The sequence below is a fragment of the Metopolophium dirhodum genome, chromosome 1 (assembly GCF_019925205.1).
Source record: "Metopolophium dirhodum isolate CAU chromosome 1, ASM1992520v1, whole genome shotgun sequence".
NCBI lineage: Eukaryota > Metazoa > Arthropoda > Insecta > Hemiptera > Aphididae > Metopolophium > Metopolophium dirhodum.
The window spans coordinates 127,019,167-127,137,658 of record NC_083560.1 but is presented as its reverse complement, the minus strand read 5'-3'; the positions used below and the strand labels follow the sequence as shown (position 1 = coordinate 127,137,658).

The 118,492-nt window shown below is 28.1% G+C and overlaps 5 protein-coding genes, 1 non-coding gene and 2 pseudogenes across 6 annotated transcripts; 4 read left to right on the top strand and 4 right to left on the bottom strand.

Annotated features, from left to right (window-relative positions):
* Positions 1-40,416: 40,416 nt before the first annotated feature.
* On the bottom strand, positions 40,417-45,706 carry LOC132936900 (uncharacterized; annotated as a pseudogene).
* Positions 45,707-51,370: 5,664 nt separating this feature from the next.
* On the top strand, positions 51,371-57,522 carry LOC132953658 (uncharacterized). Its single transcript, XM_061026029.1, has 12 exons — positions 51,371-51,577; positions 51,640-51,838; positions 51,895-52,071; positions 52,132-52,382; positions 52,446-52,657; positions 52,770-52,844; positions 52,957-53,031; positions 53,094-53,262; positions 53,327-53,593; positions 53,665-53,840; positions 54,644-54,702; positions 57,461-57,522. The coding sequence occupies exons 1-12, from the start codon at positions 51,371-51,373 to the stop codon at positions 57,520-57,522; spliced, it is 1,929 nt and encodes a 642-aa protein (XP_060882012.1).
* A 1,686-nt stretch (positions 57,523-59,208) lies between these two features.
* On the top strand, positions 59,209-59,955 carry LOC132953656 (uncharacterized; annotated as a pseudogene).
* Positions 59,956-62,998: 3,043 nt separating this feature from the next.
* Positions 62,999-73,752, bottom strand: LOC132953655 (piwi-like protein Siwi). The gene is made up of 15 exons (XM_061026028.1): positions 73,740-73,752; positions 72,586-72,797; positions 72,347-72,526; positions 71,649-71,828; positions 70,934-71,089; positions 69,672-69,793; positions 68,206-68,311; positions 67,856-68,145; positions 67,458-67,609; positions 67,098-67,225; positions 66,845-67,010; positions 64,144-64,271; positions 63,549-63,709; positions 63,196-63,346; positions 62,999-63,125 (listed from the first exon to the last, which is right to left on the bottom strand). The coding sequence occupies exons 1-15, from the start codon at positions 73,750-73,752 to the stop codon at positions 63,009-63,011; spliced, it is 2,262 nt and encodes a 753-aa protein (XP_060882011.1). The 3' UTR covers positions 62,999-63,008.
* Positions 73,753-75,788: 2,036 nt separating this feature from the next.
* On the top strand, positions 75,789-76,599 carry LOC132953654 (zinc finger MYM-type protein 1-like; the record flags this gene model as incomplete). Its single annotated transcript, XM_061026027.1, has 2 exons — positions 75,789-75,980; positions 76,237-76,599. Coding segments are annotated over 2 exons (555 nt in total), but the record flags the coding sequence as incomplete, so codon positions are not given.
* A 6,249-nt stretch (positions 76,600-82,848) lies between these two features.
* Trnad-guc (transfer RNA aspartic acid (anticodon GUC)) lies at positions 82,849-82,920 on the bottom strand. The gene has a single exon. It is a non-coding gene; the product is annotated as a tRNA-Asp (tRNA).
* A 4,542-nt stretch (positions 82,921-87,462) lies between these two features.
* Positions 87,463-89,916, top strand: LOC132937290 (26S proteasome non-ATPase regulatory subunit 12-like). The gene is made up of 4 exons (XM_061004125.1): positions 87,463-87,590; positions 88,428-88,607; positions 89,048-89,245; positions 89,399-89,916. Exons 2-4 carry the CDS (start codon positions 88,437-88,439, stop codon positions 89,561-89,563), a joined length of 534 nt encoding a protein of 177 aa, XP_060860108.1. The 5' UTR covers positions 87,463-87,590; positions 88,428-88,436; the 3' UTR covers positions 89,564-89,916.
* A 7,399-nt stretch (positions 89,917-97,315) lies between these two features.
* LOC132943374 (tubulin glycylase 3A-like) lies at positions 97,316-105,830 on the bottom strand. The gene is made up of 10 exons (XM_061012344.1): positions 105,375-105,830; positions 105,055-105,184; positions 104,755-104,972; positions 101,488-101,685; positions 101,231-101,428; positions 99,110-99,326; positions 98,946-99,036; positions 98,567-98,731; positions 98,097-98,350; positions 97,316-97,662 (listed from the first exon to the last, which is right to left on the bottom strand). The coding sequence occupies exons 1-10, from the start codon at positions 105,828-105,830 to the stop codon at positions 97,316-97,318; spliced, it is 2,274 nt and encodes a 757-aa protein (XP_060868327.1).
* Positions 105,831-118,492: the final 12,662 nt, after the last annotated feature.

Below are 118,492 nucleotides of genomic sequence, written 5' to 3'. Positions count from 1 at the left end.
CATGAATTACTTGAACCTCGTTTTAAATGTTCAACCCTTAGCTATAAAAATTGAACATTTAATACATTTTTAATTACAAAATAATTTTCAAATTTTCAAGATTTTATTGTATTTGGTCAAAATATAACTTTAATTGTTTATAAAAAAAATTATGTGTACGCAGCTTTAATATTTTTCAACTGCTATTATAACAACTTATGAGGAACCTGACCCAACAACAGTTGATTTATTGATATTTATAGAAAAAAATTTCAAATTTCAAGTGTCTCTAAAAGTCTAAACAAAATTGGTTTTGCATAAAAATCCACGTTTATCTTTAATTTGTTTTTTGTGTTCCCGAAGCTTTTGAAAACTACTGAGAATTTGTTAGTTTTGACTGTCTAAAGTAATGTGTGGCGTGCGTCCGGCCGACGTGCGCGTGTACCTCGAGTGCTCGCGCCCGCCGGCCGCGCGTTCGCGACATATGTGGATGGCCTCGCGGGGGCTGCTGGGAATAGCGCCTTAGTAGAAGGGGAGTTATTTGCCTGGGTCGAATCCAGCGCTCGCCGACGCGGTTATACGAAACCCACCGATCTATCTCGTACGAGAGTAGCCGGCGGGGGACCGTCAGCCTGGCGCCAGGGCGCCCTGACGTAACCCGTCGGAGGGATGTTTCCGCGTCACCCAAAGGCGTGAAGGAGCCACCCTCGAGACATATGGCTAAAGGTGTAAAAACCCCCGAGGTGCTGGTCTTATAACTCCCCGTCACACAGTGGTTAGTAATGTCTAAAGTAATAACTAGATTCACTTTCCTGCCAGAAAAGATGATGATGTCGAAAATCAAAGCAATTTGACTGCTTCTAAAGGTGATAACAATCATAAAAAAATAAAACACTCAAAATATCATCATAGTAAAATCAATAATTTATCGCTCAGAATCTAAAATATTAAGACAAATTTTAAATTTCTATAATCAGTACAAAATGACCCAAAATATTATTTAAATCATATTATGCCTAGAAAATCCTAAAATATAGTTTTATTTTTTCTTCTTTCATTTTGCATTTTTGTATTTTTACATTTTTACGTTTTTAAGCTACTGTAGAAAATCAAATAGTTACCACTCTAATGAAAAATCTGGAAATTGAAAAACTTCAAACAGACAGGTGCAAAGAACCTTGAAGATCTCAATGGTTCCTTGTTAACAATTGTTGATAGAAAAAACCTACTCTATAAGTGCAAAGCTAAAACCAATATTGTATCCCGTAGAATAATATAATATTAGAAGTGAGTAAAACGAAAATATTTCAAATCTAATAATAATCTATGTGCATTTCAGACTTATAGGTAATATTTTTAGCGCTGTAGATACTGTCTTATATTACACCATGTTAGGTTACCTTCCTGTTATTGTAAGTTATTATAATGGTCTTTGGTAAAAAATGTAATAAAAACTTATCATTTGCAATCTTTTCTAACTGAAAATAAAAATATATTAAGTCCCTGAGCAATAGAGTATCTTAGTATTTTACTCGTTTAAAATCACATTTTATATAGTCTTTAAACCACTTCTAAACAACACAATGACTATTACAGTTGCAATAGCACAGCAGCACAGCTTTAATTGTTTATAGAACAGACGGTGGAAAATATTTGTTTCTGTATTTTTGTTCTGTAAATACACTCGTAATACAATTTCACACCAAATGTTGACTTAACCCATTTCCCGCGTGCACCTACGACCTATCACATGAATTATTCATCTCGAGAAAATCTGAGAAGAAATCAACGGAACTCCCATATAGTATGTCTAATATTATATAATATATTACGAGTCATGTGTGATGGATAATTTCCACTCAAGACCAGAGGACCGTGATTATGACGAGTGGTCATCACTTTGAACTGGAGTACCTCTGCAAATACAAAATAGAAAATACGAGACATTTTTTTTTTATTCTATCTTATATTTTATTTTTAAGCATGTGGCATCCTTGTTGAATAACACAATATAAGAAATATTGATAAGATAATAAATTTTTAGGTATAATTTACTTATATTATACGCATTATACATTGACTTCAACTACAACACCTACTGTATAATATTATACCTAATACCTAATCATTATGATGCCTGTGTGTGTGTGTGTGTGTGTTTTAAATAAACAAGAGACAAACCCTTGAACACGATGAATGTCACCGGCTTTATATCAACACATAAAATTAGCCATTAGGTATACCTATATTTTCATTTTTCACGTACAATTTTCGAAGATGATAACAACCGTAATAGTATACATTATATAATCATTATTGTTTTCGACCTACAAAAGTTGAATATTTTGCTTGAAACCATCTGCGAATTTTCATAATATTAATTAGTATGCGCTATTTGTGAACCGAATAACTGTTTGGTAAGACTAACCGTTATTATATTATATACCTGTTTAATTTATGTTTAACGATGAACCACGGTGTATCTGTAGCACAGACAATGGAGGAGGAGGATACAACTTTTTTAATACATCTCGATGTGGAGGGCTTCGCTCACTATGCCCCACTTAATCAAATTATTGATTTTTTTCCAACAGTAATATTGATTTTTAAAATTTATTTACCACCAGAATAATTTACTTAAAATGGCATTACCTATATGACGTACTGATTAATATTGTATAAGAAATAGACATTTACATTTGTTCGATAATAATATAATTTACTGAACATTTTTCGAAAAATGTCATACCTCCCAGGTTAACCAGCTGTAAATACTTGAACCTGATATTTATAGTTTGCAAAATGTATAAGAGGTGCTTGACTCCACCAGTCATTAATCCATACACCGCAAAATGCAAAATGTTCCTATACAGAAAATAAAATGATAAGTTATTCACGTTTTTGTATGTATAGTGGAGTGAGCTATGTGCGAATAAAATAAATATAAAACAAATTTAAGTTTATGAAAAACAATTTTCCGACAATTTACATCAAATTTAACACGATTATAATATTATAATGTTTGAAAAAGCAGCACAGGTTACAGAGCTATCAACAACGGATAATACGGTGAATGTTTAATTTTCTTATAGATTTAAATCAATAATAAATCAAGATTGCAAATAAAAAACAATTTTTCGAAAATTTCGTCTATGTTTAGTCTTTTTGTGCAACGCCACTCGAACTACGGAGAAAATCAAAAAATTACCACTTCAAAGTATATTATTGTGTACCTACTGATTAGTGATTAGACATGAATTTTCCTTTTATATTAAATGAAACTTTTTAGATCTTTTTTTTTCCACTAGAAAAAAATACATCGTTGTAATTTATAACACCTATACATTACGTAGCATCTAAAATTATTTTTTCATAAATACGTTTAAACTATAATATTTATACTGAAGAAAAAAAAATAAAAACACATTGCTTCAACTATAAAAAGTTGTAATATAATATATAAAAAAAGAAAACCATAGCAAGGTACTCGATATTTTTCCTCTACAAAAAAATCTATGGAACATAAGTAACTATGTTTTTGTTGATGAACATGACAGAGAAAATGTCTATTTTTCGAAATCGGTTAGAAAAATAAAATACTTGTACGCAACCTAAAAACATATTTATGTTAGAAATAAGAAGCATTTTAAGAGTATACAATAATAAGTATAGGTATTTTATAAATTATATAATATATAATAGAACCCTAAATAATAAGTATTTTAACAGTACACAAAATATTAAGTATACTTTATAAATCATATATTATAATATTATAATTTATAATAGAACACTTTATAGCTAACTCTTTAAAATATCATAATACTGCAGCGAGCTTAACATCACTCACCCTCTAGTCAACAATCCTTCTATCTAATGAACATGGATGCTGTGTGCAGGCATATTATTAGGGGTGCGACACTCCCTAAATTTCTGTGTTAAATAAATGGGTGACTTTAGGTGCTAGCCAAAAGTTTTGATAAAAAATTAAACAAAATAATTTATTTTTATGATTTTAATATTATAATATACAGAATTGAAATTTAAAGACTAAGTAAACTATAAACTACTTATATCTGTTATATATATTTATAAGGTGTAACAGGACGATTTAACAAATTACCATTACAAACGTTGCTATTATATTTATCAAATAGTCTCGTATATACGACACTGTATAATATATAAAATACTTATTTATCTGTATAATAAATTACAATTTTGACAATATTTTAATTTTTCTACTGCCTTTATTTGATCTTGTGATGAAATTTGTTTGCATGTGTTACTGTGTTAGTGTAGGTACTATACATTTTAAATCTTATAAAAATAAAACTAAATTTCATTTAAAAAACTATCACACGGATGAGTAAAAAAAATATGATTAATCATTTGATCTTTTAATTTCTACCCCGCATGTTCCTCTAGCATAAATTGTTTAAAAAAGTTATCCAACTGAAAAATGTATAGAAAAAAAAACAGAACCTGGGGCTATTAAACTCCCAAATAATGAATCCGATTCAACAGCTAGTGATTTAAAGTGTATAAAAAGGGTATTATCTGTGAGGTTTGTTGATGAACATGCATATTCAATGCATTTTCCACAACTGTGGTACTTTAAGCATTTACTCATCAAAAAGCCACAAATGTATGTAAAAGCATTTTGCTCTGGCAAATCTAAATGTTTATACGTTTTGTTTTCAACAGACAATGCTGGGACATTTATCATGGGATTATTTCCAGCTATTAATACATTTACCTATTTGATATGGAGCTTCATCCAAATTTGCTAACACACAATCTAAATCCTCAATGCAATTAGAATTTTCCAAATGTTGAAAATAATTGACACAAAAAAGCTTTTTAAAAGTTCTTTGAAATTGAATTGGAGTAGGATTTATACAGTTATTATTTTGAGTTCGAGTTATACCAAAAAAGTTTTCCAGACAATCCTGGTTTAGTATGTTTGGATAAATTGTCTGGACTTATTGTTTTTATTTGATAAATTAGTATGAAGTCGAAGTAAGCCTGCAATTGAAACTAGCAAACCATAGAAAAATGTTATATTACAAGTAATAATAATAGTATCCCACTTATTAGTTATTTTCTTCAATTTTAAAATATGTAAATTTGAGAAAAATTTAGATTTTTTATTTAAAAATTCAGTTTGAAAACTTTTTTAAATGGTGATTTGAATGGTTTGACATTATACACTTCTGGTTGTTCACTAGCAGATGAACAAGAATTAAACTTATCTTAACTTATCCATTGAATCGATAAGATCTACAGTGCCTTGTGCTGTTGTAGGCAATATTCCTAAGGATATCAATGTTTCTAAACTAGCAGCAACTGTGTGACTCATTACTTGACAAGCATATTTCACTCGCATTTTTTGAAATGAGTTTAAATCGTGGACTAAACATAGTGTTTCTTTTAAAAAAAAAAAAACGTTACCAACTTCAAGGCGGAGACTCCAGTGTTTGATCATAACTTCTCGGCCGGGCCCCACTATGTTATCACACTGTGGAATGTCGTTTCTTGTTTGTTCTTTGATATTATGTATATTATTAACTTCCCATAAGCATCATAATCACCTACTGGCCAATACTGACAAAAATGTATGTACTATATTTCCAAGGTCCTAGTCACATATTAATAAATTGACAAAAAAGTATTTATTTATAATATTATGTTGATATCAAGTTTTACAGTTAGGTATACATTGTTCAATAACAACGAAAAAAAAACTAGATTTTGTCAAAAACTGGTTTAGCGTTGAGATTCCCGATTCTGTTAACATAGAGAAGGTTGTAGGTACAGGAGTCCTGTAACAGGTCCAAAATAAATGATAACTTCTTTAGGTACTATTCCAGACAAAAATTGTGTGAAAACTGACAATGTCCGTAAACAGTTTAAAAAGAGTCAAATTTTTTTCAAAATTTTATCGTGTATAGAAAATGCTAATATAAACATTCAGTGAAATTTTCAAGTATCTACATTTTTTAATTACAACAAAATAAGAAAATCGTTACATGAGAAATCGAGTGAATATCAAATATTGTAAAAATATGAATTTCAAACGTTCATAAAAATTTAATTTGACTTTCTTGTAGACATTTTATTTTTGATAAAGGTAGACAAACCTATGAATAATCTTGTATCACATTTTCAAATCATAGATTTAAAAAGAAAAATTTTTATGAATTCTCAACTTGAAATAATTTGCTAATTTTCGTGATTTTTCTGTATTTTGTCAAGATTTGAACTTTAAATGCTTATAAATAAAAACTGTGACTAAGGATTTTTAATTTTTTTCATCTGCCTTTGAAACAATAACCTAGGAGCCTTCTATTAAAATTTCAAGCTTTTTTAACCAACAAATATATAGAAAATTTATTAATATTTTTATAGAAAAAAAAACGGAAACTGAAAATGTCCGTGAACAGCTCAAAATAAGTCAAAATATTTGGAAAATGTTAGGGTGTATAGAAAATGCTTATATAAACATTCAGTCAAAATTTCATGTACCTACGATCATTTGTTTTAGAGTTGCGCCAAAAACCAAAATCGATTTTCTCAAAAACACATTTTGCGTAAAAATTCCCGTTTTTCCTTAATTTTTCTTTTGTTTTTCACGTCGCTTTTGACCCCCCAAAGTACCAACTAGATTCACTTTCCTATCAGAAAAGTTACTGTTGAAGAAAATCCAAGCACTTTTACTGTCCCAAAAGGTGACGATAAACACAAAAATAAAATAAAAAAATAAAAAAAAAATACACATTATTGTAAAATCAATACATTCATCGCTTCGCTCAGAATCTAAAAGTATTAATATTGATCTTATCACATAAGATGAAAATGTACCTAAGCACACGTTTTGACGCATATTTCGCCGTGTACGGATTCCGATGGACAGGATGTATAATAGGACATAAGTATATACGTCCTTTCGCGGACGGATGTGAATGAGTTGATCACGTAATAATACATATATATTATAACGTTTGCGTAATAATATTATTATTATTGTTATTAAAATCGTCGTCGTCATCTCCTGAGTCTTGATGTAACTATACTGTCTCTGCTTTAAGTCCATATAGAATACAAGCGCATAATTGTATGTATGCATAAGTAGGTACTTAGTAAATATACCTACTCATTCAGATATTATATATTATTATTACATTATTTCGCCGCCGTGGACAGAACCAGAAGAGATTTCAGGAACCACTTCCACTTTCTTTTCACTCACATAATAATATAGGTAAGTACTCCGCTTTTATAGTCTCTGTCTCCTCACTCTCTGTCTGTCTGCCTGGTTGTCTGGCTGTCTCTCCCCCCCCCCCCCCTCACTGTATAAACATGTAATACCTATATAGGAACTCAGACACACACAATATAACGATGAGCGATGACGTACATAATATATATAATCAACAGGCGACGACGTGACGTTCCGTCTAGCTGCAATCTCTTTCTGTGTATTTTTGTTATTATTTTCATTAGGTATTATAACGTCATAGCCCATAGGTATAATCATCGCGCAATCATCTGCACCGCTTTCCTAATATGCGGCTATAATCAGTGCTGATTGAGGGTGGAGAGGCATGTAGGAGTCCTTGCCCCAGACGCACTCTAGAGGGCAATCCAGAGGGCACATTTAAATAGTACAATAAATCTAATAATATATAATAAATAAATGTTTAATGTACAAGTATGACAGTGTGTATATCAGATATCCTATGAAAATAGCATTTTACAAATTTATTATTTATAAATATTATATTATATTTTATATCTATATTTTTGACCGAATATGTTTACGTGTCTTACAGTTATTAAAACCACGGACCGTGCTTCATTATATAAGAAGACTTATCTTCAGACAATATCCAACCAGACAGGATTTTGAATTATTATATTGGCCTTCGAAAAAAAAAACAAATTTACTGATGTGTGTCTTAAATCTGATATTGAGTCAGTCTTTTGTCTTTGGTTTTTCTTTTCAAAATATTTTTCTGTGGATCGAAAATTAACTAAGCACTAACTCTAACAGCAGAAAGTTGACATCTGTAATAAATTATACTACCTATATATAAAGAAAAAATAATAAAAATATAATTTTTGTATATGGCACAATATTGTCGTGGTACAAATTACAACATAGGGATACTATAGGATATTCGCGTTAATGATTAACTAAAAATTTTATAATTTTCCATAAAAATGTCAAAGAGAAAAAGAAAGTCTAAAAACTGCATTTCTAGTTTTTTATATTTTAAATTTTATCGCCTGTCTACACGTTTATAATATACTACCTATACGTATAATAATATTATAACAGTAGCAGTATATAATATATTATAATATACTACTACTGTTATAACCTGTACCTAATAGTGGCGGACAATTAGGTAATGATTTAAAAATGCCTTCCATACATTTTGGCAGCAATAACTAAAAAACCAGAATTACGTATATATCTGTTTATTGTAAACAATAATAATAATAATACTGTACAATAAATATGATACTGACCTCGACAAAATTGAACTCATATCTGTAGAATTAGAGAGTTTTAAAGATAATATTTTCAAGTTGCATAACATTTGAAAACCAAGCTTTTATGAAATTTTCAATTTTATTTACAAAAAATATTGCAATATGTCTACCCCATTAGATGTAGAATATTATAAATAATACACCCACGTACTATCACGTACTAATTGGAATCTGAATGACTAAAAATTCACTAAAAAGCTGCCAAATATTCAGCGAAAGGTATTTAAATAATATGCGTTGCCATCACAAAAAACTGGGAAGTCCCTTTGTTGCATCAGTATACATACCCCCGGAGTTTTTTTTTTTTTTAATAACTGTAATGAAATAAATACTCATGAGTACTTAAGTACTTTAATATTTTAAAATAAAAGTTAAAAACGTACAATGTGGTATTTACCACAGTTAAAAGATAAAACTTTTAAAAACTTATAACTTACGACTTATTCTGATATCATTTTTAACACCCTAAAACTTTCCTACCTTCTATTATTACAAGCAGAGAATAAATTAAAACTGTTAATATTGTTAATAATTATTATTTTTGTAAGTTACACAATAATAACGCCTGTGGTTTTAATGGTTAAAAAAATCCCAAAATATGTCCTAAAAAAAATGTTTTTATGCACTAAAAAGTAAAAATTCTAAACATTGTTTTCAACAACTATATTTTTTTTTATTTTTAATAATTTCGATATACATTTTTATATAAATTAGATGTACCTAAATGATAATATACATTTTAAAGGATAGTAGAAAAGTTTTACGGACAGAACTGATCGTTTTTCTGGACTTCTCTAATCTGGAAAAACAATTATTTCCATAAGTTATTATTTTTAGGTTTATATTATACTAACTGTCACCCGCGTGCTCCGCCTCCGTGGATAGTTGTTCGCAAAATGTGGGGCTGTTTCGTGGCACCACAAATCCTGTCTATCTAACTTGGCACGTTTTTTTTTTATATTGAGAGCAATTGAACTATATGCGGAGTAGTGTAAAACTGTTAAAAACTTACCTTAACTTTTCCGTTACCCGAAAAAAAATTCTGGTTGTTCAACTCCTTTTGGGTGTAATATACTGTGGAAGCAATATATTTTTAAGTGTAAATGATATTATAATATAATTAATATTACGAATAGTTATAGGTAATACATTTAATTTAATTTAATTGATTATCAAGATTATTTTATTGTCTTTGAAAACTATTATGAAACCATTTACCTAATATGATATTGTGAATCTATGAAATTTAACGTACAAGGGGGATGTTGTGACTGCGGGGAGGGGGGGCATAGCCACAAAAAACCATCTTGAGCGAAAACAATGTGCCAGTCTCTATTTCTAAGGATATTTTATAATATATTTACATTTTAAGTATTTACTATGAGTACTTTTTTTCTATTAATATTTATAGTAATATACGGTAAACCGAACTATTTTTTTCCTGAAACATCGCATACGTAATACTTAATAATATCATAATAAATTATCATCATATTATATCATAATTAATTATTAACTATTATAAGTCAATACTAACGTACCATAAACAACAAATATGTAAAATGTAAACATGGATGTTTAAAGTTTGCCTAGTTATATTGTAATTTTCTGGAAAACTTATAAAAACAGAAATATTAATAAGTATATATTTTTTTGACATAAACTAAGGTTTTTTTTATGAGAGACCTAAATATAGACTTAATACCTAGGCAATCCGTCAAAAATGCTTTTAAAAATAAATATAATATACACTATATAGATATTAAAATAACGCCTATTTATTTTAATTATAATTTCATAAGACTGAATATACCTGTGTGCTCATTTAGCATATTATCATACAGTTGGGTAGCCACTAGCCAGGAATTATTAATTAGACAGTGGGGAGGGTAATCGTATACATAAATCTGTAAAAGTATAAACACATTGTTAATTTTGTAAGACTTAATTTAAAAATCTATTTTATCATAAAATATTTTTAACTATATTAATTATAATTTTCTTGGTTATTGCAATAGCCAATTACTTAAATACATCATGGTGTATCATTATATCTCTATTTATATTTATAGTTACCAAACAATTAAATCTATTTTTATTCGGGGTCTTTATAAATATGTTTTTTTCTTTTTAATTTCGAAAAAGATCGTTCTCTATACTTGCAGTTGTGACTGGAATACTAAAATGTATTATTATGGATAAATTGTTGAAAACTCTTCAATGAAGAGCATCGATATTAAATTCACTTTTTACATTAATTATACATACCTAACTTTATGCTTATGATTATATTATATTTGCCACGTCATCAGCTGTTTGAATAGCTTCGAGCAGATCATCTATATTTTGTGTCTGATGGATAGTGGATTAGTTATTGGTAAACTTATACTCAAGACTCCACACGTCTCCCCAATATATAAACATGCTAATATAAATGCTGGTTGTTTAATAGCAATTGGTACGGAATGCACTCGAGGTAAAGAATGACTATACCGAGCCACGTGTGCACTGTGCAGCCGGCTGTGGTAATGACCGTCTCTCTTTTATCAATTTATAATCAAGATGAATAAATAATACATCTATCGCTCCACCCAGAATCTAAAAATCAATAGTATTGAGCTGATATAATGAACCTATACTTTAAATTAAACAAAAGGCAATGGTGTAACCTAACTATCTCCCCCTTGGCTACGCCACTGATATCATAGATCAATCAGAAAATAAAATGCATATGCAAATCCGGGCTTTAATATTATACAACAATAGGTACTTCTTATGACACACCATATACTTCGCGAGCACTACGAGTACGTCATAAAAATTGGGATGTCATTTTGAAAAAGAAACGTCATAAAAATATGATAGAACATAAAACGTTTAACACCGCCTTTTTACTGTCTAAACATCATTCAATCATAAACATATACCTTTTAAATATTTATTACAACACTAAATCTACTAGGTATACCTATATAGATACACACATACGATCGTATTATAAATTGTATCTAATTTGTAATATTCAAAAAACAAATAATTGTAAAGTTATACAGTTTCGGCATATTTTCAAGGTATGCAATATCTAGTGTGAAGACGACGGGGTGGGGAGGAGGGTAAACCAGGTTGACGCCCCCCCCCCCCTCTGCACCTAACCATGCCTTACCACTGCAGCGGTATACAATATGCATGCCGATAGACGAAGGATTGTTTTCGAACCAAGTCCTTTGGATTTAAACATTTTTTATGCGTGCATATACGAGTTTTTAGAATAAATAAAATAAAATATGCAGTTTCAAACAACTATTATAATATAACATATTAACATAGTAAACGTGTTTATAAGATAACAAATCGTTAGTTTCGATTTGGTTTTCGAAACTTCGCCCGATTGCAGTCTGAAGCATTTATGTATTTATGTAATAATAATTTATACCATCATACTTGATACCTAATAAAATGTTAAAATATTATACTCTTTAGATATTCCATCGAACACACACATAGTATGAAATATAAATAATGTTAACAGCAAAAGTGTTAAAAAAAAACAGTGTTTATTATTTTTTACGTATTTTACCGTCCATTTTATTTGCACAGCAATAAATGTATTAATTTTACAAAGGTGTGTTTAAAAAAAAAAAAATTGTGTCTATGTACCTACACGATAAATATAATCGAAATAATGCTTCGATTTTCTACTTTAGTATCCTTTCCGATGGAAAAGTAAGTCTATATGGTGCATTCGGGAGAAAAAATTTTAAATTCCTAGTAGTTTTCGAAAACGCCGGGAAAAACAAAAATAAAAATTAAGAAAAAACAGGAATTTTTACGTAAACTTGGTTTTTGACAAAATTGATTTTGGTTTCTGGTGTGAATCTAAAAAAATTACCCTAGATGCATTCAATAAATGTTTATATAAGCATTTTCTGTACACCATACAATTTCCAATTATTATTAATTATTATTATCTTTTAAATTAATGTCGATAAAAAAATTTTCGTCTGGTCACAAAACTTGAAAATATAATATAAGGTTCATAGTAAGTTGTTGTTTGTGGAAATTTAAAAAAAGTTGAGTGTAAATTTATAAAAATTAGAAGCGTCTGAAGTTTAAATTTTGACAATATTCGAAAAAATCACGAACATTTTCAAATTATTTTGAGTTAGAAATTCATAAAAATTATTCTATTTATATCTAAGATTTAAAAATTGAATATTAGATTCCTCATAAGTTCCTCTATCTTAAAATATCGATAAAAAAATGTCTAGCGGAAAGTCAAATTAAATTTTTATGAACGTTCAAAGTTTAAATTTTTACATTGGATATTCACTCGATTTCTCATGGAGAGATTTTATTATTTTGGTGTAATTCAAAAACGAATAACTGTATACACTTAAAATTTTCAAAATATTTTGACTCGTTTTGAACTGTTAACGTAGGTACATTTTCAATTTTCAATTTTTTTAGTTTTTTTTTTCTATAAGTGTCAATAAAATGTTATTCGTGGGGTCAAAAAGCTTGAAAATGTAATACAAGGCTCCTGGTATATTGTTACAATGTGTTAAATATATAAAACTACATACGTATGCAAGATTTGTTTTATATGCATTTAAAGTTCAAATATTTACAAAATTAGATATTTTAAACGAAGAATAACGATATTAGTGTTGTAATTTAAAAATATTAATCGTGGGTACTTAACACTTTTAGAGTATATTATTATATACAAATATGATAGTATTCAAATAACATTAAATCAACTTATGAGCTACCGTATTAATCATAAGTAATATAAATATAATATAAAATATTCTAGACTGACAAACCGTCTTAACTCAGAAGTTTTTCGTATAGAACGATATTGTATATTTCAATATTTGTATCATTGAATTCAAATATAACACCTCCCATTGTAGTGACCCACTTGTAATCTACTGTACAGCAGAGCGTCACCTACATACCCGCTTTTTATTTTAAGAAAGAAGGTATATAATGTCATACTTGCAATGTATTATACGTGCCTCGTATATATAATTTATAGTTCAGTAATCAGTTTTTCGGTGTATATTGATTTTAAAGTTTTTAAAACTTTAAGATTTTAATATTATGTATAAACGTAAAACAGTGCTATCTGAACATTTGAGCGGGTTTTCTTAAGTTGCATTTTAATTAGTGAAATAACACTATATGCGTGTACATCTGTTATAATCATTTAACAGCCATCTCAAATCGAGTTCTGAAAGTTAGTCGACACCAGAAAACAGCGTGAGAATGTTTTAGTTGTTATTATATTATTATTAGCGTCTAATCTTTGCATTGAAAAGCACGATGTGCTGATTTAAATCATTTAAAGTGAAACAGAAATGTACGCTGTAGTCGTACTACTTTATACAATGTGTTGAAAATTGAAAGAGCTAATAAGCTCCTCCCCCACAAAAAAAATTCCCTGATCAATACAAATTATAAGAAAGGAAAAGTTTACCAAATGATCAATAGAGATTTCGTTCAAATATATTAAAAAAATATTTTAGATTCTTAGGGAGGTAATAAACATATTTGTTCCACAATGATGGCGTTGTTGGCGTGTGTATTTATTTGACACGTTTGATAGCAGAAATAAAATATTAGTCTAATCTAGTTTGTACTCTGGGTGCGGAGTTTAAGATAGACACTTCCCAGTACTCATCAAAATAATTTAGAAAAAACAAATAATAAATAACCAGGGAAGTCCCTGTATAATAGGTGTCGAGTGAACCTTGTCATTAAGTAGGTCACTGTAATGGATGTGTAAAATTTGAATTCAACCATAAATTATTGCATACGAAAAACGATTCTGAGCTGAGGATATTAATTCTAAGGATAATTTATTATTCATTTATATTGCAATAGTAGTGATGTATTTTTTTATTAGTAATTAATAATACGGGAGGTATGAAATGTTTCCCAAAAACAAATCATATATTTTATTAATTTTTTAATTGCATACATTATATTCATTAGTTAAATTAAATAATCATAGCATTAATTCATCCCTTAAACCTAACTTTTAGAGGGGTAAATCAGTTATAAAAATTTTAGATTCTGAACAAAGCGATGAATGTATTGATTTTACAATGATGTGTGTTTTTTTTTTATTTCATTTTTTTTTTTTGTGTCTGTCATCACCTTTTAGGACAGTAAAAGTACTTGGATTTTCTTCAATAGTAACTTTTCTGATAGGAAAGTGAATCTAGTTGGTACTTTGGGGGGTCAAAAGCGACGTGAAAAACAAAAGAAAAATTAAGGAAAAACGGGAATTTTTACGCAAAATCTGTTTTCGTTTTTGGTTTTTGGTGTAGCTCTAAAACAAATGACCGTAAGGACATGAAATGTTGACTGAATGTTTATAATTGCATTTCCTATACACCATAACATTTTCCAATTATTTTGAGCTGTATACGGACATTGTCAATTTCCATTTTTTTTAATTTCCTTTTCTATAAATATTATTAAAATTTTATCTGTTGAGTAAAAAAGCTTGAAAATTTAATAGAAGGCTCCTGGTTATTGTTTCAAAGGCATATGAAAAAAATCAAAAATCCTTAGTCATAGTTTTTATTTATAAGCATTTAAAGTTCAAATCTTGACAAAATACGGAAAAATCACAAAAATTAGCAAATTATTCTGAGTTGAGAATTCATAAAAATTTTTCTTTTTAAATCTAAGATTTGAAAATATAATATAAGATTACTCATAAGTTCGTCTACCTTTATCAAAAAAAAAATGTCTACAAGAAACTTAAATTAAATTTTTATGAGCGTTTGAAATTCATATTTTTACAACATTTGATATTCACTCTATTTCTCGTGTAACGATTTTCTTATTTTGTTGTAATTAAAAAACGTATGACTGTAGATACTTGAAAATTTCACTGAATCTTTGTATTAGCATTTTCTATATACGATAAAATTTTGAAAATAATTTGACTCTTTTTGAGCTGTTTACGGACATTGTCAGTTTTCAATTTTTTTAGTTTTTTTTTCTATAAATATCAATAAAATTTTATTTGTTGGGTAAAAAAGCGTGAAAATTTTATATAAGGCTCCTTATACATTGTTCTAATAGCAGTTAAAAAATATTAAAAATACATAGGCACGATTTTTTTTAAAAATGTATAAAATGTTCAACTTTTATAGCTAAGGATTGAACATTTAAAACAAGGCTCCACGTAAATAGGTTATATATAAATTAGTTTATTCACAACAATATCATCAAATATACTTGGTAATATCATAAGCTGACTGACCGTTTTCGCTCAGAATCGTTTTTCTTATACAATGATATCATTGAATTCAAATTTAACACCATCCATTACAGTGACCAACTTGTAACCTACTGTACAGCAGAGCGACATCCACTTACCCACCTTTTTTTAAATTAATATTTACATTATTATAATAATTAACAATATTATTACAATTATTTCATATAATATTTCTAGCTGTTATGAACTTATCCATAATCCATATCAATTCCATCAGTTATCCATCAATTCAATACGAACGTACCGAAAAGTTTCAAAATAAAGGTTCTATTGGGGAACTAAACCAGCCCTAAGGTAACGTTATCACCCTATTGTGTTAATTTAATTTTTCATATTTTATACTGTACATACTTTAGTTTTAAGAATAATTTCCACAATTGTATTGGGCTCGGCCCATTTCATAAATAAATAAATAAATAGCTCATAATTATCCTAATTATTTTGAAAATACATCATCTTCCATCGTGTATAGTTAATGATAGTGAAGGTACGTATATAATGATAAAAGTTGTAAGTTGTGCGAATAATATTTAAAGATTTTTTACTGGATTTAAAAAAAAAGATAAGCGTAGAGCCAAATAAATTGTTCATTTGAAATTTAAATTTTAACAACATTGGATGTTTAAAAATGAAATAACTGATAATGAAGTCCAAAGAAGAAGTTGGAATATGAGAAATATGCTTCTATAGGTATACGAGTTTAAACAGTGAACACAAATCAGTAACCTACCTAACTTGGAGGCAACTTACTTGTCGTAACTGGTCGACTGGTTATTTGTGTCCAGAACGATAATTTCGTATCGATATAATTATACGGCTATGTACATCATGAGACAATATTATCATATACTTAGGTGGTAGAACATTGTAATAATGATTAATATTAGTATAACGTTATTATAATACTATTATAATATTATCATTACAAAATGCTGTCTGGGAAAAATAATTAAATACCACAAAACTAAAAATAACAATTGACAAAATATATTATATAACATTAAACAAAACATAACACAAAACGTAATTTATAGAATATCATTGAACGAAAAATAACGCAAAACGAAATATTTTAAAATCTATTTATGTAAAAGGTCCTATTGGTTTCGTAACATTTATTTCATGCAAGCAATCTAAGAATTGATTATATTATATTCCGTATCCGGGTAACTATACCTACCTGCAATAGTTATTATTTTTAAATTTTTATAGGTATTAACACTATTTTAAATAACGATAAACGCAAAACTTGTAAAACGTTTTAGTTCTAAATAACGATAAACGCAAAACTTGTAATACGTTTTAATTCTGAATAACAATAAACGCAAAAGTGGAATAAAGTTTTAATTCTAAATAACGATAAACGCAAAAATTGTGTAACGTTTTAATTATAAATAACATAAAACGGAATTTAGCCCTGGTCATCGTGTATGACAATTGACAAATATTAGTTATGAATGACATATTAATTTCTGTTGTAATATTTGCTAATTTGAGTTTCAAAAAATATTTAAAATAATTTAAAAAGATCACTTCTTTAATCTTTTAAAATTATATCGATACCGTAATTTTGATATTACGGAAATTCGAGACGCAAATAATACCTGCCGATAATTAATACGAAAGTAAGTTGCGTTAGCGGAGCATGTGGGTACTTACCGGCCGTAATATTAGAAATTCTTATCAACAATCTAGTAATATGCAGTAACATTTCCCTAGCATCAGGAAATGAAGAAAACAGGAGTTCATCGATATAAAATAATAAATATGATTTACGAGTATAAATGTATGGGTAACATATTATATAACGTATTAGGTTACAATGACCTCGATATTGATGCATGAAAATATTAAAATTAAAAATGTAGATTTCTGGTTTCGTCGCTGTCACTTATGACTTATCGTGTAATACGTAATGTATTTAACATTTCACAGTTGGAACGATTGCGTATTCCGTTCTAATAGAATTTCGATCGGATGTGTCATCGAAAAAGTTTATTTTCGTAATATGTTTGATGTAATCAAATGAATGTCCACGTGTTATAAACTATAACACCACGCAAACGAATTATAATTTGAGTGCAATTGACTCGAGTGAGTTCAAATGTATTATACCAGGAAAATAATTTACAACACGAATTGACGATGTTGGAGTGGTAGATTATGTATTATTGTAAAAGTTCAATTTATTTTGATTGAATGTTTTCTAGGAAAGGAGACTTAAGTGTAAGTAGTATACTTATAGTATATATATACCACGATTTAAAGTTTCTACAGAAAAGACGTGAAAACCCAATAAAATAATTTTGATTTTTGAGTACGGATCAATATGAGTCAGTGCACTAATCTTCGAGTACCTATTGGCAACAATTATTAGCTCGAACAGTAACAATTGATATACTCGCTAGTCACTTTTCATTATAATATCATTTATTTTGTATAATCTTAACATGATTTCTGACAAAATATTATTACACGAATACAAACTGCACGTTATTTTTACTCACACAGTGCCTATATAGATTTTATAGTACCTACCTATATGTCTTATTTAAAATGAGAAAGAAATTTGTGAGAAAAGTATTCAAAAACCATTATTTATAATAGTGGAACATTTAGATACATCTAATCTTCGTCCAAACAGATTACATCAGAGTTTGACTTGTTTAAACGTGTTTATAACGACCATTTACTTACCATTACTTATTAATTATTATTAAGTATTTTATAGTTGAAGTCGGACAGTGAAAATAAATTACGCGTACAATGACGACCGGCAAAAAAAAATAAATTATTATATAGGCACTCACTTCCTTAGAAATTTTGTTATATGTATAATTTGATGTGACTTAATAGAATGCCTTAACTATTATTTGCGATTCCCATTCACGAGTGGTAAAAATTTGAGGCGTATTTTAGGAGAAGGGGCGATCAAAATTAGAGTAACCCAAAAATTCTAACTTTCTAACTTAAGCCGCAGATGTACCTACGATCTATTTTATAGATCACGTACACGTTGAAATTATACGTTTAACATAATGATTTATTATTGAACCTACATATAAGTAAATATAAAATAACAATTTTACCTTTTTTTCAAGTCTAACACAGCCAAACATACATGACGCTAATAATAATAAATATAATAATAATTAATAATTATCTACACAATAATTTTCGCGAAAATATTGTTATAAAATAATAACGAAGATTTGTTGGATCATATTATTCATATTTGATATTATTATGTGTTAATTATGTGCTGCAAACTTTATGAGGGTCCGATTGATGTTAGACTTAACCGTAATTATCAATACAAATATTCTGTCATAAAGTGGTAGATTCTGTTATGTCACATTGATGTCACCCATGATAACATTAAACGAAAATAAAATTTTTATAAACATACATTTTTAGAAAAATATTTTGCTTTGGACTACAAAATTAAGAGGACGTTTTATCCGCATTTGTTGTCTCCGTCTTACACACGTACGACTACACAGCAAAAACTGTTTTGCGCGGGAAAGAACCGAGAAGGCTACAGTCATAAATCATAACTGAGAAACGAAATTTTCACCACATATAAAGGAGAACTCTGGCTGTGCAATATCGTTTTTATTTTTTTGATATCACTGATACGAAAAAAGTTCTTATTGTTTCAAAACCCATTATTATTTGTGTTTTTTAAGCTTTAATTACATTTTTGAAGTTCCGATAACGAAAAAAAAAAACTATATTCCACAGCCAAAGTTCTCCTTTTTGTGTGGTGAAAATTTCGTTACTTAATTATGACTGTAGGCCTTCTCGGTTCTTTCCCACGCAAAACAGTTTTTGCTATTCCGTACATGTGTAAGACGGAGACAACAAATGCGGGTGAAACGTCCTCTTAAAATGTATATATTGTCATTCAAAAAAGTAAAAAGCACAAATTAAAAACTGATAACAATAAAAAAAATGAAATGTGTAAAAAAAATATAGGAGGGGGGCGGGGTACCTACTACCATTCTGTTTTATGAAAGGCAATTTAAGTCTTAAGCAAAATGCAGCGCTCGCCTGTGATAATAATTATAGTACCGTACACCGCACACGTCGCCAGCGACAGAAATAGCTTAATACTCACTCTTGACACAAAATATTCCAAATTAAAAGTGAACGAGGAAGATATTTCTAAAATATTGTATTGATATAAATGACTATTAAAGTTAAAGGTTAAACTTTTAGTTATATTGTGTAATATATTATATATTATGAAATATGTATATCTGTAGTTTGCCTATAGATATTTGGTGAGAACGTTTTAACAAGACTTACAAGCTTACGGCTTGTTTAAACACGTTATAATATAACTGACAATTATAATCTAAACGTTTAAAAGTTAATATTTTTTTTAGTAATATAGACAAGTTGAACGCTTAAAGAAACTTTACTGTTACAAGTAAAACTTTATTAAGTATTAAATTTTCAAACCATGAGTCTACCTATAAAAAAAAAAAATTAGGAAATTTGAACTATAGGTAAAAAATAATTTGCACATTTTCATAGTTTATACAAATGATGTTAAAATTCTAACTTAGAACGCTTTAAGCTAAAAATGTAACTATGTATTTTTAATTCTTGTAAGAATAACTTATGTGGAATATTATGTTACATTTTCAACTTAATTTTTATTTAATTTAAATAAAAATTTTAAAATTGTATCATACTTCAATCGAAATAAAACTAGAAAAATTCGAACATTTTAAATGTCTGTAAGCAGGTAGCTTAGTAGATAGGACGGTGAATACAAACATTTTGAAAATGTATTCATATCTAAAAAAAAAACATATTTAATAAACATCATATATGAAATATTTGTTGAACATTTTAAATATCTACGTCTACTGTTACCTAAGTATTCAATTTTAAATTATAACAACAAAAATAATAGATTTTTTTCGAAAACTGTAATGTTGAGTTAATATTCCCGTTTTTCGTAATCTTTTTATTTTTCCAATTATTTTGAACTGCGTCCTCCCCCCCCCCTCACCCCCGAAGTAAACACTCTAGATGGACTATTTTTTCTTCTGCAAAGTGTCTTCAGTTACAAACAAAAATACACACGTAGTTTTACCTTATCAATACAAATATCGCTCCGCTTAGTATAACTGCAGGTACGTCGGCGTACCTTAATGATATTGAATTACTATCCAGAATCGAATAATTTTGAGCCCTTTGCATCTCAATTGAAATGAAATAAAAAAAACATTACGTAATCTACAAAAATATTGTTTTCCGAGGCGATCGCCAGCTATGTATATACCTATATATATATAACTAAAGGTGTCGTTCACCCCGCCACGCTGTTCTCGTGATAATGCTGTGCCAGTTTCAAGAGAAGGCTCCCTCGCTGAGTTGAGTTACTTTCGATACACGAACGGCTATAGGCATATAATAGACATAGGTATTCGTATTTCTAAAAAAAATAACTCGAAACACCGACCTGACGTTGAACACGCGGCCATTCCATTCGCTGAGACGGTGGTTGTGATAATAATGGACCACTGACCCGCTTTCGGCGTCGTCTTGTGTCGATTATGGACGAAAACTCTCTATATATATACATACACGACATAATTATATTACAGACCAAGGTCGTACGTACCGGGAAGAGCAGAGCACACGTATTTGAAATCAACCACGCCGCCGTAATCGGTGGATCTGTGTTTTTTTGTTTTTTGTTAGTATTGTATACAACTAATTATTAATGTCATTTGTCTGTAAGTACGAAATATAAATTAACACGAAACGGTATCATAGTTATGATATTATAGTGTATTACGTCCGATTCGTCTGAAGACACGTGCAATTTAATACGTCATTATAAAGTAGAATTTCCGATTGTCCAGTGACCGAGGAATAATGTTATGTATTTCTAGCATATAGGGAGAAAATAAAACGTTTTCATGGTCAAAACTGATCATAATATATTATATATAAATGCCCTGAAAATAAAATTCTACTTCGAAGTGTAAAATTAATAATGTAATTGTCGCCATTCAAAAAAAATAACAACTTTAAAAAAACGCTAACGATAAAAAAATATATATATATATTTTTAAATATGTAATTTTGTAATGTTTCTGAAATATTAAAAAAAAAAACGTATAGCTTAAAATAATCAACCTGTACCTATCTATGTGTACCAGCACAATAAAATTGATTTGCAATTTTACATATGGAGGCTGCAGGAGGCCCGAGGCTGCAAAAACCAGCAGGACATGCACGTGGGAAAAGGTTCATTCCGTTACACGAACATGATCTACCTATATAGGAACCAAAAACTATAATTATTAATTTTTGAATACAATTTTAATTTTATCAGTTTATTAATGTATAATATGTTTCGGTATGTTAATGTCAGAGTACCTATAAGTATAACTCGTATATGTATATAATTAAAATTAGGAATATATTTATACTTTAATTAATTTAACATGTGTATTAATAAAACTGTAAGAAAAAAAAGGGAAAAGTAGGTAGGTAACTGATTTGCTGAACTGCAGTAAGTACATAGAGTACCTTACTTCGTCATTGAGTAAGTCACTGTATTGTATGTGTTAAATTTGAATTCAATTTTAAATCATTGCATACGTAAATAATTCAGAGCGGTCTGTTAACTGCTATATGATGACCATAGTAGGTAATTTATTTAACTATTAGCAATACAGATGATCCAATTGATTTTTTCGAAAACATTGCATTTAGTATAATATTAATATAGAATTATTGTAATAATAGGTACGATATATTATTTTAATTAACTTTTTAACAGTACTGTTGAACGGTGGAATAGGTTCGTAATATAAATAGACAATAGCATATAACATAATCCATTAGGTAATCTAAATGTTTTGAAAACGTTATTGCGTGCGTATAAACATAATATTATGCTACCGTCAATGATGTAAATTAAGTAAAAACATAAATCCTTAGCCTAGTAAATGCTTAATGCCTAGTTTCAAATCCCCACAAAAAATATTTTTGAATTACAACAATATAAGAAAATCGGTTGATGAAAAATCGTTATTTTACTCCTAAATATTAAAATAACATATTTTTTCAAAGTTTAAACTTTAGACGCTCGTAAAAAATTGTGAAATACGCTCAACTTTGTTCTCCAGTAATAATAAATTATTGTGGACTTTCTATTAAATTTTTGAATTTTAGGTTTAAATGTCAAAAACTGTATGAGTTTTTTGAGAAAATACGTAAAAAATTATTACTTCTAACGCTCATAAAAATATCATTGTAGATTTAACTAAGCTATAAAGTTGTTTGTTTAATTCCTCTAATAACAACGTATGAAGAATATTGTAGTACGTTTTAAGTTTTCTGACTGAACGAAAAATAAATTATCCATCGACAATAATAGAAAAACTGAAAAAAATCGAAAATTTCTAATATTTCAAAAAGGTTTTACATAATTTGAAAAATATTTATAAAACATATTTTATTTAAAAAATGCTAGTATAAACATTTAGCGAAAATTTAAAGTATTTACGGTTCTACTTTTTTGAATTGCAATAGAAAATAAGAAACTCGATTTTGTCGAAAACTAGTTTCACGTAAACATTCTCGTTTTTTCTTAATTTTTTTTTGTTTTTCCCGATCATTTTGAACATTTCTAAGAATTTTGACCTGAAAAGTCTCAACTATATTTACTTTTACTGCTAGAAAAGATATTTATGTTTAAAGTCGAATCATTTTTTCTACTATAAATTATGTAAATAAAAACTACATACTATATTTAAGATTAGTCCAAAAATATTTTATTTTTTAAATAGTTGAAGACAACTAATAACCTGCACTATTGATAGTCCAGGTAACTAAACTAACAAATTATTGGTTTTTAAATATAATAGCATTATAACTAGTTTTCTGGATTTATTCAGCAGCTTTTACAGTTATAATAGGTAGTAAACATTGTGCACCATAATTCCAATTGGTTGAACATAACATTTTAAACAAAAGCTCAAGAACAAATATTTGTTTTCAGCTTTAATTAAAAGTGTCCTTAGGTACATAATATGAGCAATAAATTAACTAATATTTAGTATCAACTAATATTTATAAGACTCATAAGCTATTTATTGACATTTAAAATTTTTGAGAAAGCTTGGAATACAATACAAGGTTTCTAATAAGTTGTTTTCATAGTAAATTCAAAACATTGAAAATTCATAATAACATTTTTTTTATAATTTTTCAAATATTAAATTAAAATGTATACAAAATGTGATTATTAAACGAAAAATAACTATTCTTTCTCGATAATTTGTAGTTATTTTGTTTTAATTCAAAAATATTAATTGTATATTTGTAATAATATACTTCGACTTAAACCTCTTCGACATTACGTATTTTATAAAAAAATAATATTAGTTATTTTATATTACCTATAATATGCGATGTTTATGGCAAAATTTAGTCCAACTTACCAAATTCAGAAAATAGTAACATATAAGTGCATGTATAATGTATATACATTTTATTTAGAAATATATGATGAATGCAAAAATTGCTTTTCGTATTCAAATTAACAAAATCATTTCAGTGACCTCAGTTACGATGTACACTCGATGAAACCTACGTAGGTTATTACCTACTATACAGCAGAGCGAGTTCACAGGTTTTTATTTTGATTAAAATCATAGATTTATGCCTAGGAAAACACCTTTTAGAACATGACATTTTAATACGATCATCAAAAGTGTACTTAAATATTTTTCGTTTAATGTAATATGTAGGTACCTATTTCGTATTTACGTAATAATAGTTACATTTGACACTTTTAAATCCTAGCCGCTTATAACACTATTTAATGTGTTCAAAAATTTAAAACTAACATCATTAGTACGGTTAAAAAATATTGTGTTACTTTTAAGTGAACCTATGAGTTAATAAGTCAAATGAATAAAAATAAATAGTGTGTCAAGTTAGTAAACTAAAATCGACTAAAATCTGATTTTTTTATCGGTCGTTTAATTAGCCTATATGTTATAATATTAATATAATATAATATACACCGTGGTGTATTCGATACCTAATTATTATTATAATACAATTGTCAATTACTTTCGTAAATATATATGCATAATATAGGTACACGTGTAATAGCAGTGTTTGCCGTTAGTTGGATTACTCACACACATACACACACACACACACACACACACACACGCGCGCGCGCGCGTTCGTTTCGCTTTCACTTCGGACGACTCGTCGCGTATAGTTTTCTCCTTTTGCTTCCCAAACCAGTTTCGGATGCACTAAACCTCCACGGCGGTGGCATTATAAATTATAATACACATGTTATATATAATAGCAATAGGCTATGCGAGCACCACCACCACCACCGAAGTACCGCAAGTACACCGCCTCCCCACGCTCGGCTGCTGCGATTTTTCGCCTTCCGCAATCCATAAGTATACAGGGCGATCACAGTCCGCCGCATAGATCGATGACCACAAGAAGATATCGTACAAGACGTGAAAATCGTGGTTCGTGCGGTCGCGTGTATAGGCCATATAGGTACCATAATATATTATTATATTCAAGAAATTGTTTGAGTTTTCCTATATTCGCAATAATTCCACTCTCGAATTCTTTACCGCAGTGTTTTGTTATAATACGTTTCTTTTTCACTCTCCTTCAGCTCAAACAGCGCATGGCCAATATATATAGGACACATAGCTGGTATAGTTTTTATTAAATTCAAATACACAGCCAAAAGCATTTTTTATGAACGGGCATCGAACGTGTAATCGATTTAGATGCTGTACAAACTTTAAATTTTGAAGTTCGGTGACATTATTTATAGCCGGTCACCGTCGCATGGGTTCACCGACTGAACACGCGCTTTTGAGTTATGTATTAGTAATTATTTAATTTTGTTACCTACAATCTACATGATGTCATTTAATATTGTGTAAATCAGGATTTTTTTGAAAGACATTGATTTCAAAATAAGATTATTTCTAAATAAATTAGATTACCGTTTAAAGTAATACCTAATAGTAATAAACTTGAGAAGTAGTATTGTGCAAGCAGATCTTCCTCTGCTGTCGGTCCAAACTGGGGAAAAAAATAATAATAGTAATAAACTTAAAATATTCCGATGAAAAAAAAATTAAGAGCTAAACACAACCTTTCGAACGGTTATAAATAGAAAGCCATGATTATTAGTAGGATTACGATTCAATAATTATGTACAGCTACATCAAGTTTATATTCATTTGAGTAAATTTCAAAAAATATGCTTTTTAAAAGTATTCAAGTAAAAGTAGAGATGCTAACATTGGAAAGTATTAAATACTCAGTAAAAAAATAATTAAATTACAAACACGAATACTCAAAAAATCATTTATTGACACTCAAAGTTTTTAAATGTGAAGCACGAATGTATTGTTTTTTAAGATGTGTGTTTTAATTTTTGTGCCTGAAGTCAACTTTTCTAGTAGAAATAATGCTCCGATAATAAATTTTGTGAACGATTTCTGATAGCAAATTAGTAAATTTTCATTTGCGAGTAAAAAAAACCTCAACTATTCAATACAAGCAGCTTGTTCGTAAGCTTTTCTTACAGTAAATAAAAAATATATACCTAAATAGAAACAATTTTTTTTTATAAGCAGTAAAAGTTCAAATTTTTACAAAATTACGAACACTTACAAATTATTTTGTAGTTAAAATTCATCGAAATTGTACCTAATGTCATACTTAGAAGTTTTTATGAGCTTTAAAGTTAAAATGTTGACAACATTAAATATTCATACGTAAATAACGATTTATGATATTTTTGAATAATACATGGATACAATTTAATTTATAGGCATTTGAACTTCAAATTATGACATAAATTGTCAATCACTAAAATTGTCAAATATTTTTTTAGTTAAAAACTAATAAAACTATTCAATTTTTAATTTTTATAGCTATGGTTTGAAAATATAATAGAAGATTCCTATTAATTTGTTCTCACAAAAACTTAAAAATCTCAAAATACTAATTTTTATAGACATTTCAGTTTTATCATGAAAACGATTTTTGTTCGGTTAGGCCTAGTTCAAAAGAATATTATTCGTAGTGATTTTTTGTTAACGCTGTATTATTATTTACTGTACTTACACAATTAATTTTTCCAAAATATTTTAATTAATTTTAAGCTGTTGACTATTTGTAACACAAATTTATACACACCATTCTATATAGTAACGTATTCTTACGTAGTCATTATTGACTAAAAAGCTAATAACAATAATGTAATATGATATAAATTATAAATATAAACTATTATAGGTGGCTTGGTGTGGCGCTGTGATATTCAGTCATGAAACGTGCTCTGAGTGCAGCATCGGCCGCTGTCTTTAGTTTCCGAATAGGTGACCACCTGGGATTTTAGTCACAAACACATACACGTGTTCCAAACAAACCATACCCCCCCCCCCCCTCTACAAACAACTAATGGCCATAGTTGTCTTAAGATTAATAAAAAAAAAAATCACAACAATTAATTCAACCTACCGCGTATTTTTTACTTAGTAATATAGTCTGTCGGCAAATCGTCTCCACTCAGACTCATTTTTCGTAAATTTTACTATGAATGATTTATAATTGAATTTGTTATTAGTTAAAAATTATTTTTGACATTTGAATGTTTTAATTTCCAGAGATTAAGTTATTAAAATCAAAAATGTTGTTATTCAAAAATATTACAGGAGTTAAAACTGTTTGCCATTACATATTATACATTATTATTTTATATAGGAGTACAATGCAATTTTTAAAATATTTAGACTGATTTAAATCAGCTATTTATACCACCAACCTATTCTTATCTTTTTACGGTACATAGCATTAACTTTTAAGTTAATAACATCGTAAATAAATATATTTATTATAATATTGAACTGAATAATAATATAATAAATGAAAAATTGTCTAGAAAAATTAATTCAATCCACCGTATTTCTTAAATTATTGTAAAAGAAATTATTTTAAGGTGCGTCTTGATATAATTTGAATTTTTATCTTGCGACTTAATCGTGTCTGATGTATATCACTCGAAAATTACATAAATCGAATTTATTTTTGTTCCTTTTGGGATTCGAGTTATCGAGACTCGACTGTAATATTAAAATATAAATATATAATAAAATATACTTAGTAATTTACGGTTACCACTAGGAATTGTTTTTTGTATGCAATTATTAATCATATTATAGAATTCAAATTTAACATAATATCCATTACAGTGACCTACTCAATGCTGAGACGTGCACTCAAAATCTTCTACAGATCAGAGCGACTTCTCCTATTTTATAATATGTATATATATACATACTGACCAGACTGGTTTGTTTCCTAAACGATGCAATCGGGGAATTTCTTAATTATATCACACATTTTGAATTTTATTTTTTAAAACACTACTAAACTTTATATAATTTAATTTCGATCTATTTTGAAAATATTATATGTTATGTATATTGTATAAACTATGTTAAGAAAAATATATAAAATCTGTACATTTGATATAATTATGGGTACCAATGAGTTATCCGCATATTATGTACATTGTTCATTTGTCCGTTGTATACTACTCAATTTATCGTTTTGATAATTATAAAATATATTTACAAGGCTGTGAATGTAATGCGTTTGTTTATTCCTTTCGTTTTTATTTTTGTAACTTTGTACACAAGGAATTAATTTTTTTTTAATGGGTGTTACGTTAGCGCATACCTTAGCTACACGAAATTTTATTCCTTATTTGTTTAAATTTTTGAGGGTTTGTAGCTTTAGCACATAATATAATCATAAAAGTATATTTTATATTTTTTTAATAGTATGTATAAATGGAAATGAAGCTTACAGAAAAATTGTAATTATTATTTTATACCGATTATAAGTCACGACTCAAGTCTTATGAATAAATTGATTCGACGTTGTTATTTTTTTATGATTTAATTGAAAATAGTAAATAATATATAAAATACAATTATTTTAAAATTCGATTTTGATTTAAACACAGTTACTTCGAGAGAGAAATTAAAATACAATACGCTTCACTGCTCCAGTACAATTTTTAAAAGTATTTAAATATTTAATTGAGTAGTTAAAAACCGGAAAGGTCATTCTGCTACATATTAAGTGTCAAGTTCACCTAATCAATGAGTTTAGTAGGTCACTGTGTGCAGTTCAATTAGTTTCAAAGAAAAAAAAATAACTACAAAAATGTTTTTCGGTTTTGTAAGCCACATGACATTTATATTATTATAGAGTTATCCGATTTGTAGCTAAACAATATGTAATACTTAACGTCTTTACACAAGTCAATATAAAATAAAAGAGTTTTTTGTTTATTCTGTGAACGCTAATATTATCCAAGCTAATATTATTATAATATGTATTATTATTATATTATATTATTTAAAGTGTAGGCATTTCGTATAAGCATGCATTAGAACCGGAAGTAATTTATATTGATTCCAAAATATAGCATAGAATGCTTTATGCATCTAAATAACTTTCAAAAACACAATAAATTACAAATGTACAACATAACCATAGGCGTGCGCAGACATTTGTGGCAGGGTGGGCTAAGTCAACAAAGATTAAGAAACCTGAACTCTGATGAAAGAAACAATTAAAATGTTACATACTTTAATTTACCTACTCATAATCACCCATTATTTAAGGCAGAAATCATTCATATGATAAAAAACAGATAAATATCTTTAAAAATTAAATAAGAAATATTTTAATTGTCAACACAGTTTTAAATTTAAAATAAATACAATTTCGTAATCTGTAATAGTAATATGTTATCAATTTTAATTTTAAAGACATTTAATTTATTATTATTTATTATCATTGACTATCAATGTTATTTTTCACCTACCTTTTTAATTTTATGATTTAAAAAATCAAAAGTCGTGATGTTTAGTGTATTACTACATATATAAATTTCGGTACGTCACGCAAGGTGGGTCACTGCCCACCCCCCTCCCCTCTGTGCGCACGCTTATGAACATAATTACATAACAGATACGTATTAGACAATAGTAATACAAGTATATAACTAAATAGCTTAACAATTTACAAAAATTACGATAAAAAGTTGAAAATGTTTGAAGATACATCAAAAAATGGGGTGCACATGGTTTGTGCATATTTTCTAAAATTATAACTAGTTTGCGCACTGATTGTTTCTAGTGAAATCACTCGTTCGCGTACACATTTCCCTTCCCACTTATATAGACTTAGGACTGTCAGTGAATATTCTAACTTCACTGGTGAGGTTAAAAATGTATTTTTGGTATGGTATGTGTTAAAAAATTCCAACGATAGTTATTATTTATTAACATTAATTTTTATTGAATTTAATTGAAATTTAGTTTCTGATTGTATGTTTAAATCAGGGACTGGAACCATACCGAAATTGACCGGTTTTGGACCAAAACCTTTTGAAAATCTTGTGACCGAAACCGTACCAGAACCCTTAAATACATTTTTTTAGGAACCGAAACCTATATTTTGATGTACAGGCTTTTACGGTTTTTTCGGTTTTTTTCGGTTCCAAAATCCAATAGATATTTTATCTATGGTGTAAGTAGGTGACAACTAATTATTATTAATAATAAATAATTATAAAATCGTAGACCTTTAAAAGTTTATCAATGCTATTAATAATATTATTATAATAAATGTGTACAACAGAATTGCCATAAAAGAAATACCAAAAATCCAAATTCTAATTTCCATGTAATCGATATTAATATTATTATTGAATGGCAAATCGCAATTCACAATAGCTGATGTAGAATTTCTGAAAATAATAGCAATTTGGACGTTGATAAGTGTTTCAGAATTCAGAATAAGTTGTCATATAAATCATAATATAATTGTTACCTTACTAATATGCCTGCATTGATAATATTAAATACCTAAACCTAATGCGGGTATCGTTAACTCTTTAGTCTTTACTCCATACTCTATACGATTATTCGACTGTACCTACTACTGAACTGTTCTTCCGTCTTCGTTACCGCGGTATATATTGTTTAAATATATATATTTTTTTTAATAGTAATTTTTTATTTATTTTAAATATTAAAATTTATTTATTTATTTTAATTTATTATTTTTAATAATTCATTTTTTATAATATTACCTAAATTCTGAAATAGTTACGCTTAATTACAAATACCTGTCACTAAAAAGAGGTTATTAATATGTTCATTTTTTTATATAGTACTTAATTGATTAAAATAAAATAAAAAAAAAGTCAAATAATAAGGGTTAAAACCGGTATTAACCAAAACCGAAACCAAAATTTGATATTTTTAAAAACTGAAACCGAAGTCTTGGGTTTTTGAGAACCGAAACCTAAACCCAAACCGATAAAATTATAAAGGTTCCAGTCCCTGATTTAAATAGCATCAATACTTGGTACACATGTGGATGAGTCGATGAAGGTTGTAGAATTGATTATTAAAATGCCTATGGAAAGCTTCAGCTTCGTTCGTTGTTCTGGGCGGATCATTTGATTTTCTTGCTAACAGAAACGGGTGGAAATTTGAATTAGGTGATATATAAATATATATGATGCAAAAACATAATCAGAGAAGTATATTCCATAAGGTGGATCAATAGCTATTCAATTTTAAAATGTTATTTCTATTTCTTCAGGTGTCAAATACGGCAACCGTATAAAAAAATATTCAGGCCATTTACCTACCTCCGAATTATTATTTTTACACTCCCGTAATAATATATTACTACGTTGTATGTATTCGACGAAACCAAGATTGAGCGAAATGAAATGTACAGCATACAGTAATTTTACACTGTGGAAAAACATTTAAAATTGAGCTGATTTTTCAAAATCGACACGGACAGTTCTTTAATAACAAGTGACCGATCGAGAATATGAGTACAATGACTTCAGAGTGTTTCCCACATGGCCGTGTGTGTCGACGTATGTTTTAAAAAACAAAATTATACGTCGGGAATTAAGTGAATTAAATATGTTTTAAACATGAACCACAACTTAGCAAGAGCTAGGGCCTGCGTACGGCTGATTTTACGTCGACTACTGCGAGCGTCTCACAAATATCACGTATCGGTTTGGATGTATATATACATAGCAGATTAGCAATGGTAATAACAAGTAAGAACCAACCTTTCAGTCACTATCTTTAGCCGTGGAGCCGATGGCCTAGACACCGCGCCATCTGGCGGTGGCGTACTGTCGCCACTGTCGTTCATACACCTCAGTAGAGTGCATTGTCCTTACCACGGTTGGGCATATTACATATTATTAGGAATTTCATATAGACTATAAGGTCTGGTTATAATGTGTTTATTTTATCAATTTCTATACTTGATAGATTTTTTTAATTATTTTGACTCGTTTCGGGCTGTTTACGGACATTTTAAATTCAAATTTTTTTTAGTTTTTTTTTTCTATAATTGCCAATAAAATTGTATTTGTTGAGTTAAAATGCGTTAAAATGTAATACAAGTCCTGATATATTGTTACTATAACAGTTTAAAAATATTGAAAATACAATTTTATTAGCATTTAAAGTTCAAATTTTGACAAAATGTATCAAATTTCAAATTTAATAATTATTTTGTAGTTAAAAATTTATAAAATTTTTATTTTTATATCTAAGGATTGGAAATTTAAAACAAAATTGTATTACTTTCTTGAGTTTATTCACAATAATATCAAATATTTAATATACTTAGGTAGTAATATTATAGGCTGACTGACCGTCTTCGCTCAGAATCGTTTTTCTTATACAATTATATTATATCATTGGATTAAAATTTAACACCATTCATCACAGTGACCCACTTGTAACCTACTGTACAGCAGAGAGACAACCACTTGCTCAGGGGGTTCTTATTTTTCATTTTTAAAAAATTCTTTATTAGGCAATTTTAATGCATTTTAAGAAACTGAACATTTCAAATATAATATCTTATCGACATTTTAAGTAAAAATATTTTAGAGGTGATCTAATGGCATGGGCTTTATTAATATTTTAGTAATTTTGTTCGTTTTAGAATTTATTTAATAATATCTAACTTACAATTTAAACAATAAAATATAATTTTATGTAACTTTTCTGTTAAACACTTTTTTTAGCGAAATATTATTGTAAAAATAACAAAATGGAGAAATAAATTATTTTTGGTGTATAACCACGAGTGATTCCACTGCCAGGCTACCATACATATATACGAGGCCTAACCACGTGCGTTTTTACCAAAAATATTTGGTGAATGAAAAACTATTAAATCAAAATAAGTTAAGCAATTTCTCAATTCAAAATTACTAGTTCTCTAGATCAGACGCAAATGCTGCTTGCGCAGCTGTGTATATTGTGATATTTATCAGCGAGCATAGGCGTAAAATATAGCATTTGAAATTTGGGAAGGGGGGATGAAAGCCCTACTATTATAATGTTATATAAGCTTAAAAAAAGTTTAGGGAATGGTTGATGGGGGGCTTAGCAGTACGCGTGGTTGGTGTTTGACATTTGTGTATTTTGGCGATCGTTATTTTGTATTTGAGTTGAATTTATATTTTTATATTTTTGTATTAGGTAGATGAGTAATTAAATAGTTAATACAATTAAACTTTGAACTACATAAAAAATAATTAAACATTTTGTTGACCTGCTTAAAATGCGATGCAGTTTAAAAAACATTAGGTTGTGAGAGTTGTAAGCAGGGCCTTGCACTCGAATCATTTATTCGGGTTTCGGGTTTCGGGTTCTGGATGTATTTGGGTGTTTAACACCCGAATAAAAAATTTAAACAAACATTTGGGTTTTCAAAACCGTTATTATTCAGGTTAATATTGGTTAATATGGGTGCTGAGAAATCTGGATAAAACAGAACTTTTGATGACCCCCCCCCCCCCCCAAAAAAAAAAAACAGAAAGTGTTCATGTTTATGTTATTTATAATAAAATATAAATGTTTTACCCAAATTCGCAACGTTTGTTTTTAATTAAACTAGGTTAATTAATGTACAGTAGTTACCTTTTTCTATGAACTATAAGAAATAAGACAATGAGAAACTAATTATTTAACTACCTATTCGTTTTATTATAGGCATTAGAGTCCACGTAACTCATTTTTTTTTTACCATATAACATGTCTAAAATCTAAATAGGTACTGGACTTAAATAACATACTAGCATATTTAAAATAAAAAATTGTACTTATTAAAAATATTCAGAAAAATTGTATTTGATAAGCAAACAAAAAACAGTCATCAAAAATGAAATGTTTACAAGGCTTTCTGTGGTCAAAAAATAGTTAACTTGCTAGAGCCTAATCCCATTTAAAAGTAAATACAAAAACATAATGAATAGGTATATTTTGCAAAATCAACAGTTACAACATATTGATATTTTAATTTTGCATAATGTTACGTACCTATTATATAACAGAATAGGTATTGATTATTTTGTGATGACTTAAAAATTAAAAAAATTAATCTTTATAAATATTATTATACTATAACTAAAAGGTAATATAAAAAATATATAGGTATTCATAAATTGTACGATGAAATAATAATAAAATTGAAAATTGAGTAGGTACGTATAGTGAGAGGCGCGTCGTAGACTCGTAGACCGAATGTGATACAAATTAAAAATGTACAATTTCCCCCATGCCAAGTCGATGGATATAATAAATAATAAAATACTAAAATGTTTAAAATAGATGGCCATAGGGGCGCTGACTGTAATGTTGAGCCATAGACAAATAAAATAAAATATAAATAATGATTTCGTGATTACCGAAAAACTGGTAAATAATAAATATAGCCGCGTATTACGATATTCGAGTTACTAAATTAGATATTATAGGACATAGGTAATTCCGCTTTGGAAGTTTGTCGCAAATAATGAAATAACACAAGTTATTATTATAGTTATTTGTGTTTGGTATTTTGGTTAGGCTGTCAATACTTTCAGTTTTGTTGAGACCACGTCTATTTTATATTGCTATTGGCTATATTTGGATTTATTTTACTAATAAAGTAATAAAGTAATAAATTATATTATATAATAGGTATGAGAAATAATTAAATACTTAATATTTTAATCAGAATCAATTAAATTATTAAACATTTTAATGGATTTTATTTTCAAGAAATTACCTATGATTGTTTGTTAGATTGTTCCTGTTATTATTATTGTTGATTATTTAACTCTACAAAATCGAACTCACCACAAGAAATACATACGAAATGATATGTCGCATGAAGAATGAGAAAAAAAATTATTCGGGATTTCGGGTTAACCCGAATATTTATTCGGGTTTTGGTTAACACGAGTGTTTTGAAAACAGAATCATTCAGGTTATACGGGTTTCGGGTGTTTGATTTTTTAAAGGTGTTTAGGGGTGTTAAGGGTTCGGGTTAAATCGGGTGCAAGGCCCTGGTTGTAAGTCCTTACATAAACATTGAACAGATAAAAACTTTTTTTTTAGGCATAGTAAATCGAAAATATAATGCTCAATAAAATACAATTTTTGCTCATGGTTGTACAGTAGATCCACATGTTATAGCTTTGTCCACTTTTCGTCTATGCACAATCTTCAGTTTATTGGTATTCTATACCATAATAATATAAATTATAATTACAAATTATTATTGGGTATTTATGCAAAAATTAATTAAAAATAGCTATAAAAAACATGTTCTATTTTAGATGGTCTAATCCTTTTCTGTTTATTGAAAACAATATAGACCAGAAAAAATAAAAAAGGTATTAAATATTAATCGGAATGCAGCCAAATCATGATCATCAGAAAAAAAAATATAAAAACTAAAAATGTTTAAATAAGTGATGTATATAATTATATAAATAATAAATAATTGGTATATCTAGAAATAGGCGGCACTGCCCTAATTGTTGGTGTGGAGGGTGGGGGACAAACATCACAATTTACTGACCCTTTAAAATGATAAGTTTGTCCTTTCTATGTTTTTTCTAGACTCCTCTTGACCCCTCCTCTCCAAATACCAACTATGTACCTAGGTAGGAATCAGAAATTATTGTCCTTACAAATCTAAAAAGTATGCACTTGAAATAACTAAAAAATGATCTTAAATATGCATTAAAAAAAAAAGTGGGTATCTAAGTGGATCTTGATCTGCTGTACAGTAGGTTACAAGTGGGTCAATGTATAATAGATTGTATTAAACTTTAATTCAATGATATAATATCATTGCATAAGAAAAACGAATCTGAACAGAGACAGTTTGTCAGTCTAGATTTTTATATTGTTATTATTTTTTTAAAGCCTGTAAGTTGAATTAATATTATAATATTATAATTTTTTATTTTTGCTATGGTGATAAGCAAAGCGTTAGAAATTAAAATCCCATTTTTAGCGGATTTTTGTAATTTGTCGGTGGTTTTTCCCATAGCATTATAGCAACTATTGAGAAAATCGAAAAATGACCTCTTTAAAGTACCTACCATCTTGATCCAATTTGCTAAAAGATAAGGTACTAATGGCACTATATGTTGAAATTGAAGCACTCCTGGTAAAAATGTTGTATACAGGATAAAAAAAAATAAAATAAAATAAAATAAACACCATAGTAAAACCACTAGCTTCCTCGCTCCGCTCAGAATCTAAAATCAATATTAACGTTTTATAATAATTAATAATTTTAATAGTTATAGCGAATACAAATTACAACTATAAGAGTACGGAGTATATAAAACGGCTTATCTACAATTGATGAGCTATAGTTATGTAGAAGTTATACACTTGCTATTGTTTATTCGTTCATATTAAGTTTAGTCAGGAGTTGTGACTAACCTTTGGTACCTACCAATGTTCATAAAATTCTTTAATTTGTCTTTAATAGTTTGAAATTTGTTAACCGTTAAAAAATGTGCTTATCCATCGTTACATAGGTACGATTGAAATATGTCGAAAAAAATCATGATGTTCATATTATTAGTTGCCTGAGGTTGGAACCAAGTATGTCGATCAGATGAAAAGTTACGTCGAAAGTCTGGGCACTTGGTCTTAGATAAGTTCAATCGTTATGCAGGTTACCTATACACGACAGTTACTGCGTACCTACGTATTATGAAATACGTAGGTACGATATATGGGAGTCATACCCCCCCCCCCCCCCTAAAGACAAAATGTTGTACATAATACAATATGTTTATAACAATATGAATATAATATATGTATACTGAATGTCTATTAAAAAATGTATATCCCCCCACTTGAAAAAACCCTAGATACGCTACTGGCTTAGCGTCTACACCTCATAAATTATAACTTTATTAATATTTAATAGTAGATAGTTTTAATTTTGCACAGTTAAATGATTTATAATACACCTATGTATTAGATGATTTACTGTTTAGTGTACCTATATGAAATTGAGCTCTCCATTTCCTTGATAATTCACTTTTTTTAATAAGAATTATTAAAATAGCATAGGTATAATTGGTGAGAAAATATTATAGTTATTATTATTATAGTTAGGAACGGTAATATATACCACGTTATTTTTACTGTATATATATATTTACATGTTAGGTATAATGGTACATCTTTATTTTTATAATTTAAAATATCCAAAACTAAATCTTTAGACTTTTACTCATTCAAACAGTTTGACCTACATATAAATTTGTAGTCGATGGTAGTCACATAAATATTCGCACTCAGTAGGCTATTGTCTAGTCACTGAATTTTTTTTTTAGTGTAAGTACCTACATAATTATTATAATATAGAAGATAAAAGTGCAATGCAAATTATAAAAAAAATAATAGGTATTAATACGTAAAATACAGCACGAACATCGGAACCACACGATGGACCACTATTGTTTGTACTATTTTGATACTTGATGATTAATAATCATTAATCATAATTGTATAAGCCACGTGAAAATCACTTGATAGCGTGTCACTCATATGAAGAAAAAAACATCGAATATTGACATAATATGAGTTATGAACGTACTTCTGATTTGTATGCGCGCCTGATATAATCAGAATAGGCAACTCTAGTAGCACGCCCCCTGGAACAAAATAATATGAGAAAACGACAAATGAGACGACGGCATTGAAGATGACAACCAGTGTCGTGTTGAGGTGTAATGATGCTGTCGGGTGCAAAAGTATTTTGGCGCCTCATAACCCTCCCCCCACAACAATACCGATCATGACAAAAAAGAAGAAAAAGCTAGTAGTGAATAAATGTATACTTTTACAATAAACATACGCTTTGTTGCATCGCTATTTGGATAAAATATTGGTGTTGGGTGAAGATTTTTAGCATTCATATATAATATAATTTATTAAATTACATAAACATATTAAACAATACATTTGAAAATTAAATTAGTCATCTAAAATATAATTTATATTTAGTTTTATTGCAATGGAAACTAATAAAAATGACTGAAAATACGATTTTTTTGTGCAGAAAACAAATGATAAATTCGAAAAATTGTCCAGTTTAAAGTACCAAGTTGAGGAAATGTCTGATCCTTATAGAGTACAGACTACTAAAGAGATTATGGCCTAAACTTGTACATACATTTTACTACCAGAAAATAGAGCCAATATATATACAAAGCACAAATCATTGTAAAACCACAATATGAATCGCTTAGCTTAGAATGTAAAACTGTAGATATATGAATAACAACTTTAAAATTTTTAATCGTTATTGTGTAGTTACTAATTATATTTACATTTTTTTTATCTTGAGTAACAATAGTTTATGAAGATATTTTGGAATTTCTTCCAATTTTAAGAGTTTGACTTTTATTTATATTTTGTGGTTCCTACTTAATTTCACTCTTTTCGAAGTTATTTAAAATTTAAAAAAAAATTACACTTGTTAATCATTAGGATTTGGATTTTAATTCACTAAAAAACCTCAAAAATGCCCAACACGGGTTGAGATTGAAAATGTTCTGTCACAATATCAAATTGTTCAGCAGAACTTTAATACCCAATATCTTATTTCAGGTGAATCTTATGAATATAACCATTATTTTAATGAATAAAGGTACACAATTATTGTTACATTGTGAATATTAAGTATTCTATGCTTCGATTTTTGAAAAAAGTGGTCATAGAAACTTTTCATTCTCAGCCCGCGCAGAGTTAAACAAGAGTGCCAATTGGGGAAATTATTTAAATACAAGATTTGATAGAACGTTATAGATTATAAATTATTTATTTTATTTATATACTTTTAGAAAGCTTTTTTTATTGTTTTTCAACAATTACAATAATCATAAATAGTAGTAAATAAAACTGAAACTGGACTAATTACTTGGTACAATATGTAATAACTGTATTTATAAAATAGTTTTCATAAAATGTAGATACCTACCTAATCACACATATTTTGATGTTTCTTGTAATAAAGCACAAGACACGAGGTTTACTTTACATAATAGCAAAGCTAGGCAAGTTAACTATTTTTTTCAACTCGTTAAGTTAAGTTAATTTGGAAAAATTTAAGTTAAGATTAAAGTTAAAACTTACTTTCCTTTTTTATTTAACTTGTTAAAGTTACAAGTTAGTTGAAAAAAAAAGTAACTTAACTTAGTTAAAAATAAGTTACTTTTTTTTTCACATATAACTTATAATTATACTATTTACACCTCATGTTAAAGATTTACAAATAACATAATATTATAATGTAGGTCTTTGTATCTTAAAAAAATGTATTTTGCTGTAGGTACCTACTTATAAATTATGAAATCCAACAAAATAATTAAATTATTTGTATATACCCATTTTATTTTTTTACCTAAAAGTTTTCCAAAGTGATGCTAAAACTTTTTAATTTTACTTTGTTATTACCAACTAAGTATTAATTATTAAATTAATTATAAATGTATTTTGTATAGTATTAAATATTGTTCAATTAACAGTTAATAAAATAACTACTTGTCTAAATACAAACATTTATAAAATTAATTTTAATTATTGTTATTTATTAGTAAGAATGAAATATTTAATTAAAGATAAGCTATTATTTTATTTTACCATAATTTTCGTAGACAGCATCTTATGATAACAGCAGTATCAAAAATAAAATAACATGGACATTAACTAAGCTCATAATATGTATCCATACATTAACATTCATGAAATATGGCTAAATAAACAACTAACAACTTGGTACCTAACTCATTATATATTGGCTATTATTATACTTTATGATTTGTTTAAGAAAATTTAAAATAATAGTTAGTTGTAAATATTAAATACTGTTCACTGTTACCTGTTAGCTACTAGCACACAAGCGAATTACTCTCAAATCACTCTGGAATAGATTTTTACCGGTTATCACCGATAACCAGACACTCAAACTGAGCTTACATACAAAAAAAATATTTTATTTTATATGATTATTTTTATTAGTTTTTGCTCATAAGATATTGTATACAAATAATGAAATAAATTATTATAATATTTATAATTTATATATTATCATTCTTGAATAAAATATTTGTTAAACTTTAACAATAACGCTATTTCGAAATTGGTATCAGACATAGAACCCCTTCTTCTGCTAAAAACCTGTCCTCCTGCACTAAACAAACGTTCAACATGAGCTGATGATGGTACTGCAGTATTGTACTCAATAGGCGGCTTTCAATGTTATTGGAAATTCTTCTGGAAATTTTATGTTATGGTTCAATAAATAATCAGAAACTATTTTTTGTAAATCATAATTACTCTGGAATTCTTGCAAGTCATCTTCAAAAAGCAAAAAATCATCATCCTCTGTCACATTCTGACAAATTATTTTGAACCAAAGGTTGTGAAAAAATATATGTACTCTCTACATCCTCAGTACAAGTTTTTAAAGTTTCAACCAACTTTTCTTAAATATTTGTTTTTTCTTCTGAGCTGGCCCAGTTCAACTTAAATTTAGGAATTAAAACAGATGATATCTGACATGTGCTAGAACTCATGTATCTTTGAAACGGTAAGGGGTCATGTGTTCGAATGCTGTATGTTCGAACGTTAAGTGTACAAAAAATTGTCTGTTCAAAAGATTATATGTTCGAAATTATCGATAAATGAAACACAAATTTTACCAAAATATTTATTATTCGTTGATTCAATTTCCTGCGTAAAAAATTTAATTTAAAAATAGGTATCAAAAAGTTGTAAAATAAATTAGTCGTTAATAAATGTAAATGATAAATAAAAAAAAACTAAAAACTTAAATTATACGATATTCCTCTTAGAAACTCAATAATACTTATGTCTAAATTTTTTAGTCTTAGAACTAAATTTTTAATTCTTTGTTCCCGTTCTTTGTTGCATGTTTTTCTTTTTTTAATTGTTCGGACTTGAATGATTTGCTCTATAGAATTTTCAGTTTCATTCTGAATTTTTTGGAACTGTCTCATCAATTTGTAAACTTATATGTATACTTATTTGTTGTTTTATACTAAATATAATGAAAACGCGATATTAGTGTTATTTTTGTTTAGTTTAATTTATCGACAATTTCGCACATACTACCTTTCGAACATATAATCTTTCGAACAGATAATCTTTCGTACAGACAATCTTTCGTACACTAAACGTTCGAACATACAGCATTCGAACACATGACACGCTACCCTTTGAAACCTATTAATACCAAATACAATAGAATAATTGTTTAAAATAGTTTAAGTAATTATAATTAAAATCAAATACCTTTTTTCTATTCCTTTATTCAAAGCATTTACTTATGGCGTACAGTAATTTAAACTTGACATGCTTTTTAATGATTTATTAATGGCAGTTAATGTAGGAAGTAAATACCCAAGACACACATGTTTGTCCCCTTGTAATATGTCTAAACTCTTTGCGATTGGTTGCATAACCTAAACATTTTAATACATAGTATAACTTTAAGTACTTTAATACTAGATATATTAAATTGTATTACAATACATATTATGTGAAACAAAATATATTATATAAATACCTTGCAATACTCAATTAAAAATAAAGTTTCACGCGGTATAGAAAATGGTAGCAATAACATTACAGAAAATACTTCATCTATTTTGTTCAAATTACTGACAATGCATTTAATAGCGTCATAAAATGAATTCCACCTAGAATGTAATTTAGAATTAAAATAGTTACCTAATATGAGTTTTTCTTATTTAAAATAGTTAAATAATACATAAATATGCACAAGGATATAAATTTACATTATGTACCTTGTAGCATTAGGAGTAATTAAATATCTGCCTACAACATTTTTTATTTGATCATCACAGTGCGATGATTGATTCTGCTTGTTAAATAAAGCTTGACATTTCCCAAACACGTGTCTGCTCAATATTTTGTAGGCTTTATCTTTTTCAGCATCTTCAATGTCAGTAGCAGCAATCAAATTTAACCTTTGATGTTGAGGTAATGTCAAATTAAACAAATTACCTACTCCATTTTCAAGCACGTCTGAAATATTAATTGGTCGCATCACTTCCTCTTCTTCGCTTTCATCTTGATCTTATACAAATATATTTAATTTAGTTAAATATTATTAAATTAAAGGAGGATTTTGGTGTAGTTGATGGTAGTTTTGCATATTGTGGTAAAATAGCTCAGATGTTGAAGCGTTAAGTTTTCTAGTTGGTGTTGATTCTACATACTGTGATAAAGTTTCTGCACAAGTAGATGACTCTTTTAATATGTCTAGAAATTAAGTAAGGATTAAATAAAATATTAAACTAAACTATTCCTGAACATAAATGATTAAATCATTTTTTGTTTTTACTTCTAGGAGGCGACATAGATTGTTTTTTCCCAATTGGCTCAATTAACAGCTATATTTGTTTATACAATTTCTATTTAATGACACTACCACCAGTTCTTTTACTTACATCATGCACCTTTCGATACTGGTTCAGCAATCCTCTCCACTTATCATCACAATTAGTAGCTGTAAAGTTGTTGTAGCCTAGTTTATGCAAAATTTTTGCTATTTTTTCCCACAACTTTTTCTTTTGTCCCTTTTTTTTGGCATACATAAATTCTTTGCTGAGCTTGGTACGTTCAGCTATTAGCAGCTTGATGACTTCTTCAGTCCATGTACCTATACCAAAAAACTTGTAAAACATTTATATACATAGTATAGTGTACCTAATGCATAGGCAAAAGTGAAGTTAAAACCCAATGTTGTGTATATGCAACCCCCCGAAAAATAGTTTTACCATGTCCCACCAGATTGTTTTGAAGATTTCTTTTGTTCAGTAAACAATACAATATTCTCTTCTCCATCTTCATGAATTGTATCTTCATAATTGTTTGTCTGATTATCAAAACTAGGTACTATTTATCATACTATCATCTTCAACATCGCTTACATCAATTTCTATATTAAAAGTTAAACTAACAAATTTACTAAGGTTATTCATCACAATAAATGATTCTTGGAGAAGGAATGTCCACAGTAGAAACATAAACTTCATATAGGCAACACAAATTAAACTGCTGTAACTATAAACCTATTTCGCTATTATTATCATTATCAAAAATTTTTGAAAAATGCATTAAATCCAGAATTATACACTTTTTAAACATTAACTCATTTTTTTCTAGTTACTAATTTAGCTTTTTAGAAGGCACATCAGTAAACGATGCGCATTTCTTTGTCAACAAATATATATGTGAAAATCTCGATCAGAGTAATAAAACTATGGGTATATTTCTAGATGTTAGAAAAGCATTTGATAGTTTAAACCATAAATTATTGCTTAAAAAACTATATTATGCAGGAATTAGAGGTATTGAAAATTACCTTATAAGATCATACCTTTCTAATACAGGATACAGTTAGTCAAAATTAATCAAAAATATAGCAATCCACTAACAATAAATCATGGCGTTCCACAAGGTACTGTACTTAGGCCCATTTTTTATTTTATTATATATAGGTATTAATGGATTGCTTAATATTAATGTATATTTTGCAGATGATACTGTAATTCTCATTAACAAAAAAACATTAATAAATTATATACTAAAGCAAATCAGGTTTTTGAAACAATAAATTCATGGTTCAATAATAATCTTCTTAAATTAAATCTAACAAAATATACTTAATATACTCTTAAATGTTCTAAATACAAATTCCTATATTAATAAGAAATTATGTATACGTAACACACTTTGTCAGAATAACAACTATAATAATTGTAGTTTCCCAATTATAGAAAGAGTTGACTTAACTAAATAAAAGAAATATCTTGGACTATTTATTGACTTCCAACTAAAATGGTTGACACATATTAATTATATTGTACAACTAAGCCGTAAATTCTTCTTTGTATTTAATAATTTAATAAACAACAGCTGAGAGTTATATACATATCTTTTGTGCAATCAGTCTGTTATTACATATGTGATAGAAATATGAGGAGGGACTTACAGTATCCATTTGAATAAAGTTAGAGTTATTATGAATATGATCATTAAATATATTTTTAATTTGCCTAGACTTACAAATACTGACTTTTTGTATAAAGAATTTAATGTGCTCAATTTTGATAAATTGCTTAACAAATGTATTTTACTATTAGCTTTTAAACACAAAATGTATTTCCTAAATTGTAGTCATAACTATAATACTAGACTCAAAAAAAATATTAATATAAGTGTGCCAATTCATATTAAACATTTTGGTACCATGAGTTTCCTGAATCGTTCCTTTAAACTTTACTGAATATATAAGTATCCCTGTTTGTCTTATAGCCAAACTTGGAAGAGCTTCTTGTAGAATATGCGTTTTATTTGGTAGAAATGAGGGAGGTCGTAGTCGTGTAAAACTAAGAAAATTAGTTACAGTACCATTATCTCTTTACAAAAAAGCAAAAGAAAATTGTAAGGCTCATCAAAAATATAATGACTACCGTAACAATTATGTTTTTAAATCTGATAATTTCATAAGTGTTATGAATGGAAAAATACAAAATATAGAAACAGCATTTAGGCACTGCTATGACATGTGAAGTTGAAAAAAATAGGCAAAAATGAAGCCCTAATATTGTAACCACAGTATTTTGTTGCCTACAAAATATATCCTTGCAGGGCATAAAGATGACTTCATTTCTAACTGATTTTTCTAAAGTATTCGACAATGTCTACCTCACTGACTGGAAACCATTTGTTAAACTAAACAATATCTTATCTAACTTGGTCGATGTAACTTCTGCTGTACCACAGGATAGACACTTAAGTCCTCTTTTATTTTGCCTCTATACAAACTCTATCTCTAGTTATCTCAAAAAATGTTAACTATTTCTCTATGCATATGATATAGATATTTTGAGCATTAATAATAATATCAATAGTAGATAGCTAATATAATATAATATAAAACGACTATATAAAATCAAGATTACATTTTATTACAACTGCTATTTGAGTTAATCTTATTATTCCCTGTACGGAGGCTTACTACATTATAATTATAATTTATAATTTATATAATTACTATTTATGCCTCTGTACACCAATTAATGATGTATCTACATACCTAGGTACTAATTTAATGTAGCTTATTATAGCTCTCGTTATAACTAACACTCGTAACAGTAGTTATTGACACTACTATTCTTTAACCCAGGATTAGGTATATTAGTTATATTAAATTCTACTTACCTTCCATAAAGACACTAAATAAATTATTCCTATTTTAATAATAAACTACAGGTGTTGCCGTATTGGCAGTTAACACTATAAAATATACATTGGCTAAAAAAATTAATTTAGTAATTACAAATAGTAAATACAAGTAATGCTGAATGCATTAATTAGTAATTAATGAGCTATAAATGTTATCATAATATTACATGATAAGAGTTGTGATAAGTTGTGATATACAAAAGGAGAAATTAAGAGGGGATTATACATTTATACCGGTACAACTGTTGTTACAACAGAAAAGTTATACCGGTATGGCGGTATGACAAATATTTTAAACCGGTATCGCAAACAAATTTATTTACTTAATACCGGTATTCATTTTAAGGCAAAATTTATACCGGTATGGGCCAACGAACTTGTACCATATTAACTAAATATTAATAGGTTATAGCATATAGGCATGTCTATGTCACTATGTAAATCTATGATATTATTACCTATTAGGCATTAGGCAATAGGCAACGATAGCGATTTAATAAATAATAACTACCTATTATGAATTATGATTTATGAATAATATTGAATGACAAGTGAATACGATGTGTAATATAAAAAACTATAGGTAATATAATTTTTTTGATCCAATTGGGGGGGGGGGGGTAAACCCCTATCCTCCGCCCCCACCATGGGTACGCCACTAATAATTAAATCTTTAATATTGATAAATAATTACTACTGACTACTGAAGTATATACTACATACACGTTGACATATATACTAGAAGAGCTATAATAATTATATAATACATATTGTGTACCTACCTACTAGTATAATTATAAAAAATATAATTCGAATAATAATATTTTCAAGTTATTCAAGTAATTTTTTTATTCAAATAATGATATTTTTTAAGGGATACGGACATCCGGCCGAATCCAAACGGCCGACGGCTATATAGGCCGACAGTCAGATAGCCGAAAGTATTTTAGCTGACGAGGTCAAAAGGCCGACTCCACGAAAAGCCGTCACTAAAATAAATTAAGTATAAACTATAAATTTTCAATTCGATAACGTAGTGTTGTCTTTTGATTCGTTAACCACGTCGTTGTTGTCATAATGTTATCGATAACTTATCGAAATTTAACGATACCTAATACCTATAGCCTGTAAATATAACTATAATCTATAATTTGTGATGATTTCGGTTTCGATGTTTCGCCAAAATGTATTATAACAGATTTCGAAAAAGCTGCAATTAATGCTGCATGTAAAGTATTTCCAGCATATACAATAAAATATAATTTATTTATACATAAATTTTGATTCCAGGACAAATTCAAATTATTTTATCCGGATAAGCAAGGCCAAAACAAAGTTCAAAGTACGTAAGACGTCAAAACCAAATTCAAACTATTCTTAATGATAAGGAAAACAGAACAACCTTCGAGACAATAAGAGGTATTGCATACAATTTGCACTATTAATTTTTATTTATTAACATTTAACTATATAACATAATTATCAATAATAATTTATTAGTATTTTTTATTTTTATTTTTATGTATAAATATCAAATTTTTTCAATTTTTAAAATATATTAGGAATATAAAATGTAAGTACTTATAATTATTAATAATACACTATATTTTATTTTTAAGAATAAGTATCACCTATATATATATGTGTGTGTGTGCATAACTTACCTATCTCAACATAAAATTACTTAATTGGCCATTTTATATGTCGGCCTAATGCATGTCGGCCTATAAATTTGTCGGCCATTTAGTATGTCGGCCTATTGCGTGTCAGCCAAATGTCTGTCGGCCGTTTGTACCACACCCATTTTCAAATTATGTGATTATGTAAATATCTAGATAAACTCTGTTCAATATGCAAAAAGTGGCATAATTAAATAATGACTAATGACTATAAAATTGGTCACATACTCACATGCATATATCTTGCAAATATTTAGGCTACTGCAGGGCTTGGAACCGAAATTAAAAATACCAGTATTTTAACCTGAACTTTTTGAAAATATTAGAACCAAAACCTTACAGAAACCCTTAGGAACCTACACCGAAACCGGAACCGATATTTGTTGAAAGGAGATTTTTCGGATTTTTTCGATTCTAATTTTTCTAATTTTATCTAACTAATTTATAATATATTTATGAAATAAATAAAAATAGTTGATTCATTAAGTTCCGTTGATGTTGTAAATGTATTTGTGTACTTATAATTGTACCTATATTTATATTGTATATTTGTATACTATCCATAAACTATAACAGTTCCAGAAAAAGATAAAATATGAGCAGTTACCAAGATAAAAATATATAATTAATAATTATTGTTATTCGCTTGTCGGTTTTGAAAACCCGTTGTTATGAATATTTCCTCATAGCTCATAATTTATAAATAGTTTTGTATGACGATGGCTGGTGATGATGCGAGAGTGATATTGTCATACAGTAAAAACAAATAACTGTAGATACATACTATCATGTATCTGAAATGTATCTGACATGCCCGGGTGGGGGATGGCGGCACTTGTTCTCCGGACACCGTGACTTGCCCGAAGAAAAATGCCACCCATGACCAAGGAATCGAACCGGCGCCGGCTGCGTCGCAACCCTTAAGATCTTAAGACCTTTTAGACCGAACGGCCACTCCGTCCCCCTAATGTAATTTATTAGTAATTACTAATTAGATAATATTTATTAATTAATAAATTCCTGAATGTCATTTCTCAACTAAAATAATTTACAATTTAAATTTTTGATACAACTTGAATAAAAATAAAATAACAAAATAAAACTGACAATATTTCAGTAAACTTTTCTTTTTTTAACTATAATAATATTGGAATTTGGAATCACTCCTCGGTTCTCGTAAATTATTGGCTACTTCAGTATTTATTCTTATTATTATATTATTTATCTAGATAAATTACCACAGAAAACCATAACATTTATCTAGATGAGATAATTAGATGATTTAATTATTTTTATCCAGATAAGATAATTAAAGAAATAATTTTATCCAGATGATTCCCAACACTGTATACAGTAACGAGTGTCCTTGACCAGTCCTGTGTAAAGGTCCCCATACATTGCAGCAGTGGCGTTAAATTCTATTGTATTGGCTTTACCTCCGCGGTGAGCGGTGAAATGTGTCCGGCAGCAATATTCACCGCCACCGCTGCAGTGTGTGGGGACCTTAAAGATTAGTAGCAACCACGGTCTTAGATTATTATTGGCAACATTGGTCTTACACTCTTACCAAAACTTGAATGTATCAATTTGCCACAGTAAATTATACATTTTTTGTTTATTATTATTTGTTTTAGATTTAAATTAAATAAATACATTATACAAAACAAACAAAAATTTGATTAATATTTGACGGACGTAATAGTACAATATTCACGTACCGTGAAAATAATAATATACCACAATTTTATCTAGTCCTTAATTATACCACCGTGCGCGCTGATAGCAACTACTAGTTGAAGTTTCCATTACACGCACTGCACGAACGATTTGTCAAATGAGAAAGAGACATATTTTGCGAATCACTCTCTTTCCCTCCCACGCATGGCTTAGACTGTCGGACAGTGGCGAGTAGCGTCATTCCTATACTCCATTACGGATCCACATTCCAGAGTCCAGACCACTGACTGTATTAGTCCGCGCTATAGTCATAACGAAACAAATTATTTTATTTTGTCATGGTAGTTTTATTACAGAATATATCAATATTAGGTATGTTTATATATTATACGTGCCTATTTTGATCATAATATCTTGGTTATAAAACTAACCTATCTGTTTACAAACTGAACATTTATGTTATAGTTATTACTGATGAGTAACAATATCACCTGTACCATAGTTTTGAAGATTTCAGACATATGAACGCAAGTACCTAGTTCGAAGTTTGCACCTGTAATAAATGTAAGTAAATAATGTTTATATTCTATTAATTTATTACTTAAACAAGGACTTAAACCCTAAGTATGTTAAGCATCACTTGTCTTTTGCTGGATAAAGAAAGACACGGCCAGACTAGGTAGAATCCGGCACATTATCCCAGATATATAACAGTATCCTGACCATAGGCATGAATGGGGAGCTTAGCTAGCTTAGCCGCCAAAATATTTGTTGTCCCCCAAATAATATAATGGCAAATTAAAGAGTCTATGATTTATTCGTTATAGAAACTGGAACTATTTAAGTTTGATGAAACCTCTGTCTCATATAAATATATAATCCCATCATGTTTATGTACTGATGCCCTATACAATATATCGTACCACTTACAAGGCCAGTCTGCCCCTGAAGAAAGGTTAGAAAAGGGACAAAAAGGAAAAAAGCACATTTTAATACATTTAATTAAAATGTCTACTTATATTATTTTGTCTTGTAGATAAAAAACTGTTTTAAGATAATATATAACATATAGTTAATCTGTATAGTAGGTTAGGTCATAGTCACAATAACAGAAATGAGTTTAGTTTACTGGAAAATAATAGATTATAGATATATACAATAATCAATAAGTACCATAACATTTTCCAGCAAACATTTTATTTATTTATAATATTTAATACACCTATTGTTATGAGCAAATATGGAAATTTAAGATGAAATAATATTAAAAAACATTTAATCAACAGATTAAGAACATTTAGTAATTATTTAGATTACAAAATTGCTTTACATTAGTATAACTCGGTATTAATCTCGGGTTGTCGCAAAATCAGTTTACTTACTGGGAAATTTGATAGATATTTGCAATAACCGATACGTATCGAGATTATTTTTTATTTGGCGGCAAAATACTTTTTAGTTAGTCTCAATGCTAGAAGTAGACCCCATACATAAATATAATATATATATATAAGTGTATATATATAATATTAAGTTAGGTATATATAATAATTAAATTATATTTACCATAATATCAGACGATTTCTTAGGTTTGCTGGTTCCTTGCTAAAAATCCCACATCCCCGACCTGATTATTTATTTTTATTTCCTATGGCGTCTATGAGCAACATCAAAAACACTTGGAGTATTAAAAGACATGATTATACACCTATAGCTTGAAGTCTCAGGTTGGATTCCTTGGCTGATCGCTGTCATTTACTAAATCTCCAGTTCTTAAATAATATTCTATCTGGCAAAATTGACTCACCTACCCTCCTAATACCCTCCATCTCTAATAAGTTCTAAGGTACCTCAACGATCTGTCAGGCATTCTGTCCCTTTTTCCATTTCACTATCTACCACAAACTATATGTTAAATGAACCTATTAGGCATATAATGTCCATTGCCAATGTGAACCCCTCCTTCTCGTTTTTAAATTGTTAATTAATATTATTGTACATATATCCTAGTATATTGTAAATTTAATATTGTTAATGTATACTATATAATATGTAATACGCACCATTGTAAAAGAATTCAGCTCGTAAATCTTAATAATTAAATAAATAAATATAATGTTACATCTTTGTATACAATTCACTCAAAATAGATTAGAAAATATAATGAGATTTTAGTTATAAATGATTTGTAATCAAAAACAGTTATGTATATCCATGATACCTGATAATATTACACATTTCATATTGCAGATAAATCATAATATATTAAAGGTATAATATTTGATTTAATTTGAAGTATATTATGATAAAATAGCGTAGGTATACATTAATATAAGTTGTGTTGATGTATGATACATTTTATGTTTAGCAGTACCTTATTTATTAAGATGGATTATTCATTAATTGAAATTAAATTGCGTCGATTTATATACTTGGGTCATACAAGTTCAATTTATGTACACCCAACTTACCAAAGAACATTCTGGAAAGATGAAAAAGACAGTTATGAATTTCAAGGTATACAATTGATTCAAAAGATTATTGAAAAAAATAAAACTGAAGATATTAATTCTATCATTCCAATAATCTTAAAGGTTTGTTGTCTTTCATGGTTATTAAATAAGATTGGTTTTTAAATACTGTTATTTAATTTCAGATAGAAAAAGAGAATAAACTTCAAAATTATGAGTATTTAATGTATATATTGGCTGTATGTGTAAAATTTAAAAAAGATGAGTGTCAAAAAATGATAACTGATGCTTATGCAGCTGTTAAAATCATTTGTACAGATGGATTTAAATTATTGATGTTCTATGTATTTTGTAAAACTGCTGCTAAGATTCTCCACAAACAAGGTAATTTTTTTTAGTATATTAAAAATTATATAATATTAATTGTGCATTTGATCTAGGATATATACCTAAGAAATCTTTAGGTTATGGTAATGGTGCTCGAAAGTTATTCACAAAATGGTATCTCGATAAAAATCCATTGGAGACAATTTCATCAATAATAAGACTAAAGATATTTCGTGGTGTTAGTCACAAACATATTATGAATACAATTCATCTCAGTTCAAAAGACCCAAGTAGTTTATTAACCATAGTTTTTTATAATTAAATTATTCATTTATTTAAATATATTATAGGTCATATGATTTATATTCTGTTTATACGATTTGGTATAACCCAAATGGAAGAAATATATGGACAAAAAATGCAGAAAGTAAAAGTCATTGAAGGGAGATCATTAGTGGAACAACTGTGTATTTACAACTATATTAGATTAGTGCATCGTATAGATTTTGAAGAAGAAAGTAAAAAAATAGCTGATTTGAAATGGAATATTTTGGGGAAAGACTTTCATCGATTATATCCAAAAATGCTACACAGTACAAAAGTTAGTAATACATGGGTTCAATGCACACGTTAAAAAACTTTTCTAACATATATTTTTTTTTAGGTTTTAACTTCTTTTGTTTGGCATTTACCACTGACAACATTATTAGAGAATACTTACTCCTTTCATCGCCATGGCTTATTTAAAAATTTATGGGGTAATCACGGCTGTATGGAATTTATATTGCGCTTCAAAGATCGTATAGCAGTAAAACAAGCTGGAATACATCCAATAGACTCATATTTAGAATATTTAAAATATCAGCGATATGGCGCGTAAGTAAAATTCAATGGCAATTGAACTTGTATATCTAATTCAATAGGATCAAAAATGTTATATGTTAAACATTAATTAATAATTTTAAAACACATGAATATTTTATTTTAGTGTGGTTAGCACAATTAAAAGAAAAAAAGAAAACAATCAAAATATGTTCTTTGTCACACCTGAGCTTGAATCAAAGTAAGTAAAATTCAAAGGCAATTGAACTAGTATAACTAATTCAATACAATCAAATACGTTATATGTTAAACATTAATTAATAATTTTAAAACACATGAATATTTTATTTTAGTGTGGTTAGCGCTGTTAAAACAAAAAAAGAATACAATGAAAATATGTTCTTTGTCACACCTGAGCTTGAACCAAAGTAGGTTTTCGAAAACCCATTTAGGTATTAAGGTATGAAAGATAAATAAACTACTGTTTCAGGTTTTCTGATAATATCAAGCTAAGAATGAAAAATGGTAAAAATGAACTTAAAAAAAGTTGTAAAACGTTTCACAATAATAGTCATCTATTTTTTATGAAGCCAATTCCATCTCCTGCAGAAGAACTACAAAAATTTTTATCATTTAGTTTGGTGAAAAAAACTTTAAAAGTATTCATATAAGCACAGTTATTAAAACAATATAGAATTGTAAAAACCTGCATTCATTTTTTAGAACTTAAAACCATCAGGTCGTCGGTTACTTATAGCTTATGATAATCGAAGATCTATGGAGTCACTTAATTGTCAATATATGCATGTGAAATTTGTCAAAGTCATTGATGCTATCGTGTTGATGATACAGTCAATAATTCACCAGGAGAAATCAAACAAACCAATGATATGCGCATTATTTGATCCAGTTCATCGATTTAAATTTATTAATATTGACTATCGTCCACAATTAACAACAAAATACATTCAAAATTGTTTGTTCAAAAAGGTGAACAGTATATTTATTTAAAAAAATTATTCAATATTGAACAATAAATTCAATAATAATTTATTTTACAGTCCGTCAAAATACATAACGATTGTCAAGGTAATAGACCATTAAAAACCATTGATTGGGCTGGAACACACGGAAAAAAACTTGATGTGTTTCTGTTTCTGGGAACTGCTGGAATGAATTTAAAATATATAAAAAAAACCAAAAAAAGATATGAAGCATTTTCAAATTCAAAAATTAAGTATGTTTTTATATAAACTGTTAAAGTATTATTTTAACTATTTGATTGCTTAATGATTTCTTTGATCACATTTATGGGTTCGCCCGTTTAAATTATACAAATAAATAAATAAATAAATAACACATTGCTTAAATACATAGCAATATGTTGCATGCTTTAATAATGATCATTGAGTCAATAGGTAAGAATTTTACGATTTCAATTGTTTGTTATGAATTTATGCAAATTAATATAGAGTTAAGATATCTTATGATTCATACTATATAAAAATCTTAAGTAGAGAAGAAAACATTTTTGATGCATAACAATGCATATATTTTGAGATACGAGTATAGTTAGTCGAAGAATATTTTTGAATACAACCCATTTTTTTTGATTTTACACAATGAATATAGGATAAGGATCAGAACACCATACTGACAGAAAAAAAATATTTACGCTCTTTTATAGTTAAATTTATTTTTATTTATATATTTGCGAGTGCAAATTATCAAAATCAAAAAAACAAACAATTTGTAATATTATATTTTGTTGCTTTGATTTACATAAGTGTACTATTCCATTTATTATCAATTTATGCAATAGCGCATTGTTGTCATACGACAGCCATAATTGTTGAATTACTTTATATATTAGCAAAAGGTTTACAAAAATATACAAAATATAAGAGAATATTATAGGTAAAAACTTCTAGACTAATGATAAATCGATTTTTATTACTAATTTTAAATTATAAAAAAATGATAATACTTAATTACTGTTATTGGTAACTTTACAATCTTTAATTATGCTTTATTTTCTAGGATTATTATTTGTTGTCTAAACGGACAACATTCTGAACAAAGAAATATTAGTCGTGATGGTATGTTGTATATTCATGGTTTTGATAAAAATACTGCAAGAATTATCAATTTGTTTATAAACAATACATTTTAAATACTCATGTAAATTTTGAAAGATTTTAATAAAAATATAATTGAATAATTCATGTATATATCAATTACATACATTTTTGGAATATCTACTTGTGTGTTTGAAATTGAATTATTTTTTTCTGTTCACTAGATTTTATGTTTCTAACTTCAAATATTACAATCCTAGGGTAGGTACCTGTTTAAATTAAAATTTGATTCATACAAAGGTTTAATTTTCAAACTCTTAATTGTTTATTGGTTTTTGTGGTTAACTAAAAACATAATACCTATTCTTACATCAGATAACTAACCAGTAACAAACTTTTTTTATAGTAAAACCCTTGAAATCTCATCCCTACTAGAGTACCCTTGTTATAGTAATAACTACCTAGGAATAACTAATTATATGCATATAAAAAAAGGATTTGAAAGAATTTTTATATTCATATTTAATTACATATTTTGTAGTCTACATATATTTTTTTTTTTGCATCTGTCATCTCCTTTTAGGACAGTAAAAAATAGTATTTTTTCTGATAGGAAAGTGAATCTAGTTGGTACTAGGGAGTCAAAATTAAAAATAAAAACAAAAATTAAGGAAAAACGGGAATATTTACGCAAAATCGATTTTGGGTTTCTGTTTAACTCTAAAACAAATTACCGTAGATAAATGAAATTTTAACTGGTTGTTTATATTAGCCTTTTCTATACATGAACATATTTTCAAACTGTTTATAGACATTTTCAGTTCCCATTTTTTTTAGTATTTTTTCTATAAATGTCAATAAAATTTTATTTGTTGGGTAAAAAGCTAGCTTGAAAATTTAATAAAAGGCTCCCAATATTTGTTGTAATTTTATAATATTAATTCAACTTACCGGCTACCATATTAATAATAAGTAATAACAATAGGTATAAACACAATACCCATGAAATATCCACACTGACAAACCGTCTCCGCTCAGAATCGTTTTTTGTATACAATGATATTATATCATTGAATTTAAATTAAATAACACCCATTATACAGTGAACTACTTTTAACCTTTTGTACAGAAGCAATATCCACTTGCCTACCTTTTTTTATAATTATTTTTATTGGAATTTTATTTATTTTTTAATTTTAATTGTTTGGCAAAATGCTCTAATATTGTTTGTATTGAAAATTTGTTTTCTTAGTTATGACAGTAACCTTCTCAGTTCTTTCCTGTGAAAAACAGTTTTTGCTATATTTTACATTTGTAAGACAAAGACAACACATCCAGGTGTAGAGTCCTCTTAAGATGTTACAATTCATAAACAGGAATACGATTAATTTTAAAAATATTTACTCATTTAAAATATAATATTCTTTAATGTCATAGTTATATTTGTCGAATCGAGATTCTACCTACTGTACTAGGTATTATTACTTAAGGATACCTACCCGTTTATAAATAAATAAATATTTATATAGCAATACCATATAACTTATAAGTAACATAATAATTAATATGTGCCTACCTCTTAGTAATATACTTAACAAAATACTATGAATTAATATGCATTCAATGACTGACTATCAAAAAATGAAAAAAAAAATAAAATGCATAATAATATCCAACTCTACATTTATTTTTAATATGAAAATTGTAAATTAAAATTAAAATCAAATGAAATCAATGTATTTTCATGCTCTTCTACATATTTGTTCATTGTCACACATTTGCATGTGTTTTAGAAGCGTTCTTCATTTCTGAACAAAATAAAAATGAATTAACTTTTTAACATTATGTTTGAAAATAACTTGTTGAAATATACAATTAATATTAGTAGTCAACCTTGACACGTATGTACAATTTAGTATCTAGTTATACGACTCACTCTCTTTACGGATATAACACGACCTCGGTTGTGGATATATATAGAGCCTTTGAAGTATGTAATACTCACCTGCACAGGCACCGTCGTACAGTATGTATAGAGTATACGGTGTGTGTACTGTCACAGTTAAATAGTCCAGTTGTACGTTATTATATATTATACTTATACATAATCATATTGTCGTGTTATTATTTATTTATACTAATACTAAAGTCATTAGTCCATCAAGCGTCACTTTCAACATAACTAATAAAAAAAAACAAGACTAAAATATGTACTATTACTTTATAGCTGGTGGTGTGGGTGGTTTTTGCTTAGTTCAAGTATTGCAATTGATCACATGTCCTTCTGCTGTTTCACGGCTTAATAAGCATTTTAAGCAAATTTTACATACCCATAAGGTATTATATGCGTTGGATGCATTATCATATCTCACCATAGTACTTGGGCAAAATAATCTCTTTCGTTTACGCGACTTACAGTTCACAAATGGATTTTTTTCGGCATTTTTATAGTACAGGAATTCTGTTGACAAAAGTTAAAACTTTAAATGTATTAAGAATAAAATAATTTCTTAAAATCAATATTTTTACGAAAGAGTATTGAACAAATAAAACAATTAATAGCTGTCAACTAGGTAACCCTTCTGTTGAACAGTAGGTGTCGAGTAAGAATACTACTCACTCAGGAATGTATTTATCGAATATTAATCTTTTTCCAGAATCAAAAGTTTCCAGATCCCCCATCTGTAGCCTGTCACCACATGGTTGTCAGTAAAATACTACTTGTTGCAAAAAAATTCAAAAAATAAATGTGTTAGTGTTAAAACTACGTTTTATCCAGAGTTTTATCCAACTTCAGCAGTTTCTATTTCAAAAACCAAACTAACTGAATATCAGAGATAATATAATTTTCATATTCGCCAACTCTGAATTTTGGGAGGAAACACTAAAAAATTACCTTATTTCCAAGGTTACCTGTACCTGACAGAAATATGGTACACCAGATTACTGATTTCAATGATTATACCTATGATTACCCATGATTTACTACAAAGATTACCTATGATTACCATCAACTTGTTCACTGATTACTCCCAAGGTGTTTATCCCTTGCTTAGTTCAAAGTCTAGGTCTTATAGGACATGCTGAAAAAATATTGGAACACTGCAATTCAGATGTAGAAAAAGGTAGTTTATTGCAATCATGAAGGTATCATTCAAGTAATATTATAATGAAGATATATTGTAGTACCTATTTCTTACTAATAAGTTTACTAAACAGTAATTTTGATGGTTTTGACCATGTATAAAATACAGATCTAATATAAATTGTTATCAATCATAACAACAATTTTGTTTTTGTAACCAATAGCAACCTCATAACCAACAAAAGTAATATATTATTTGCACGGCTATAAAAATTGTTAAATTTTCAATAAAAAAAGGCGGACTAGTGGGTACCACTCTGCTGTATAGTAGTTGTCGAGCATATCATTGTAATTGATGTGTTATATTCGAATTCAATGAAAAAACATTGTATACAAAAAACGATTCTAAGCGGAGACGTTGTGTCAAATTTAATAGTTACAAATAAAATTGCTTTTATGCATTTCTAACTGAAAAATAATTTACAAAATTTGAAAAAATTATAATGGTTATAAATAACTCAAAAAGTCAAAATAGTTTGAAAATTTTACCAGGTATGGAAAATTCTGATATAAATATTTGATGATCATTTCAAGAGTTTACTGTCATTAGTTTTAGAAATATAACAAAACATAAAAATTCGATTAATTGGAGTTTAATAATTTATCGCTAAATATTGTAAAAAATTTCCAAAAGTCCAAAAGCTCTTGAAAATATAATGTTCCATTTAAGTTCACTTTTTTTTTTGTTATAGATAGAAAAACTTATATGAAATTTTCTATTAAAATTTTTAATCTTAGCTATGCAAAGAAAAACTTTTATGAATTTCTAACTGAAAAATATATTTACAAAATTTAAAAAAATTCTCATGGCTATAAATAGCTTTAAATGAGTCAAAATTATTTAAAAATGTTACCATGTATGGACAATTGTCATTTAAACATTTGGTGAAAATTTAAAGTGTCTAGGGTTATTTGTTTTTGAATCATTGTAATACATCATTACATCATTGTACTTTCAGAATCTAAAAAATTAAGGGCCACTTATTGATGTTCAATATGGCTCAATAGATCCTTGGGATAGACTATAGAGTAGCTTTTTGAAAGTAGCTCTTTTTTTTTTTAAAGATAGTAGATCAGGCACTGTTTGGCAGCTTAGTCTGCATGCGCGGAAGCGGTTCATTCTTATGTGAAAAAGAGTCTTATAGTCTTACCACTCCAATGTTCAAAAAAAATTCCCATCAATTTTTACTGCTCTAGTTCCACAGAAATATAATAATAATAACAGTTCAAACAATTTGACACAAATTAATTTATTAGTTCAAGGTACCTTTAATTAAATTATTTATATCATAAACTTATTGCTTACTGACTTATCAATTAATATCAAACTTATAAGTTTATCAGCTACAGATACAAATTCTGACAATTGTTAATCACCATCAATGTTTGAAAATGATAATGAATCTCATAATATTTTCTTCTGCATAAGCATTAATTTCATCCTTTACAGGTAAGTATGATGTGTTACATTTTTATATTTTATTTTGTAGATAATGAACATTATCCGCCATCATCGTCCGGAGCCGTGGTCTTGTCTCATACTACAATACATTTATTACAACAGCAAATTTTGTTAGTTCAACAAATTGTACAAGATCAACAGGTAGCTATTAAATTAATAACAAAATTAATCATGAGCAATGGAGAATCTAAACCCCAATCAACAATCAGACAAAAATGTTCTGAATATTTCATTCTGTCTGTTAAATCTGTAGCTAGTGTGTGATATTGAAGAAAAATTGCAATTGTCTGCTTCACAACAACTAATGGTATTAATTAAATTACTCATAAAATTATTAAAAACTACCATAATAAAAAAATAATTTAAATTAAATTTTTATTTTAGAACAGTAGATTACATCAATGTGGGAGAATATCACAGAATGACACTAACACATAGGTGTTAAGAACATTATTAACCGAGTTATTAACAGACCATTGTGCATTGACTACAATTTTGATGGTTGAAACTCTGTGAAAAAGTGTTACTTATTTAAATTAATTATACTATTGTTCTAACTGTTTAGGTTGTAAATATGATGAAACATCCAATAGGATCTTAAGATGTGGTTGGATTCAGAATTAAAAACCGGTTACGCTTAGCATGAACCCAGGAAAAATATATATAAAAAAAAATAGTAATATTCGGTATTGCGGTATGTAGGTAGTGTTTATAGTGTATTATAATTTATAATTTGCTGATTTTTGTTAATTTGATAATTTACATTATATTTTATTGTAAACATGATTAAAAATATCTTAAAAGCTTTCATTACAACATTTTAATTTTAACTTAATATGTTTGATTGTTATCTATCCATTATTATAATATCATTTACATATTATATATTGTATTTTATGTTTATGGGAGTGCTCACTTTTTCAATTATCAATTATTATTTATTTATGCCTATTAAATATTGTTTAATTTGGTGAATTAATTTTTGTTTTTGAATATATTAATTACATTTAATGTTTGATTTAATGTCTATCCAACTGTAAATGTGTACATTTACCCTAGAATAGTAAATAAGTGGATTATTAGTCAATACCTAATAGTAAACATAAACATTATAGTATGAGACTATATTTAATTATATTAATTAGTCATGTATCATAATTTATCTTATACAAATTATAGATATTTTCTATACATCTAAAAAGCTAGTTTGTATACTAATAAAAGACAGTCTTTAAGATGTATATTAACAATATTCATTTAGACTTTAAATAGTTCTCTTCATATAGACTTATTTTGGAATGTAAAAATAACATCAATTAAACATCAAAAATGGATATTTTGATCTAACCAGTGATATATAACAGACATATAATAGACATTGACGTGTCTACTGGGTAGGTAGTGTAGGTAATTTATTTAAACTAGAAATAGAAAGCACTGAAATCAGACTATTTACACCAATAGATGACATACCAAGAAAAAGAATAATAGTAATATAACTCAGTGGTTGAGTTGGATAACTAAGGATGGTACAGACCGATTGAGAACCTTTGCAAATATATTTAACATGTTGACTGCCAGGTGCCCACATGCTCTTTTTATTTATTTTATTTATTTTTTTTAACTAACTGTAAAATTACTCTTATACCCTGATACTGTGTGAACCCCATCAGTTCTATGGCAGTCGACATGGTTACATGACAATGATACAAGAATTTACTACCAAACCAGTCATTACTCACTAGGTTAGGTTATTAATTATTCCTGTGGAAGAACTTTTTCAAAAATGGCAATCGTTAAGAGTATTATTGCGCAGTACATAGGCTCAAGAAAGGTTAGATGCCTTACTGACAATATTTATTGAGCAAGAAACTGCAAGCTCATTGAGACGTGGAGGAAACAATTTATCAGTTTAAAATACTATTGGTATATAGGGAAGATTAGTGGGGTAGTGGTCAAAATTTATAAACCATGATGCCCAGCATATGCACACTATATTTCAGTGCCTACCCACTAGTGGCTTTGTCCCCTTGTATACTATAAAGTACATATAATTATTATGTAACTGTAAATATTTTAATTTTTTTTTAATGTTATTAGTTACCATAATACGTATCCAGCCACCGTCCCCCCTCCCCCAAAAAAAAAAAATTCCATTCATAAAACACCGTTCATTACGCAACTGGGGAAGATTACCATTATAAATGTATATAATGTAAAATTAGGTGAATGTAAATTAATGATTGTTTTTATTTTATACAATAGGTAGTATTAAATGTACCTACATCTTATATCCTTTTCATTATCAATGAGAGAGTGTCTAAAATATTTAAATTATAAACGAAGTGTTAATTATAGTAATATAGAGGCAATAATATTATGTATCTTACTGGATTGTAGTAGGTAGATGGAGTAACCCCAAGTGAAATACATCTGCACACTTTTACCGAAAATTCCTTTGCACGCCTATGGGTCGACGATAATAACGAAAAGATTGTGTCGGTGGCCGAATTTCACAACACCCGCGCACAATACAGACGCTGCAAACACGGATTTCCAACGACGGGTACTATACGTTCGGAGTAACGGTAACCAAAGTACTGAGGTACGAAAAGCGTCATGAAAAGACGAACCGCGGACTTGAGGTTCGGAGACAAAAGAAAAAAACCGCAATATTCACAAACGACAATGATAATCTCATTACCGCAAAACTGTTGAAATGTTAACGGCAGTAATACCTACGGTAGAGACGCGCAAAGTCACGGCGGGAGTTGGAAACGACGAAAACAGCGCTAAACTTTGGCGTCGGCGAATGTACAACACTGGCTCTTCCACTACATTGCACGCCGGCGAACGAAGAGAAAAAAAAGTCTTTAAGCTGCGTTTACATGGGGCGTGAATTTGAGAGTGAACCACGCCACACCACCACAAATAAATTGTTCACGTCGGGCGGGACAGCTAGTTAATTTATAAGATAAAACATTTCCATGTTTATTATTTAAAGAACCTACACTTATTTAAATACCATTTTTAAAATGTTTTCATTACATTGGTAAGAATGTCACATGAGCACATTTTCTGAACTAACAATTTAAATGAATGACCAAAATTTCAAAATTCTTATTGGCTTGGTTTTCATTGACTATCACTTGCATTCAAACAGTTAAAATGAAAATAAAATATTAAATTCTACTGAATATAAAACCAACTAAAAAATATGTATCTAAGATGACAATTGTGATACATAAATACATAATACACTAAAATTTTCAATCCATCCAACGAATGGTAGATAGGTACAAACAATAATAGACTAATGGAGAGATGGACATTTATATTATATACTTAATATTTATAATACCAACAATTTATTGTGTGATGTTAATTTGAATGGATATTAAGAAAAATAAATATATAAATAAAGTATACAACTTTTGAATTAGTGGACATTATAAAACTAGACTTTTTTTATCAGCATAAAATAGAAATAGACATTACTAATAATTGGGTTTAATCAAATTTAATAAAGTGAACATATTATGATCATCAGACATTAAAAAAAAAATGTTTTTAAAATATGTGAACTAAAACTTATAGACATAAAATCTGGACACTGATCATATAAATAACATAATATACAATACAGCCAGGCTAAACAATTATTTATAAAAATAATAGACAAAAATATCATAGTAAAAATATAATGAAAAAAATAATAATTTAAAAAAAAAATGGATAGCTGTGTAACAATATTTTTTCCGTACTCTTAAGTGTATTTGCACTAAAATATGCTAAATCATATGCTAATTGACACGGTGCAGGAACTCGTATGGTATGCTAGAAAAATAAATTAAAACACAATAAAATATTTGATTTTTATGTTTATTATTAATTAAATTATACGCACCGAACTTTTGTAGTACACGTGAGTTAAGAAGTAAGTGATCATGTGTAGTTCGTCTATCAAAAACTGAGGAATAGAATTAAACAGTATACAATAGTAAGTTGGAGACACTGATCCAGACTTGACTGTGTGTGAAATCAAGAAGAAGTCCAATCTGTCACAGATAAGTGTTAATTATAACTTTGTACATTTCGTTAAACATCAAAATGACAAAACAGTTAATTTATTATAATAGTAATGTAATATTAAGTTAGATGATGATAAGTGATTAATGATTATAATATACAATCATGTTAAATATTATATCAATAACATTTCTCAAATAAAATGTATATTAGATGCATATTCATACTCACATATTTGGGTTAGTGATATCAGAATCAACAATTGTTCCAGGTAGTGGATTTTTATAATTTAATGAATCATTATGAATGAAAAATTTAGTTTCATTTGATTTTCTTACTAATATATATGCAAAGGGAACCATACATCCACGATAGAATTCCAAACATTTTGCCTGTAAAAACAAGATTTTATATTATCATTTTTATAACCATATACAGAGTGTAGATTATGTCATTGTACGCGAGGTACAATTGTATATATATTCAACTCTGACAACGTTACACTAAACTTTAGAGGACCGTAGTTAATAAACTAGCAAACCAAAATTAATAATTTGACTTTCAACATAAAAAAAAGAACCCGTTTAAAAATATAGTTGTTACCATTTGAAAAAATAAAGTTTATTTTGCTGTTAGTACAATTGGGTGCTTAAATTTTTTGAAATTGTAATAATAAAAAAATGCAAGCTAAAAATAAAGAAACACTTTTTTTTATGTAACTCAATATTATCGATCCATAATCACTAAAAAACGTCGCTTACAATGACATCACACCCTGTATATTATAATATAATATATATGGAAGAAAATTTAAAACACTACTAACCAGCATTAAATTAATCTCAGACATACAAGTTTTTTTAAATGATTCATCTTCATATTTTAAACCATCTCTATATATTAGTACTCCTCTAGGCAATTTTCGATTTAAGTCTTTATACTTACTTAAAGCATCTAAATTAATAATGAAATTGGTAAAACAATTATACATTTTATAATAAACTTCAAAGAATTGCTGTAAAGATTTATTTTATTGTTTATTTTTTTATATAAATATCATAAACGTATTATAATATATAAAGATATTTTAAGGAAAATGTGAGATGCAGAAGTTCAAAGATGAAAAATGCACTTCACTGTGACATAAAATTCATAGAAAACTTTTAAAGATTTTGCTAAATATAAGTGCGCTTGTTGATTTTATTTCTTTAATGTTTTTTACTGTTTTTTTTAAAAACCAAATTAATTTAATACAATTTATTAATTAATCATATACTATATACATAAATTAATTTAACATTTCATATTATGTTAATTTAATTTCTCTAGTTAATTAGTAATGTTAACGGTTTTGTTTGAATGCCTCCATCAAATAAAGTTTAAGATATCTTGTTAAGAGGATATCGCACCCACATGTGTTGTCTCCGTTTTACGCACGTACTACATAGACAAAACACGTTTACGCAGTCTGAGTAGAAGTGTAGAACAGTAGAACTCACTCAATTTTGGTTCTAGACTAAAAATACCTATTATAAAATTGAATTGTGATAATATTTCTGGGGGCAAGTCATTGTGTTTTTTTTAAGAAATTTTAATTTGAAAAGTTAATGGTACCTATTTTAAAAATGTTGAAATTTTTTCTATTTCTAAATGATATAATGAACGTTATATTGCTTATAATCGAAAAAACGCAACGACTTGCCCTCAGAAATATTGTCACAATTCAATTTTTCAATAGGTATTTTGACTTAAAAACTAAAATTGAGCGAGTTCTACTCAGACTATGTAAACGCGTTTAGTCTGTCGTACGTGTGTAAGATGGAAACAACACATTCGGTTGTGACGTCCTCTTAAAAAAAAAATATAGATATACTAAATAATTATATAAACCTCCATAATCAAACATTAGCGAGGTAGATTTCCAAAACTGGGGAACCGATTTTGTTGTTAGGGCGTCTTGTTAGATTCACATTGGTTAGGAGAAGTGCAGCGAATATTTTTAGAACTTTATATCCAATCGTTAATTCACTTCAAAGCTGTAAAGCTGAAAAACATCAAAAAACGCCCAATAAAATTTGTTTTAATTTTTTTTAATGTTCCGTTGTGAATTAACTATTAAAGATAAAGTTCTGAAAATCTTCACTGCACTTTTCCTAACCAATGTGAATCTTACAAGACCCTAAACAACAAAATCCGCTCTCCGGTTTCAGAGATCTATCTCACTGAATGAAAATGAAAATGATTTTTTGTTGGGCTGTTCACACCGATATTTTTCTGGATTCAAATTGTTATACAGCTTGGTTGTGATATCAGTTAATAAATTCCTAAAAATTAAAAATCAAGAAAGTTTACATGCCGATCCTTGACTTGGCAAGCGTTTTTTTATATAACTTTATATCTTGTTAATTTTAAATTATTTTTCTCTACTGGCAGGTTTTAGTTGAAAGGAAAATAAAAATGTATGTTTAGAATTACATTTTAGTTATTTCTTATTACTTTCCAGATAATGTACTTTTACCTCATAATTTGTAATGGAAATAATGTTTTACTAAAAACTCAGAACTATCAACTAGTAACTACAATAGTTAGATAGTTAGAGTTATCATTTAATTCTATAAAATAATTATAATAATTATAGCTCCCAATCTCATTTCAATCTTTGTCCTCTGCTTCAAGATTCAAAAGTGTAAGCAACAGTCTCAAAGGTCAGCTGAAAAGTTCAACAAATCTCCTAAAAATCTACCACCAAAATGGCTAATACCCTACCAAATGACTGAATAAGTTGAAATACAAAGTATGACCCTAAGATTTGAAAACAAATGATAAAAAGTAAAGACTACATATCCTAGGATGATTTAAAAGTCATTATAACTTTAAGGATTATATATTAATATTATTGACATACACACCAAACGTTGACGTCGTTGGCACGTGTTAGTGAGAGAGGAGTTTGATATGGTTTCTATTTATCGGGCTATTTATTTTGTCATGATTGATGGTTCCTACCATATATTCCTACTGCTATATTTACACGTATTATAATTTGTATAATTAGAATAAACAAACGTTTAGCATTAATATTAAATATATTTCAGTTTATTTTAATTTTATGTATCAACCATCAACTAAATGTATGTAAAAAATTTAAATTTTTATTAGATCAAAATTCTACTTAAATTATTTTCTTAAAGCTATATTTAAATATTACATAATTGATGAAATGTAACATTACATTGCAATTTACCAATAAATAAAATAACTAAACAATGAGTGCATCAATCTTCATAAGAAACAATTAAAAAATACAAATTTATTGAAACTAGTAACTCATAACCAAAAAAAGCGAATCAGCGGTTTAATAACCTTATTATCAAAATATAACAATAAGCAATAACCAGTTTTCTTATATTTTAATCTAAATTTTTAAATTAAAATTTGGTTATCAAATTGTTTAGGTGCCTTTGGCTTTTTAATCATGTTTTTATTTCCTTAGATTTTTAATAAATTATAAAACATAATATACATACCAACAATACACGAAACATAAAATTCTGATATGTCTTTTTTACATAGTAGTTTAACATAACTGGAGTATCTCATATTACAACTATTTATTGAAACCACTACTGCACAAAAATATTTATGTTTGTTAAGTGAATCTCGGTACATATCCAATCCAACTACCATAATATTCTGAAAAATGTATTTAAATTAATTAATCATGTTTAACGGTTCATAATTTATAAATAAACTATTTGTGAATAAGACAATTAGTAATACCTCATCAGCGATATCCGCTACTGACCAGGGCACTCCACCTAACTTACAATTTATTCGTATGGCAGTTTTGGCATACGTTGATAAGTCATTGTTTGAAACTTGTTTCAAAGACAGTAAATGAAATGGTACTGAAATTTATTTTTTAATTATTTTTATGATTATAATAAACCAATTTCTACCCAATAGACTCATAATATAAGTATAGATATTCAACAAAAGTAATGATATTAGTGTTGTATATAAAAATATAAAAAGGATTAAAGATATTAAAAATTATAACTTGTCAGAAGGTATGTAAAAAACAATATACGACTAAAATAATTAATTTTAATGTGTACATTTTAAATTGTATTTATTTACCTGATGCTTCTAAACATAACTTTCTATTTATTCCATTATAAATATCACTATTCCGAGACTTGATCACAAATAAAATAAAATTAATATTTCTATTAACAATCTCGTCCAAATGATTCATGTACAATATTTGAGATTCATCATTAATTTGTACTCTAAAAACATAAACATAAATCAGTATGTTTGCATATACCCATGCCATTTAAGATGATAACCAGCTGTGCAGGAAAATGAATTCCCCCAGCTGATGCATAGCCTGCTGCTATAGGTGCCGTGCTACACAAAACGAATAACAAATCATTCACAGCCAAATTTTCATCTTAAAACGGCACAAATATTGTACTTTATAAATAGTAAATTTAATAATAATACAATTAATTAAATAAATAATTGAAACTAACATTTCTGGTTCTGGTAGTGTAAATGCCATTGTCTTCGCTATAAGCATTAGATTATAGACAAATTGTTTTACTATTGAAAAATACTTCGAAGGAGCTAAGACAACCCAGTTCTCAACATATGGGGTTTTTAACATTTTTAACAGTTTTAATTGATCTGTCCAATTTCCTTGATCACCAACAGGGATAATGTGATTACGGCATTTTAAATTCACAGGAGGTAGTATACGTCCAGAGATTCTAATTAATTTTCTACTCAAACTCAAGTGCCACGAATTTAAAGCCTCAGAGAACTATAATACACAAAAATAATTAACAAAGTAAAATTTTAATATTTCAATAAACATACTTACTTTTTGTGTGTATTGCAATTTACTAAGAAATTGATTATATTTATTTATTGTTTTATTTGGTCCATAATTTGTATACTGACTCAATTCTTTAACCAGGAGCTTTTTTCTGTAATTTTTAAATAGTTAATACTTAAAGAAAACGTCATTAATAACATAAGTGTCGAGTGGTCACTGTAATAGCGTAATGGATATGTTTAATTTGAGTTCAATGATTAATCATTGCATACAAAAAACGATTCTGAGCAAATATGGTCTTTTACCAAGTATATTTTTTGATACTATAACTATGTAGTCTATAGATAACTAAATATGTATACTGAATAGTGTATAGGATACTGAGTTATAAAATATAGCCTGTTTATAATATAATATAAATAAAAATTATTTGACTGTAATTTTTGCACTCGCCCAAAGATACTTTAGACAATGGGCAACTCAGTCATGATCAAGTTTGTTGTCTCAAAAAACGTATGCGGTATATGTACATTCGTCTTTGTTAATTAATTATATTAAGTATAATAAATGTATAAAAAAAAATTCAAAGGGACCTAAACTAATCTTGACGATGGTGCAGGTTTAAAATATGTAGCATGTTACTAGATATTTTTCCTCTGCAAGAAAAATAGAAGAATCATAAAAGTGTTTTATTGTTGATTTGCGTTTTTATGACAATATTGGTTAGAAAAAATAAGTTGCATCTAGCCCAAAAGACAAAAACATATCTACGTTAACAATATATTTTATATTTCATTTTATTAAAATTAACATATAATTTTATAATATTATTCAAATTATAAGTACTAACTTTTGTATGTCATATATCTACCTACTATATACAGTATATCCCTAAAGTCTTAAATCTCCTTAAGTAACTGTGAGATTGTTATATGTCGATATATTTAAATGTGGGGTTTTCAACAGTAATCTATACTCAATTCACCGAGAAACTAGAACTACCTCACGCATATTATGAATTTTGAAAATGCTGGCAACTCCGTCAACAATTCCTACTCAACGATTAAATTATTTTTTAACGTAGTGAATTAAAGTAAACTGCATATGAATTGCAATCACTACCAATCAACGAATAACAGGCCCAGAACACGCCAGACCCGGCCCGCGGGCCTAAGGTTGGAGACCCCTGCCTTAGACAATAGGGTACTATTGTGCAGGGTACTACCATTTTCTATCCGATCTCACAGTCCTGGTCTCTTAGCAAACAGATTATAATATAAGAAGATTATATATATATTTTAGTTTAATAGTATATATATTTTTATAGAATACTATTGAAAAAACTGCATTTATATGCCATGGAGATAACTAGAATGATACAGAACTTTTAGGACAAACTATATATAACATAAACAAAATTTTTATCTTTACTATTAAATTAAGAATATTATTTTATTTTGAGTTAAGTTCAGATAATTGTTATTTACATATTAACAAATAACTTGATTTACCCTATAGTATCATTGAATTCAGTTATAGAACATAGTTCCGGAACAAGGTATAATGTGCCACCATCACGGTCTGAAGTTTTCAGCATTGGCTGTTTATCGTTTAGAATAGTTATGTTCCATTTCTAAAAATAAAAAAAAATACATGTGAGTTATTATATAAATACACAAGTAGGTACAATGATTGACAGCAAGTCATAAATAAACTATAAGAATCATACTGTATAACAATATAATTATGGACAAGTATGCACAACATAAACACAGAACTGCACACACTATGCAAGGAAAACACACCTCTTGAGCATCTAAACAAATATCAAGAAATATAGACCGATGCCTCCAAATTGATGAAGGTATAGGAATAAATCCATAATAAAAGAACAATTTACAGACATCATTCAAACAACCATCAACATATTTCATATATACAGCCAAAGCAATTGCTATACTACTGACCATAAAGTACATAAACAAAATTAAAACCAAAAATATGTTCAAAGTGACTCGTTAACTGTTAAGCTCCTTCATTAGTATAAAAAACAATTTTAATCCAAGCGATATACCTGGCGACGTAGAACAGACTAGAAGCAGAAAACAAAATAACAATTACATAATTATAATTTGGATACCCTGGACACATAGGAATAATCAGCAACAAAAGGGCAGATAAACAAACCAAACTAGAGATCACAATACATCAATCTCTCTTTCTGGCAAAATAAATGAGGTATCCAAACAAATAAATTAAATCAAATTAAACAAACAGTCAAGAGATTTTCGAAACCCAAATATTAGTATCACAAAAACGAAAAAACTAAATGGGGCCAAGATTGGTCTCAACTGACACATGGATATTTGATGGCAAAAGGTGACCCACCAATATATGGCAATCATGTGGCAACACGCTCACAATCAAATAAATCTTCAAAGATTGTAGAAAATACAAAAACAAAGAGAGGAACTAAACATAAGACATTATTATAACAAGTCTAGGTTCAAACCCAGACAACGAAATTGACTCAATAGAATTCTTTAAAACAATTAAAAAACTAAATCTAATATAGCTAAAAATTGCAATGTACATAAATATGTAAATATTTAATCTAAAACTGTATTTTTTCTCCTCTTTTATAAACTTTAAGTAATGTAATGTAATTTAATACAAAAATGACTAAATGCCTAAGGCTAATGGCCTTAGCAAGTATTCATAGCAGAACTTTTTATTGTTTCAAGAACAATAAAAAAAAATAATAATAATTTACTTGTTTATAGTAGTCCTTATATGATATCTTTGATCCATCTTCATTCATAAATGTTGAATAAATATTTAAATTCTCATCAACAGCATGGATTTTGTACAATTTATTATTGTGTAATGTTTGAACTACAGTCCCAATAATAATGGCTTTAAAATTGTTCTGGAAAAAACCAACAAGAATACTTCTAAATAATAAATCATCCAACACACCTAAGGTGAAATAATTAGTGAAGTTTATTTATTAGAAAAACACAAGGATGACAAACCTTTTTGTGTTAAGTGCCAAAATCCTATAATTAGTTTTAATAAATATTTAAATAATTAATTATTGTGCCAGTAATGGTGTTTGTATATAAAAAAAAATTACAAACAAAGTAAGTAAGTACTAATTTAAGAAAGTTTTTATTTTATCTTTGGAAATGAGTTCCAAACTTACAAAATGTTATAATTAATAACTACATTATTTTTAAATAATAAATATATTTTTTTTACAATAATTTTTCATTAAATTCCAAGTTTTACCAATGAAATTAAAATATCTTGGTGTTCAATTCAATTCAACTAGTGTGCCATAGGTTTGGCACACCGAAATATTAAGGTAATTAAAGTTGGTGTTCAAAAATATTTATACTTCATGTTTTTAAGGACAATCTTGAAAATGGAAAGTACTAGCTACAGAAATAGATGCATTTTATATAGGTAGTATAATAATGACTCACTATTAAACAAGGAAATCTGTTTCTGTTATTTCCACAACTCACATTTAAGAAATCTAAAACTGTTTCCGCAGTCTTAAATTTATCTGATAGTTCAATGCATAATGCAAATTCATCATTACATTCTCTGATTCCAAATGAATAACCAGACCAATATTGTACTCCAAGTCTTTTATTAGTTATCTAAAAAAAAAAGTATAGAAATAAAGGGAGGAAATAGGTAACATTTCTGTTGTGGGAGTCGAGTATTCCTCATCATTCAGTAAGCACTGCTATGAATATAATAAATGTTAATTCAATGACAAATCATTTTATATAATGAATAATGATTCAAAGTGATGACTCCTAACTTTATGGTAACCAAACTATTATTTTAATAATAATATTAACATTTTAATGATGTTCAAATTTTTTTCCCAATTCTTTTAAAAAGTACTGAGAAATTTTTAGTATGACCTTCTAGTTTCATCTAATTTGCTACCAGAAACCACCATAAAAGCAAAAATAAAAAAAAAGGTAACTGTAAAATCAATACATTTCTTGCTCAACTCATAATCTAAAATATAAGTGTTAATCATAATTACAATATTTTGTAAAAATATGTTGTCACTATACAATTATAATTATTATTTATTGTAAATAAATATTTAATTTTCAGTAATTATAGTATGGTTCTTAATAATAATTATATGAATATTTACTGTAGCTTCTGAATCATAGTAATACGATCCAACCCGTATAAATGGTGCATGTCTTAAGCAACTATGTACAAATTTTAAGAGAATTGTTGCCATTTCACTTCCTTCAACTTCACATATATGATTTATACTGATAATTACCAACGAACCACTAGAACCACAGTCTTCGCTTATGGTAAATTTCTATAACAAATTGGTAAGACAAAAATGTATTTCGGTATAAAATATTAGAAAAGACTTACTTTTGGTTCATATTTTACAATGCTGTACAATGTAATATCTCCATCAAGAACATATTCTCCTAAAAATGATTTATGTTTATTTAATATTTCTTTTTTGATATTCGTCTCGACATTTGGATTAAAGTATATCCTGTATTTTTGTAATATACAATCTTCTTCATCAAATAAGTTAATACTATTTGTTACTAAATTCACATAACGTCCTAAAGTCCCTACAAAAAAATAAAACAATAAATTATTGATTTGTTTAGTTTTTTTCCTGGAAATTTGTACCAATTTGATGTAGGTACAATTGGATATAATGTATAAATATATAAATGTATACTTATGATCATGCCATGGCATAAATGAGTTAAAAACTTTAAGTTAAGGTAATTTTAACTTAATATTTTTAAATTTAATTTTCATTAAATTAACAAATAACTTAGCTGATTTTTATAGATATAGACTTAATAAATAACAAGTTACTTTTGTCTTTTAATGAACTACAAATTACGTTAATTTATTAATAATTAAATAACAAATATAATAAAATTATTATTGATGATGCATATTACATAAACCTTTACTTTTTATTATTTTAAACCATATTACTGGCTAATTATACCTTTAGCTATTTAACATAAACCTTTAGCCTAAGTTTTTCAATTAAAAAAAAAAAATATGCATTAGCTTATAACTTAGCAAATAACTTAGCTTAAGTTTATAAGTTAATTGTAAGTTTCCATATAACTTTTAATTTAACTGGGTTAAAAAAAATAGGACAACTATTGACTATAATCTTTTTTAAATGTTTTCTATCAACTTAACTTAACTCAGTTAAAAAATTATCATTAAACTGCCCAGGCTTGCTTATGATAGATATACCTAAGTAGATAAGATAGACAATAACCATTTACCAAACTAAGAATAGGTACATGAATATTCTGACCTTAATGCATTAAAATTTAAACAAAAAATATTATATATTATCATAGACAAATAAATAAAAATATTTATGATAAATCATAATTTTGTACATTTTACAGATATAGTAATAATATATCTGTGGTACATTTGTTGGCTATAAAATGATTTGAGATCCTTGGATACTTGTAGCCTTATCGGTACCTAAATAAAATAACTTAAGCCATCAGTATCGGTGGATTTCAAACCGTTTACTGCCATCATATAATTAATTTTTGAAACAACAATTGTGTCATACAACTCACTATTTTGAATTTAGGTTTAATAGACAGTATGGGTATAATAAATATATTACTACCCATTAACATAAACACAATGTTCTATGATGGTTTTTTAAAAAAAACCATTATTTAAGTTGTTAAATCCCATCAACGTTTTATTTTTGTTCAATAATGAAGGTATAAGTAATTTAGAAGAAATTATAAGTAAAAACTGACAACAATTTAAAAACAATTGTTGTATGAATGTGTGTGATTTTTCTTAAATTTATTGCGCAATATAATAATTATTTATTTTTCAGGGTATTTCGGTATGTAAGCTGGCCAGGATCGACAAAAGCAATATTATTCATAAAGTTATAAAAAAATGTTGATGAAACTGTCGGCATTAAATATCAAATGACAAAAACACTTATAAATAATAATATTAAGCCCCCCCCCCCCAAAAAAAAGCCCACCAAGCCCCCCCCCCCCCCCAAACCTTGCAAACATAACAATTTCGTAGTTTCATTTCATGTATTATATTCTTAAAAAAGAAGAAATATAACACATAATAATTTTAGATTCTGAGCGAAGCGATGAATGTATTGATTCTACAATGATGTGTGTTTTTTTTTTATTTTTTTATTTTTGTGTCTGTCATCACCTTTTAGGACAGTAAAAGTGCTTGGATTTTCTTCAATAGTAACTTTTCTGATAGGAAAGTGAATCTAGTTGGTACTTTGGGGGGTCAAAAGTAAAAATTTCCCAGTAGTTTTCAAAAGCAACGTGAAAAACAAAAGAAAATTAAGGAAAAACGGGAATTTTTACGCAAAATCTGTTTTCGAGAAAATCGATTTTGGTTTTTGGTGTAACTCTAAAACAAATGACCGTAGATACTTGAAAATTTCACTGAATGTTTATATTAGCATTTTCTATACACCATAAAATTTACAAAATATTTTGACTCTTTTTGAGCTGTTTACGGTCATTGTCAGTTTTCAATATTTTAGTTTTTTTTTCTATAAATATCAATAAAATTTTATCTGTTGAGTAAAAAAGCTTGAAAGTTTAATAGAAGGCTTCTAGGTTATTGGTTCAAAGGCAGATGAAAAAAATTAAAAATCCTTAGTCACAGTTTTTAATTATAAGCATTTAAAGTTCAAATTTTGACAAAATACGGAAAAATCACGAAAAATAGCAAATTATTTTGATGAGAATTCATAAAAATTTTTCTTTTTAAATCTAAGACTTGAAAATGTAATATAAGATTACTCATAAGTTTGTCTACCTTTATCAAAAAAAAAATGTCTAGAAGAAACTTAAATTAAATTTTTATGAGCGTCTGAAATTTATATTTTTACAACATTTGATATTTACTCGATTTCTCATGTAACAATTTTCTTATTTTATTGTAATTAAAAAACGAATGACTGTAGATACTTTAAAATTTCACTGGATGTTTATATTAGCATTTTCTATACACCATAAAATGTTGAAAATATTTTGACTCTTTTTGAGCTGTTTACGGACATTGTCAGTTTTCAATTTGTTTAGTTTTTTTTTCTATAAATATCAATTAATTTTTATTTGTTGGGTAAAAAAGCGTGAAAATTTAATATAAGGCTCCTGATATATCGTTCTAATAGCAGTTGAAAAATATTAAAAATACATAGGCACAATTTTTTTTTATAAGCATTTAAAGTTCAAATTTTGACAACATTTATCAAATTTATAATTTATTAATTATTTTGTAGTTAAAATTTTATAAATTTCTAACTTTTATGGCTAAGGATTGAAAATTTAAAACAAGGCTCCACGTAAATAGGTTATATATAAATTACTTTATTCACAATAATATCATCAAATATACTTGGTAAAATCATAGGCTGACTGACCGTTTTCGCTCAGAATCGTTTTTCTTATACAATGATATTATATCATTGAATTCAAATTTAACACCATCCATTACAGTGACCCACTTGTAACCTACTGTACAGCAGAGCGACATCCACTTATCCACCTTTTTTATATTTTATATATGAACCAATTGAGTCTAACAAATCTGTTGAAGATTATTATAGAACAAACACTTATTATAAGATATTAGACTCAATTATAGAAAATTTGAAAAGAAGATTTTCCCCAGAGAGTTTAAGTTTAGCTATTTCTGTTGACAAATTTATGCAACTTAATTATGAAGGAAGTTTGGTGTTTATTGATTATTATAAGGTAACATTTATTATATTTGTATATCCCCTCCCTTAAAAATGACCATTTTTAGTCTGAGTGATATAAAATAACTATATAGCCATATAACCCATATAGGTATTATACAACTTGTGACTTTTCATTTTTTTCATAATTTTAAAAATTAAATATAAAATATAAATCAACTTAATAATATTATTTTTATATTTTTGAAGTAGATTTAAACATATAAAATAACATAAATTCAAAATTTATATTTAATTATTTTATATTTTAGGATTTATTGGATATTAACAAACTAAATATTAAATCAGAAATGACTGTTGCTAGAAATTGCATAAATAAAATCAACAACGATTTTAACATTGACGATTTGAAAACAACAATAAAAAAAGAAATTTTTCCAAATATTTACAAAATGTTACAAGTAGCACTTACTTTACCAGTCAGCTCTGCAACATGTGAGCGATCTTTTTCGGCTATGCGAAGAATAAAGACGTGGGTAAGAACTTCTATGCATCAAGAACGCTTTACAAACCTTTCTATTCTTCACATAGAGAAGGATGTAACAAAAAATATTGATACTGAATGTATTTTAAACGAATTTTCCGAATCCTCAAGGATGATGGTTTTAAAATAAAGCATTTATTGTAATAAGATATATTTAACAAGACTGTTATTTTATAGTATTTTTTTTCCTTAAACAGTACCTATACTATATTATTATATATGTTATAAAATATTTATGTTATCAAATTTCAAGTATAAAAAAAAATAATTGGACAATAATTTTATATTTCTGTTCAGTTGTTCAGTAAAATGTATGAGAAAAATCGTAGCCCCCCCAACTTTTTCAATGGATTTCCGCCTATGGATATCGTAAAAACATAAAAATACCGAAATGGCGATGTGACCGACGCTTAGACGAAGTATAAAAAAAACCACAGACGTCTATATAATATACCTATATTATAGAAAATAATTATTATCTGTGAAAAATAACAAGCCGCACACGCTCCTCACACACCAGTACCCACACCTTGGTCAAGGTTTATTTAGCTCGGCTATTATCATAGATAATAAAGATCTTAATTATCTATGGCTATTATAATATATTTATTATTTATATAGATACGCTACGCACGCACGGTGCTTTACCTTATCAACTAATATAGTCCGTCTATTTCCACTGACTTCTACTACACTGCTGTACTATAATAGAAATCTGTGTCTATTTCATACACTAACTATACAACTTACTGACACAATAGTGCTAAAATCAGGATTTAAGGATCCGTAAAAAACTCAAAATAGAAAATATATATCTATATACTCGTAGAGACGTAAATATTTTTTCATCGTCAGCATGCTCGTGAACATACTCTTAAACGACCCTTACGAATATACTCTGTGTGACGCGTGACTGAGCTAACATTTTTCGGTATATTTTGCCCAAAGATAAAGTTTTTTTTTACTTATAAAGTACCTACCCAAGTGCTAAGTGAACAGTGTAAAAATATCTTCCTATCATCTTCCGAGGATTACTATACTTTTAATTTAATATACAATATTATTAATAATAATATTATGTTACCTATTTAATAAAATTAACGTTTATTTATTATATAATAAATTGGTTCAAATATTACAAGCAAGTAAAATGTTAAAAACATTTGATACCTACCTTCATTAAGCTGATCATTCTGATTATTGCGTAAATTTCGTCGATCAAATTCTGCTTCATTTACTTGTTGATCATTTTCACCATAGAGAGGCTCCAAAGGATTTTGATCCATGATTATTTCCACTAAATTAAAAAAGACACAAAACATGAAAATCTTAAGTATATAATATTAATTATTATTAACTTTATGTTTTGATCGAAAAGTAAATAGACGAAAAAGGGAACGCTTTTGGTCAAAAACAGTCTAGCCCGGCAGCAACTTTTGATACGCATGTCTGTGACGTAGGGGAACATGGGAGAATGGCGGCCACCTAAGAGGGAGTTCACATATCTTCGGTAGTGAAAATCCAAATATTTTACTGTTGCTTACATTAGAACTATAAAGTTGTTAGCTACTAGTTACTACTAATATAAGTTTAAAATATTTTTTTTTTAAAAAAACACTAATGACCGGCATTACCCATATAGTGGTGGGGTAATACCAATCACACAAAAATACATGTAACTTAGTACTACAAAAGTGTATAAGAAATGTTAGTTGATTGCATTAATAAAAATATTATTATTATAATAGACAAATACAAGGCCGTCATTACCCCATCAGATTTGGCCGGTAATACCCCTTTCACGGGTTTTTTTTAAATAAACGCATTTCTTTAAAAACCATAATATTTAGATGAATCATGAGGAAATAATTGCAATCCTCATATTATTTAGAGATAAATAAAACCATTTATGTAGAAAAAAAAATAAAAACTCTTACCTTCAGACGATTTTGAATGTTAAAAAATATTACATCGAAAGTGATAATAAAATTGATATCAAACTTTTGGTGGGAAAAATTGTGTTTATCATTTTGAGACATCTGGTAGGTATTAGGTTTTGATAACAATACTTATCAAATAACGTGAAAATCTAAATTTTAGCTATCATATTTCATGAGATATGTCACTAACCGGTATTACCCACTGACCACCAGACAGAAAATTTTAAGTTTAATTATTAAATTTTATATTTAATAAATTTTATCGAAATTCGAAATTTAAATGCTTAAAAAAAATGTATGGCTATGTATTTTTAATATTTTTCAACGGCTATTGTAACAATATATCAGGAGCCTTGCATTAAATTTTCAAGCTTTTTACCCAAAAAAAAAATTTTATTTTTATTTATAGAAAAAAAACTAAAAAAAAACTAAAACTTACAATGTCTATAAACAGCTCAAAAAGAGCTTTTTTTTACGTATTTTGTCAATATTTGAACTTTAAATGCTTATAAAAAAAAATTGTGACCAGTGTAATTGTTAAATTAGTATATAAATATAATTAAATAATACTTTTACATAACTTTAGTTTATCAATCATGACCCATTTCATTGGGTAATCACCAGGGCTAGGATTTGTATGCAATAAAAAATTTTAAAATATGCATTTTATTTACTAAATATGCAAAAAATTCATTTAAATTTTTATCAGATAAACACAAAAATATATTTACAAAAAAAAATATTTATTTGTTGAAATACACCAGAGTTTGTCTTAATATAATATAATTGAAAAAAAAAAAATTTAGAAATAAAATTTATAATTTACATTCACATTCACTACGTGTGTTACATGCTACGACCACATATTTTTGAAAATGTTCGAAAATTAATGTCAAACTATTCAATCTTTTATTGCATATCTATTGTACCATAGGATATATTATAAAAATAAAATTTATGTTTGACAAAAAAACCAAGTTTTATGAAATATTCTATAAAACATGCATTTTTTGCATTCTTATAATCGAAATATGCAATGATATTAATTTTATTCAATATATGCAACAATATGCATTTCATCCAAAATATGCAAAAACATGCAAAATAAAAATACCACCATTTATCTCATAATGAGGTGATTCGTGGACATAACTAACAAAATCAAAAATCAGAAGTCGCAAAAAAATCATGCTGTTGCATATGAATCCTAGCCCTGGTAATTACTAATAAATCCAAAACGTTAATGATGATCGTATTTCAGGTAAAACAAAAGAACCTATTTTCCAACCTATTATTATGTGGAAAAATATATATATATTGATTTAGGGGGAAGTATGAGATACTTGAGTTGGAGAAGGGGTTTCCGTTTTCCACCAAAATGACCCTTGCCCGTTATCACCATGGCCGTTTTCCGCTAAAGGCTATATTCCGATTTCCGCCAAAAAATATTATTAAAGTATTTAAAATATTTTTTGAGAACCCCTGAACTAAATCCATCAAATAGTAATGATTACGATATTATTATTATTTTATCTCAGCGCTATCCGCTATCAGCCGTTCGCTGTCAGTCTGCACCTGTCAGTTGAAACCACGGTATGAAAAAAAAATGTCCGAGAAAATTGAAGTGATAACTAGTAACCGCAGTCATATTATGCTAGTATACAAACATTTTAAATTTACACGTGCGTACCGTCAAAAGACGGTATTACTCGGTGGAGGTGCTACGAGAAACAGTGTGGTGCTAAACTTTTTACAAAAAATAATAATTATAATTACGTACTGGTGAAATTTGAAGGTAGTCATACACCAGATCATAGTGCTATCGATAGACGTCTAATTGACAGAGAAATTATTAATTCATCCTGTAAGCGTAAAGCGGTAGAAGATGTAAGTATGAGACCCAAAAAAATTATTTTACGGGAAATTGGACAAAGTTCATGTACCTACTACTATTTCCGTTAATGACGTAGATCGTGTACGAAAAAATATGTACAAAAGCCGACGAAAAGTTCTTCCAGCTAATCCAACTTCTATACAATCTGTCCACGACTCATTACGAGAAATGAACATTTTGGCGAGGCAAGGTGAACCGTATTTATTATTAACCGATGATTCTAAAAATGTTTTGATTTTTTCATGTGCAAAAAATTTAAATTTTTTATGTGATGTCCAAACTATATACATGGATGGCACTTTCCAATACAGTGCTAGATTTTTTTACTCAAATGTATACAACTCATGGGTACAAAAATGGGCACTATGTACCACTTATATTTTGTTTGCTGCCTGACAAAAAAACAGAGACTTATATTTATATATTAAATAAAATATCGGAGTTGTGTGATAACACGGGTCGTCTTTTTTTACCAACTTTATGATAAATATGTGTGATACAAGGTTAGCCCATACATCAAATTTTGTTCAGGGGTTCTCAAAAAATATCTTAAATACTTTAATAATATTTTTTGGCGGAAAACGGCCATGGTGATAACGGTTGAGGGTCATTTTGGCGGAAAACGGTTACGCCCGTTGGAGAGTTCCAGAGGGGAGACGTTCAGTACTGCTAAAATACTCGTGTGGGGAAAAGCACGTTGGGTCACGTAACACGAGATTTTTATATACTATATAATTCGGTTGTATTTTTTTTTATGATCGATTTGGTAAGTACCTACCTACGTTCCTAAAAAACGTATTATTTTTAGTGGAGGGATTTGTCCCGAGTACTCAAAAGACAGTCACAGCGGGTTTAATCGAAAAAGATTAAGTATATGGGTACCTATCTCGTTATACTCGTTATACTGTAGGTAGTGTACTTTACCTTCAGTATAACGAGTCTAAATGTAGAAAATAAAAACAAAACTATTTATCAAGACAATTACAAGAATGAAAAAAGAACTAATACTATTAACGAATCGTAAAGATGTTTTAATAATTACCTCGTTTATTTTATGGATGATGAAAACCAGGTTCCGATGAAGTCGTCTGGGAAACGCTGTGTATTCCTGCCTCTTTATAGGTAGATACTATACTGTTGGTGTGCACCGAATAACGGAAGAGCTGCGCTATGCCCGGTTCGTGGCAATAATGGCAAGCAACCACTCGTGTAAAAACGTTATTCGTGAACTAGGTATAATTTTGTTGGTGGAGGAAGGTATACCACCTAGCAATAGAAATCGTTCTCATTGTGTTCAGTTTCTTGGAAATCTTGTCAATGTAGCGTGTTTTGAGGACGTATTCCAATACAATCTATAGCGCAGCTCTCCCGTAGCGAAGGTTTTATGACAATACCTACGCACACACATCGTGTATATACTGTATAATACGGTGGAGTACGATTGCGCGCGTTTTACCTTTTTGGGCATACGATTGCGCACAGTGCTGGAATAAAAAGAACATGATTTTGAATATTTAAAAGCGTACGATTGCGCGTGAAATGTGATGCGACGTTGCCAAATTGTTTGTAACAAATTTCAGTTATTTCGTAATTCATTTTTATATTTAAATACAGATACAAATTCATCCATTTAGGACATTTTTAAATACATTTACTTAAATACTTATTATTATAAAAAAAATATCGTTAAATATACGTAAATAACACAAAATAAAACAAATACTTTACAAACAAAAATATTCATAAACAAATTAAATTACATTTAATATTTTTAAGTTAAATTTTAAAGCCCGATATTATTATATAATCGCGATACCGATTTCCAACTATGGCTATAAACTTAAGTAAATTTTCTGTCGTTTTATTTTTTTATACCCTTCGTATTGCTTATACATAAGTTATATTTTCTTAAGTTCTTCCTTCGATATTTACCGTTCACCACCTATATATTTGGCAACGTTGCTTAGAAGTTAAAATAATTTAGCGCGCGCAATCGTACGTCTAAAAAGGCACCGCTGATAAGGACAGCGCGCAATCGTATTGCACCCGTATAATACTCGATGTGCTCGAATTGGGGGGCGGGACAGAGCTCCTCTTCTAATTTTTTTATATTTCAAGCGTTTCCCTTCTAATTATTTTCTTTAGAACGGGGGGACGGAACGTTTTATTGTGTTTTATAATGTATTGAGACTGTCAGCCAAATTCTTCAAAACAATTGACAATTATGACGAAATTTTATTAGAATTTGAAATTCAAAAACTCATAAAATATTATTGTGGATTTTACTCTACATTTTTTTTAATTTACATGTTGGTACAGATCCAATCCAGTTGAATCCGGCCGAGAAATCAAGTGTAGGTATTCCCGACACCGGTGATCTGTTTAATAGTTATCACTAATTAAAGTGATTATTTCGGAACATTATAAAAAAAAATTATATTTTTAATTTAATATTAAATATTAAAAATATATATATAAATAAAACATTGGTATGAATAACCCGAATCATAAATAAAATTGGAATAAAAAATTGCAAAAATGTTTCCTCCCCGGCGGGGAATCGAACCCCGGTCTCCCGCGTGACAGGCGGGGATACTTACCACTATACTACCGAGGATTAGTAGTGTAATAAGAAAAATGTATGTATTTAAGACAATAAAAATTATTTTTTTAAGCTTTATTAATAAAAATCAGCTGAGCGGATGTCGCTCTGCTGTACAGTAGGTTTCATTTTTAACGGTTTCAACCGATATTCAAAATCGGAATCCAATATGGGTTTCAAGTCCAACATTATTGTTATATAATTATAATGACCAGGACTGTTGAATATATTTCCCGATTTCGGTTTCGGATATCGGTAGGTATTTATTTTTTCAGATTTTAATTTTGGTTTCGGATATCTGTATTTATTTTTTCTGATTTTGATTTCCGTTTTTAACGGTTTTAACCGATATTCAAAATCGGTATCAAATAACAGTATAAACAATGATTAAATTAATAACTTATTAGGCGAGTTGGTATAATAAATATTAAATTTTTGTTGTTGCTGGAAATAGTCTTTTCCATTAATTATAAGCCCTGATAGACCAAATTTTCAATTCAGAGCATCAAAACAGTATAATTCAATTTTCTACAAAGTACCAAACGCAATAGTTATGGTTCACAACCATTTAAATAAACATAATAAACCACCACCTACAAAATCACTTAAAAAACCTAATCAGTAGGTAAGTAAAAAAAATAATAATACATATTTTATAATTTACAAGTAGGTATAATAATAATAACTATTTAATAAGTAATAACTAATTTGTTTTTAAATTATGTTAATCAATTCAAAAAGCAGACAATGGAAGAAAAAGAAATCATATTGACATAAAAAAAATAATGTATTATCTTATTTTAGTGATTACTAAGAAATTAACTGCAGTTAATATTTGCTGACCAAATTGGCCCCTTGGCGTATTTGCCTCTTTTCAGGCCTTAGACAGTTGGGCACTTGAACCCGGATTTACTTAAAAATGAATGCTTTGTTTATGTATATACAAAATGCACACTATTTCAATTTATAGGTAATTATTTATATATAATTTTAGTTGAATGTTGAGTAAATCATATTTTATTATGTACTAGCTGAACCCGGCAACTAATAATTATTATTATAATAGCTTCAAGACCCAACAAACATTTTTAAACAAAATTTTCTATCGGAAATCTCAAAATCCCGGTTCGAGCACCACCCGAGGTTGGTCCTCTCCCTTTTTAAATTAGCCTATCTTCTGTCAAGAGGTCTAATCTATCTATATATATAAAAATAGCTGATCCCGTGCACTTCGTTTCCCATTAAAAATGCGAACTCTATATGAATAATATGTTTTACATATAATTACCATGACAACTATTTATATACAAAAAATTCCATCGGAAATCTCAAAATAATCTATAAATGGTTGCCATGGTAATATTGAGACACGGACACACAGACACACAGACAGAAAGACATACTTTCATTTTAGATTCTGAGCGAAGCGATGAATGTATTGATTTTATAATGATGTGTGTTTTTTTTTAATTTTTTAATTTTTGTGTCTGTGATCACCTTTTAGGACATTAAAAATGCTTGGATTTTCTTCAACAGTAACTTTTCTGATAGGAAAGTGAATCTTGTTGGTACTTTGAGGGGGACAAAAGTAAAAAACTCTCAGTAGTTTTCAAAAGCGACGTGATAAACAAAAGAAAAATTTAGGAGAAACGGGAATTTTTACGCAAATTCTGTTTTTGAGAAAATCGAATTTGGTTTTTGGCGCAACACTTAAACAAATGACTGTAGGTACATGACATTTTGACTGAATGTATATGTTAGCATTTTTTATACACCATAACATTTTCCAATTATTTCGACTTATTTTAAGCTGTTTACGGACATTTTCAGTTTCCATTTTTTTAGGTTTATTTTTTCTATAAATATTAATAAAATTTATTTGTTGGGTAAAAAAGCTTGAAAATTTAATGCAAGGCTCCTGATATATTATTACAATAGCACTTGAAAAATATTAAAAATACATAGTATACGCAATTTTTTTTTATAAGCATTTAAAATTAATATTTTGACAAAATTTATTAAATTTAAAATTTAATAATTATTTTGTAGTCAAAAATGTATAAAATGTTCAACTTTTATAGTTAAGGATTGAAAATTTAAAACAAGGCTCCGTGTAAATAGGTTATATATAAATTACACTTGATTCACAATAATATCAATAATAATAATATCAAATATACTTGGTACCTAATAACATAGTCTGACTGACCGTTTTCGCTCAGAATCGTTTTTTATACAATGATATTATATCATTGAGTTCAAATTTAATACCATCCATTACAGTGACCCACTTGTAACCTACTGTACAGCAGAGCGACATCCACTTACCCACATTTGATATATATAGATGACGATAATATGACGTACCCGTAGGAACGTTTGGCTGCGCTGATAAAATTTGATGGCACCACATTTCTTTGATGAGACGGGTGCAGATAATAATTTAAATAAATCGGCTGATCAGTTATAAAATTAATGCATATTTATTTAGAAATAATTAATACTTACAGACTACAGAGAACATTCTTAATTATTGTGATTTATAAATTGTTTGAATGGTTATATTAAAGGCTATAGTCTATAGGTAATGTATATATTTAATTACATGTTACTATACTGAAATATAAAAACAAAAGAATAATAAACTAGTATGAAAACCCTACCTATAGTGTGGGCATATGGGTAGAACAATATTGTAAAGCATCTTGTTCACATCTTAAAATTGTTATTAATTTGGCGTTATCGAATGTTGCCCAGGGAAAACGTTGATTTAACTGCAAATGGAAGCAAAATCATATTATATTTTAATTTTTAGCCACCACGCGTGGAGTTGCCCGTGAGACTCGCTTATAAAACCAATATTACTAATATAATATAGCTTTATAATATAGCTTTGTAGTTGATAAAAATGTTTATACAGTGTACCTAAAGTAGTATTGAAGTCATAGTTGATCATCCCGAATTTTTAGTAGTATTTAATATATTTATAAATGTTGGGGGTTATTTTGTTTAAATTTATTTCATTTTATTTTTACAGACAAATCGGCATAATTGTACCTAGCTTTGTGAAATAATTCGTATATATAACCTGCAACCAAAGGCAACCATTAATAAACAAATATAAAGTATCAATTTCCACAGTGATTCTTAAGATACCTGTTTTAGCACCTCTTTAAAATATGAATATCAGAAAATCCTTTCTTATTGCTCATCTAGATCATTAAAGGAACCACTATTCCATAGATCAAATACCGTACGTACGTTTTGTATTTTAAAGCCAATATTGTATAGTTAAATTAGATATTGCTTAATAGATGGCGCCACTGTTGTACTCTTACAACCCCTTATTTTCCCCTTTAGGGGTTTAATTTCCAAAAACCCTTTCTTAGCGTCCTGCCTACATCATAATAGCTATCTGTATGCCAAATGTCAGCCCAAGAAGTCCAATGGTTTGAGCTATGCGTTGAGAGATCAGTCAGTCAGCTTACTGTTATATACATACAGAAGATTATAATCAATAGATACTTAACTTGACTTACTTTTCTATTATTATGAGTTAAGTTTATTAATCGAAAGTACCAATATTAAATATTGATAGTATATAAAATAGCAACTGTTATATTGAAATATATACCACAGTTAATTTAGGTACATACCGCACCAAGTGCTTACGAATTTAAACCTTTTCAAATATTGGCGTTCGTAATGCAAAACGTTTTCCGCTATGGAATTTTCTCTATATTATATAAATATGATAATATACGTCCTACCAATTAGAGATGAAGAATTTACGTAACAAATTCTTAGTTGTCCATACTCCGACCGTACGGAGTATCAAATTACCGTTATCTCTGCCAAAGACCGTACCATTGGCAACACTGGTGAGTCTCCACCTGTGCGAACAATGGCGCGTTTGATATAGACTAAGAAATAAAAAAGTGGTATAACGCGAGGTTTGACACGGCGTAAGAAAGTCTGCTGTCACCTATATCACCTACATCTACTTAAAAAAAATTCCAAAAACTCGCTAAGGAGCTAAACTCCCAACCATAAATATTGTTTAATTAACAAAGAATTTAAATTTTGTTCTTATATGCCGGGTTGCACATAACATTTAATGAATGAATAGTGAGCTAATGGTCTCTTAAACAAGATTTAGTGGCCACGATTGATCCATTAAATTTTTAGTGAACCATTAAATGTAATAAATTGTTTATGCAACCCAGCATTAAAATAACATAATTATTAATAAAAATAAAAATTAGTAATAAATAGGTAACTGACGAGTGATACGGAGTTGTAGAAGATAGTGAAAAAAATTTGACAAATTATTCGGTAGTGCGTGCACCTTTTTTTTGCAAAAACTGTTGAGCCCGTTCAATATGGTGGACTGAAATTTAGGTGACCAGTTTCCATTCTGATTTGATCTATTCTGTATTAATAATAATAATAATCACCAAGGAGATTAAAGACTAAATTGTAATTTTGATGTAACTTGATAACATGTTATCAGTGACCACGTTTTTGTCTCTCCTGAACATATTACTTTTTGAGGTTCGACGCATTACTCGCCCAACGACGCTATATTATTCAATATTCATCATATTTTTTGATTTACATAATTACATCTCCGTCAATTATAAAAAGAGTACAATTTTGAATAAAATTGGTCCGTGTGAACTGTTGTGAGTATCAAAAATAAATATATTATTGCAAATAGATTAAGTAGGTACTTTAAATTAGCTCTGCTTCTAAACAAGAACTCATACTTATTTTTACGCAAAGTGAATTGGAATTTATTTAAAAACCCAGTCGTTCAACCAAGAAAATGTAAGCGATATATTATACAATCGATACCCATTCTGACTGCCTAATTTTAATAGATGAACTTCATCAATTTAATGTAGGTATGGGTCTTTCTCTTAATGTTTGTAAGTGTAGTGTTATTTCTTTCTCTAGATCTATAAACCCTTTATCTTCCCCTGTGCGCTTAATAACTTTCAGTTACAACGTATATCAATTATTAAAGATCTTGGTATTACTCATCTTACTCATCCATTCTCTTTTCTAGCCATCACATTAATGTAATAATAACTGGTCTTTATCTAAATGTTGTTGGTTTTATTAAACGTAACACATATCTCTTCCCTACATTAAATTGTCTCCATTTGTTGTATTTTGCTCTTATTTTACCCATACTCGAGTATGGGGTTATTGTCTGGCACCCTCACCTTGCTAAGGATCAGTTGCATCTTGAGCGCATTCAACATACATGTTTATCGTACGCTGCTTTTATTCTTAAATAACTTTCACCGAATCATAACTATTATGATATTAGCTGTGTTGTAAACTTCTAAATATACCTTCTTTATTAAATAAAATAAAATAAATAAAGAATAATTTGTTGAGAAGGTTATAAGGCCAAATTCAATTAATTGCACCTAAGATTTTCGATATACCTATTATCTTTTTACTTTTATGTAAGCGATTTAAATAAAAATATTATTCTATTAAAAATAAAGATCAAAAATATGAACAATTTTCAATCTCTGAACACTGATGGTGGCCGTACAGTACAAATGAATGTGGACTTCAGTGCTAAGCTTGATGAAACAATTCCTGTCGCTGAAAGTTTGGCTGCCAGCGGAAACTATGTAGAAGCATTGGCAATGTTATTCTTGCTTAAAAATCAAGTTAGAAAGGTGAGTAATCTTTTTTTTTTATATTATTACAACTACACATTTGATCATAATATCTACTATTATTACTTTATTAGTGTCTGTACATATTATAATTTATACTTATTTGTATTTTATACCTATTTAATATTAAGTACCTACCTAACAGCTAACTGTGTATATCACCATGTCTTTAGAAAGTTTATTTTGAAATATTGTTATTATTTTCAATTTGCTGAGTTCAAATTATTATTACATTTATTTAAATTATTATTAATTTACCAAATATCTAAGGGTGAAGCAAATGTGTTATGACCTATGTTTGAGAGCCTATATGGAAATATTACTGATTTTATAATAAAGATTAATAAATTATTTGGATAATAATTCATTTAAACTTATAATAAGGTACCTATTTTAAATAAAAATCAATTTTCTAATGATAATTTTTTTTTAACTTTTAGGAAACTCATATAAATTCAACTATTCGACTTTTCACAACTATGAGAAAAATATATTCACAAGTTAAAGATAAGGAAACACTGCAGAAAATTGAGATAAGATCTATGATTATACAATATTGGAATAACCCTGACCAAATAGAGTTCAAAGAAACAAAATTGAAATCAAATGTATCTCCTAGAGTCGTTACTGAAGGAAAGGTAAATAATTCAACGTTTATTTTAAAGTAAAACAATTTGATGTTACAAATTTAAATGTTGTATTATTGAAATTCATTATTTATTTAGTTTATTTAAATTGAAATATAAATATTTTAGTATGAATGCACAGTTTTTTTTATTTTTGTTCTTTAGATATGTGTGGAATCAGATACAGCTCAAAATACACAAAAGTTGGCTCAAAATAAAGAAGATGAAGTCGATGTAACTGGTGCTACAAGTATCACTCAAGAATTGCAGGTCGATGATTCTATGAAAACACCAGAAGAAGATGAACTATTAAAATGCAAGAAGAACTAAACAATAACATACTTAAAAATACTCAATTAGAATCAGTACATGAATAATAATACTATAAATGAATACAAAAATTAAAAAATTAAATTACAGGAAGTAATAAATAATAATAAACAATTTATGATTAATAACCTTAAATAGTAATTATTATAAATACAAATATTTTCTATAAGAAATCATATTAAAACTCATAAAAAAACCATGTGGAAAAATGTTTCTTAAATATATAAAGTGGTAAATTTACTTATGCCATCTTTTGGTATTAAGTTATTTAATATTGTTAAAAAAATAGGTCATATTATTGTATACCTGTACATGTGTTTGAATACCAATGTCCTACAAAATTTTTGTATGCATATCAGATGTTAATACCATGGTAAAAAAATAAATTGTTTTTTTAAAAAAAAAAGCTATAATTCATTTTAGATATAAATGTTCGATATTTACTTTTTAGAACGTTAAATCTTCATATAATGTTTTGTTATAGAACCTTGGATCTTTTTTCAAAACATATCAAATTAATGGATAATTCTGGCCGGTTTCTTACTTGTTAAATGTTATATTTTCTACTTTACTTTTATCATGACAACCTATCATAGCAATGGATGGTGCATAATACAGTAGGTAGTACAATGTAAAACTTTAAAAAATTAAAATAGTAGGAAGTAATAATTTACAATATGGTTGTTCAAAAATATACTTATTTGAAATTTGCTTCTAAAAATATAATTATGAAATATGATACCGAGGTATGTCAGTTGTAAATTAACAGTTATCATTGATAGTAATAGATTTATTTAAAAGTAAGAGTAGTAAGACCAACAAAAATGATTAATCTTACATAATGTAATACAATTTATTTTACAATTATAATATACTTCTCTTTTACTTAACATTATTTGGAGGATTATTGGTATTGTATAGATATTTTACGAGGTAGGTATTTTATTATATCTTTATTCCATATTATAGTATATTATTCTAACAAAATAACTATTTTATATAGCATATAAAACCTAGATCTACTGATGTGAAGTAGGAATTTGGGAGAGGAAATAGTTAATTTGGTTTCAACCGTTAGTTTACAGAGTAGCTTTGCAGCTTACAATTATTGTAATTTTTGGCTTTAAGATATTGGGTTTACATTAAGACTTTTGACTAGGTGATAACTTTAAAGTTAGGTACAAGTAAAAATGTAGAAGGCGCTTATAATAAAGGTATTATGTCATCATGTTGACTGTAGCTTTCTCGGTTCTTTCCCCGCATAAAACCATTTTTACTATGTTGTACATTTGTAAGACGGAGACAAAACATGCTGGTGCGACGTCCTCTTTATCAGAGTAGACACAACTGAAACGTAAATGGTTTCGTGACTTGCTGGATAAATAAATTCAGCCACACGTCGAAGTTTCATCAATGGATGCATTCTTTACTCTAGTCACCTTTTTATCATCACTTTTCTAATAATTGTAAAAATTAAATAACAGATTATCTGTGATTACCTTAGTATAAGTAATAGTTCACAATATTGCTATATTCCAATCAAAGATAATATTATGTATGATAATATAATATATTATACATTTATACATACATGTGGACTGTGAATCCAATATTGTATATTGATATTTGCTCTGGATCTATGCCTGATCGTACATTCGTACACATAACCATAATATAATAAAAAAATAATATATAATATGATCGTATAAATATAATAAATTATGGCATGATTAACTTAAGATTATTAGAAACACATGACTAGTGTAAATTATTATAATTTATATAGTTTAAAACTATTAAATTCAACCAGTCACTTTTCACTTTTTTTTAGTCAGGCAGTCTGCTTACTGCTTTCTAGTAGAGTTTGATCGTTGTTTTATTACTTTTGTAGTGTACCTATTATAGTGTGATTACCTAATGGTTGTTAAGTTGAATAGACCAATCTTTATAATATTTTGTTATTACAAGACTACAAAAAAATCACTGTTGTTGTCAAGACGCGCCATGTAAACACAGTGTTATATAAACCTATACACTATAGCAACATAAAACATAAACAATTGTTGTAGCTTTCTGTTGTGTATTGTTCAATTTTAAATGTCTAGTTTTTATAGCAGCAGTCAGCGCCTTCAGTCAAATGTTCGCAGTTACAGATATCCATCTTACCTGATGAAGGTGTCACCACCTCAAGTGTGCCTGAATTTCGACTCAAACAATATGTTATTATTGCCCAAAATATGTAACAAATATTATGTGAGAAAAAACAGCAATTCTGTTATGGACAACATTCATTATGTTGATGATTTGTCTGTAAAATCCACTGTGGAACTCAACGACATTACCTCAATTAAACTAACTGGCAATGAATTCAAAATTACGAACAAAGCCACTGATGATTATAGTGGCTTTGAAAGTTGTAGTAATCATAGTTTTGGAAGTTTTAAGAAATCAACCCCTCGCAATTTCAGATATCCATCTTACCTGATGAAGGTGTCACCGCCTCAAGTGTGCTCAAATTTCAACTTGAATAATATGTTATTATTGCCCAAAATATGTAACAAGTACAGTGTGAGAAAAAACAGCAACTCTGTTACAAATAAAATCTATTGTATTGATGATTTGGCTGCCAAATCCACAGTGGAACTCAACAACACTACTTCGATGAAGCTAACTGGCAATGAATTCAAAATTATGAACAAAGCAACTGATAATTATACTGGCTTGGACAGTGGTAGTCACAATAGCTTTGTAAATTGTCATCAATCCGCCTCTCATAGTTTTAGATATCCATCTTACCCAATGAAGGTCTCAACGCATCAAGTGTGCTCGAACCTTGAAAATATGTTAATGCAAAACAATAAAAAAAAAAATGGTACAAAAAATAGTAGCTCTTTTATGATGGAAAACAGTCATAATTATTTTGATGGGATGTGTGTAAAATCCTCTTCAGTGGACGTAAAATCGTCAAATCTAAATGACAAAAAAATTAAAACAACGAACACACCTAAAGATATCAATGAGGAAAAAAACTGTTTAACTTTGACCAAAAATGATTTAAAAACAGAAGGTGTCATGAAAATGGAAAATAGTAGAAATCTATGTAAAATATTTATTGATTTTGACAAACAAGTACAATTTCCAACTAAAGTTGATGAGGTCAAATTGATCAAAATATGTGAAAAATGTCATAAAGGCTGTTACGTTGATAATTTTGCCTGGGAAAAAGTCTCTAAAACAGATAAGATTAAATTGTTGGAAATAATTAAACAAAATTCAAAAAACGAAGTATCCTATTCCATCTCAAGCAACTTATCCAATAATAACTCAAATCAAAATTTGTCTATCAGTAAAACAATATGTTCAGACAAGACGCAGGATAGTATCTCAATCTAAACATAATAATAGTTCCCTGACATTTGGATTTAACAAAATTTAAAATATTTTTGTTTATATGTCATGCCGTTATTAAATGTAAGTTGTAATCATAGTAAACAAGTTAAAAAACAATATAATATAATATTATTAAATATTTTATCAAATATGTTATAATCAGTAGGTATAAATTTATATTACAATTAAATATCCTAAATAAACATTACCTATAACCTAAATATTATCTAGGTATATGATATGATAAAAAAAATACCTATAATTTTACATTTAAAAACTATCTTTGTATCTTTTCTATCTGTTGTATTTTTGTCCACATTTTGTTTCAAACAAAATAAATAATATTAAAATATTAGGTATGTTACTGTGGTGATGGGTTGAAAATGATTAATCATTTGGATCTGTAAAGAATTCATTTAGATTTTAGGTAATAATAAAATTAATAAAATGTCATATCAGAGTAGATACTCAAATATATACAAAATACTAAATAGTAATAGCGTTAATTGTAGTTATTTCGTACCTATTAGGTATTACGTATATTATGATTTAGGTAAAAATTTTTAAAATACTATTATACGTTGAATTAACAAATTATAAGCACATATTGTGTTTATGAAGTATAAATGCAATGGTGTAAATACGTTTAACAATACCTATAACGGTAGATACAGCCAAACGATCATTTTCAAAATTAAGAATTATAAATTTATAAAGAACTATCTAAGAAATTCCACTGGACTAGAACGATTATCGGATGCCACGTTATTGAACATAGAAGCTAGAGAGAAACAGAACTCAAGGACGTAACACAGATTATTAACAACTTTGCTAATTTAAAAGCTCGATAAGTAAAATTATTTTAACTGTTATAACTGACAAAATACACCATTAGAGACATATAAATTTACATTTTTCTTTTACATTTATTCCAAAAAGAAGAAGGGCCCTTTAAGTTTTTCGCATTGGGGCCGAATTATTATACTTCCGCAACTGTATAAATGTATCCTTTATAGAAAAAAAAAAAATTGAGTACCTATTAAAAAAAATTTTAGGCTTAATAATAAAATATTGGAAATTTTTATTAGGGTTGTAGCCTATTGTAGGTAAATATTACAATGTTACAGGCGCAAATCCCCCAAAAATATCAGGGGCACCAACATTTTTTTAATCTGTTTTTAAATTTTTAATAAATGAAGTTATAATGGAAATGTTGGTGCTATAAGTTATAATCACGGGATTTGGGGTGCTAGCATTAAAATTCAGGGTGCTAAGCAGTAAGCACCATTAGAACCCCTGTGATTTGCCACAATGGTTACCATCAAACCTCTGGTAAAAATATGTTGTCTTGACAAATTTAAGCATTCAATTGAATCAACTAGGTACACAAAATTACAAAATGGTAGTTATAACAATATAACATTACACATATATTTCCAACCACGGTACCTACTCAGAGAGTCTTTAGAATAAATAGTACCTAAGTAAGATGGTTTTCTTTTAACAATGTATAAATATAGCTATCCTCCAACTTATTTAATTTCTTTTTCAAATTACATTATATTTAATCATTTAAAATGTACCTACCTTTAAGTTACCTACCTTAGGTACCTTACAGAGGTTAAAGTGAGGGGGACGCATAAATTTATTTCCTATAACTGTCAATAAAATATAAAATTAATATGTCCGTAAACTACTCTTAACTAGTCAATATATTTTGAAAATTGAATCAAATATAGAAAATGATAACATAAAATATGGTGTAAATTTCAAGTGTGTACGGTTATTCGTTTTTAAATTACAACAAAATATGTTGTAACCTATATAAATTCTAGTTGTAAATCCAATGTTATAAATAATTGAATTTCAAATACTCATAAAAATTTAATTTGACTTTCTGGTAGAGATTTTTTTTGATAAAGATAGACACACTTATAACTTATAAGAAATCTTGTATGTATTAAATTTTCGAATCTTAGATTTAAAAAGAATGATTTTATGAATTTCCAACTCAAAATAATAATTGAATAATATATTTGAATATATTTATTTTATTTTATTAATTAACTTGTTCTTTAATTAGGTACTATTAGTTAGGTAGCTGTTTTGCTTCCAAGAAAACTGCAGTTGATTAGGAACTAGCCTTATGAAACTTGCCAACTTACTTTTATATGTATATCGAGTAAAATAAAAATACGAAGGTGTAAAATAGTACGAGTTAAAATAATATTTTTTATAGAAGATAGGAATAGGTACCTAAAGTTGTCTACGTCCTACCGAGAAGAGATGAGATAGTCCGACGACCCCTGCATTACATACGTGTTAATAAATTAGTGCGTATTTAATAAGACCCTTCAGGGGCGGCTCGTCAAAGAGGGACTATGTATGTGTGTGTATTATGTTCATGTGTCATGGCGTAATTGAAGTTCGTTTACTCGTTTAATACAGAAAAGTTATTAGTTATTACTTTTAGTTTTCTTTACGGATGTGTTATTTGTGCGTATGATTGTTCTATATACATTTCTACTACCTACCTACCTACTATATTATACTATAGTATATATTATAATACGTATATTTTAATATTATACCATTTATACCTATGAATATAAAATATATATGTTCACTTAGATACCTTATTCCCTAACCCTAACCCTAACCCTAAAATCGTAGCTACGCCACTACCAGTGAGCGCTGTTTTTATTGTTGTAATAATTGTAGTGTGTACTTAAATGTACTTAATGTCCTTTCGGGGTAGTGTTCGATATTCGATTTCACGGCGACAATATATTATTATGTATTTTGACTTATATTTGTTTTGATAAAAGTAATGCTTTTCTAGTCTCATATTATAATATTTATACAATTCAAATAAACCCATTATGTGCATTTGTTACTAACGCCACTATTATCTCAAGCTTTTAAAAATCCTGACCAACATTCGTGGTTATTATGCGTCTTTATAGACATTATTGATCGCAACCCGAATGTAATTGAACTTGTTAAGTACTTAATACTAAATTGATAATAACTGAGTAATAATTATTATGCTTATGATAGTATAATAATACCGTTCCTAGGTATATTATATTTCAATTAAAATAGCCAATGAAAATATAATCTATGAGTAAATAAATAACGGGTGAAGGGGATATGCATTAGTTTTGGTATTGATAAATTAATTTGGTTAATAATATAATATAATTAATTATATTATGATCATATCGAATGGTTGAATAATTCAATATACTTATAGGTACGTCTAAACCAGTGGCGGATATATCACAGTTTTGAGGGGTGGCGAATTTCAAATCCACAGAGGTAATAACGTTCAACCCCTTCCATTATTTTATATTGTAATAATGTACCTATTTAATAGTGGTGGTGAAAATCCCTAGGGGGTCTACCAATTACCCCCCCCCCCCCACGATATCCGCACCTGGTCTAAACGCACAGCGATAAGAAGGAACCCCGTTTGAACAATGAAAAAATGTATCGCAGTGTAGACTGAGTGACTGACATGGACTTTGTGCATCGGATCATCTTCTGGAAAGCACTGTTACTGAGTAGATTTTGTCTGATCTTAGTGTAATTCCATCTGTTGTTGATGCGTATCGGTTAAATACAACGTTAAGGTATCACAATGGGTTCATGATTTTATATTGTACAACATAAGTACCTACCACTAGTGAAGCATTTGTTGGCACTAAGGTAAATTTTATAGTACAAATCAAGGGAAAAACTTTCAATTTTTTCAAAATTAGTGTCACTTAGGGAGAGTATGAAGGGAAGTATTCTTAAATTTTACAAAATGCGCATATTGTATATACATGAATAATTGATACATCAAGTAAGATGTAAATAAGGGTGCTAAATCCAAATATTTTATCAGTTTTCATGAAAAACATAAAAAGATATTAGGGGTGTAAATTTGAATTTTCTAACACTAATGGCATACATGTGGCAGTCGGTAGGTACGTGCAATTTGACACAAAATTACCTGCTAGGTCTTATAATGCAAAGGAAAAATTCTAGAAATTTCAATTTTCACAAAATTAATGTAGGGAAGGTAGTTTTAGTTACATTGAATTGATACCGCGACGTATATATCAATATATTATTATGATTAAACCCATGACAACGACCACTATGCAGAAGCCATAAAAAAGGAATGATACCCAACGAAAACCTATAACCGTAAAAAAGGGCCAAGTTACATCTTTGACACTGCGAAACAATATTGCTGTGACATGTTAAAAAAATATAAATGTTCACCATTATAATAATAGTGTATATTTATTTTGTGAGCAAAAAAATTTTTTTGCATTAAAATGTATGATGTATCACGATAATTTGAGATTATTATGTGTTGTGAGGTTTACTACATATGAAACCACGGTCTTCCGGCGTCTTCCGGGCGTTAATCCGTAACCGTAGTGCTGCCAATTTTTTATTTACACTATCCATCCACTGGTTGTGGTATCCGGTCGTGAACGGTGCTGGTTGAACAGCCGCGGCCACCGTCGAGTTGAATATATTGCCACCGCGGTCCACAGTGACCGGCGGTGAGTTGTATGAATTTCCGCCGTTTATCGCGGCTGCGACGGAACCTAACCTCCTAACCGCAGCAGGTGTTTTCCATTTTTCTGGCACAACTTTTATAAACAGTCCTGTGTCGGCGTTTGAGTTTTTCTCGTAATCCACTGTTACTATAATATAGGATAAAACAAACGTTGAGGTGACAAAAATACATTGTAAAACACGGATGGCCAAACAGTAGGTAGGATTAGTGGAGGATATATCCCCCCCATGACTTTTTTTCAATATTTATAGTAATATTATTATATAATATATGACCTGTATAAGTAAAACTGAGTAATTAATGTTTTTTTAGTTTATATTTTTATTTAATAAATAGATCTTCTATGTTTGAATTGTATTATATTTTAATTATCAAAGTGAATGTTAAAAATTAGTCTGGCCCCCACCCTCATTTTACTATTACTAGAGATGTTAGTACTATAACAATATTATATAATATACCTAATGCACATATGGCCTATGTAAATAAAACGTTTCGGCCACTACCATCATGTGATCAATTTTTCGTGTATGCAATAAAATTACGCATACAATTATATACCTTTTACGATGTCACTAAGGAGCATAGGCGCCAAGTTGGCGATAATGCTCGTCGACGGATTAAGTCCAGGAATTGAATTAATCTCGATCAAATAAGGAATAAAGTTTTCAGTGATTAAGAAATCGGCACCGAACAATTGAAAAGATTTTTCGCGGTAATACGACGTGTCTGTAGCAGCCTTCAGCACAGCGTAAACACTCTCACCCATTCCGGGAAATATCAATTCATCCCATACATATTCTTGTCCAATTTTTCTGAAAAATGAAACACTAGACTCCGGCTATACGGTGATACCTACACAAATATACTATAATATATGACAGTTATTTTAACGCACATTAGACAGTACTTAGCACAGATAATTATTATAATAATATTTTAATTAGTCCTACGAGTAATTTTCGACTAAAATTAATTATGATCACGACCTCTTAAACCTGCGTGGTAAGTTGTCTTTATACCATTTATACCTCAAATGATCTTGTAGTTCTCTGTAATCCCACATGCACTCGTCAGGTACTTGTGGATTTCTAATTTTTCGATATTTCATTTGCAGTCTTACATTGCTGAGATGAATAGATTCATGCATGTTTTGCATGGAGAAACTATTGGCACAAAATCGGACGTAACCCTCTCTGTAAATAAAAATTGATTATTTAAATATTTGTTATGATAAATCATGTGCGTGTTGCCCTTATGATGCTCTGACTATAACAAATGATAAAATAATTTATACAATATAAATTATAATATTATGCATCTTGCATACTGTCAATACTCCATAGAATATGACTTTCTCAAACTGTATATATATATATATAGAGATTATATATTTGTATTAATACTAACTTGTACATCCACACAACTACTGGACTCATATTGGTCACTAAAAACCATTGTCTCAAATCAATTTTACATGTATAGACCAAAAGTGGTCTTTCTAAAAATAATATAATGACATTGATAGGTAGTTTTAATGTCTTTACGTTGAAATAGCACATATTTTTTTTTACCTATATATTTTTGTAAAATATAATTATTCCTCAAAACACCTGATTCAGTGATTTTTCGTTTTATTGTATGTAAATCTCTAGACAACATAATTCCGTGACCAGAACAGTTTGAAGAGGGTTTTATGATCCATGTGTTGGTAATCCCATCTATATAGTGTTGTGGACAATAGTTTTTCACGTTTTCTAGTAAATATTTACATTTTGCATAAACATCAAGCTATAGCATAAATAAGATTAAATATTCAAATTATTAAAACATCGGATATCACGATTCCACTAGTACATCAGTGGAGAGAATGCTAAATACACGTAGTGGATGTTAACACAGTGCTTTATGTATTATACCTACGTAACTTTGATGATTTTTTAACACAAAAACGTAAATGATAATGTATTATTGTTATCAGCTACCCAAGATTTTTAATCGGAACACTACTTCGATTTTAGATAAATTGTTAACAATAGGTAATAGAAATGTGTTTGAAATGTGTTCTTTTTTAATAATAAATAATTAAATGACAATTATATTCAATATGAAATAATTATATACTAGCTCCGGTCAATTTGTAAAAATATTAATTTAATTTAATTTTTTTTCTGATAAATTCAAACATTTTTAAATTTCTAAAGTTTATTTTCTAAAGTTAAACTACAAAAATACTTAAATTTTTGAATGGCTTTTAGGACCTTTTTTTCTTTTTCTTTTTTTGTGTATGAGCTATATTGCCATTTTGCCCTAGGTGAAGTGCTCCTTAGCCGGGGCGGCTCCGGAGACATGGTAAGGATTTCTTTTTTGTAATTTTACTTTTAACATCATAAAATTGTTTAGAAATACAGCTTAGGGGGCATAGCCCCGAGGGCTCCCCCCCCTGGAGCCACCCCTGTCCCTTAGTGGCACGTGGTTTCTACACCCACAGCAAAAATTTCGTATTGATTAAAAAATTACTTATGTACCTAATTTTGTAGGGCCATTTTATTACACCAATATGAGTTACCAAAAAAATTAACACACAACGTTGGTGGATCATTTCATTTCGTTGGTTTAATATCATCATAATTTACATGATTAAAAAATGCATATAAAATATTATGCTTAGAAAATTTGACATACCAGAAAAATGAACCTAATGAGATGAAGTATGCTGGGTTTAAAAAGAGAAAACTTGAGCTCAATAAATGCACTAAGGTAACTTAATATGTTTTTGATTTTTGAATACCAATTTTTAGAACATTGGGTTTTAATAAAGTTATACTTTAGAAAAATAAATTGTCTAAATATAATAATATTGTTTATTTATTAAAATTTAGAAATAATATGTAGGTAATGCATAGGTATAGACGGCAAAGAGTCCTAAACTAACCTATAACACACCAAGGAATCCCTTCCGCTGCATTTTTATGTGTTTATTAATTGTATGCCTTTGCCGCCATTATATTTACTAATTATTATTGTATGTGCAAATCACTTATTTTGGTAAAATACCCAATATCCCTTATAATATACTATAGTGCCCTTAAAACCCTCCGTAAAATCCAGCCCATAAAATTACCCTTTGTTTTTTTTATTTAACTCCTTTACAAATTTGTTTTTAAAAATCTTACGGCCTCCTTCACCAGTATGGTGTTTTACGGGTCATATAGGTTGGCGGCGACCTATGATATATTGCCAGGACATCAGTAACTATAATGTTACAAATATTATTAAAAATATAATATTTGAAGATATTATTAAATAATTATAAAAATAGAAACCATAAATTTATAAGTAAAGGATTTAAAAAATTTTGTTAAAGCAGAACAACTAGGTAGGTGATATAATTAAAAATCTATACAATTCGGTTTTAAATAATTAGCCCTAAACTTGATGAGTATTTTTAATTCTGATAGTTATTTACAATAAATAATTTGAAATCTAATAATATAATATTAGTTCCGGTGTACCTAAGCGTTTGTGGGTGAACCTTATTTTAACCAAGACCTAAGGCTTAACCACTTAGGTGACGGAGAATCTATAGTTGTTTGGAAAAAAACTCTCATCAAATATGTACCTACCTACATATTATTTTTTGCTATAAGAAATTATGTCTAATATCTATAATAACTTATAAAACTTTGATTTACTTCTAATTCATATGTATACTCATGATCAAATTTGGCATTGTTATCGATAATCAATTTCGTGTAATGAATCATAAATTCATTCCATACTTCTTTTTGACTATTAAACATCCACATGTCTATTTCTGTACTACCGGTTATTTGCTTATTTAAAAATTTTGAAACACATCGTTTCACAAAATCAATAATTGTGTATGGTATCTGGCGAGGAAAAAAGCTATATTATTTTTGTTCAGTTACAATTAAACCGAAACTATTACATTGCCATTTGTAGTGAAAATCTTTTTATTATTCTCAATTGCTTTTACAATAATCTTCAGTGTGCTTATTAACGCTGTTGTAATGTAATCTTCCACAAACGCATCACTGTCTGCTTCAGATCGAATATAATGACATCTCGGAAACATCAAATTTGTCACAGCATTTTTGTAAGATTCCAAACATTGTGCCAAACCATTCTATATTTTTAAAAAAGATATTTCAACTTGATGGTTAATTAATCAGCTTGGTAATACATAACCATTAACCGTTATGGAGGCACATATTCAACTATAATACAAACCTAATCAATTTACAATAGCTGTGTCATTAGTACTTTAAAAGAAACATAAGAATTTAAAATAAATAGCAATATATTCAGGCAGATGATAATTGTGTTTTTACATTAGTTAAATCTCATTTACATAATTTTCTGAATTGTAACGACTAACAAATAACGATATATAAAATAAACCACTAATTTAAAAATAGCATTTAATTCACCATAAACCAAAGTGGTTTATTGATATGTGTATCTCTTGTAGGTTTCTTTAAAGGACTATACAACAAAAAAAAAAATCATGTGAACATATAGTGCTTTAAAAAAAATAATTTTGATGGTCTAGAAATGGTTGTCGGACAATTTGGTTTCGTCTTTAAATATAAGTCACGTTTTACGCGGGACGCCATAAAATCACACCGTATGACGGGCCGTATCTAAAAATATACACGAATGGTATTTTATTTTGCTCAATTAAAATAACTATAGAGAATGATTGAAGGTATAAGTAATTAAAGTATATTTATAAAAAGGTTACAAATTTCTTGAGCTGCTCATATATTTTTTATAGTATTAAAAATCGTTTCAGGGCTGTTTATAGGAAGAGCGAATAACAAAAATATATGTATATAAAATAGCAGACATAAATATATTATATTCTGTTGATTAAAATGTATACAAATTTGTTATTATCGTTCGTAATATAGTAACTTAAATAAATGTGTAAAAAAAACCTCATAATAAAATATAGTAAGTCAAGTAAATCAGTAAATATAAGTACATACAGTTGAATAGATTGTGTACCAGAATTAGTAGGTATTTATACGCCTATAAAACTAAAAACGAAGATACATATTTTATGTAGTACAAGTATATTATTATAAATTATAATGTTACGTTAAGTTTGAACTAATGTGTTATTATAACTAATTATAATGTAAGAACTCAAATAAATCAAAAAAAAACATTTAAAGTTCGAATTTTGACCAAAATACGTGAAAATCACAAAAATGTGCGAATTATTTTGTTAGAAATTCATAAAAAAATTTCTTTTTAAATCTAAGAGTTGAAATGATACACGATTCCTCATAAGTTTGTCTACATTTATCAAAAAAAAATATCTACCGGAATATTAAATTATAATAACACATTAGTAACTTTACATAACATTATAATTCATAATATTATACTAATTATACTATATAAAATATACCTACATTTTTAGTTTTATAGTCTTATAATATAGTACCTACTAATTCTGGTTCACAATCGATTCAATTGTATGTACTTACATTTACTTGAATTAATATATTTTATTGTGAAGTTTTTGTAAACATTTATTTAAGTTATTATATTATAAATGATAATAACACATTTGTTTAAATTTTAAATAACAGAGTATAATATATTTACCATTTATGTTTGCTATTTTATATATTTTTGTTGTTTGTTCTTCCCATAAACAAACCTGAAACAAATTTTAATACTATGAAAATGATATGAGCATATAAAGAAATTTCTTACCTTTTTATAAATGTACTTTAATTACTTATACCTTAAATCAATTTTTTTCTATAGTTATTTTAAAGGCTGGGCAAGTTAACGATTTTTTTTAACTCGTTAAGTTAAGTAATTTTAAAATAGTAAAGTTAAGTTAAAGTTAAAAGTTACTCGTATTTTTTTTCGTTAACTCCTTAAGTTTAAAGTTAACTTTGAAAAAAAATTACCTAACTTAGTGTAAAGTTAAAATTTGCTAATTTGTAAAAATAAAAAATCCCAGAAACATAATATGGTTTATTAGATAGTTTTTCTTTATGCTCTAGAAAATTACTGGGGAAATTTAAAATAATACATCAAAGTAAAAATCTATTCAAACATTTGCATTATTCTTCGGACAAAAATTAATTTAATTTAGATACTTTTGAAATAAAATTAACTTGAAGTTAGCACGTTCATCTTGAAAAAAGAGTAACGTATTAAGTTAAAAGTTAATTTGAAAAAAAAAGTAACGAGTTAATTAACTTAATTAAAATTAACTTAACTACATTTTAACTTTTAACTCGTTAATGCCCAGCCTTGGACTTATTTTAATCTCACAAAACAAATGCCATGGCGTGTATTTTAGATACGGTCCATCGGAAGGTATGCTTTTATGACTTCGCGCATTAAACGAGACTTATATTTAAACACGAAACAAATTGTCCGAAAACCATTTTTAGACCACCAAAATTATTCTTTTTTAAAGCACTATATGTTCACATGATTTTTTTTTTAGTTGTATAGTCCTTTAAAAATTAACATTAATAGTTTACAGCGCCTAACGAAATTTTAGACCCTCAACTATTTAACCACTTGTTCACATAACACATAATGTATTTTATCAATATTATTAAACATTGTGGGAACAAGCAAGTTATGTTAGTAGCTAGTAGTGTTGCCTAGACCTGGGCGTTTAAATGAAACGACAGATTGAAAAATTAGCTTGAATTAATTAATTAATTTGGAAATAATTAATAGTTGTTTACCAATAGTAAAAAGTAGGTACAGTTTGATACGAACATATTTTTAATTGTGGTGGGGTTAATTTTTAAGGTACCTATGGTAAGTTTTATTATTCATTAGTACAAATATTTATTTTAATTATTTTAATGTCTGGCGAGTGGTTTTTTATTTATAACAAAAAAATTATAATAATAATTTAATAAAATTTTCAAAATAATATTTTATAAGAGATACATGTTATGTATAGGTAGGTACATATAAATATGTTATATGCATTGCGTGTTCTTTGGTTTGGTTTATACATTTATTTCATTTATACTCCATTTAAAATGAACAATCCAGACATTGTTCTCAGCTGAATTGTACCTACCTTTTTTTTTAGATGAACCAAGATCACCTTAAAATTATTTTTCAATAATTAAGCCAAATTTAACAATTAATAAATAACTAGTAGTAAATAGGTACGTATATAGATAATTATAGGTACTTTGGTACAAAACACGTGTCTTGTCATCTGACTGACAGATGTCAATTCACTTAAATTAGACCAATTAATCAACCGTTTTCTAGTGACGAAAATATAATCCGATTTTTTATCTTTAAGAATATTCCACGATTGAGCGCTTCTCAAGCGCTCTACAATAGCTTCGTTTTCACTAATGGACGATATCAGTGGAGGCGATTCGATCCAATTTACCATGTATGCTTAAATTTTAAATTATACACATAAATTTGTAGGATAAGGTATAAATTGCTATGCATACGTGAGTATTGTTAAAATATTTACGTGCTGATTTTAAATAATGAGAATAATTTGTTGGCGGTCTGTACGGATCTCGTTTTTCCACCCAACCACGGTTGTTCAGCTCTAGAGAAATTGTTGGAAAATATCCTAATACCGAAAATATTTTTTGATCCTGCAATAATCAAAAAACGATCCCAACAAATAATCATATATTATGTACTTTGATAATATGAATGCATTGACATTTCAATAATATTACAGTCATGTATCAATGTCGAATTCAATAAAATTTAATATTATTCGTAGTATGCACCTATTTTTAAAAAAGTTTAATGTTTTATCTATTTTAGTTTCTATTGTACCTTTACAGCATTCAACGTCCGACTAGTGACAGTGGTCAATGACTCAAAGTCTAATGTTGCGTTTAAAGAGGTATAATCTAATAAATTATAGTTACACTCTTTTATCAATGCTTTGTGAAGTTCTTGAATATAATTTCTAGAATTTAGTTGATATCTGGTGTTAAAGCTGCTAAGTTCCGAGTTTTGTGATTCTTCTTTTAACTCCAGAATTTGATTAGAACTGTCTTGTTTATCATTTGTTGTATTGTTGTTTGTGTTAGAACATTGTTTTACCTCATTGTCAAGGTCAGTATTTGAAATATGATTGTGCGTGTTTTCAGGAATTTCGACAGTAACGATTGGATTAGGCGTGCTAAGTGTATAAGATTTAGTTTTATCTTTTGGATTTAATAATGGTTTGTTATTATTCCGAGGAGTCAACGTCTTTCTTTTACTGGTGTTTTTATTAGAGTTCATTATGTGTTGATTATTAGTTTGTGTAAATTTTTAAAATAATATAAAATTTAAGTTAATATGTTTAATTTGTGTACGTGTTATACTGTTATTCAAGATTAAATTACGATGTTTGTATCTATGGTAATATAATTATCATAATTTATATTTTATCATAATATGAACACTTCCTGTAACTTTGTTATTGGCAAATAATTACATATTAAAAGGCATTGTTAATGATTTTATTTAAGGGGCAACAGTTAGGCAATTTCGATTTTTTACCCTTGCGGGTCTTTACTTTATAGTAGTAAATATTCAACAGTGGTGTGGTTGGAAATGCTGGATCAGGGTAGACACGGCGACTGCGATGTATCTCGACTTTCGAGGAAGAGATATAAATATTTAATTTGGTGTAGGTCATCTCGTCTTTAGATGCACGACAATTCGACACGTTGAACATTTCGTCGTCCGTTATTATATGATGTTAACAATAAAGGACTAAAAAATACATTTGTAATATTATTGATATTGTTAATACTTAATCCACAACAAATTGGCGACGAAGAATAGTTTATGTTAGAAAGTTGATTAATTGTTCGTTATTTAAGCCGTATTCGCTATTGCATTAGAAGTTTAGTGTGTTGTATTCATACTAATAAATGTTTGTATATAATAATATAATTGAGGAGTTTCAAGTATCCACAAATAATTTTTTAAGTTACAACAAAATAACTAAAATGGTTATTCTTAGTTATTTAATATTTAATTTTATCCAAATTTTAACTTAAAATAACTATAAAAAAACTGTGTATATATTTTTTAGATTTTTTGGTTACAGATTTAACTATTTACGTGGAACTTTGTTTTCCATTTTTAATCCTGAGCTATAAAAGTTAAATATTTTATTCATTTTTCATTACTAAATAAGTTGTACATTTTCAATTTGGTAAATTTCATCAACATTTGAACTTTAAATACTGATAAAAAAACCCTGACTATGTATTTTTAATATTTTTCAACGACTGTTGTAACAATATATCAGGAGTATATTATATTTTCAAACTATTTGACCCAACAAATACAATTTTATAGACATTCATATAAAAAAAAATTGAAAATTGAAAATATCCGTAAACAGCTCAAATTGAGTCAAATTAATATTTTGAAAATTGCTTAAAGTATAGAAAATGATGAAATTAACATTAGGTATACATTTCAAGTATCTATGGTTATTAGTTATTGAATAACAACAAAATAAGAAATTTGTATGTTAATAAATTGTTAATTTACGGGTTTAATTTGACTTTCCAAAAAACTTATTTTTTATGTCAAATGTAGCAAAATTTAAGGGAAATCTTGTGTTACATTTTCAAAGCTTAAATTTTATATAATTTTAATAATAACAATTAACAATATAATTTCATACATAGAAATTTTTTTCAGTTCTAACATATGGGCGTATAAAACAGTACATTTTTACACAGGGGCCAAACAGATTTCCGGGGCTTAATAGAATTCTGAGGGGCTATACCCCCTTAGCCTACACCGTTCTACGCCTATGAATAGTTATTTTTATAATAAGGGTAAATTTCGTAAAAATCCCAAATTATTTTGTAAACCTATTGTGTTTGCTCTAAATAGTTTTTCATCGTAACTAAACAAATTTAACACATTAATTACAACAGTAAATACTAATTTTTATAAATTACAAGCACCTAAGACCTAACTAGAGTCTAGCGATGTTAAGCGAATATAAAACTGTAGGAATTTGTTAGGGAGGCCCGGTTTTGCAATTATCCGTTATTCGTCAAATTACTATTATACACATTAGATATTAATAAGTAATCTAGTTTTTGAATTTTATTTGCAACCTACACGGCAAATTTGACCACAGTGATTTTCTCTATTTTTAATAATATGCAAATTGAATTATTTATTATTGATTGTAAGTTGTAACTAATATCGTAATGATCGTAATGTGCACAACGATTTGTTGGCTCGGAGTGACGATGTAAGTTATACTTGTGAAAAAAAGTAACGGTGGTATAGGTGGTGAGAATGTGGCGAGGGTGAGTGGCGGCGACAATAATTATTATGGGACCTAAAGTAACAGGAACGTATGCTATGATCGTGACGGACTTCGAACGATTAGCTACTACCGCCGTCGGAATCGCTGGTACCGACGCCACCGCTGCTGAAACTGAAGAAAAGTAGCTCTAGACCATGCGATCCTGGTACTCCGACCTCGAACTCAAACGTATAACCCACATTATACACAGTATACACCCACATACACCTAACCAACATTTTTACTTTCCCGATAAACGAATTTGATCGGACCAACATTATTCGTGACGAGCATGACACGGCAAAAACTATTTTGCGCGGGAAAGAACCGACAACAGACAACTATCATTATGAGTTATCTCTTAACTAAGAAACGAAATTCTCACCACATAAAAATGAGAACTTTGGCTGTGGAATAACATTTTATTATATAATCAGTGATGGGAAAGTTCCTTTTTAAAAGGATCTCGTTCCGTTCCCTGTTAATTTGTTAAAATATGAACTCGTTCCAGATCCTCGTTTCTTATTTAAAAAATGATATTCAATGTTGATGTTGCACAGTTAAAACGTGCTAATGTTTTTTAAGTTTTCTAGCCAGTAGATATCTCTGCATTAAAAGTGGTATGCAATTCGGATACTTTATTTTTTGACAGTAGATACATTCAAAAGTTGTCTAAAATTATACCATCAACTATTTACCATTCATAAGTTAATTTATTGTTCAACATACAATAAATCAGTCTTTTAATCGTTTATATTTTACTACCTTCCAAGTTTATACAATACTATTTACAGCCTTACAGGTATTTCAATATTTAATTATAAGATGAAAAAAAATAGCTTACAATTCAGTCCCATTCGGTTGTATATCAGTCTTTAAAAGGCTATTTACAATAGGTCCATTTCAATGGCTTCCCACTCTTGAAATTTTAACTTTTGACCACGCTGAACGTTTGTGGATCGTTTGTGGAGATGCCAGCTTCTTCTACGTTTACTAATTAATAGTAAATAATGGGCTCAGAACCGAAAGATACTATCTCAAAATATTAAATTTTTCAGGAGAGCCGTACAACTTAAAACTGTATTATCTTTTTTTGTAACGAACGATTTTTATTTTAAATGATTTAAAAATTCACAAGTCGTTTTGCGTTGTTTTAAATTCTGTGAGCCAAATAATATCATTATGCATGCTGATAATTTTCAGTTTTTACTCAACACAATATAAGTTACTATAGTGGTAACAATAAAATATATTATTCCAAAAATACAGAAACTGTACAGACATTTATTTATTATTTTGTAAATATAAAATATAAAATATAAAAAAAAGAACAAAAGTAAGTTAAAATTAGAAGAGTTAAAACGACAAATTACAAAATTATAATTTTATTTTACACGGTTCGCGGTGCATTGGTCGCGAATATTTGATCGCCGGTGAATTGATCGCGGGTGAATTTATCGTGATTATAATTGGTCGCTAAGATAATTGATCGTCAAACGAACAATTTTAGTTTTTTAATTATTTTATTATACTCATTACATAGTTAATATTTAATATATATTATATACACGTCCGAGTTTTATGTTTATTATTTTAGATGATTCAAATACTCTTATTTATTTTTAACCTAACCTAACGCTGTGGAACTGTTTTAAATATATTTTCGAAAATATCCCCCGGACCAACAATTCTGTTGAAGGGTGGCACAATGGCTTTGCATCTAGTCTGAACGCGTGTCATCCAACTATATGGAAATGTATCGATTCGTTCAAAAAGGAGGAGAGCCTTATCAAGTTACAGACAGAACAACTAATGCAGGAATGACGATGGGTGTTAAACGAAAGTACAAAGACCATGCAGAAAAAATTATAAAAATATGTGACGACTATCATACTAGGAGTAAATTAGACTTTTTAAAAGGAATAGCCCATAATCTTCAACTCCAACTTTAAAATGTATAATTATTAATATTATTATTATTATTTTATTTTTATTATTATTATTTATTTATTTATTATAATTTTAAATTTAATTAACTGTGATAAATTTTAAAAGCATAAAACTCAGAAATATACCTAATATTATAATAAAATAATTAAAAAACTAAAATTGTTCATTTGACGATCAATTATCCTAGCGATCAATTATATATTTATATCCACGATAAATTCACCCACGATCAATTCACCGGCGACCAATTCACCGGCGATCAATTGTTCGCGACCAATTCACCGGATACCATTTTACACCATCAGGTAAGTACTTATAAATTATACGAATAATAATTATTAATTAGTTATACAATTTAGCCACAATAGGTACATACCCCAAATGTTTTTATGTTAAATTTTTCATAGTGCAGTACTTTTAATATTTATTATTTAATATATTACTATTAGACATTTTTCGAAATGATCACTTGTTTTCTACACATAAAAACCAATTTACATATTGTCATATTGACATTATTCAGCATTGTATTTTTTGCAGTTTAAATTGTTTTTATTAGTTTTTAGTACAAAAAAACAAAAAATTAATTAATTTTTTATATGATTGATTTAATAATATTGTATGTAATTGATTATATAAGCAAGGCTGGAAATTTACGAGTTAAAAATTTAAAACATTAAGTTGATTTTAATTAAGTTAATTAACTCGTTACTTTTATTTTCAATCTAACTTTTAACTTAATAAGTTACTTTTTTTTCAAGATTAACGTATTAACTTCAAGTTAATTTTATTTCAAAAATATCTAAATTAAGTTAATTTTTGTCCGAAGAATAATGCAATTGTTTGAATGGGTTTTTACTTTGATGTATTATTTTAAATTTCCCCGGTAATTTTTTTGTGCGTAAAGAAAAACTATCTTATAAACAATATTATGTTTCTGGAATTTTTATTTTTACAAATTAGCAAATTTTAACTTTACATTAAGTTAGGTTACTTTTTTTCAAAGTTAAATTTAATTTATGGAGCTAACGAAAAAAAATACTTGTAACTTTTAACTTAACTTTATTATTTTAAAATAACTTAACTTAACGAGTTAAAAAAAATCCTTAACTTCCCCAGCCTTGTATATAGGTTAGGTAGGTACTATGTATATAAATTTATTTATTTTATTTATTTGTTATTATTTCAACGGATCATATGATCTAATTACAATAATTAATTTAATGAAGTTCAACAATTACATACAAATAAATCAAAAATTAACACAATAATACAATATTAAGTACAAAAAATTCTGTTTATATAAATATTAAATGATTCAATGGAATTACAGTTAAACAAATCGACATTTATATTATTAGCTACTGACATTTTTCCTATTCATAGGAGAAGCTGAAGCATAATTTATTTTATGTGTGTCCACATAAAACATAGTGGCTGACCTAGTTCTGCATTGAGGGACATTAATAAATGTTAATTATCTACGCCCAACACCCCTATATTTTGTCCAAGGAGTGATGGCGTTATGCGACGAAGTATCTGTATTATATTCATTTAATCAGTATATTATGCCATTTTTTTTCAAGGCGGCAAAATATGTGTGTCTCTGGCTGCATTACACCTTAACACGGCACTTCTTATAAGTTGTTTCCTACGCACAATACTGAATAAAAAAAACAATAGTGACAGATTGTCGGCCGATAGGTCAACCTACATTAGATATTATTGGCCCTAGATTTCAACTCAAAGTGCATTATTTTTTGGGTGCTCTAGGACAATGCATTCCAAATAGATATTCGTTTGGTGTAACAAATACTTCAAAGATGAAACTTTTATTTTGCATTTTTTAACATTTTGAAATAATTTTATTAATTGTTAATGCATATTATATTAACACATTGCATAGGCTTTTAGTGTAAACTAGGAAATTCAAAATATATCATCAAGAAATAATAATACTTGGTTTATCTGGTTTTTAAGTATTTTTCATCCGTAGGTTTTTTTTTATAAACATTATTGCCATTATTGCGTTGATAAACCATTTTTAGGGCATTAGTAATAGGTCAATAGGATACCTTATAGGAGTGACGTGGCCTTGTAAACATGTTAATATGAATCAAAAAACGTACATTGAGTTTCGATAATCTTTGAAAAAATACTCGGGTCACTGCGTCAAACAAAATACTTTCTAATAACTGGAATTTATACTAGGACACTGGAAAGTCGGATAACGACAGCTGCAGTTTCTATGATACGGTGTCGGCAGGGCACCAAAAACATAACGGGTAACCGGCTATATAATACTTTAGTAGGTACCTACTATACATATTATGGCCATTTAAATGTTTTTCCGACCATAGTGAAAGTATAGTTCGACGAGCCGACTTTTTAAATTTCTAATTTATAACAACGCAGTAGTATGAAAGCAACCCATGTGTATATCGTAGGTACACGTGCATACACACTTCTTTGGTCAGTCTCGAATATAAATCATCTGACCTCGGAATAGGTTTTAAAGAGAAACTGTGTTTGGATTGTGTAAAAAAAACATATTGTCCGACGAGAGTATTTGTCCAAAATTCAATATAGCTATACCTTTTATTTACGGGTACATCTCCTATTATAATAACTATTTAGTTGTAATGAATAAGACCAAATAGGTACTAATAAAATAGTTGTAATATATAGAATTGAATTATAAGTATAAATGTATAATTGGATTCGGATTTCGATGCCTTTCCATCTTTTTTCTAGAATGCTTGTCATGATACGTGTTTTTCAAGTACACAATATAATCTATATGCTTACGACGAACTTTTTATGGGGCCTTTTTTACATTTTCCGAGGTTTTTGGAGTTTAAGTGACTTTTCAAACGGTTATAGATAATTTTTAAACCTATTTCTAGTAATATTATAAAATAAAAATAAAAAAGTGGGTAAGTGCAGCGGGGTGGAGTAGGTCAGCGGTGGTGGAAGTTTGTCCATCGCCCTTCAGTCTTTGAACAGGATAGTGTATTATTACAGTACCTACCTATTCGATTTGAATGCAATGATTGCATTCGATAAAAAAAGATTCTGAGCGGACGAAAGCAAATTTATGAATCATAAATATGTATTAATACCATTAATTATATATAATATAGTTAGTGAGAATTAGGTAATTTTTAAATTATATTCATTTCTATGGTGGTTTTTCCCGTGGCGTTAATAAACTATTGAGAAAATCAAAAAATGACCTCTAAACGTGCCACGTTGAACCAATCTGCTAAAAGATAAGATACTATATATTGAAATCAAAGCACTACTTCTGGTAGAAATTTTGTTTACAGGATAAAAAAAAACATCATTGTAAAACTACTAGCTTCCTCGCTCAGCTCAGAATCTAAAATATAATATAATATAAATACACATATTGTACTAAAATAACATAGATAAGGTAATCTTGTTTTTGAATGAAACGATTCACAAATGTATCTTAATAACTGAAGAAATTCTGGGTGAATTCCGGGATATTTGTATAGGACATTTTTTTTTAGAGTTTTTTGGTCATTCATACATTTTTCGATATTTTTAGGGCATTAAAAATCCGAGCCCTATATATTAGGTATAGAAAATAATTATTATCTGTGAAAAAAACAAGACGCGCGCGCTCCTCGGATACCAGTTGACAGTTGTTGTACACCTCGGCTATTATATATTTATTATTTATATTATAAATACACTACGCACGCACGGGGAGCATAATGCTTTATTTTATCAACTAATATGACCTGTCTATTTCCACAGACTTGTACCTACTACGCTTCTTATAATATAAATCTGTTGAGAACGTGATCGCGGTTGTCCGGCAATATCCGTAAAAACTCAAAATAGAATATATATAGGTACCTATTATACTAGGTATAATAAATATTAAATATTATATGTTTATTCATTGTTGTAGGTATATAGCCACTGGCCACTGCGGTATAGCTACAATAAAATTTATTTTCTTAGTTTATAATGCTCAAATATTGTAGGCCAGAACTATAAAAACGATATTATAAACGACTCTGCGGGAGTCTGGAGTTTGATAGATGCGTTTCATCCATTGTTAAAAAAAATTTGATGTCTATAAGATATTAAAGTGGGCATTATTAGAGGTATCGATATAATAAAATAGGTGTAATTATTAATATAGAGGTAGGTGATAACAACTTCACATTTCAAGATTAAATTTTCAGCACGTACTTACCTCGCATAATATAGCATTATTAAATTTAATAGCCAAGTTATAGGTACAAGTAATATTTTACTTGTAACATTTTTTCGGCTTGCTTTTCTATTACTATAGACGTGTTTCCTTAATTTTCATATTCTTCTCACATAAACTGCATACAATTGCTTCGGTGGAGTTTGTTTCCATACTCATACATTTCTTCTAAGTCTTCTTCGTTACCAATTTTTGTAAAATGTTTAATGGTAAATTGGATGTAGCTAATTTTAGCTATTATCTAAGATAAATAATTAAAACATCTAGATAAAATTTAATTTTTAAATATTTCTATTATAAATTATAATTAATGTTAATTAGGTATTTTATATTTTCTGATTACAAAATAGTAAATTTATATTTAAACATAATAGGTAAAAATTATTATTTTAACTATTACTTATAATATGTATTAGTATTATAATTTATAATTTATAAGTATACCCATATATATTTTTCATTCTTAAATTATTAGATATATCAAGTTCATATTTTAAATGTTTTTAGTTTTGGGTTAACTACGTGTCTATGTATCAGCGTCGTATTCGCTGACCGTCAACAGGATACCCGCATTTTGCAATTAACATTTGAAACGATCACAAAATAAATTATTATTGATTAATTATTAATAATAAGTAGGTATAACAATAATATTACCTAGTGTAAAATAAAATACCTACAATACTAATTTTAGCATTGCAATAACATCTACATGATTAGTGTATATGTATATTTTAATAAGGCGGCTCTAGCCTCCTACGTGTTTATTTAATAATTTCCTATCACTTATTAGTTATTAAATATTGTTACCGGAATTTTAAATACTGAATATTTATATATTTATGTAAATATCATTATTATTATTTATTTCTATTAAAAAAGAAACAATACATTTGATTTGTATTTTTAATTTAATTTATTTTAATTGTGTTCATTAGGTAAAACAATAATGAATTATTAAAAAACATAATATATGTAAGTATAAAGAAAATTTCAAGTCGAAATAATTTTGAAGTTTTGTTTTTTGACATCAAATTTTATGGTGTTTTGAAAATTGCCTTTTACTTAATTTAAAAACATATTTTTTGAAATAACATTTAATTGACTTATAAAGTTACATAATTTACAACTGTTATGAAATTAAGATGTGTTACCTAATATTATGAATTATCTAATATACTTTATTCCCCTTAGGTTTATAATAAATAGAGGTACATATTAAAAAATATCTTTTTTTTATCAACATTTTTTATCTTTATCTAGATAATTAAATTATTATGTATCTTTTATCTTCATCTAGATAACTATTCTAGCAATTATCTTTTATCTTTATCTAGATATTTAAAAAAATATCTTTATACAACACTGCTTGTTATCTTCCATCCAAGCTCAATACTTCCCTGGCTCTGCGGGTGTCTTGGTCGACCGTGAACAATAACGCAATCTGGCCAAAGTTCTTTCAGTTCAATGATAGTAAAATAAACAAATTCCCTACCGTTATCGCTCTGCAGTATTTTTGGAGCACCAAACGTAAAAAAAAATTGATAGTAAATTATTATAATTATTGAATTTTTTTATTTTAAATATTATTGTATATATAATATATATACTTGACTTTTTTACCTCGAACTGTTTGGTAGTACCTACCTAAGTACCTCCTATAACATATAATAATATGATTTCAAAAAACCTCAGGACATCCTACTAGATCCCAATGAAGACACCTCAACCTCAGATACTGATCCAGACTCATAGCTAACCAAAACTATAATAAACTATTTGTATTTTATATTATATACATTATACACATAATATTATGATTTTTAATCTGTAAAATAGCAACATTGTAAAAACATTGTAAAAATACCAGGTGTATTGAAACAATTATATTAATAAATAAAAAAAAAAATGATTTCAAAATATTACAGTAAATAATACGGTTTTGTTTAATCTTTCCGTATTTATCGTAATCCGTTGGAAGGCTAACAGTATATATTTTTATAGGTCACATGCATGCGTGTTCTGTTTAATAGATGGCAGACGTTGTGGAATGCATCAAAATAATTATACATTTGAATTTAAAAAGTTTATGAAAGTAGAAATTCAAGTTTACGATATATATATATTATAGGTATATAAATTATTTAGGTATTATATTTTATTTTTATTTATTTTTCAAGAAGGTAATAAAAACATGTAATATATAATATAAGTCTCATATTTGATGCAATTATAGATAGGTAGGCATTTAAACTACTAGGTAACGGTGGAGAGAAACTTTCTCTCGGCTCTCATTGACATTCATGACCACCGTACCAATGCCTATGTCGGCTACATAATATATTATACTCAGTGTTTTGGAAAGAACCCGTTAAATTATTATACGACCATGGACGACATTCTTTCGTTCATTTAACTCATTCGAAAGTAAAAAATATACGAAAATCATAATAGGTAATATTATATTCAATGATTCCATAGGCATACACCTATGCTGCATCTGCTTCTTCTAACAGAGACGTCAGGTTTTTTTAAGTACGTGTAAAATTATTAACAGACCATAGTTTTTTTTTTGTTTTTCTTTTGTTAACCTACAATTTGAATGTACGTTATTTGTTATTTTATTTTAAGGCGTCCGGCGCCAATGTAATTTTGTCTACAAAAATACGGTCTATGGGAATAATGTTCCTGTTCTGTAGGACCCACCAAATTTTGGTCAAAAAAACTAAACAGAAGGTATTATATTATTCATGAGACCTATGCGATAATATAGTAGTCCAGTGCATTTTTTTAAGTTAAGAATACCAAGAACTAAATCTTTTCAAATCATTTCGATTGACGGAATATCAAATTTTATAAAAAAAATTATTATTTGTCGTTTTTAATACTAGTGTTATAAACTAGCAATTGAGGTAACTGCTTAGTTTATAAGTTGCAGGTAGCAAGATCGTTGGTAAAGGATTTCTCAGGTAGGTTTGACAAAATAATTAGACTTGTTGAAAAGTTAAGGTGCTTAATAAATTTCTTCTGCATAAAATACTCTAAGTCCAAATTGACAAAGTTGTTATGTTGCCTCTCGTGAAGGTGCTCGCCTGTACTATGGTGTAACACGTCTAATATACAGGCCGTTTCGGGTCTGGTTTTATAGGGCCTCCTGCTCTCCCATTTCCCCCTAGTCTATCGACATATCTGTGGACTTCACAGGACGTTGTTTAATTAATTATCGATACATTCTCACGCCTGGTTAATCCGAGAATCGTGTCCTGTTATCGTGTTTGCAATATATGTTATATGCCATCCGTCAATATTTAGATACTGTGCATTATATATATATATATATATGTATATTTCATAAGCAATATCTAAATATTATATTCATACATTTATGATTTATGATTCAGGTGAGGTTATAGGATCTATTGAAATGTGGGTTCAAGATCGCATTGCCCTCTCGTTATATTTCCATAGGTTTTCTAATCGGATATATGACTTTGATTTATTTAGCCGAATTTCTATGTGCTAATATTTAGCTAGTCTTTATGTTGTCTAATGTAGCCGAAGGCGAAACGATCACAATAATATATCATGTGTATTATTGGGTTCGTTACACTATTACTTCAAAATTAAAAATATTTTCCAAAATGAGAATTATTTTTAAGTAATTATTCTATTCAATTGGGTACAATTTAAAATAGTTTTATTATATAAGTATTATATTTTAACAACTTTATGTTACACGCTTAATTACAATAGTGGATTTCACTTCGATTATATACGCTTAACGCACTGATTTTACCGGACGAGTTCCGCGGTTTAACCTGTGATCAACTATTGCTTATCTAATATTAAAAATAATAGATTTTTTTATATTTTAGTTTTTGCAATAATTGAGCAAATGGCATCTTCGAGCTATACCTAATGTATATGTGTATGTAGGTATTACTAATTCCATTTTTGTACACATAATATGTGTCAATTAATAAATAAACATATTATTGTACCATAAATATACATTTTATTTAAATCAATACATTTCTACGATATGGCTACATACCATAATAGTATTACAATTTTTACATTCGTTTATTTTAATAATCTATAAAATATAATATTATGTTGGCATGCAGATTATTGACATTTGAACAGCGATTAATACACTTCAATAAAATTTAAATGTAAATCTCCATTACGACTCGCATAAACTATAAAAGTCGGCCTTCGAGCGACGGGTGGCGTACTCTGGTGTTAAATTCTAATCTACCAAACTGCCGTGATTTTTTGCGTCAATATTGTACCATTGAAAGATAAGGTGTCACCAATTGTACATATTCCGGTCGCAAATTCATTATTTTTACATTATATTCTTTACATTATCTTTCTCTACACCGTGGTCCATACGACGTAAACCGCGTA

Coding starts and splice junctions, on each gene's coding strand:
- LOC132953658 (XM_061026029.1), top strand. CDS start 51,371: ATGGATTATTCATTAATTGAAATTAAATTGCGTCGATTTATATACTTG. Junction 52,658..52,769: donor AAATATCAGCGATATGGCGC/GTAAGTAAAATT, acceptor ATTTTATTTTAG/TGTGGTTAGCACAATTAAAA. Junction 54,703..57,460: donor AAGAAATATTAGTCGTGATG/GTATGTTGTATA, acceptor CGTTTTATCCAG/AGTTTTATCCAACTTCAGCA.
- LOC132953655 (XM_061026028.1), bottom strand. Junction 68,312..69,671: donor GAATTCAATGATACTATAGG/GTAAATCAAGTT, acceptor TAAAAATTACAG/AAAAAAGCTCCTGGTTAAAG. Junction 67,226..67,457: donor GTTATGTTTAGAAGCATCAG/GTAAATAAATAC, acceptor AATAAATTTCAG/TACCATTTCATTTACTGTCT.
- LOC132943374 (XM_061012344.1), bottom strand. CDS start 105,830: ATGAACTCTAATAAAAACACCAGTAAAAGAAAGACGTTGACTCCTCGG. Junction 104,973..105,054: donor TCATTATTTAAAATCAGCAC/GTAAATATTTTA, acceptor TTAAAATTTAAG/CATACATGGTAAATTGGATC. Junction 97,663..98,096: donor CCTTAGTGACATCGTAAAAG/GTATATAATTGT, acceptor CCTATATTATAG/TAACAGTGGATTACGAGAAA.
- LOC132937290 (XM_061004125.1), top strand. CDS start 88,437: ATGAACAATTTTCAATCTCTGAACACTGATGGTGGCCGTACAGTACAA. Junction 88,608..89,047: donor TTAAAAATCAAGTTAGAAAG/GTGAGTAATCTT, acceptor TTTAACTTTTAG/GAAACTCATATAAATTCAAC. Junction 89,246..89,398: donor GAGTCGTTACTGAAGGAAAG/GTAAATAATTCA, acceptor TTTGTTCTTTAG/ATATGTGTGGAATCAGATAC.